A 144,179-nucleotide genomic window follows, 5' to 3' on the forward strand; every position below is an offset into this window, starting at 1 on the left:
TGTGGATATACCTTCTAGAAATTCAACCAAAAGCAAAAGGTACAGCCACAGAAATAAGGGAGCAGTTCAGAATGGACACATGAGACAAACATTATGAGAGTTTCAGGGATGTAAAAGAGCAAACCTGTGGGATGAGAGGAGAGAGGTGGGGCAGGGACAATGAACAAGCAGCCATCACAATCATTTCCTCACGGGGGGCGGGGGGAGAAAGAAAGAAAACCTTTCTTCTTACACATAAACTTACTCCCTTATTTTCTTTTATTCTTTGTTTCTGTATCTAGCTTTTAGCAGGGATGGGTGGGTTGGGAGTGCTTCTTTGGGTCTTGTCTTTTTTAAGCTAAATTTGTGCATAGACTTGCATGAGTAAACAATACTGACTTCAGATGGAAGAGCGCATCCCCACACATCTGTGGAAGTAGTAACTAACAGCGCTGTACCATTTAGGAGATTGCTCTAACACACTGTTGGATCTGTGATAACACTCATGTTGAGTAATGGCTGAACACAGTAAGAAAATATGTAGATGGCTCTAAACGTCCTTTGGCTTATAGCTTGTAATTCATAAGAGTATTTTGTTATTGGTTTTGAAGATGGAGAGATCATGTCATGAATCCCTCTGTACAACCTATGGTTTAAACAGCACCTCGTGCTGGCTCATACTTGTCGACATAGACTTTAAAATGTTGACGCCTGCTTGTTAACCAATACTAAAATAAAAGCTTAAGGAACAAATTGAGACTTTTGCTTATTATTTCAATAAAATCACAAATATCCCCACATAGTTATTGAAGGAAATTGTGGAAAATTTTACCTGTAAATATTTATCACTAAGAATCTGGAAAGGTGTGTCTAAGTGTTTTAGCTTTTGATGCTCTCAGGATGAAGTCAGGGTTGCAAAATGGATTCTTTTCCTTTACTGATTTAAAGAATTAAAAGACAGGAAGAGCAAGATCTCAGAAGCCAGCCAAATTTTATTCAAATGAAAAGTGCATAATGCGTATGCACACATGTATATATATATATATATATATATATACACAAGCACACCCAGAAAGTGCACACATGCACACATACATGTGCCATGCATGTGAACACAATCAAATGGGAAACAATAGAAAGTCCAGAAATCTGTACACATCAGATAATGATTTTGAAGTAATATACCACAAATGTACTCTGTAGAAAAAGACATTGTCTTCAGTGATGTTGGGAGAAAATGAATTAAATATTCAGAAAAATGGAAATCTTTATCGCATGTCAAATTTAAATAAAAACAGTGGGTTAAGAAGTAAAACTGTGAAGCCTCTGGACGAGCACAGAAAAGCCTCTGCCGCACTGGCTTACAATGTGCAGCTCCTATTCTAGCTTTTCCGTGGCTTTGGTGTTGCTTTACGTTTGATTTTCTTTCTTTTTTGTTCAGTCATCACCTTAAACATCACACTCCAGTTTCTTCAGCCTCTGAGTGTGGAACTGCAACAATCACACTCCAAGGAACTTGCAGAGTTTCTGTCTCGGAATAGGTCTCCATTATTGGTCCCTCTTGCTCAGGAGCATCTAGATTTTGAACTGGCTGTCCCAGCTCTCTTTCCTGTAGGTATAGAAAATCTAACCTCTACTCATGTGAGTCAATCTCATAAATTCTCACTTAGAATTGTGTGTTTTCTTGTTCCTTTCTTCTCATAAACAGCCTTGAATAATACAAATAGACAAAAAATAGGACAATATACAATACAAATATCATTCACTGACTAGGAAGAGGAGGAGAATGAAAGGAAGGAGGTAGAGGAAAAGGAGAAAATGTTTACATAAAAATCAGTGTTTGTGACTTAAATATTAACTTTCTGTTATTCTCTTCTTACAACTTTTTTTCTATCATCTTTTCTCACATTTATCAAATATCCACCTTAATAAATGGTGCATAGTTTTTCACACTCGTGTGGCTTTATGGATTGTCTTGTATTTAATTGTGTGTGTGTGTGTGTGTGTGTGTGTGTTTGTACCATATGTGTGAAGGAAAGTAGAGAGTGGAAGTGCGAAAGCTCACCCCTTAGCCCCACGAATGCTTGGGGTGTGGTTCTTATGAGATAACAAGTCATGTGTTTTCACCTCAATAAACTAGGTTGATTGTCACAACTGCACCGGATGTTGGAATCACATGTAGGTTGGAGATGCATAAGCAGGAAATATATCAGAATATATGTTTACTCCTGATTGGATGAAGGCGGGAAATACCATAGTGTTGTGGGAGTTTACTTTTATGAGCTCCTGACTGACCTATATCCAGGACCATGTCTCTGAGAATCCCGGGTATGTACATGACCAGAGTCCATTTTCCTGGCAAGAGCTAGAACTCGCTTTAATTGGATAATTGTGGAACCGGTTTTTCTCCTCGCAATTCTCAGGTTCAGCATTTGGAATTCCCTAGTGAAATCATATCGTTCATTCACATTTTGAAGCTGGCCAGGGCTCCCAGAAAGGCAATCCAGGAGGCCTTCCCCTTGGAATTCAAAGATTCAGGATTTACCGTTCAAAAAGAAAATAGCATGTTTTTCTTATTCACGGCTGCCCCCTTCTGGTAAGTCATAGAAATCGTCTAGCTTTTTCTGTGTCATTTGGTTTCTGGTTCTGTGGGATCACAACCTGGGGACCTGGGGGCGACGAGAGGCAAATATTTCTCTGTCCAAAGAAAAGTGAAACATCACGTGGCCCTTTGGTTATTTCTGGTTAACTGGGAGTCCGGCCAGGGTCACCAGTTACTTTCCTGACCTGCTTTGAGATCCTAGCAAAGCCTTGAAGACTGGGTACTGAGAATAAACTTGGAGGGGCCAGCACCTGAGTATTCACTGGCTGGGTTTCAATACCTATTCTGTACAGCACAGTTGAGGAGCCATAAGGACATTTCACAACTCTGGGGGGCAAGCAAAGGTTTTGGAGAGACCCAGCATAGGATGTCAGGTCTTCCAGGAGACAAGGAGATCTCAGAAATGTCAGTGTCTGGATTGTGTGGGAATGCTACTGAGGAAAAATGGGGGTCTCCTATTTGTTAAGAAAATTCTTTGGTCAAACTGGTGAATCTCTGAATGATTACAATTGTTGATGTCATTGTCTTGTGTTTCCTGTTGTAATTTTTGCTCTGAGCCTTGTCTTGTGTTTTATCTGTCTTCATGTGCTACCAAAGAAGGGAACGTTTTGTCTATAAGGTGTGTGTTTGTGTGTGTGTCTTTGCTTTCTGATATGCCTATAAGTTTTGTGTTGTAAACACGGGGCTGAGGAAGAAATGGGTCATGTTTGGTTGAATGAATGAATTATTTGTGTCTTTTGTTTCTGACTGGTCTCCTTTATGTATGAGCTTCCATGAATTCCATGGCTTCTTTGATGACTGAGGCTCAGAATTTAACTCTGAGCTTTCTGGTCACTAGATTTAGTTCAGTGGGGGTTCAAATGACTTTTGGATATGGATAATAGTAAAGTTGTTTTATGTAGTTCTTACTTTATTGACAATCTGTAGGTAAAGTTTTTCTGTCCTATAAACCAGCTCCCAAATAACCACACAGAGACTTATTAATTATAAATCCTGGACAAATAGCTTAGGTTTATTACTAATTAGCTCTTACAACTTAAATTAAGCCATATTCTTTATCTATGCTCTAGCACGTGGCAGTACCTTTTTTCAGCACAGCATGTTCTTCTGTATTCTCTGCATCTGGCTGGTGGCTACTTGTGACTCTACTCTTCTTCTTCCCAGTGTCCTCTCAGTCTTGATCTCCCACCTAATTTCTTCCTTACTAACTATTGGCCACTTGACTCTTTATTAAACCAATGAGAGTAATACATGTTCATGGTGTACAAAAGGATTATTCCACAGCAAATATCTGGCTCTGGAATTGGGTTATGTTTCTTCCCTTTTCAGACCAGGAGTGTTTTAAAGGTCTCTATGTCTAGGGTCAGAGGATCCACCTGATGCAGCGACAGGGAGAAGAGAGCAAAGCAGAATAACTAAAAAAGATTGTTGGTTCTATTTAATTGTCTAAGATATTTACTAAGATATAAACCTTATCTATAGAATTGTAAGTTTACTGAGAATGCTTAAATATCTTTAATATGTGTAACAAAAAAAAGTTAATTCAGTAACACAGGGGTGATAGTTTAAAAAAAAAAAGTCCATGCTTAGGTAATCTTAAAGGAACCACGTGGCGTGATGCCATTTGGGGACATAAGCTACATGTGATTTCACCACCATCTTTAGGCAGTCACATGTCTGGCAAACATCTTTGCTAGGGTTGGAGAAGATGAATGTCATGCGATTTCATCGCCATCTTGATTAAAAATGATCACATGATGTGGGTCAACCAAGGTGACAACATATTTTGGATTAGGATGGTTTTTTGTATGATAATTCCTATCTTGAAAACAAGGTTTTTGAAAGGAAGGATTTAAAAATAATGCTTGTTTAATAAGGCATCAAGCATCCATGCTTTCATATACATGAATGCACCTCATGCTGACAGTCAAACTTTATAATGTAAGAGTCACCCAAGTGGTATTGGTTTAAGATATGAAGGAATCATGGAGAGCACCTGAGACTTGGCATTGTGTGGAAAGGCTAGAATTCCTAAAGAGAACCTAGTTTCAGTGGGGACCCGAGATACATGTGCCATGTGACAGCCACCAGAAACCCCAGCCCCAATGAAAAGAAGCCATTTGGGTCCTTGAATACAGGCTGTGTATGTTATTGATGGTCGGGCCACAGAGGTGACCTGAGCCCCTGACAAAGCACAGAGGATTATGAATGAAACCCAGATATTGAACATTCTTGTTTGCACTGCTGGAGCTTGATTTTGCCTGGTGCAGATAATAGTTGTGCCCTGCATCTTCCCTCTTGAAGTAAAAAAGTGTACGTTTCTTTATTAAATTGCAGGAGCACACAGTTGAGAGATTTTAAACTTCTTTAAGAGGAAAATTTTGGAGTTTTACAACTTAATCTTTAAAAAACCAGATTTTTTTTAAAAGAAAAACTTTTAAAAAAATTTTAAATTTGTGAAGTTATGGAATTCTAAGTTTATAAAATGTTTTATGTTATAATGTTTTTATTCATATGTTATCTTAAAAGATAAACAAATAAAAGGTTGAATAATTAAGGCAACAGCTGTGAACATCAAAAATGAAACACCAGAAATTGGGATGTTCCTATCTTATCATGCAGCTTGGCATGACCTAAACAGTCTGGAAAAGAGTCCCTCATGGCCTAAAATATATTCAGGCTATTAGAGACAGCTGCTTCGGACTTCCCCGCATGTTTCTGCATAATTTCTCTTCCATATTTATAATAAACCTATTCTTTAAAGTGCCCGTGGAGCAGTGTCATTCAGTGGTTTCACTGGGTCCCCACTTATAGCTTGTTTCTTTATTTGTAAGTCAGAATTGTTGAAACCAGACAAATATGTGCACAGCCAGTCAATGCTGACTAAGGAAACAGTACAACATGCTGCAAATCGTTTCCTTATTTACCATTTACATGACAAATGCCTGGTCCCTCACAAAGATGAGCAGTACTGATGATAGTGGGCTTGGTAGTTTCAGAAATACTGTAATTAAACAAGTAAGATACAATATATATAGGGTGCGACAATAAAGTGGCTACAGGAAACTTAAAAATATGTATCAAATCCACATAATTTAATCTGGAGTGGAAACTGGTCAAAGCAACATCCCTTGCCAAATGGTATGTGATAGCCTGAACAATAGAATAAAATTAAATGTGGCCTGAGTGTATGGCTCAGTGGTAGAATGCTTGCCTACAGTGTACACGTCACTGGGTTCATTTCTCAGCTCTAACAGAATAAATACAGTTAAACAGACAAATAGGAAGAATGTTAAACTCAGACAGACAAATGTGATCAGGTTAACTTCTGTAAGGAGTAAGAAGTGAACAAAGCTTAGTGTTATTCCATTATAATAAATACAGGCTGGGAAGTAGGGGACAATGAGGTGATGCCACAAAATCAAGGGGCTGGAAAAACAGAAAGACCCTAAGCGTTAAACAGCAGGCAGCATAGTCTGATGTGAGGTTTAGAGAAGCTGTAGCGAGAGTGGCTATCACAGTCTGTCTCAGAATCATCCAGTACTGGGAGAGGATGTCACGGTATGTCTTAGCACCATCCCAGTATTGAAGGTGAACTGTCACAGTAAGTCTTAGCAACATTCCAATATTGAGGATGGATGTCATGGTATGTCTCAGAGCCATCCCAATACTGAGAGTGAATTTGGCAAACAAAATATAATTGAACAAAAAAGACTCTCCTTGAAACCCAGAACAATAAACTGGGTGCAAATATCATAAAGACAAATCAAAAGTAATCTAATTTGTAAGAGTCAAGTGAAGTTTAGAAGACTGAGGGAGAAAGGAGGGCAAAGTCATGGTGTACTTCAGTGTACCAGTTAACGAATACAAGGCGAACTTCTGAAATGTACTGAACTTTAGTAACAGGGAAGACTGAAAGCTCCTGAGAAACCCATACAGACATGTCCAATTGACAGTCATTTAATAAGGTCCAGTTTGGAAATGAGGGCATGGAGATAATAAATTGATGACATTATGAATGATGATTGAACCGATGAGTTCAATCATCGGTTGTGTGTATTAGTGAGCCTAGGCAAAACTCTGCAGAATCTCCATGCTTGAGAGAGCAGAGAAGAAAACCCACACAGGAAATGTTGCAGTGACAGACAGAAATGTGCCATAGCCAGCAGGCTAAGATTTCAAGCTGGAAGGTTGGTTAATATTAAGCAGAGCTGCTGAGAGCTCCAAAAATCTAGAGAGCCTTCACTGCACTGACCTGGAAGTCAGCTGCTGGTGGCATGATGAAAGTATTTTACTGAAACAGGTAAAGCAGAAACCAGGTTTTAAGGAAACTTGAAAGAGGAGGGAGACAGTGGAAATCACATGCCTTCCTATTTTTCAGGAAGTTTTTCTTAAAAAAGGTGGGAGAGCCTGAACAAGAACCAGAAGCCACATGGGTTACAGGAACGTTTTCTTGTAGCCCCTGTAGGTTTGGTCACAATAGAAAGGGTGTGAGAAAGGGGATAGAAGGAAAAAAAGAAGGGGTCTCCTAGGAAAAATTTAAAATGCCAAAATTCAAATTACAGACTACAAATTTGATTTAATCAGAAAAAAGAGAGACAACTTTATTCACAGTAAGCACAGGAAAAATAAGAAGCAGCCAGTTGTGCATACAAAGTGGTAAAAAGTTTCAGAAATCATCTACTGGTTGCCTTTATTCCTAAAATAAAATGAGATCTTTCACAGGATGTGAGTGGATTGGAGAAAGGTTTTCTCTAAAGTAACCACTGTCAAGAATGATGATGAGATATCGTGTCAGGGACAAGAGGTGACCACAATAATCAAATGAGACTTACTGCATGTTCACATTTAAAGACATATATTTACACGTTATTAGAATTACCATACACTAAAGAGAAAGAGATAGTAGGATATCTGTGAATTTGAGGCCAGCCTAGTCTACATGAGTTCCAGAACAGTCAAGGCTACATAGTGAGACCTTGTTTCACTTGTCTGGGGGGAAAAATACAGATCTCCATAGTAGCTGATTCTTTTCTAGTAAGAGAAATAGCTATGGTCATTCAAATGTCATCCTCTGTACATGAATCTTGACAAATCCAATAATTGTGAATGAAACACTTTTCTGAGAAAACACCCTTCTTTGTTATCAGGTCACAGGCCTTGTCTTCAACCTGGCCTGTGACTTGAAATCTGCAGAGGAAAAGCCCACACATTAGTGACTCACAAAAGGGCTGGGATCCACCCCAGATGCCCACTCTCTGCCACAGTCTGACAGTGTTTTGTGTTTTCCTTCCGCTCCAAGGTAGAGACTTCAGATATTGCAATGTTCAGACAGGAAATGAACTTTCAAATATTTGAGCCAGATGGCCTGGAGTGCTGAGCGGCACAATAGAAGTGATAAGAGAGACTCTGCCTCAACATAGGAGAAACCACTCCTAATGGTTGTCCTTTCACGTGACCACTGTGGTGTGCATGCATGCACCACACACACACACACACACACCCCAATTATAAATAAATATATATTTTGCAAATAAAAAGTAAATCAAATTATTAACCTTTTCTTCCAGACCCAAATCCCAAATCCCAAATGTCACACATTTAAAACACCTTCCTTCCTTGCTTTGAAAAAATTCCTTGATAATAATAATAATAATAATAACAACAGAAAAATAAGCCTGCTCTTTGGTATATTGTGAGCATGCTAAAGATAGAAATACCAGTTTCAGACAGGGCTGAGGGAAGGGTTAAGTGAAGAAACATCCCCCATGCCTTTGTTCCACAGTATTCAGACCAATCTTTGCTATCTTAGGTAAACAAGTGACAAGACAATTTCATGACTACAGTACATAATCTTGGCTATCAACTTGACACATCTGGTAAGAGGGAACTTCAACTGAAGAGTTTCCTCCATCAGAATGGCCCATAGACTGTTCATGGATCATTTTCTTGATAATTGATGGAGGAGAACCTAGACCACTGTAAGTGTTGTCACCCCTGGGCAGGAGGTCCTGGGGTGTATAAGAGAGGTAACTGAGTAAGCCATGGAGAGCAAGCCAGTAAGCAAATTTCCTCCAAGACCTCTGCTTTAGTTCCTTCCTTCGAACTCCTGATATGCTTGATTGAACTCCTCCTCTCTGGGCTTCTCTCAATGATGGATTTGGTCGGGAAGTGTAAATCAAATAAATCTTTTCTTCTCCAAGTTGTTGTTGGTCATAATGTTTATCACTGCAAGAGAATGCAAACTAGAATACGTTGATTATAATTTTCTATTTTTGACTTCTGTATTATTAAATTAAATGGAGGTCTAAATAGGACCATACACTATTTTAGGAGCCTCTGGTTCTCTAAGACAAATTTTATAAATCTTTATATTTTAACAGGCATCAAACTTTTCCATCCTACAATAACCTGACCATTTGAAGCTCTTGAGCGCTACCAGTTGGGTGGTCTATGGAGGTCTCACATATCCCCACAAACACCAAACACTCACAGCTGTGGGTGTAGCGGTGTGCCATCCAGCCAGGTCCATGTTTTCTGCGTGTCTGGAACATTCAATCCAATCCAAAAGTAAACTCCATCATGTATTTTACTCTGGATGAAATCCTGAGAAAAGAGACACAGAGGGAATCATCTGGATGTCAATTACGATGAGAGACACTTCTGATTTCTTATGCCCAAATCTAAAAGGATTCTGATGCTCATATTTCCAGCCAGGAAAATTGTAAGAAGTCTTGTGTATTTTTAGGAAAAGAAATCATATGTAGGGTTTTCCAGCTGTGTGACTCTCGTGTACATTCTGTTTGGTGAAATTAAGGATGTTACAGATAGCAGTCAATGAAAGGGTACAGAGGAGACCAAAGGAAGAAGAATGAGACTGCCTAAAGGTGACAGAGATTCAGTCTTTGTATCAGTGAAGAGACAGGCAAATCAAAACTTAACAACTCTTCTAACTAAAACACTACCAAGATTCTAGACATACTGCCAGGAATTGGCAATGTTTTACATTTAATTTACTTGAGTCTAACTTTTTGAGAAAGGGTCTTACTGTATAGTCTAGACTAGCCTCAAACTCACCTATCTCATTTTTTTTTTAACCTCAGTCTCCCAAATTCTGGGATTGCTGGTGAGCACTCCTACAGCTGGCTAAATTGGGAATGTTTTGATGGGTCCTTTGAACTCCTCTTTTCCTCCATGCAGGATTGCAGTATTGATAGTAAGTTATCCTAAGAAGCTGGCTGTGCCACTTTTCTATAGAGCAACATAATAAGCTCATGCCCCTGGGGAAGCTGTGTAATATTCCTGTGTCTATAGGGAACATTCTGTCTCACAAATTTTATCTTAGAGCAAATTAAGACAATAGTGTAAAATGCATTGCATAGTGCGTAACACATGATTGGTATTCAACAAATGACAGTAATTAACAGTAAAATAGTCATACTATCATAAAATGCACCCACACCTGGTCTACCGAGGACTAAGTTCCATGAGATTGACTCTTACCAATTCTGCCTTGTCCTGGATCACTAAGAGATGTGATTTATTTACTGCACAGGATATTTTACTGTCAGTCCATGACTTAAAGTTCATGTAAAATTTGTAACATTTCCCTTGTTTCTGGAACCAGTCATCAGGGCATGACTTTGCTGGAAGGAAAAAAAACAACATGAGAAGAAATAGGAATGAGAAAAAAGTTTTAAGACCAGAAACAAATGTTACATTGTTTTTAACTTTAAAAGGAAAAACCGAAGGGTCTGCAGAAATGTCTCAGTGGTAAGAGCACTTGTTGCTTTTCCAGAGAACCCCAATGCAATATCCACTACCCATGTGGCAGCTGTAACTCCAGTTCCAGGGGATCTGACGCATTTTTCTGGCCTCTGTAGACACTGTACACACATGGCACACATACAGGCATAAGATTCATACACATAAAATAATAATAAAGGGTTTTTTGGTTTGGGTTTTTTTTTAAAAATAACAACCTTGCCTCATTTTTAGTGAACAAAACTCCCTTCTTACTTTCCATTAAAGATCAGTCCTTAGAAGAGGTAAATGCTAACACATCACAGTTGTATTTATTAAATAACTACTACATATGAAGTTTTTTCCCAGATTCTGAAAGCATATGAATGTATGAAATATATTCCCTGCAAAGAAAAAAAAACTTAGACAGGTATAAAGTTATTAACTTCATATTCTTCATTGTGTAAATAAAGACAGTAAAGTTAAACTTAATAAAATAAAGAAAAACTGAAGTTTAGATAGCTGACTCGGGTCATGCAACTGGTGGGTGGAGTGAAAAATTAAAGTAACAGCAGCACATCTGAGCAGACGGCCGAAGAGATCAGCAGGACAAGGGTAAATTCTCCACAACTCATGCTGTCGGTCTTAAACCCAGGCATTCTAAAACAGTGGCCAGAGGATGAAGTTTGTCTCCTGCCACTATCAATATCTGACAAATTCACCTAAAGAAATCTTTACTTACTTTTTTAGTGTGTGTGTGTGTGTGTGTGTGTGTGTGTGTGCTTGTGTGTGTACTTGAGTGCATGCATGCTCCACAGCCCACATAAGGAGGACTCATTCTCTCTTTCACCACGTGGATCCCAGGGACAGAATTCAGGCTGTCAGGCTAGGTGACTGGTACCTTTACTGCTGAGCCATGTGACCAGCCAAGAAGAACAAATTTTAATAGTAGAGTTCATAAAAAATATTGTTAATCTCTTTACAATAGAAAATCAGTCTTTGAGGTTTTGAAACAATGATCAAAGGGTGTTAGAAGGAGACACATAGACTCCGGCTGAAAAGTGCGGTGTTGTATGATATTTTGTGTTCTGACAAATAAAGCTTGCTTGGAGTTACAGGTTGGAGCTAGCCACTAGTTAACCATGGAGGTTTGGAGGACTGTAGACAGAGAGAGAGGAAGTGATAAGGCAGGACAGAGAGAGGATCTCAGCTCTTTTGGAGGGAGGAATGGAAGAAATAGGAAGGCACTGGTGGCTTCTCCTTGGCTTCTCTGATTATTCAGGTTTTTATCTGATATCTGATTTTTTTCATGTTAGTATACAACTTTATTTAGGACATCATAGCGGGAAAGTTTCCAGCTAAATGTACAGACAAGCGAGGTCTTACTGGGTTAATGCAGAAGCCAATGAGTTACATGGGTCTTACTATGGAGGACACAGCACCAAGGTTGTGGGTCAGACCAGAACAGAGTCCTAGGCTGATGCTGCTTTTCCATAGTGGGGCATGGTTTCAATATTTGTATTGTTTTAGTAATGTCAGGGAAACAAATGAAAAACTGGAACCAGATTCTATTACATCTTGATGGATAACGTCTTGCGCACAAACACAAATCCAGGGCATTCTAGCAACACTGCCACAGGCAAAGAAAGCCTGCTTCTTCCTCACTGCTTTCTTATTTTCACTGATGCCTGAACTCCCATCTTTGAACCACGAATGACGAAAGCCTCAGATACACAATGAAAGTGTCTCAGATGTCAAGAGCTGTGGCTGAGGAGCAACAGGCATCTCTGGTTAGCTATCCAAAGAAGAGTTAGATAAACGCTTCAGTGCTGAGGAAGAAGTTATTTTCAAAATTCTCTTTCAATACATAAACTATCTTCTTAATGGACTGCAAAAACATTGCAAAATAATTTAGCCTCAGAGGCCACTAAATTTATCTCCTTGAAAAGGAAAACTTAAGTATTAAAATAAAACAATATTCAGAAATTGTATATATGTTTTAATTGAAATAATTATTTATCTTTTAATCTAAGTCACAGATATATAAAATTGTGCTTTACTTAAATTTTAGTTACTTTTATTTTCTAAGAGTGAATATTTTTAAGTGTTCACAAATATTTTTATAAACTTGATACATGAAAAAGAGGATTAACGTAAAAACAGAATGTACCAAAAAATTTGAAAGTAAACTCTACGCAAAAAACTAGCTATTGAGATCACAAAATTTTTCCTAAAGAAATGTAGAAATGTACGTGTTTTTCTTGTTTTTGTTTTTGAGACAAGATTTCCCTGGGTCCCTCAGACTGGCATAAGACATTTGGTGATCCTCCTGCCTCAGCCTCTTGAGTGCTGAAGAAATCTATAACTGTCATAAAGGGCTTTTGGAGGCCAGCAACATGCTTCAGTCGGTAAAAGTGTCTGTCACCAAGCCTTCCAATTTGAAAGAAGAAAACAAAGCAAAGCAAACAAACAACAATTCCTACAGGCTGTCTTTGAACCTTCACAAGTACATCTTCGCACGTGTATCCACACACACACACATACATGAATACACACACAAACACACACATACACACGAGGAACCGTGTGAATTCTAACAACTTTTTCTTTTGTAATTTTGTCTTTTGTCAGCTTAATTTGCTTGGATCCCAAAACAGAAGCTGAAAGGATAGAGGTAAATACTTCCCTTCTTAAAATGCAGTGAAACAAATCACTTACCTGTGGAGTTTATTTTGTTCTGTTGTTTCCCAGGAGAGCTATCCATACAGCCACAACGTCTGGTTTCATTGTTACCAAGTATCCCCTCATTATGCTTCTCACTTAAGGATATACTCAGATGACTTACTGAGAAGTAAAAGAAAGAAAAAATACAATGCTAATTATATTTCTACACATATAAGTCTGCATCCCTTTATATTATTAAAATTTCTATTGAATACACAAATTGCTTCTCAAGAAGGGATCTGATAAATAATATCTCTACCTTTTAAAAGGACATGTGAATTTAGAGATGAGGTTTCTTCCTGCCAAGACTCATATAGAGACACAAAATATTATCTAACTCAAATTAAAATAGATAAAACAAACCTTTTCCCTACCCATATTAAAGAATAAGAAAGTTAAATTCTCCTTATATTTCTTAAAATGTACTAATGTGATGGATTGGAATTGTATGTGAGCTTAAGCTAGTCATAGGATCATTACACCACTCAGTGTCTTCATGGTAAGCACTTCACAAACTCCTAGGGTTCTCTTGAGACCTAAACATATTATAAATCAGTTATTTGTTACAATTCCAGACAAGTGGTATCTGCGAATGAAAGCAATAACAAATGCAATTGTACATTCTTATTTGTGTGCTGTTGGCTTTAGCAATAGACCTTGAATTTGATTTGGACCTAACTTTTCAACTAGCTGATAAGTTTTGTTGCAAGTTTCAAAACATTCAATTTTGTAATATACTTAAAGGGTAAAGCCGACTTCCATAAAACTTAAGTTCTTTCACTAAAATCTACAACTTCATCTCCTAGAAGACTTACGGACAAGTTCACATACTTACCAATTAGTTAAAATTAAGGCAGGATAGATATAAGACATAAGAATAGGGTATCATTAGTGATCACAGTGGGATCATTTCATGTCAACAGAAGTAAAGTCATGATAAAAAAAATACATCACAGGGTAAAATGCAAAGTGATTTTATAACTTTGGAGAGAGTCAGGGAAGCACCTCAGGAAATACTCTGGTCTCCACATCTGGGTAGGTAGCTTTGAGGGCACTCACTGTGGGTGACAAGTCCTATCACGGTGGCCACCAAGAAAACCAGTGTCATGCCGGCCAGTCTCAGAGCTGTCTGATGCCATCTTGGACACTCGGGGTAATCTGTAATGATGAAATATTTTTCTATAGCATTAAAAAAATTAAATATACAAATATACTTTTAAATGTGTCCCAACAAGAGAAAATCTTGAGAGTACACACTGTCTAAAGACAGGAAAGGAACCTATAATCTGTTAAATGGTGAGGCAAGTGTGTATGGCAACTCATATCTGTAAATCCCACATCCAGGAGGTTCAGACAGGAGCATTGCCCATTGTCATGTGTTCATGGCTAGCCTAGGATAACAGAGTAAGACTGTCTCAAGCAAACAAGCAACAACAAAGAAGTCCCCACCCACGATTACCTGAGATGAATATAGACTTAATTATCTTGAAAAATTGGACTTATTGCACCTAAGAGATCAACATACTTTGTTTACCATTATTAAATAATCTTCTTGTGTTGGCAATTCCATTCTAAAATCACACATCACAAAGTAAAGTTGTTTATCTTTCGTTAGCACAATGACAGACTTATTCAGACAATATCATAAGGAAAGATTGAGTTCCAGGAAGGAACACACAATAATGCAAAAACAATTCAGTGAATGTGAAACAAAACAAAAACAATTGTCTGAGGATGTTCATGAGCAAAACTAATTTTAATCGTCTTCTCAAAACAAAATACCTTTATATTGATTCATTAAACAAAACTCAGGTGTTAATCATTATAATTGTACATTTTACTTTAGTAAATATAAGACTCCCTTAATCTTCACCTCAGGAAAAATGTAACTTATTATACTCACTCTAAGTATACTTATAAATATATTTTATGTGCCGAGAATTAGGCTGCTACACAGTTACAGGAATAGATAAGTACACACTCTAGTAGGTAGGTAAATAGATGTAAATAGACCATTACAAAGTAGTTAACAACATTCTTAAGACTAACCTAGTTTAACTTCTAATTGTTAACATTGAACGTAGAGGTAAAATTCCCCACTAACTTTCTAGACATCTAACCGGTCGTCAAGTATAAGATTCTAGATTCCTACCTTTGTATGTCCACTTGTGTTGGCAGTGATAGGGATGTTTTCTAGGATTCTTTATAGTTGGTCTTTCACCGTGCCACATCTCTCCAACTATCCTATAGATAGAATAATCCATTTTTGAAGGAAACAGAGACATCATCTAGCCAAAAATATATACCTAAAGTTGTAGCATTGAAACACAGCCTGTCACTGTAAAACCACAAAGGATATGGTCGGAGAAGTAAAGGGGAATTCATGCTTTAAACCACAAATTTTCTTTTGTCATAAATTTTAGAGTTGCAGAACATTGTTAAAAGCTCTCGTGTAGCAATATTCAGTTTTTCTATTATTATCTTATTTTCTTTCCTTGTGGAGAAAATAGAAAGGAAAGGCAGACATGCCATTTTCTGATAAATTTGACAGAATTAATGACTCAATTGGGGTAATTATCCTAATTAATCACTTGTTTGGATTTCATCTGTTCCCTGCATTTGAAGACACACAGGCACAGTGCGTTTATTCCTCGTTTCTCTTTGGGATATTCTTGGATCCTTCCTCATTTGATTACTTTTGAAAGTTTTGGAAAATTCTGATAGCGTATTTAATAGAACGTTTCCTATTTGAAATAGTCAGAATTTTTCTCACGATTGCGCTTAAATTATATAGTTTTGACTGAAGACCAAAATGGTCTATTGTCATTCTCTTCGTATCCTCTAGAGGGAGCCAATCATCAGTATAACTATAGCTATATCTATTAACTGGATAGCATTTGTCAGGTGTGTTTACCGCAAAGTTCCTCTACCTGCCCTGCTGGAGAAAATTATAAAAAGAATGTCTATAAACATTCACGTTACGGCCTTCATAAGGCTCAGCTTTTAAAATGAGAAGGGTGATTCCAGAATCATACCCTAGACTGTCTATCTTTATACAAAAGTGTTAACCATCTTTCCGAGCGGCTGTTCCTTTCTCTACTGCCAGTGTGAATGATGAGTCCCAGTACAGCATCACTGGATTCCGAGAACTTTAATGTCAGCATTCTGCTAGGCATCTGCTGACATCTCAGGGCTGGTTTTATTTACATTTCCCCACCGACAGATGATGCTGGACATGTTTGTGCGCTAATTGTCATGCTATACATATTCGGTGGATCTATTTGGACTGTAGGCTCAGATCTTACATGGGCTCTGTCTTTCCCTATTATGTAGTATTCAGAGTTCTTCGAATATCAGAGCACACATCTTCTTCTGTGTTTTGCAAATTTGTACTTCCAGTTTGCAGAATGTGTTTTCAATATCTTCAAACTGTCTTGTACAGCATCCTTTTTCTTATTCATGAAATGAACTTTAGGCATTGCATATAAAATTTTATAAATTTTCTTAACAAATCAAGTTTATATAAATCATCAATTGTATTTGCATCTGAGAGTTTTACAATTGTTTGTTTTTATATTTAGTTCTTTGTTTAAAAAATAATTTTTGTTTAAAGTGAAGAAATTTAAATGTTCTTTAAATTTTTATACATTGAGATCTAATTTTTCTAGCACTATGTATTACACAGATCTCTGTGTGTGTGTTTGTGTGTGTAGGCACAGGAGAACATGTATCATGTCCTGTTAGTTATTGAGAGGTCTTGTGTTTTACTAAAAGAAAACAAATAAACAAACAAGTGGGAAAGAATCAGTTGTATTGATGTGGCTTTATAGGTGGAAGCATATTCTGATCTCTTTATGTATCTGTTTATCCTTTTGGTTTTTGTTTTATTTTGTTACTTGAAACAAGATGTCATGTAAACCAAATTAGCTTCGAACTATGTATATAAGCAAGGTTTACTTTGAACAAGATCTGATTCTCTTGCCTATACCATTCAGTGACAGGTATGCACAATGACTCATGCATCACTTTGTTCTGTAGAGTCATGCTTATTTGAATATTCTAGATTAGGACCTCAAAATTGTTCTTTATGAATTCTCCAAACTCTTTCATTCTTCATCAAACTTGTGGAGATTATTCTAGCTATTTCTTTATATGTAAAATCATATTTTTACAGTCCAACATCAAAATGACTTGAATGGGTTTATTTGAGATTGTATACCATAGATAAAATTGAAGAAATTTGACATCTTAACAAAAGTGAATCTATCCATCCTCAAATATAGAATACTTCAGCATTTATTTAACAGTTTGATTTCTTTTAGACGTTGTAGTTATCCACATATAAATCCTATATAATCATATCTAATTTTTTTAATGTTTTGATGCTATTGTAAATTGCACTTCTAAATGTTAAATTTTAATTACTCATTGTTAATATCCAGGAAACAATTAACTTCTTAACGTTAACCTTCAACCCTGTACATTTAGAGTCCTCCCTTCTACTTTTGGGAATTTTTTATGCTGGTTTTACAGGTGATCTACCTGGACAGTCATGTCTTCTGCTACAAAAATCTACTTTCTAAATATTGATTGAGTAAAAGAATAAATAAGTTAATATTCCCTTCCTTCTGACAATCTTGCGATTAAAAGCAGAATTTTTTTGGTTCACTATTTTCTAGTCTGTATACCTTTTGCTTTGTTCTTATATGAGGCCAGGGCTTCTCTTTCTTCACAAAGAGCTGTGACTTTCAGTCTAGTGTGAAAACAGGTGGTGAGAATGGGTAGCTTTTCTTCTGATTCTAAAGGAAGATAGAGTTGCCTCTCACCTTGAAATCCAATGTTAGTTGAACGCTTCGGTACACAGATCTCCAGGAGTCCCATGTTAGCTTGTTTTACATAACAAGTTCCAGACTAGCCTGGGGTTCATAATGAGACACTGGATAAAGAAAGAAATGAAATGGTTTTGGAGGAGGGGGTGAAGGGTGGAATAACTCACTTGCGTGATATAGGGCTATACCAGCTTTTTGTCAAAGCAAAAATATTATTTCTGCTCCAGTGGAGGAAAACATACATAGATGCAAAATTGTGAACCAGAAGGAAGACCCAGTGATATACATCTCTACTCCCAGGGTGAGAGACTGGGACAAGAATATGCTTGGTTCACCAGAGTGATCTACATACTTACCTTGTCTCGAAAAAAACGAAAGAATTTTAAGTAGAAAGTGCATAGAACAATTGCTCTGTGCTCCAAATTCTAAACACATCTGACCTTGTTAGCCAAAAGCCTTGATCAGATTTTTAAACTGTTTCCTACATCAAAGAAAGGCAAAGATTGGTGGGACAACTGCAGTCAGTTCCTTGTCAATAGATCAGTGATGATGGCATTTCTTAGACACACTGTGAAGCCTGTGGTTTATCTAGACTTTTACCATCTATTTCCTGTGCCTTTATAATTTGTTTGAAATTTTGCAAAAGTTTTAATGATTCAGAGTAGCATGCACAGAAGTACACATACACACTGCCTGCTGGCTCGAGAAGCTGAACAGCAGCAGAAGAGTCACATGGAAGAGAAGTGTGGATCCAATGGGATTCTTCACCAGCATCTCCATTAGGAGAAACTACTTGTCAAGAGATTGGAGAAGATACAGAAGCAGAGAACAGCATAGAGCAACCTAGAGAATAAAAATAGCAATGAGCTTAAAGGCAGTGATAAACAACGGGTGTGTGAACGTGGTGCCTAGTGCAAGTTGTTTATACAAATGCGGTGCACATACATACAGGTCAGCAAAGTGTGTTGAACTCCCTGGAACTGGAGTTACAGATGGTCTTGAGCCCTCATGTGAGTGCTGAGAATTGAACCCCAGGTCTTCTGCAAACAAATACACACACACACACACACACACACACACACACACACAATATACACAACCTCAGCCATTTTTTCCATTCACTATTAATAATTCTGATTGACCTTAAGAAAAATAAAGATGTACTCTTGTACTCTTCTGGGAAAATCCCAATTCTAAATCAAAGCATGTATTTCTAGAAGGTTACAGAAAGGAGGCCCTTCTCAGAAAACCAAATGTGGTCTGTGAAATGGAAGATAGTATCTCTTTCTTACACGTTACATGATCTTTAGAGATAGCACTCAACCAAAGGGCTCTCCAGGGCTTGGACTATGTATCTGACCACACAGATAGACTGTGTCTTCCATTTTATTGTGTTGATGAAAATGTCACACAACGGAAAATAAGCTATGGCTTTCAAGAATAAAAAGAAAAATTCTGTCTTTTTATATACAGACTATCATAATTTCAGAGGTAAGAATCTATTAACATGACATTTTGAATTGGTGACATTGGTATGCTATAGAATGTGGCAATGCATTTTGAACCAAATTAAACACACAGAATTTTAAGGATTTCTGCCATCAATGAGATAAAGTACTATGAATCCTGCCATTTGAGTATGTGAGGAGATAATGAGATGAGCCAGATGTATCAGTATGAAACTAAAGGCAAATCTCCATGAACTAATAGCATCTAGTCACATCACATCCACAGTCAGAAGATAAAAGAGAGTAAACACAACCTACTGGGCAATACAGAATCTCAACCCAAGGGTACCACCCTCAGCGGTGGGTCTCCTTACCTCAGTTAACATAATGATGTAATCTCCATGAACAATTATAGATTCTTTTAAGTTTTTGATGAACCTAACCCTTACAGTATCTATTCCCCTGTTATTGTTATTGCATCTGGACACTAGGCTAGTGAATAGGCTTCCTTCATTCAGAAAAACTCTTCCTCCCTCAGCTTGCTGACCCATACACCAATTGTCTCCAGAAGCACTCTGATTTTGCTAAGTATCTCCTAACACAATCAAGTTTACAACCAAAATTAGGCACCCTTCAGACATATATTAGCACCAAAGTTTTAAAAAAATACCAGCAAGACATAAGAAACATAAAACACATTAGCAGAATTGAACAAAATCTTCTCAGAAACGGAGATACCCAAATGACTGGTACAGGTATAGAAAACTTGATTGTCAATATTTATGATCAAATAAAGAATGCAAAATTTAGCCCACATATAATAGCATCAAATACATACAGATCAGCAAATTTTAATACAACTGAACACTTAAATATCAGTGAGACTGTGAAGCAATAGGAACAGTGGTCTATCATGAACTTGAAACAGAAAGGGATGCACAGTTATTTGGAAAAGTAGTTTAATACTAGCTAATAAAAGTCACACCAAAACTTTCTCATTTAAAAAATTCTACTCTTGGGTCGTTTTTCTAGGAAACAAGTAAAATGCCAGAAGTTACATGCATAGAAATGTCCAGTGTACTTCATGAAAGCTCTAAGCAGACATAACAATAATTGTCATGTCCATCAAAATAAGAGGGCTACAAAGTTACTTTACAAATTCATGTTAATGGTCAACTTGACTCCCTGAGGCAAGACTGTCTCATAAGCATAATACTGTGAGAAAGAACAACCACTTCATAAACAGAAAACTGGTACAGATGATGAGTAAAGTAGATGGATACATGATAGCTAGACAATTGATAATGATTGATAGATGATAGATACATGCATACATAGATATATAGATACACAGATACATATACTTATGCATGCATACATAATGTATGCATACATACATAGAGACATAGATCTAATACGGGTAGAATAAACTCTATGGTGACTGTTTGAATGGCCCTCCATAGGCTTGTGTATTTGAATACTTGGCCTGAATTTGGTGGAACTGCTTAAGAAATATTAGGGAAGTAGCCTTGTTGGAGGAGTTGTGTCACTGAGGGCAGGCTTTGAGGTTTCAAAAGCCCATGTTGTTCCCAGTTGACATTCTCTCTCTCTCTCTCTCTCTCTCTCTCTCTCTCTCTCTCTCTCTCTTTCTCTCTCTCTCTCCCTCTTACTTGTAGATCATATATAATCTCTCAGCTACTGCCCCAGTGCCTGCATATTTACTTCCATGGCTTCCATCATAGAGATAATGGACTCACCCTCTGCAACTGTAAGCAAGCCCCCAAATAAATGTTTTCCTTTATAAGTTGCATCTCTTAAAAGAAATATAAAAGATACAATCTGCAACCATAAACCCTCAAATAAACATTTTATTCTTTAAATTTTCTTAGTCCTGGTTTCTTATAACACTAATAGAAGAGGAACTAAGACAGTTGCAATCCCTGTAACCCCAGACATAAGCACAGGGAGGCAGGAAGACGTTAAGCTTGAAGCTAGTCTATACTAATGGGAGACAGAAAAAGAAAGAGGAGGGGAGGGAGAGGAAGAAGCAGGAGGAAGAAAAGAAAAAAAGAAGAGGAGGAAGAAGAGGAGGAGCAGGGGTAGAAGAGGAAGAAGAAAAAGGTAAAAGGAAGAAAAGGAAAAGGAGGAGGAAGAAAGGAAGGAGGAGAAGGAGGAGGAGGAAGAAGAAGAGGAAGAAGAAGATGATGATTATAATGAAAACAGAAGGATGATAAGTATGGGATAGACACAGTGGGAACACAAGTCTGCAGGACTAATAATATAAAACTATTTTTAGCAACTCCAAAACCTGTCTTCCTTTTTTTAACTTATAAATGACAATCTATACAAGTGTCTTTCACTTTTAATTATATATTTTTAATGTTTATGTTACAAATAGTAGCAATAGTGGGAATGTAGATGCTGATGAAAGATGAAGATGTATCATGTGTGTCAAAAGACTAGCATTTCATAACAAATGTGGGGTAGGGATCAATTGATCTGTATATGAAAAAATAAAATACTTGAAAAAATAACTTCATCTTGTACAAGAATGTGAGCCACACTCTCAGAAATGCAGTAGTTCATAAAGCAAAAATGGAATTGATTGTTAAAAAGGGTTGTAAGTTTATGCTTAGCGCTGTGAGATTACAGATACGATAGAGGAAATAAACTCATTGATCAAAGAAAACAGTAAATTCAGCAAATTCTTAACACAAAACACCCAGGAAATCTGGGACACCATGAAAAGAACAAATCTAAGAATAATTGGGGTAGGAGAAGGAGAAGAATTATAGTTCAAAGGCCCAGAAAATATATTCAACAAAATTGTAGAAGAAAACTTTCCCAACCTAAAGAAGGATATTCCTATGAAGGTACAAGAAGCATACAGAACACCAAATAGACTGGATCAAAAAAAAAATCCCCTGGCCATATAATAATCGAAACACAAAACATACAGAATAAATAAAGAATATTAAAAGCTGCAAAGGTAAAAGGTCAAATAACATATAAAGGTAAACCTATCAGAATTACACCTGACTTCTCTATGGAAACCATGAAAGCCTGAAGGTCTTTGATAGATGTGCTGCAGAAACAAAGAGACCATGGATGCAAGCCCAGACTACTATACCCAGCCAAAATTTCATTCACCATCAATGGAGAAAACAAGATATTCCAGGATAAAAACAAATTTAAACAATACGTAGCCACAAATCCAGCCTTATAGAAAGTAATAGAAGGAAAATCACAACCCAAGGAACCCAAAAATGCCCACAATAACTCAGACATCTAACAACCCTTCACCAGCACAACTCAAAGAAGGGAAACACACAAACTCTACCACCAAAATAAATAAATAAATAAATAAAATAACTGGAGTTAACAACCACTGGTCATTAGTATCACTCAATATCAATGGACTCAGTTCACTTATAAAAAGGCACGGGTTAAGAGATTGGATGCGAAAACAGGATTCAACATTCTGCTGTTTACAAGAAACACACTTCAACCACAAAGACAGACATATACTCAGAGTAAAGAGTTGGGAAAAGGTTTTTCAATCAAATGGGCCTAAGAAAAGCAGGTGTGGCTATACTAATATCTAACAAGATTGACAACAAACTAAAATCAATCTGAAGAGATGAAGAGGGACACTTATACTCATAACAGGAACAATTCATCAGGATGAAGTCTCAATCCTAAATATCTATTCCCCTAATATAAAAACAGCCACTTGTGTAAAAGAGACATTATTAGAACTCAAGGCAGTCATCAAACCCCACACACAAATATTGGGAGACTTCAACACTCCTTGCTCACCAATGGGTAGGTCAATCAGACAGAACCTAACAGAGAAATAAGAGAACTAATGGAGGTAATGAATCAAATGGACTTAAAAGATATCTATAGAACATTCCACCTAAATAGGAAAGAATATACCTTCTCGACATCTCATGGGATCTTCTCAAAAATTGATCACATACTCGGTAACAAAGCAAACTTCCACAGATACAAAAAAAAATTAGTAACCACCTGTGTCTTATCGGATCACTGTGGAATAAAGTTAGAATTTGACAATAATTCTACCCCCAGAAATCCCACAAACTCATGGAAACTGAACAGTCAACAACTGAACCACACCTGAGTCAGGGAAGAAATAAAGAAAGATATTAAAGTTTTCCTTGAATCCAGTGAAAATAAAGACACAACATACCCAAACCTATGGGACACTATGAAAGTTGCTAAGAGGAAAGTTCATAGCTCTTAGTGCCCACACACACACACACACACCAAAAAAAAACCAGAGAAACAAACAAACAAAAAAAAATGGAGAAAGCTCACATTAGAGACTTAATAGCACAACTGAAAGCTCTGGAAAAAAAAGAAGCAGATTCACCCAGGAGGAGTAGAAGACTGGAAATAATCAAACTGAGGGCTGAAATCAGCAAAATAAAAACACAGAAAACAATACAAAGAATCAAGGAAACAAAGAGCTGGTTCTTTGAGAAAGTCAACAAGACTGACAAACTTTTATCAAAACTAATCAAAAGGTGAGAGAGAGAACATGCAAATTAACAAGATCAGAAATGAAAAGGGAGACATAACAACAGACACTGAGGAAATTAGGTCTTACTACAAAAGCTTATATGCCACAAAGTTGGAAAATGTATAAGAAATGGGCTTGTTTTTAGATAAATAGCATTTACCAAATTAAATCAAGACCAGGCGAACAATTTAAATAGACCTATAAGTCATGAGGAAATAGAAGCTGTCATAAAAAAACCTCCCAACCAAAAAAAGCCCAGGACCAGATGGTTTTAATGCAGAATTTTATCAGAACTCCCAAGAGGTGATACCTATACTTCTTAATGTGTTTCACACAATAGAAACAGAATAGTCATTGCCAAACTCTTTTTATGAAGTGACAGTCACCCTGATTTCAAAACCACACAAAGACCCAACCAAGAAAGAGAATTATAGACAGATCTTGCTCATGAACATCGATGCAAAAATTCTCAATAAAATTCTGGCAAACAGAATCCAAGAACACATAAAAAATTTATCCATTCAGACCAGGTAGGCTTCATCCCAGAGATGCAGGGCTGGTTCAACATAAGAAAATCTATCAATGTAATCCACAATACAAATAAATTGAAAGAAAAAACCATATAATCATTTCATTAGATGCTGAAAAGCATTAGACAAAATTCAACATCACTTTATGATAAAAGTCTTGGAGAGGTTAGGAATATAGGGATCATATCTAAATATAATAAAGGCAATATATAGCAAGCCAACAGCTAATATCAAAAAAATCAGTAGCCCTCCTATACACAAAGGATAGAGAAGCAGAGAGGGAAATTAGAGAAACTTCACTTTTTACAGTAGCCACAAATAGCATAAAGTATCTTGGAGTAACTCTAACCAAGTAAGTGAAAGATCTATTTGACAAGAACTTTAAGGCTTGGAAGAAGGAAATTGAAGAGGACCAGAAAAATGGAAGGATCTAACATGCTCTTTGATGGGTAGGATCAACATAGTAAAAATGGCCATTCTACCAAAGGTAATCTATAAATTCTATGCAATTCCCATCAAAATCCCAACAAAATTCTTTACAGACCTTGAGAGAACAATAATTAACTTTATATGGAAAAACAAAAACCCAGGATAGCAAAAACAATCCTATACAATAAAGGAACTTCTGGAGGCATTACCATACTAACTTCAAACTCTATTACAGAGGTACAGTAATGAAAACAGCTTGGTATTGGCATAAAAACAGAGACGTTGACCAATGGAGTCAAACTGAAGACCCGGATATTAACCTACAAACCTATGAACACCTGACTTTCGACAAAAGAGCTAAAAGTATACAATGGAAGAAAGAAAGCATCTTCAACAAATGGTTTTGGCATAACTGGATGTCAACCTGTAGAAGAATGAAAATAGATCCATATCTATTACCATGCACAAAACTCAAGTCCAAATGGATTAAAGACCTCAATATAAATCCGACCACACACTGAACCTGATATCAGAGAAAGTGGGAAGTAGTCTACAACACATGGACACAGAAGACCACTTCCTATATATAACCCCAGTAGCACAGACAATAAGGGCATGAGGTTGGAGGAAGGGGAGACGGGTAGAGGGAAGCGAGGATGAAAGGACTGGCAAGAGCTTGGGGTGTGGGAGGATGGAGACGGAAGAAGGGTCGATATAGGAGCAGGGAAGAAGATACCTACATTAAGGGATCCATTTTAGGGTTGGCAAGAAACTTGACTCTAGAGGGGATCCCAGGTGTCCACGGGGATGTCCCCAGATAGGTCCTTGGACAGCAGAGAAGAGGGTGCCCGAACTGTCCTTGCCCTGCTATCACGCTGATGATTATCTCGAATATCACCATAGAATCTTCGTCCAGCAATGGATGGAGATAGAGACAGAGACGCTCGTCAGAGCAATGGACTGAGCTCCCAAGGTCCAGTTGAAAGTCAAAAGGAGGGAGAAGACGAGCAAGGAAGTCCGGAGTGACTGAGGCAGGGTGCCTGTTCTAATGGGAGCTCACCAAATCCCGCTGGACCGGGTCTGAATGAGCATGGGACCAAACTGGACTCTGATTGTGGCTGACAATGGGGGCTGACTAAGAAGCCATTGATAAAGGCACTGGGACTTGTTTTTACAGCATGTTCTGGCTTTTTGGGACCCTAGTCTATATGGATGCACAACTCCCTAGGCCTGGATGTAGAGGGGAGGGCCTTGAACTTCTCACAGGGCAGGGTTCCCTGCCCTCTCTCAAGCAGGGAGGGAGAGGGAGAAGAGGATGTGGAGTAGCCGGAGGGGATTGGGAGGAGGGAAGGAAGTGTAAATATTTGAATGGAAAAATAAAAAAAAAAAGAGCTTCCTGTTTTCACACTGCGATGCAAACGGTGCCCATAAAAATACTACTTTGTTTTAATTCTTATAAATTTGGTAGGCTCTTTAATGGCTTCAGACACCAATATTGGAAATTTTATTAAAAACTGTTCTTTATTCTTGATAATATCTAAATGTGGTATATTCCCCTAGCAGCCATTGTAAACTTACATAATGATTTTATCTCATCATTTTGCTGGAATTAAAGCCTGAAACGCTAGAGCAATCTATCCCTTTTTCTTTTCTCCTCTCCACATATCAACTCTGAAGTAATTATCACAATGTGGCAACCTTTTCACACAAAGCTTGTTGTGGTTTCAGGATCATAGAATGTATACCCGTGAAAAATATCATATAACCAAGTACTGCATTTACATGAAATAAATTAATTGCTGATTTGTGGTTAAGATATTTTTGTCTAGGATGGTCCCCGACAATGAGCTAAATCTTATATATTCTATATATAAATTTTATATTTCATATTAAAATTTATAATAAATATAAGTAAATAAATATAAAGTATTCATAGTATATAAATATAATAAAAATATGTAGCAAATTTAAACATAAATACAAAAATAAAAACATGTAAATATAATTAAATAAATGTAAAATATATAATAAATAAATGAACATAAAGATATAATATATAATTCATGCATCACAAATCATATAATTTATAGTATAAAATATGATTACTATTTTAATTATAGTAATATCAATAGAATTATAGTTAATTATATCACATATTATATTATAATTAATATGTAATATTAATATGACCATGTGTTAATACCTATGCATTAATATGTAATCATATAAAATGTTATATATCTTATATTTACTTATGATAAATAAATCAATGCAAATATAAATAAATATAAAATACATAATATATAGATACACAATATAGTAAAATGCATAAAATAACTATAAAATATACAAATATAAGTTCAAATATAAAATAATTAAATAGATAAATAAAATGTAAGGAGAGATGTTATATTATATAAAAATTATAATATGTAATTTATATATTATATTATATCATATAATTATTAATATATAACCTAATTAACATAGACTACAATATTAATTATAATATCAATTATTCTGTTATGTTATATTTAATTAATATATGATATAAAATAAATGCTGTATATTTATATAAATTTTATATATATTAATTCATTGAAATTAAGTGTTAAATTAAATTCAGCATTTTGCATTATTACTTTTCCTGATTGATTCTTACAGAATAAAGAAGCTGGTCAATGTTTACAAAGAGTGTCAGGGAGGTAGTCAGTAAGAGACGGGTATGCTCACCTAGCTGTTAAGGCTCCATGAAAACACAAGCTTAGCCTGTCTTTTGCTTTTAGCTCACAACTGTGGAAGACACAAGTCAATCAACAAAGCAGAAAGCACAGTCAACAGCAGGTGGGAAGAATGTCACACCTTGTTTTAAAGTCCTGAAGTAGGACATTCAAGGTTTGGGTGTTTGCTTGTTTTTGAGACAGGTCTCACTGTGTAGCCCTGGCTGGCATAGAGCTCACTATGTAGAGTTAGCTGGCCTTAACTCTCAGAGATCCCCTACCTAAGACTTCTGAATGAAGGGATTAAAGGTGCATGCCACCATGTTCAGCAAGGTATTCAAGTTTTATGAAAATAAATTAAAAATTAAATGCTGATCTTTCTTTGAGCATTTAAGCAACCCAGTACAAAATCTTTCGTGTTTTAAATAAACATAAATAAGTGCATATGCATATATTTTTCTAATGTTACCAAGCTTATCAGAGAAGCAGGGGTGCAATGTTAGCAGTGTTGTCTGGAATCTAGGACTTGTGTCTTGTCTTAGTCATTCTGTTTGAATGAACTTTTCCTTCTGAAGCAGCAGTAGCTTCACCCACTTTGGCAGTGTCCTTTCAGATGGATTGATATAGGCAGCAAATGATCAAACTTAAGAAACAACTTGAGAATGATGGTTGGGTATGTTAATTAGAATTTGTATTTGAGGTAAATGGAGCAATTTCCTGAGCTGTAGGAAGTGTTAGATTTTTGGTAGGTTATTTCTTCTCTTCCTGTTCTAATTGGAGACATAACAAATATACTTCTCAGATTATGATTTATGAAAGGCACTGTATGTTTTACTAAAAATGTGTAGCCTTTTCCCTTCAGAAAGCAGAGAGCACGCAGATCCCACAGGACGAGTGAAGACCTAAAGTTTCTGTCTCCAGACTCAGTACAGTTAGGACTGGTGAGAGGGGATGCAGTGTTATCCGAGGAGCAGAGATGCCCACGGGTTTCAACCTGTGCCATCCTTAGTTATTTTGCATCGTGTTTTGGTTATTAGTAATGCTGTTGGATGGAATTGGATGAGACTTGGTTATTTCACACGAAGGAAAATAATTTGCTCAGGAAAGGGTGAGCAGCAGATAAGTTTCTTCAACTTTCTGCAGTGTTGATAATTTTGAATAGGACTCTGAGCAGTGTTAGTTTTGGCAGGTGAAGATGACCCTTGGGACTCTTTTAAGGTTCATTTTTAGTTCTATGTGTTGGGAGAGGTAGAGAGGGGGGAGAGAGGATGGGAGAAGGGGTGAGACTGAGAAAGAGAGAGAGAGAGAGAGAGAGAGAGAGAGAGAGAGAGAGAGAGAGAGAACAGGGCAGGAGACAGGAGAAGAGGGGAGAGGAGGGGAAAGGAAGAGCCTCCTGTGAATTGGGTGCACCAATGCTCAGCAGAGGGCACTGAAACCTTGGGTAACTAGGCTAACAGAAGGTTTTAAGCTGACTGAAGAGGATGCCTGGGAACAAAACTGCCCTCTAGAAGGGAAGGAAGCAAGCTCTGAGCCATCTCTCCAGCTCTTCATTCCTCTTGAAATTCTTTGCTCTGGATGAGGATAAGAAGATGAGGGGCAAAGAAGGGGAGGAGAAGAAAGAAGGAGGAAGAGAGGCTTGAAACCCCCATCTGAGTTTTAAGCTGTGTGTTGATAATTTCTACAAATGTAGTGTGTGAGAGTGGCTTTCAGGCTAGCCACTGCAAAGACTAGTAAGGCCACTCTCTTGCTCCCTGCATTGTGCATCTGATGCTCCGTTCTCAGGGTGAGTAGTCCCTCCAGTTATCAGCATATGCATGCTTGTAATTTCGCGCGCACATGTGTGTGTGTGTGTGTGTGTGTGTGTGTGTGTGTGTACATTGGTTCTGTCCTTCCACCACATGTGACCACTAGGAATCAAAGTCAGGGTATTGGGCCCTGGGAGCAGAGCCCTTTGAATCATCTTATCTACCTTCATTTCAGGAGTTTTGCTTTGATCTGTAATTGTTTATAGACCAGATAATTCTTGGAATAAGAAGCAGTTTTTCTTGTGCATCTTGCCTCCTTTCTTATATTGGCAAAATTTTTAAGCCAAAATTGAGGCAGGCGCGCTTATTTTCTTTGAAGAACATATAGGTTCATTTTCACAGATGCAATGATGTAATAGTCTTATGGATTTTCATAGCCAGCCTGTTAGGCTGGGGAAATGTGTGTTAGTGTCTGTCCTTGCCTGATTTGTTTTGTCTCCTCCATTCATTAGCTAAAAACTGTTAAAGCTCTCCACCAGTTATGTGCTTTCTACATCAAGGCAACAGCATACAAACTCTTGGTCCCTAGGTGGTCGGATGTTTGGGGGAGAGGTTAAGGAACCTTTAGGAGCTGTTACTATAGGGGACATTTCTTATTCAAATCACTGCACAGTCCATAATTGAAAGCAATCAAGGCAACAGGCACTTAAAGCAGCGGTTCATATTGCCTCCACAGAGAAGAAAAGGAGCAGTGAAGTGATGAACTCACCCTAATGAACAGCTCAGTTTCTCCACTCTCTTACAGTCCAAAATCCCCTGCCCAGAAAATGGTGTCACCTACAGTAGGAGGGGATTTTTCACCTCCCTCCCTCAGTTGTACTCACATGCTAACCTAATCTATATCATCCCCACCTCAGGAAAACCCATTTCGCAAGTGATTCTAGACTGTGGTAAACTGTCAACTGAAACCAACCACGTGTGAGCATTGCAGAGATGGGTGTAGTAACACCCGTTTGTACTTCTCTGACCCAGAATTGCTAAGAGGTCTCTCTTACTGTGCTTGATTTACGGGTTCCCAAATTTGTTTAATCAGCACTCATGGAAGTCCCTACTGCCCTTAGATGTGGGTAAGCACATGTAGTGTAGTCTGGGACTCCAGCATTGGAATTAATGGGTCATAGCAGGAGGCCTGGGCCTCATACTGTAACTGGATTCTGAGGTTCTAACAAAGAGTAATGATGGAAATATAAGGGGTATAATCAAAATGCCCACTTGGGGAACCACAGAAATTAAGGCTTCTTTTTCAAGACTGACATCAGCTTGGGTTTACATTGATGAAGAACTGGCACAGGGGCCAGAGGGCTTCCTAACCAGGTATTCCCAGTTCTACTGTGCTGTGCTTGATCACTAGCTCAGTTCTGCCTTCTCCAGGTGGGTTGAAGAAGTTCCATTGCTTGAGAGAAGCATCCAGTACTCTAATTCTGCCTCCACTTAAGTCTAAAGTCCTACTGGGACCCCAAAGATGAGCTTGGGCCAATGGGTCCCTTTGTTCCCCTTTTTGGCACATTGATTAAATTTCCTGTCTCTGACCCCTTTTGAGTGACAATGAAGCTTGGCTGCTCCCCAGAAAGGATGGAGAAAGGTTGTCAGTTCATCAATGTCATCAGTTTGGAGAGTTGTCCTTGGAAGAGTTCTGGAAACAGTCCGTTCCCAATCCTTCAAATGTACTTTGCCTGGATGCTAAACTCTAAAGAGAGGCCCTGCCTGGGTGGCTACCACATTGACTACCAAATATTTCTCTAAAGTTACAGGTCCCAAAAAATCTAGTGAGCTTTGTAACCCCCTTCTGAATCTGCAGGAGGTCTGAGTCCATTGTGAAACAACATTTCTGGCCAGAAATAAAAAAGAAGAGGTCAAATATGGCTGCTAACCTTGCTCTGCAAACCCTTCCTACCCGCTGATGCCTTCAGAGGCCCTCCATACCAAAATGTTATGTGGAAGGGAGGCCTCTCTTTTTTTCATATTGAGAAATTTGGTTTGTTTGTTTGTTTTGGTGAAGTCACTTTCTTTGTCTCAACACATTCTTTCTCTACTCAGATACCTGGTGATGGGACAAAAAAAAAGGACATCCCAGCTTAGCTCTAGGTAACTGTCAGGGCAGGTATAGAAATGAGCTGAGAAACATGTTCTTTCCCCCTTCTTCAAGTCCTCACTCACAGGCCGCACCACCAGTGGACAGACACCTGGGGGAAGGAAGGAAAATAGGGACTGTCCTGAGTGATACCACCAGTGCAAAGAGACCTGGGGGAAGGAAGGGGGACAGGGTCAGTGCTGACTCACAGGTCACACCACCATTGCCCATAGACCTGGGGGAAGGAAGGGAGTGGGATCAGTTGCACATAAAGGACTATTCAGATCCTGGAATCAGATCACTCCCCCGCCCCACACCCTGTGAAAACTAACAGAACTTTGCAACACTTCCTCCAAACACAGTTTGTTCCTTTTTCTGATAGTTTCACAGAAACTTGTGCTTTTATTGGAAAACAGAAGTGAAATACAGATGTTAATCTCTCGGTGGTTTCTCAAAATATACTGTATATACCATGTGTGCCTTTCACATTGTCATGGACTCCACACACCCACATTCACAGTTTTATCAACCCTGTCAAGCTACACCACAGATGAACACACAGAAAGTCATGGCAAAAAAAAAAAAATGGATTTGAAAAAAACACAAATTTGCCACTGGGATGAATTGGGAAAGCACTGCTCAGCCACTTTTGTAATTCTTTAAGACTGAAGAAGCTGTCGTTTTTTGTTTTTGTTCTGGGTCACCTTACTCAGCCTTAAAACAAGGGGAGGTGCTTAGTCTTGCCACAATTTGATATGTGTTTTATTGATAGCCATGGGATACCTGCCCCCTTCTGAGAAGAAACAGAGTAGTGGATTGGGGGAAGCAGAGGGGAGGGGGAGACGGAAAAGGAGAGAAAGAAGAATTTGGCTGGGATATAACATAAATCAATAAAAAGAAAAGACAGAGAGGGAGAAAGAGAGAGAATGAAGAACAAGTGAATCTGTGACTTAAGGCTTGAGGGAAAAGGCAGATGTAAGTGGTGTTTTAAAAGCATCCTTAGCACATTTGAAGCAGGAGAAATATCCTGAGTAACAAGGACAGATAGATGTAAGAACTTAGGGTTTATGCATAAAGTTTGAGAAAAAGTTAAACTCACAAATGCTGAGCCAAAAAAAAAAAAAGCACCAAGCAAAGATCTTCTTGTTAGCAGTTATTCAAACCTGTCCATAAGCGCCTACACTGCCCTGCATGCTATCCTTATCGGCCTGTGGTCAGAGCCACTTCCCTCCTGTGACTTCTGGTTCTTATCCATCAGAACCCAGTGTTTCCCCAAACAGGAGCCCCTTCCTCGTTCTAGGGAGAAATTACCTGACTGTAGCTCTCTACATAAAGTTCATGTGTGTGTGTGTGTGTGTGTGTGTGTGTGTGTGTGTGTGTGTGGACTCACTGACCTGAAAAGAATTTCAAATGGATCAAAGGAGTGAATGCCGACCAACAAACAAAGAAGTTGAGGCTTATCTTTGAGTACCTGTAACTGTGTTAAAATAATAAACTCTGCAGAAAACTAACTTCAGTGTTGTCTGCTTTTACCTTTTGTTGTTATTTTTGAGGGAATCAAATAGGTTTAAATAACTTCTGCTAAGGTTGAATATTAACTGTCTCCAAGAGACCAATGTGCTAGGCAGTCTGTGACGCTGCTGGTAAGGAAGTGGCAGAAACTTTAATATCTGGGACTTAGTAGGAGGAAGTTAAGTCCCTGGTGTCAGTGCAAAACAAGGCTCTCACCCTACAGAAAATAAGAGGTAGTTTATTGTGGAGCCATAGTGAATGACCATGGCCCAGGAACATAGATTTAGGTTACCCCAAATTTCCTCTTCCAACGTGGAAACAGTTTTTGAAGTTTTAGACTTTTACAGAACAAAAATGTCAAAAGACTCTGAGAGGAACATCAGAGAGGCAGGAAGCAGTAGTCTTCCTGCCTCAGGCCTCAGACACTATCTGATGACATTTGCTTGGGGAAGTTAGTAGGTTGTTAAGGAAATGCATACCAAAAGGGTTTTTTTAACCTATTTCTCACAGGTTGTGTTATCTCAACACAGAGATGATGCAGGAATTCAGGGCTAAATGTGTTCTGCTATAAGGTAAAGATGTGCAACATCCCAACCTCTACATGCAGCTGCTGGTATCAGCCAGTCTTTCAGTTTCTAGCTTCTTTACAGGATTTCTCGCTGACACTGGGGGTGCATTTTTGGCAGACCATGTGAGGTCTTTGGCCCTCTTCCTTTCACTTCTTGTTTTGAGGAAGATGAGTAGTTCTGATCTACCCTACAGTCTCCCATCCTGGTGTATTGCCTTAACACAGGCCCAGAAGCAATGGGGCCAACTAGCCATAGTCTGAAACCTATGCAACCTCTACCAAAATGAGCCTTTTCTCATTATAAGTTGAACACCAGAAGGTTGATACAATGTCCTTTACCAGGTAACTGCCCTGTTTCACTCTAAAGCAGAATTCTCTCCTGGTCTGCTTGTGGTTTCTTCCATAGACTTGATCTTTGCTACTCATCTTCCACCTCTTCTTTGTGCCAGAAAATTCCTCAGGTTTCTAATTCCATGGCTCTGTTAAATAGAGGAATAGTGAATTATGATAACCTTGTGTCACAGAGTCATCAAGAATAGTAGATGGATTTGCTTCTGAGGTCACTGTCAGAAACATCAGTTCTGTGTGGCTTTTCTGAGCTACAGAGTGAATTCAAGGCCTATCTGAACAACTCAGTGAGCACCCTCCTCAAAACGCCAGCTATAAAGAGGACTGGAGGTACAGCTCGGTGGTGGAGTGCTTAGCATTTATTTACACTGGTTCTAGGAACTACACCCGTATCCAGGAAAACGAAACCGATCCTTAACATGTTTTTTCATTTCATGTAATTCGATACTTGGATTCTTTTCAGCAGCCACAGCCAGGGAGTTTCCACAAGTCATTTCTCAGGCATCCATGAGGTTAGTGACATGAAAAGAAAAATCCCAAAAGTCCGAGGTGATGGATTTTCAAGCAAGACTACAGTGTTGCAGGCTATCCTGAGGAGAGAACGACAAAAGTTATTTTTGTTTAGGCACACTGTGGGAAAGGAGACAAGGCCTGGGATTCATGGAGTCCAGCTAAGGCCCTCAGGCAGGAGCAAATGGAAAATTACAAGTGCGCGTCAGTTCCTGGATTTGTTTAAGGTCTTGGCTTGGGTTTAATAAAGTTCTTTGAAAAGCCTGCAGCAGCTGCCAAGGTCAACAGGCAGGCATGTTGTTTTCTGTCACTCAGCTCACACAGGAAAGCAGAGGGGGGATGGGGAATAGAGAGCTCCATGTAAAAGCATTAAAAAAAAATCTGTGTTATTTCCTTCTTTTATTGTTTTCAAGATGATAAAGCGAAGACTATGAAAGACTATGAAAGCAAAGGTATGGAAATAAAAGCTATGCTGTGCTTCTGATGCTCTGTCCAGTGCCTAACTGTAATCTTGAAACACAATACTGTCCAGCGAAACTCCAGTGAGAGCTGTCTCACTGAAGCCTCTGCTCTCTCATCCCCTCCTTTTCTATTCAAAAAAGGGCAGGCCTCCCATGGATATTGACAAAGCATGTTATGTCAATTTAAAACTAAGTACCTTACTGTTGGAGGAAGGCCTCTTGTTGGTTCCTGTTGAACACCAATTTGTTGGAGGAAGGCCGCTTTTGGTTCCTGACTACTCAGCCCTGAAATAATCACTGTTATTCTTTTGGCCCTTTAAGGGGCAATCCGGCGACCCCTGACCTCTCCCTGCTATCTTGGATCACACATTCTTACTGCTCTCTTCTGGGGGTTGCGCGCATCTCCCCATCTCCCCCCCCCTTTTTCTCTGGCTCTCTGTCTCTTTCTCTCCCTCTCCTTTTTGCCAGGTTACCTCACCAAATAAAAAATACTTTTCATTGCACAAAAATATGTCACAGTCATTATACAATATATGTGTCTAAAACTTCTGTTTTTACAAACCCAAGGAGTTCTTGTGAATTCCAGGGAGCTGCATTGAAGGACCCACCTTCAACAGGTCAGATACATGCTCCTCAATTCCCTGGTCCTAAATTTTTTTCCTTAATTTAACTTTGTTCTTTGTTCTACCAATACCTTGAATAGGATAAGAGACAGCAGACATTTTCATGCCACAGACACCAGTCAGAGGCAGTGACCAGCTATGCCAGGATGTGGCCAGCACACAGCCTTCTCAGGTTCCCTCCCCAAAGACAATGCCCACAAATCAGCCGGAAGCAGTCTTGAGAATTTGCCGCCCCAATTTCGTCAAACTGTGGTGTCTAATCTCCTACTTTTTATTATAAAAAGGATCTTTCAGGTGTGCTGTTAAGTCACTCATATGAGAATTTTCTAATTTCTTTATTCAGGTACTTAGTGGAAGGAACTTTCCTCTTAGCAGTGATTTCATTGTGTCCCATAAATTTGGGTATGTTCTGTGTTCATTGTCATTGAATTCTAGAAAGTTAATTTCTATCCTTATTTCTTCTTTCATCCAGTGATATTACAGTAGAGAGTTACTCAGTTTCCATAAGTTTGTTGTCTCTCTGTGGTTTCTGTTGTTGAAATCCAACTTTCATCCATGTTCGTCTGATGGGATACAGGGCTTATTTCCATCTTCTTATATCTCTTGAGACTTTCCTTGTGACTGAGTATATCATCAGTTTTGGAGAGGTTCCCTGAGGTGATGAGGGGAAAAAAAGATATATTCTTTTGTGTTTTGGTGAAATGCATTTGGTAAATATTTTTTAGGTCTATTTGAGTCATAACATTCGTTAGTTCTATTATTTCTCTACTTAGTTTCTGTCTGGATGACCTGTCCATTGATGAGAGTGGAGTACTGAAGTCTCCCACCATTAATATGTGGGGCTTGACATTTGATTTAAGATTTTGTAATGTTTCTTTTGCAACTGTGGATGCCTTTGCATTTGTGGTATAGATATTCAGAATTGAGACATCATCTTGGTCAATTTTTTACTTTTGATGAACATTGTAAAAGGAGCGGCGGGCTGCTTTTCGTCCCACCGCCGGCTGCCCGGCTAGCTTTACCCGAAATAATTACACGGAAACTGTATCATTTAAACACTGCCTGGCCCATTAGTTCTAGCCTCTTCTTGGCGAACTCTCATATCTTGACTAACCCATATCTAATAATCTGTGTAGCACCACAAGGTGGTGTCTTACCGGGAAAGATTCAGCATGTCTGACCTGGCGGCTGGCTCCATGGCAGCTGCCTGATTTTGCTTCTTTCTCCCAGTGTTCTCTTCTGTCTACTACACCTATCTATGTTCTGACCTATCAGGCCAAGCAGTTTCTTTATTAATTAACTAACGAAAACAACACATAGAAAGAAGACCTTCCTACATCAAAACATGAAATGTACTCTGTCTCTTTTGATTAATTTAGGTTTGAAGTCTATTTTGTTAGATTTGTTGCTTCTTCCGTCCATTTGACTGAAAAATCTTTTTCCAACCCTTAAGTCTGAGGTAATATCAATCTTTAACACTAAAGTATTTTTCTTGGAAGTTGCAGAAAGATGGATGCTATTTTCATATCCATTCTGTTAGCTTATATCTTTTTATTGACAGACTGAGTTCATTAATATTAAGAAATATTAATAACCACTGATTGAATGATTGTTCCTGTTATTGTGGTAGTAGTGGTGATGGTGTTAGTGTGTGTCTGTTTTTCCCTTCTTTGGATTTTGTTGTTGTGATATTAACTATTGCCCTGTGTTTACATGAGTGTAAACGTCCTTGGGTTTTAGTTTTTCTTCTAGTATCTATTGTAGGGCTGGGTATGTCAACAGATATTGTTTAAATTTAAATTCATTGTCATGAAGTATCTTGTTTCCTTCATCTACGGCAAATGAAATTTTTTCTGTATATATTAGTCTGGGCTGGCATCCGTGGTTTCTTAGAGTCTACAAGATCTGTTCATGTCATTCTGGCTTTTAGAGTCTCCATTGATAAGTCAGCTGTGATCCTTATAGGTCTGCCTTTATATGCTACTTAGTCTTTTTCCTTTGAAGCCTTTAATATTATTTCTTTGTTCTGTGTATTTAGTGCTTTGATTATTATGTGACTTGGGGAATTTTTTTTCTCTGTTCCAAACTGTTGGGTGTTCTGTATGCTTTCTTATACCATTTTGGCATGTCCTTCTTTAGGTTAGGTAATTTTTTTCCCACAATATTGTTAAATATATTTTCTAGGTTTTTGAGCTGGAATTCTTCTCTTTCTATTCCTATTATTCTTAGGTTTGGTCTTCTCATGGTGTCCCAGATTTCCTGGATGTTTTGTGTTAGAAATTAGTCAGCTCTAACATTTTCTTTGACCAATAAATCTATTTCTTCTATTATAACTCAATGCCTGAAATGATCTCTTCCATCTCTTTTTTTGTTGGTGATGCTGGTGTCTGTAGCTCTTGCTCACATACACAGATTTTCCATTTCCTGAATTCCCTCAGTTTGTGTTTTTCTATCATGAATCATTTTCTTCACCTGCTTGTTTGTTTTTTCTTGGGTTTCTTGCAATTCTTTAATGTATTTGTTGATTTCCTCCAATTGTTTTGGTTGTCTTTTCCTTGAATCTTTAAGGGAATTTTATCTCCTCTTTAAGGACCTCAATCAAGCCTCATAAAGTTGGTTTTAAGATCATTTTTCTTGTGCTTTGTCTGTGTTGGAATCTTCAGGGCTTGCTGTAGTGGGAGGGCTGAGCTCTGGTGGTGACATACTGCCCTGACTGTTGTTGCTTGTTTTCTTACATTTACACTTATTCAGTTGGATTTGAAGAGATTATAGGTCTAGGTGTCAATTTATGGATTTGTCTCGCATAGAATGGTGTTTTCTTCCTTTGTTTCTGCTTTCTATCCAGTCTTCTGGATCCCATGATTAAGCAGAGGGTTGTTGAAAGCCACTTAAGACACTTTTTTGGGGGGTGACTTCTGCTGCAATTCTAGTCATAGCAAGTTCAAACATTCTAGGATAGGGATGTGACTATTAGAAATGTTAGGTAGAAGGAACAGAGATATAAACACAGAAACACAGGATAGTAACAGGAGGGCAACTCAGTGCCTCATGTATACTGAGTTCTGAGTTCTTCCATGTTTGCTTTTCCAAACACTTTTATACCCCAGCACAAAAGGGAGAAAGAAGGCAAAAGACTACTTTAACATGATAGAAGGGACAACAAGAACAGTTAGTTGTTTCAGTACTTGAGACATCGAGCCATTAATTCCGTAGAAAAGAATTTGATGTCTGGGGCAGTGAATACAAATAGACCAAGTATCCTGAAAGCAGGCACTCCCTAGGTCAAACCTCCTATTTCAAAAGAAGGAGCAGAAGTATGCTTGAATTCTAGGACCTCTAGTCAGGATGGAGTGAATCTAACTCTATGGGTCATCTTAATGTCTAAAACACCAAGTAACCACATTCTAGGTCAGTATAGCTTGTTTTGTAGCTTCACATTTTGTCAACAACTTTGAAAGAGCAAAAATCACCTCAAGCTCTCTGACCTTCAGACAGGACAGAACAGGTTCACAATTTTAGGTCTCCACAGAAAGAAGACCTCTGCCTGTGATGGGGGCTGGGCTTCTAATGTCTTGGATGGCCTCTGGTCCAGCAGGGGGAGGCTGTCCAAGTTTGGTGCTGAAGTTCTGGCTATGTATGTGCATGGTCTCTGATCTGGTCAGGATTCAGAAGTTGTTCTGGCTTCTGGTGAGATAGGAGGTTTCTGCCTGGTTTTCAAAGAGTTGACCTGGTTTTGGGGGGTGGGAGATTTCCTCCAGAGGCGTGGACTGGGATCAGATAGCAAAGAGAAAAGGGGGCAATTGTTCTGCTTGGCAGGGCACATAGGGGTTGGGTGGACTGGTGTCCCATTTGGTTTTCAGGATGCTGGTGTGAACTCTGAGGGAGTAGAAGTCTTCTGCCAGAGGTGTGAACTAGGATATAGTGATGAGCAGAAGAGGCATAGTTGGTTATGCTAAGTGAGCACATGCAGGGTAGGGTACAGTATTGCCTGGGGTTCAGGATGTTGTCCTGGTCTCTGGGGTCAGAGGAGGCTTCCACCAGAGAAATGGGTGTGTATGTGATGACAAGGAGAGGAGGTGCAGTTGAAGTTTTGTTGGGCCCTGCCAATAGATTACTAAACAGTAAGAGCCCTTCTCCACTTCTGTACAGGTGAGAGTCTCAACTGTCAACTGTAAGGGCAGCCTGGAGAGAATGGAGCTGAGGGCTTTTGTTTCTTTGTGTTTGCATTTTGCGTTCTATTCAAATACCAATAATTCATTCCAAAGCACTCTCAAAAACTGCTTCTCTGCAATGAATTTAGAACCTTAAAATAAATGAAAGACAAAGGATCAGAGTTAACGGGAGCCTTGGAAGGAAGATGAGTAAAAGCCATTTTGTATCCCAAACAGGATCCGGTGGTGGGTACTATCCGGGGGAGACAGTAAAGTGAAGGAGGCTTGACGAAAGTATGGACTCCATTACTAATGACATTATATGAGCTCATTAGTTGGACTAATATATACTGTTAGTGTGGGATGTTAATGATAGAAAAACTGGCTATGAGTATATGGAAACATGCCTTCCTCAAAAGGCATTCAAACATTGATCTAAAACAAAAGGGGAATTGTCTGTTAGAGTAGAGGGAACTACAGTCAATGCCTGTTCAAGGAGCTGAGAATTCATCTCCAGGTTCTAACATGTTTCTCTCTTTGCAGACTCAGTATCACAAGGCCATCAGACAAAGACAGCTGAGCTGTCCTCAGCTTGAAGTGTATATTCTGAAGGATGTCAGTACACACTTAAATGGTAGTGAATGAATTTTCCAGACTATGGTCTCACATGTGAATTTAACCCTGAGAAAAATCACAGCCCTTTAAGAGAATTGAAGTTTTTCAAGTCAATTACATCACTGGAATTTAAACACCATTTTGCATTTGTGATTCACAGAAATTCCATCTCTGACACACATTTGCCTTGCATGCCCTCCTTTGACATCATGGTTGATACCCTCAAGAATTCTTATTTCTGCAAAATAAGAATCACATGACTGGCCTCAAAGTCGTCCACCAGCACAAAGTGTCCTTGGACAAGCTTGAACCAGCTTCATGGACGTGGAACATAAAATTAGCTATCACAAGTCCACTTTGTCTAGTACCTTGTGACTCTTATTAAGGGGAATTTAGTCTCTAAAGTTAAAAATCAAACAACAACTGTGCTTCATCTTCACCAGAAAAGGAAGCAAAATCCTAGAGGGATGGTGACCACTCTCTTTGCATCCCATAACCTGCATACCATGACATAGGATTAATAGTATTTCACTACTAAAGTAACATCAATACATCTTATATTTCATGATAAAATAAGGAGAAAACAAAAGAAAGTTATTCACTCAATGTACTTTAGGTTTGTTCACAGACAATACTCACAATGCCATACTCACATGGTCATAGCCACCTTTTACAACTCACTTCTTTTACTGTTTAAGAATAGGGAAAGATGTTTGCATAACCTAAGCAGTCTTGTTGAGGCATGTTCCATCAGTGACCTATCATTGTATCCAGCCTCTCTTGCAGTGTGATTGAATAACTTGCCAAAACTGTGAGAAATCCCCTCCTAAGACCAAGTTCCTCCTCTGGAAGTTCCCAATGCCTCAGACTTCTGCTTCTCTATATTATGGGATTTCTAAGGAAGTTTAATTGTTTGTATATTTTGTTTCAGTGGTATGGTACCTGATGCAAAGGTCACCTGGTGTTTTTCTTCAGAAAAATCTCCTTTTCTTGTAAGGAACAAGGAACACTGAGAATAATCCAATTGAACAACAATACTAGAAAGATTCCAGTTAAAATAACTTAACTGTATCTGTCATACTCACCTACACTCTTAGATCATACTTCTTAAAATAAAGTTCCCTGCTATAAGGTCACACATGATGATGAATGGAAATCTGCACAGAGCGACACCCAGAAAATCATGTGTATGCTTCTGTGTGGGAACCAAATGGGGGGACAGCACTCAGGCACCTAGATCTATTAGGTACTATGCAAGCCAACTACAGGCAAAATCAAGCACAAGACAGAAGCAGGGGTAATACTATGCCTTCATATGGAATGTTCTGAGGTATAAAATGGTAACTTATCAACGGAATGAATGAGGGGGAGGTAAAACTCAGAATGATAAGTGTTGACTCCAAGCCAGGCCTACCCCCACCTCAGAGGCTGAACCAGGAGAATCAGTGTTCAAGGCCTGCCTAAACTACAGAGTGAGCACAAGACTAGCATGTGCAACTTAGTGAAGCCTTTCTTGAATATAAAAGGTAAAACAAAGTCTGGGAATATATGTTTCTGGAAGTATACTCATCTAGTATGTAAAAGGCCCTAGATTCAATCCATAGCACTTTAGAAAAAAAGTAAAGAGGAAGAATAAGAGAGAGAGAGAGAGAGAGACAGAGAGAGAGATAGAGAGAGAGACAGAGAGAGAGACAGAGAGAGAGAGAGAGAGACAGAGAGAGATCAGTAGGAAAGGAAATGCTGGCTCCATATCACATCAGTCTCTGAAATGGATTCTCAGAAATTACAGAAAAATTAGATCATCTTGGTTATAGTTCACATGAGATAATCTTATTGAAAATATTCTTTCACAGCTCACATGATCTATTACCCAAATTTATTCCAAAAAATTACATTGCTTAACGGAATGAAACTGATGTGTAGTCATTTATGAGCCAATCTCGCATTACAATACTACTCAAGATAAAGCCTATTGCCTCTGCTAAGCTACGAGTTATTGCTTGCTTGTGTTGGCTTTTATTTTGCAGACCTTGAAAATTAGCAGAGTGTGATTAGTAATGTTGAACACTTTCTCATATACCTGTCAGCAAATTCTATTTCTTTTGTATAAAAATCTATTCAAATCCTCTATCCACATATAAGCCAGGTTACTCATCCACACATAGAGTATTGTGATGGTTGGTGTTGGCTGTTATTAACTTGACTGAATTAAGAGTTATCTAGGACTCAAGAAACATATCTGTGTTTGTGGGAGTGTTTCAATAGCAGAATTTTTTGGCACAGTAACTGGGGCAAAGAATACGCCTTCAGTTTGCACATAATTGCATCCAGGTGACTGCATGGAAAAACAAATGCAGAAGGAATTAGCCACACCTACAAGTTTCTTCTTTATGAAGAAGTGTATCTACTGCTGCTACTGCTGCAGCTGTTGATGTTGGTCTTGATGACTGATGTGGGATTCCTCTCTGTATGCTGTAAATACCATTGGTTAATAAAGAAACTGGCTTGGGCTGATAGGGTAGAACAGAACTAGACAGAGAAAATTAAACTGGATGCTCGGAGAAAGAAGGGGTGGAGTCAGAGAGAAGCCATGTAGCCCTGCCAGAACTTTTACCCAGTAAGCCACAGTCATGTGATAATACACAAATTAATAGAAATGGGTTAAATAAATATGTAAGAGCTAGCCAATAAGAAGCTAGAGCTAATAGGTCAAGCAGTGATTTAATTAATACTGCTTCTGTGTGGTTATTTCCAGAGTCTGGGTGGCTGGAAAATTAGCAAGCAGCCTCCTTACTACAGATAATGATGATGATGAGGTAGTGGTGAAGGTGATTGTGAGCAAGATGATCTCTAGTTTTTTTCATTTGACTCTAGGTAGTTTTCCAGTCCCTTGGTGCCAATCTGAGGCTGCCAAGTTTCCTGGATTGGGCATTACCTAATTCTCTGCCTTTCCAACATGCAGCAGGCCCACTCATATTGGATTTCCCAGCTGATACTGAGTCAACCAACACAATAAATTCCTTACTGGGACTCTCTTCAAAGGGAATTCCAACTTAAGCTGAGAGTTTAAGTTAGCCATCATGATTTTCTTTATAATATATATTCTTTTGCTTTCGTTTCTCCAGAGGACTTTGCCTGATGCAAGTACCTAGTGCTATAGGCACTTTTGTTTCTCAAATAAATATATGCTCCTCTTCTGGCCTGAAGCATACAACAGAAGAAGCAGATTCATTTGACTACTGGAAATTTCTTCAACAGCTAAAATAACAAAGATGAGAAAATCAGAAACCTAGTATTAACTGAGTCTTTGCAAAACATATATAATCTACTTCGATTTAATAACTACCGCAGGAAGATGGATGAAACTAGGGCTACATTCAGAAAGATAAGTCTCAAATGTTCATCTGTAGAACCAAGAGAGAAATGAAAGACTACAAACATGAGTACAGTAAGGGGTCTATCAGAAAGCACAAGGTATTATGATGGGGAAACTCTGTTAACCAATCACAGCTAAATGGGGTGTGGCGACCTGGAACCCAGGAAGAAAAACCGAGAGATCCAAGTGCCCACCAGACCGACTGGAATTCGGACCTCCCACTCTTGTAGCATGAGTTTCCCCTTTTCAACTATTAAAATATAACTGTTATTCTTGAGCTGGTCTGGTTATTTATCGTACCGACCTAATTCGCCAACACTTGAGGTTATTTATCATACCGACCTAATTCGTCAACAGGGTTTGGTGATGGAGTATAAGGTAGGTTTATCAGATTTCAGTGGCAGCAGGAGAAATTGCTCTGCACAACCAGTTGTATCAGCCTGAGTGAACTTCAACACTGGTGAAGCTGATGATCTTGATTTCCACTGCAGACAAAACACATCAGGATGAGTCAATAACAAACAAAGTTGGAATTATTTTTTTAAAAATATGAATTGAATTTAAGCACGGGTATTGGGGTATAGTGGTGATACACTTCCTACAGCGAAGCATGACCTGACAAAAGAGGTACATCAAGTGTCTCTACAACACTTACACTATTATTCAAGAAGTTGATTTATGTATTTATATTTTAAGTGTATGCCTGTTTTGCTGCATGTATGTTTCTGCACCGTATGCATGAAGTTCTAGTGGAGGCCAAGAGAGGTCATCAGATCCTCTGAAACTGGAGTTATAGATGGTTGTGATCTGCCTTGTGGATGCTGGGAACTAAACCTAGATTTTCTGCAAGAGTAACCAGTACTCTTAACCTCTGAGCCATCTCTCTAGCTTACAAGATTTTGGAGCTTACACTGCTCAAAGGATTTAAAATTTTTGAATGGTTTTATCTCAAGAAATTTCTGTAATAAGTAGGTCATAAGGTGTTTGATTTCTGGGGTGCATTGTATCAGGTGTACACAGTGAGAAGTCACCAGGAAGTTCTCTGCCTATGTTGTAGCTATAAACATGTCTAATCTTGATTGTGGTGTTCTCAGAAACTGTTTGTGGATGAAAGAGAAGGTTAAATAACATGGTGACTTATGCTTTCTTTCTAATGTGGTTCCTACCATTCTGACACGCTTATTTGAAGCATATCTATTGGGAAAAAAGACTATTGTCTGTTTGGAGGTAGTATTCACAGCATGTTTTTGTTAGTTGTGCTGAAATTCTTGACTCTTAGACACTGGGAGATTTCAGAGTCATTTCTTTGCTGTGTCTCTTTCTGTTACCATGTCTGTCTGTCTTGACTCACAGTGGATGGGGAAGGCATAACTTCATGCAAAACTCAGTGAAACCACAGTGAAACACATTATCTTGCAATATGCTAATAAAAAATAGATACACCCAGTGTCCTGATTTTTAAAAAAAGAGAGCAAAGTTGGACATCTTTCAGATTCTTACATGCAAAATTAACTCAAAATATAGCACATACATGTAGGATTTAAAATATTACTACTTTTAGAAGGAAGCAATATTAGATAGAAACTAAAGGAAATACTAGACACTATCAGCATTATGCACTACGGTATCTGAAAAGATGTTGTCGAAAAAGGGCAAAGCTAAGCCACCAAGTGTAAGAAACTATTTGAAAATCATGTATCTGGTAAGAAATTTATGTGTAAGATATATAAATGTCCTATACAATTGAAAATTTAAAAGATAACCCATGTTTTAAATGTATTTACAGGTGCGTGTACAAAGGTCAGAAGATGATAATGGGCCCCTGTAAGTGGAGTTACAGGGAGATGTAAGGCATACCATATAGGTGCTAGGAACTCATCTCAGGTTGTCTGCAGGGAAAAGTGCTCTTAACCACTAAGCCACTTTAGCCAATGATGCTTCACTATTTAAACAGAGAAAGAGACAACCATAAAGTCATATACCTGTGAATCCAGCATTCAAGTTCAGAGGCAGAAGGACTCATACAATTTTGAAGTATAGTGAGTTCCAGGCCAGCCCTTGACCACTGTTCACACACTTGCTTTTTCTCTAGAGCTGCAGAATAGTTTCCTTCCTTAAACAGCTGGCCTCCACAGCCTTTCATAAAGTCTTTGTAAATTCCATAGTTTGTTGGACACTGAAATCCCAAATACTGTTCAGCCATCTTCACATGGCCTGACACACACTGGGGTCAGCACTTAGGCTATAAATATCTCTTTCAATTCAGTGAATTTGTTGTGGGTTAGTAAGATGTGTTCATTGCTGAAGCTTACATGATTTTGATGATATCTCTATGTAACAAATGGTTTCGACAACTAGCAGTTGCTACATGTGATTCTTTTTTTTTTTTTTTTTAGTAAATTTTATTAAATTATAAAAGTTTCCATTTCCACCCCCCCTCCCAACACCCTCCCACTCCCCCTACTCCCCCTCCTCCTCCCTCTTCGTCCCACAGGGCAGTCAGGGTTTCCTGCCCTGTGGGAAGTTCCAGTTCCTTCCCCCTCCCTCCAGGTCCAGGAAGGTGAGTGTCCAAACAGACTGGATCCCCAAAATCCATTATATGTAGAGGAAACAGGTCCCAGTGTCATAGTCAATGGCTTTTCAGAAAGACTTCGGGTCAGCCACAGTCAGAGAATCCGGCCAAATTCGGAGAGTCTGGTTAGATCACGTCCTCTTTCAGTCCCAGTCCAACTGGCCTTGGTAAACTCTCATCAGATCCGTTCCCTTGTATCAGTGGGTGATAGCATCCCTCGCAGTACTGATTTCGTTTTTCATGTTCTTCCTCCTTCTGCTTCTCATTTGGACCTCGGGGGGCTCAGTCCGGTGCTGCAATATGGGTCACCGACTGTATCGCCGTCCTTCGTCAGATGCAGGATCCCTCGGAAGGCCCTCTGGATCTGCTACATGTGATTCTTAAAATAAGATGTAGACAGCATCTTATTTTGGCTTCACTAACTCTGTTTAGTAAAGGAAGACATAAAATACAGCTCTAAATATTTATGAGCACCCACTTTGTGCTAAGACCCATTAAGACAGCAGTGTGTAAAAGTTATCCCCCGCTAAAGGTCCAACACTAGTGTTTTCTAAGAGATGTCCAGCCAGTTCCCTTCTCAACTGCATACAGCCCTATTTCCAGTACTGAAGGATTTATCATCATAAAGCAATCATTTCAAGTCTTCTCACCTCTCCAGACAAACAAATTCCTGGTAGACATAATGTCAATGTTACTCTTCCAGCAATACCAAAAATCTATTTAGCAATGTAAAGATTGTATAAATACAAATTGAGATTAAATTCTGTAGGGCCCAAATTTACTCTTCCTAAATATGTTAGGACTATGATCTTTTTATGAATAATAGGTATTGGTGTCACTTGTAAGTTGTATGGGATTGACCTACAATTGAGCCGGTGGAGGTTTTATATAGTGGTTTAGTTGCTCTAAGAAGTACTTTAAAGATTAAGAGTTAATTATGAATATTAAGGCTTCTAATTTTCACAGTCGGGTTATGAGGTACAGGTGCACTCATCCAAGTGGATATGTGCATTTTGATTTTGTTGCTGAGGTAAGAAGCAGATAAAGAAGCTCAGGTTGCTCAAAGTAAATTCCAAATTCCTGTTAATGGTGACACAGATATGGATGGAATTGAGTCATGTTACCTCAGAACAGTAAGTTTTCCATTCCAGGAACAACTTGCAGTTTGCCTTATTTTCCTTTATGCTTAATCTTAAACATTTTGAAGCGAATACTGAGGTAATACTTGAAATTTCAGACAAAGTAGATTCATATATAAATATTTCTACTGGGTCTTCAGAATTTATCATCTTGTCTATCCAGTACGATTCATCCATTCTCAGAGTTTACCTTGCCCCATTCTGCCTAATCCACTGGTTAGAGGGGCCTATGGGTCTCAAAAGGAAATCATTCAAGATCACGATTGACACCCTAGATGTATAATCCATGTTTAGTAATACCATCATGGCTGCAATAACCGTGCTGACACTTAATTTAATGTTAGACCTTTGTCTTGCCCTTTATTTTCTGACACAGATTACGTTATAAATATTGAATGTTTCTTTTTAATTTTCCAAGTTAATCTTTAAGCTAGTAAGTATTATGGCATGCTATGACACTGTTCTACATTTTTCTCATACGGTTTTGATGTTGAAATTGTTCTTGCGCACTTCTCTCTCCTATTGCCTCTACATGTCATCTTCCCAATTCAAACATTAGTTTCCCTTTTTTCTTCCCTGAGAAAAATCACTTCTGCTTTCTTGTCATATGCATTCAATGGTGCTTCTGTTAAACCTGAGACTCTCAAAGAGAAAAAAACAAATCCAATTGTCAAATTAAAGCAAACTATATTTTGGGGTGCACCTGGGAATGGACAGTCAACTGTCTCATTGTAAGTCAGGATTTGAGAGAACAATCAACTTGACTTCTTTAGGTACTATTATAGATGACATAAGGTGTTCACACAGGCAAGAGAGTAGATTGTTGTACATTGTTAGAAAAGCACAATGAATAGGAAGGAACAAGGGTAAAGATATACATCACATTAATGGGGTCACATGTTTAGTGTAGACTGAAAAAGATGCTTTGCAGTTTATACCAGATCTAAGAAACAGGAACTTATTCTTAGTTACAAATAGAAACTTTAGCCTTTAAGGACTAAACAACACAGGACAAACGGGAATGTATTCTCTAAATTTAAACAGAAGCCTTAATCTGCATAGGATAAACAGGAACTTAGTCTTAACTGTAAGCAGAACCCTTAACCTGCAATGGATATTGTTCTTGTTGGTCTCAAACTCCCACTTCCTCACCTCTTAAGTTTGCTTTCTCATCGTTTATGATTTGTTGTTTATGATCTGTTCTTTCCCTCCTCACCATTTGTTTTGTTTGTTAGGCAAAGTATCTGTTGAAAGAGGCTGCTTGTTGGTCCCCGAAGCCCAGCTAGCTTAGACCCAAAATAATCACACAGACACTGCATTAATTAAATCACTGCTTGGTCCATTAGCTCTAGCTTCTTATTGGGTAATTTTTACATATTAATTTAACCCATTTCTATTAATCTGTGAATCACCACGTGACAGTGGCTTACCGGCAAAATTTCAGGATGTCTGACTCTGTCGGTGGCTCCATGGCATTTTTCTGACTCTCCCTTCTTTCTCCCAGCATTCACCTTAGCTTTCCCTGCCTACCTGATTTCTGCCTTGTTATAGGTCCAAAGCAGTTTCTTTACTCATTAATGGTAATCACAGCACACAGAGGGGACTCCCTCATCAAGTCTCCTCATGTAATCCCTGCTGTCCAGGAGATGACTGTGTAGATCAAGATGACCCCAAACTCACAAAGATCTCCAGTCTTGGCCTCCTGAGAGCACTAGAATTAAGGGGTGTGTACACCCCATGCCTATAGCCATTTCTTTCTTATGTTCTTTCTAGATTTTCATGGTCATTAGCATGTATCTCCAATTGTTAATTTATATATTTCAGTAAAACAAATATACATACATGTATATATGTATATGTATTTATATATATGCATATGTGTTTTTATACATATGTATTTGAGTTTTAGAGAGAAGATTTCTCTGTGAAACAGTCTTAGCTGGCTTGGACAGAGATCTGTCTCCCTCTACCTCTGAAGTGCTGGGATTAAAGGCATGCACCACCACCACCTGGAAAGTAGATTACATATTTAAAAGAGAGAGGCTGCAAATGATGTCAAAATTCTTTCTCACCTGCATATATTGCTAAGATTATGATCATTTTGTGCTACAAGTCCACATTATGACTTATGTCCTGTCCATTGCTGGGAAAATTTCCATTAGCATTTCTCCGAGAGCAGTTCTACTGGCAGTGTCTTCCTATGTCGATTATCTGCAAATTATTTCATTATCTTCATTTTTTTAAAGGCTCTTTGGCCAAGTATAGCATTCTTAATTGACATGGTTTAAAAAAACTGCAGTTTTGAAGGATCCTGGAAGGTCTATGTGCTAAAGCATTTTTGTCAGCCTGTGCCTCTTTTGGGAGTAGTGGAACCTTTACAAAATGAGTTCATGCAGAGAGGAGGTGGTACTTTCAGAGGATGCCCTTGAAGAGACTACGAAAACCTTGAAACAGGAACCACCACAACCATGCTCTGGGTTTGGGCTGCCATGAAGTGAACAGGAGCTTTCCGCCATGCACTTCTGATATGAAGCACCTGCCCCAAAGCAACAGGACTTCTGATGGCCCCTTAGAAATCGTCGGGAAAAGAAAATTTTCCCCATAAGTTGTTTCTTTCAGGCATTTTGTCCCAGCAATGCCAAGTTACATCTCAAACATGGCAGCACATAAATGCAGCCCCAGTAACAGGGAGGCTGTGGTGGGAGCAATGCTATAAATCTGATAGAGTAGGCTACAGTTTGAAACCTTGTCTCAAACACTCAGAAATAGTTGGTCCTCCTCCTCCTCCAAATAGGCCCTCCCACTGTCTCCACAGTATCTGCAGTTTCTCTTGAGAAATCAGATATTTTTAATCCAGGGATCAAATTAGCTCAGTCCTATCCTTCTCTGGTCTGAGTTTCTCTTTGGTTCCTTTTCCTTTCCCTAACTCTTTAATGACATTCTTATTTGGTTCATACATGCTTTTTCCCAGCCCCTTCCACTCTTGTCTATTTGTCTTTAATGCATTCTAAATATTTAAGATGGCTAATTCAGTATCCTTAAGTAATAATTCTAGTATCTAAATTTCATGTGGGGGGGTTATTTCCAAAAACTATCTTGTTTTACAAAAGAGCCTTTCTTTGTGCATTTTCAGTGTTTTGTTTAGGACCAGATGTTATGAGTTTTATATTAGGGTTGCTCTGATACTTTTGCTCTCCTGGGACTGTGATAGATTTTGCTTTTGAAGGGGTGTGACTATCTTTAACAATCCAAACTATTTTTGTAGAGTACGTTTCTGCTTTTACATCGCCATTAAAATTTCTTGTTTGTTGTGTCTGCAGTTAACCAACTCTCTGACAAAGACTTCATGGAATGCTTCCCCTCCAGAGTGGAGAGGGGAAAGAAAACCAATGTAATTCCTTTTAAGATCCTAATCCATTTCAGTCTATTCTGTGTCTGACCTGAGAAAGCAAATGCTTCAGAAATCAGATACTTGGTTCCGATATTCGAATAAACAGGTCTCCGTTGCTTACCAGATTTCAGCAGCTACACCAGAAACACAGCCAACCCAGCTCATAGCATGATGAGTTGTTGGAGAATAAACTTAAATGTGGCCAAAATTTATCAAAGTCTCTTCATCAAAGTATTTGTTTGGTGACATAAGCATTCAGTTAAGAGTTAAGACACAAATTAGACTCAAGAGGTCCAAAACACAGGAGATCTTCAGCTCAGGATGACTTAACTTATGACTTTGGACTTTATGGTAGAACAAAATAAATGGGTTTTGATAGAAACTACATTTTGAATGCTGAATCTTTACATTGGTGGGCTAGTTGGTGCTACACGAACTTTCTCATGGCACTAGGCATTGCAGTCACACCCCCTTATCAGGCACACGGTCAGCAACTGACCCTCCACTGTATACTGCATGACTAAGACAGGACGCTCAGCGTGTAGGGTCCGCATCTCAATCCAATCATCAGATAATGAGCACTGGACTTACGTCAAGCAAATTATGAGACATGAATTGTTGTTACACCGAGAGACAGATTCCTGAAGTTTCCAACTTCAGCATCACTCCTGCTTGTCTTAGCTTGAAATGTTCCTGGCTTCATACACAATGCGAGTATGTTCTTCAGTACTCCTAAATATTAAATGTTTTCCATAAGGAGAATGGTGAAAACCCCTGCAGACACATTGTACCAAAAGGCAAAACTTCAATCTAAAGTGAACCATCTGTGTAGTCTAAACTCAGGAATAAGTTAATAATGTTGTAAATGCTGGGCCTGCATTTAATCTGCTTCATCTGCTCAACATTAGTGCTTGGCAGCAGTATACACAGTAGGGTAGCAGCTGCTGATCACATGTCTGGCTCAGAGCTGTGTCTCATTACTACAGACCTTCATCATAAGATATCCTAACCCATATCGCCAGCCTAGCAGATCTAACTTCTGCTTTTAAATCCTGCTTTCTTGGATTTTAGCTGTGTTACATTTCCTTAAACATCAGACACAAGGAAACAGCAATTGAGGCATAGTTCTCAAATGTCCTTGATGGTAAATTAAGCAAGACACATGCCATAACGCCCTCTGAGAGAAATGCTTTGCTGTGTATGGGAAGTCCCACAAGTATAGAATCTGTTGTACTTGGGGCTTTCATCTATTAAGAGTTAATTAGCTGCCCTATAGTTTAAAGGTGGTAATATTCTATTAGCCAGGTCTTTCTGACCTATCCTTTTATAACCAAGCAAAAAGGTCTGTTAAATAGAATCCAGAATGAGAAAAGTCTCTCCAGAGAGTTGTTCCTTAGCTCCTAGGAGATGACCGTTGAGGTTCAATGACCAATCACCATCTCCTGTCAACTCATCTATCCTATGACAAATTGGACATTAACTCACAGCATCATTACTAAGGATCACCACCACTGCCCTTGGATTTAGCATCTATGAGATGGAAAACAGTGCCAGACTATAGCTAATAACTGTGATAACTTGAATATCAAAGTATGCAGCATTAAGAAAATATTCAAAGGCCCTGAATTCAAGACACATTATGACTATCACAGGAGAACGTGTCGTCTCTGTCATTCAAGCACTGTCCTATTTTCCATAAGAATGGCAATGGCAGGTTTTCTGCAGCTTCCACTTGCTTTATATTTTCTTCTCTAATCTTGTCTTTCAGTTTGTGGATGTCTTCAGTTAACTGTGATTTCTTGGAGCTACCAGATATCAGATCTTGCTATTTGATCTGTTAGACTGTGTCTTTTAATTGATTGTTTAAATCCATTTGCATTCTGGGTTACAATGCCTTTGCTGTTCCTAGTTCTCATTGGGTTACTTATTGGAAATTCCTTTCTTCCTTATCTGGATGTGATACATGATTGCTGGTTTATTGCTTTGGTTCATTTCTTACCAGTTCTCCTTTATTCATATGTTGCTTTCATGGGTTGTCTTTTTTTCCTGTGCTCTTCCTTCTTGTTCTTCCTTCCTTCTTGCTCTTCATTCTTGCTGAATAGAGTATTCCTTTAAGAATTTTCTGTGGTACTGACTTCACTATCATAGAAAAAATTAACTTGTGTTTTGCCTTGAAGTACTTTTATTTCTCTATCTATTTTGATAATTTTTTTAAGTATATCCACCTTGACCAGCAGTAATTAGTTTTCGGAGCTTTGAAACATATCATCTGTGCTTCCCTAGCTTTTGTGATTGCTGACAACAACTCTAATGTACTTCCTGTATTTCTGCCTTTGTATGTTAGTTGGTGTTCCCCCTTATATCTTTTAACATTGCTCTTTTGAATGTATTTTTGAGATCTTAACTATGATATGTTATGGAGAAGTTTCTTTGGTATTGTCTTTTGGTGTTCTTAATATTATCATGTTTTGATGTTTCTTTCTCTATGTTTAGGAAATTATTATTGAATAGCTTGTATAAGTCATTTGGCTTCATCTTTTATTTTTCTATCCCATGGAATCTTACGTTTGGTCTTTAAGAAGATACCAGATTTCATGGACATTAAAGTTAAGATCTATAACTTTTTTATATATCAGTTTGTTTTCGATCATTTGAAATGGCAGTCGTTAAGTTCTTGACCAATGCTTCTTCCTGGTGAAGCATACCTCTCGTGGTTTCTTCACCCTGTTTACCAGAAGACTTCCCACTTCGTTACACTGTGGGGGATGTTGAGGTTGGCTTATCACACTTCTATTCTCTGCCCTTGAGCTATGCACCCCACCCCCACCCATCACCCACATCCTCCCCACAATTTTATTCTATGGGTTCACTGGCTCCCTGCAATGCTGGTGGGAGGATGATGTGCTGACTTTAGGTCCCTTTAATCTCTCTTTGAATGTGCTAAGCAGCTTTCCTTTGCTGAATTCTGGTAGTAGAGACTAGATCCTGCCCCACTCTGCTCTTCACTTCTTGTCAAATTCTTTGGCCCTGAAGGTAACAGAGGAGGATGATTGTGGTGAAAGACTCCCGCCCTACGTTCTCCATTCAGTAGGTAACTGCTCCCATCGGTGTACCAGGTGTGGTCCGCATCTGGGAGGGGCTGATCAGTCAAGTCCGTCCGGGTTCCGTGCATTTCTGCGAGGATCTGAAGGCAGTCATGCTGGTCTGGTCCTTCCGGTGCGGGTAGCAAGGTCGCTGGATTAAGGGCGACTACAGGTCCGAACTGGATTCGGTCCGTATCCAACAGCAAGGATTGGTAGTGGGTCATGCGGGCGTTGGAGAGCCACCGGTCAGGGGGCTGCCTAATCAAGGCCTCGATGGCATGGGGTGCCAGAATGATCAGGGACTGTCCCAGAGTCAGTTTGCCAGCGTCCTTAATAAGGACGGCAATGGCTGCCACCATCCGTAGGCAAGGGGGCCAGCCTGAGGCCACTGGGTCTAGTTTCTTTGATAAGTATGCGACAGGGCGTTTCCATGGTCCAAGTCTTTGGGTCAAAACCCCCTTGGCATATCCTTGATTTTCATCAACAAACAGTTCGAATGGCTTAGTGATGTTCGGCAAACTCAGTGCCGGGGAGGAGAGGAGGGCCCGTTTGATGTTCTCGAAAGCCCTTTGTTGTTTATCTGTCCATTCAAATGGGACCCCCTGCTTGGTGAGGGGATAGAGGGGAGCTGCCATTTCAGCGAAGCCTGGTATCCATAAGCGGCAGAACCCAGCTGTCCCCAGGAATTCCCTCAACTGGCGAGGGTTTCGGGGTACAGGTATGCGGGATACAGTCGCTTTGCGTGCGGCTGTGAACCAACGCTGTCCCTTTTCTAACTTATATCCCAGATAAGTCACCTCAGTCTGGCATATCTGGGCCTTTTTGGCGGATGCCCGATAGCCCAGCCGTCCCAGGGTCTGCAATAGGGCCCCCGTACCTTGTCGGCAGTCATGTTCTGTGGGGGCTGCCAGCAAAGGATCATCCACATACTGGAGCAGAATCAATGACGGGTGTTGAACTCTGAAGTCTGCAAGGTCTCGGTGTAAGGCCTCATCAAATAGGGTGGGGCTATTCTTATAGCCCTGTGGGAGCCGGGTCCACGTCAGCTGGCCTGAAATCCCCAATTCGGGGTCTCTCCATTCGAAAGCGAAAAGGGGTTGACTTTTGGGGCTTAATCTGAGGCAGAAGAAGGCATCCTTCAAGTCTAGCACCGTATACCAGGTGTGCGAAGGAGGCAGGGTGCTTAGTAAATTATATGGATTGGGGACGGTCGGGTGTATGTCTTCAACTCTCTTATTTACTTCCCTGAGGTCCTGTACCGGCCTGTAATCCTTCGTCCCTGGTTTCTTTACTGGGAGGAGGGGGGTATTCCAAGGTGACCGGCAGGGAGTCAGGATGCCTTCTTCTAATAGCCTCTTGATATGAGGTCTTATCCCCTGGTAGGCCTCATTTGACATGGGGTATTGCTTAACTGAGATCGGGGTGGCTGAGGCCTTTAGGGCTACAATCAACGGGGGCTGCTGTAGCGCTAGCCCCATACCTCCCGTCTCAGCCCATGCCTGTGGGTACTCTGTAAGCCATATGTCCAAGTCCCTGGCCCCTTGTACCTTGGGGTCCTGTTCATATAGCCGGTATTCGTCCTCCAATTGTAAAGTCAAGACCTGGAGGGGGTCCCCGTTTGGGCCCGACACTCGAACTCCTGCCCCCTCAAAATGAATTTGGGCTTTCAGTTTGGTGAGTAAGTCTCACCCCAGTAATGGATAGGGGCAGTCTGGAACGTGTAGGAAAGAATGAGTTACTTTACCAGTTGCTAATTGCACCTTCTGTTCGGTGGTCCAGCGATATTGTCTTCCGCCAGTGGCTCCTTGTACCCAAGCGGTCCGTTCACTGAGCGGTCCAGGTGACCGGGTAAGAACCGAATGCTGAGCTCCAGTATCTACTAGGAAAGTAACCGGCTGCCCCCCGACATCGAGTGTTAACCTGGGCTCAGGGGGGGGGCTCCTGGCCCTGACCTCCCTAATCTTCATCTAGGGCCAGGAGTGAGGCTCGTGGTTTGGGGCCTCTGGGTTTACGAGTTTTTTTAGGGCAGTCTTTCGCCCAGTGTCCTCTTTCCTTGCAGTAGGCGCATTGGTCGCGTTCCACGCGAGGGCCTCTCCGCTCTCCCATCCTATCTCCCTGTCGACTTTCCTGGCTCTGAACTGCGGCGGCCAAGAGACGGCTCAATTCCCTATTCCTTTTTCTATCTCTAGCCTCCTCTTTTTCCTCTGCTTCCCTTCTCAATCTATCTTCCCTTTCTTCTTTCTCTCTACGGATACGGTCCTCTCTCTCTTCTTGAGTCTCCCTTTTGTTGAAGATTTTCTCTGCCTCCTTAAGTAGATCCTGTAACGTATACCCCTGCAAATTCTCCAGCCTCTGTAACTTGTTCCTGATGTCAGGTGCTGACTGACAGATAAAAGACATCGACAAGCCGTTAGCCTGTCCTGGGTCCTCGGGATCATAAGGCGTATACATACGATATGCTTCCTTAAGCCTTTCTAAAAAGGCTGCTGGAGACTCATCTGCCCCTTGAATCGTTTGCTTTACCTGTGCCAAATTTGTGGGGTGACGACCAGCCCCTCGGAGACCCACGATAAGCAACTGGCGATAAAGGCGTAGGTGTGCCCTACCTGCGATCATAGTAAAATCCCAGTCAGGTCTAGTGAGGGGGAAGGCAGTATCAATCTCGTTGGGCAATTGGGTTGGCCTCCCATCTTCTCCGGGAACCTGCTTTCGTGCTTCTACGAAGACCCTTTGTTTTTCCTCAGAAGTGAGGAGGGTCTGTAGTAACTGTTGACAATCGTCCCAGGTTGGTTGGTGTGTAAGCAAAATAGACTCTATTAAGCTAGTTAATGCCACAGGATCCTTGGAGAAGGGAGGATTGTGTTGTTTCCAGTTGTATAGATCAGAGGCGGAAAAGGGCCAGTATTGAAACTGGCCGTTATTTCCCTGTCGCAGGGGAAATGCTTGAGAGGTGGAGTCCGGGGGAGACGGTTCACGCTTTCCCCGGAGCCTGCTCGCGACAGGGGAGGCAATAGGTGGGGAGCTCCATGACGAGGGCGAGGGGGTCGCAGGATCTGCTTCATTACTTCCGGGTTCCTGCTGGGGGTTGTAGGGGGGAGGATCTTCAGATAGGAGGTCGACGAAAGGGGAATTTGGGTCAGGGGGGAGGACAGATGGCTGCTTATGGGTCTCCTTCGGTCCCCCATGTAGTTTGGGGGTCTCCTCCTTCATCAGTGCAGGATAAAGGGAGGAGACCGTAGGGGCGGGGGTCTTTGATAGGGAAGGCGGAGGCAGAGAAGACGGAGGCGAAGGCGGAGAAGGGGCCGAAGGAGTGAGACCTAGGGAGGGTTGGGATTTCCCTGGAAAAACAAAGGGAGCCACCCAGGGGGGTGGGTCGTTAGTCAAACTCTCCCAAGTAACGATGTAAGCGACTTGGTCAGGGTGCCCATGGGGCCCTTTATTGAAGACTCGTTCCTTGACCTGCAAAATAACATTCTTGTTAAAAGTGCCGTCCCGCGGCCAGCCCACATTGAATGTGGGCCATTCCGAGGAACAGAAGCTCTGCCATTTTTTCTTCTTGACTTCTAGCGTTTGACTGCTCGCTCGTTTAGAGACATCTGACCAGTGATCTAGAGTCAGGCTTAAAGGGGTGGTTAGAGACTGCCCCATGCTGGTGTTCCAATAACAAACAGGTAAACTTCAAAACAGATCGACAATCAGACACGCTGCGCAGACGGAGATTACAGAGGGGCTCCCGGGCACCCCACCTCCCAGACGAACCCCGTACTCTCAGACAGAGTCCGATTCTGGTCGTGGGTTCAAACAGACGAGCTCCGTACCCTCGGACAAAAGTCCGATTCTGGTCGTGGGCTCAAACAGACGAGCTCGGAAAAAAAATCGAGCTCTCAAACCTCCCTTGGGACGTTTCCCGAGGTGCGGGGGGGGAAAGTTCCCAGGCCCGTCAGCCCCTCTCCAAGGCCCGCTACAGACCGACCCAGCTGTGCCAACCCAGCTGTGTCGAACAGATTCAGATGCGCAGCGCAACAATCAGACACGAAAGACTTAAGACAGGACAAATGCAGGACATAGAACATAGAACATAGAATTCTGACCAGCTTACCTCACCTCTCGGCAGTGATTCGGTGGTCTCTGGGATAGGGGCCTCGATTTCCCGGCCAATGCACCAAAATGAAAGACTCCCGCTGGGCGTCTTCCCTCGGGAGAGGCCCCGAGCCCCAAAGATCAGTCGAAAACACGCGGCCGGATGCAAGCAGCAAGAGGTTTATTGGGAATACATGGGTACCCGGGCGACCAAGTCTCTTCAGAGGACTTGCGCGCCGCAGGTTGGGGGTGAGGGGTTTTTGTAGGAGAGCAAAAAGCGAGGTTTACAGAAGCGAGATGCAGGGTGGTAAATTTTTAACCTAGATAACAATGAGGGGAATACTCCCTGCCTCCCCCTCTCCTGGCTGGTGACCAGATGTCTGATTTGCACAGCCCCTGATTTGTGACGAGCCCCGCTTTCTACGTGACTCAGGCCTCGCAATCTCCTCTTTCTTTGTTCCTATGACCTATCCATAAATCTCACGTCTCGCAGCCAGATAAGGCTGTCTTTGCTCAGCATTTCAGAGGCACTGGATTCCGGAGATTCTTTTAATGGAGCTTGTTATCTACTCCGCATTCCGGAGGCTCTGAACTCCGGGGGTCCTTAATTAAGTTTGCTATCTGAAAACCTCTGCAGAACGGCATAACTGTGGTTAAGGCGAGTTGGGGTCCTTCAGTGGGACATTGGATTTCAGATTTTCATAACCATCATCTCGAACTTGTTCAAAGTCTTCTGGGGATCACGTTCTCCTTCTCTGCCTGGGATCAGCCTCACACTTCAGTTTCTGGTAGTGAGAACTGCTTCTCTGGTTGTGTGTATACTGGGTGCTTTCAGGTCACTTCCTTCATCTGGTTCCTTGAGACTGGGATTAGAGTCAACCCACCTGAGGAGCCAAGCAGAAATAACAAGTTCCGCCTAGACTCCTAGTCATCTCTTCCTTGTTCCTTCTTCCTTATTATGAGGGAAAGGTGGGGCAGTGTTTGCAAGGTGGGACCAAGTTCTGGGTGCTTCCTAAGTGAAGGGTCCTGGGTGGTTGAACACCATTTTGTTTATTTGTTTGTTTGATAGCTGTCACTTCTTTTCTTCCTCCCACCCAAAGTTCTTCCTTTATATCTTCCCTTTTCTAACTTTTTTTTTTTTAATTTTTGCCTTCTCCTTCATTGGTACACTCTGAGGCAGTCTCTAGCCTATGATCTTTGAATGAAACCCTCCCTAATTATATATAGTTCAAAGTGGCAGGAAATGATAAGTCTAAGGGGAATAAGAAAAGGATTTTCACAAAAAGATGAATTATCTAGGTACGGAGCATCACAAGTGTTGCTGAATTTAGCTTGTCACAGGTATTAGAAGGCTCAATTTAATATCCCTTCTGAATGCACAGAGGTTTTGGTGGCCTCCTTTGCTTCATGTCAGATGTACAACATAATATATCTTCAACCATGAAGAGCTCCTTTGTCTCTTCTAGAGCATGCTCAACAAGAAAGATTTTATCCCCGGGGATAGCTAGCTCTATTTGATAAAATAAGTAAATAAATAAATAATAATAAAAAAGACTGGAACATGCTGGAAGAGCTAGAAGATGATGAAGCATTAGTACCAGCAAGTTATCAGAATAACCCCCCTAGAAGATTTAAGGATTTATTCGGTGTCTTCATGCATGCTTAATAAGGAAGTAATATAAAATTTATGCCCATAGCCAGAGGGAAGCCAGATGGGCATTAGCCAACTGTAAACAGTCTTTCTTTCAAATTTATATTTGACTTGCAAAGTTCAAATGCAATGAAGAGTATCCATCCTATTTTTGTTTAATGATCATTCTGAGTAAATGTTTAATCTGAATAATGTTTAACTCAGTGTTCTTGATAGGATTTCCCCTTAACCTCACCTTTTCCTGTAATCTAAGACAATGGCGGGGATGCTGCCAACGTCAATAAGGAAAGCAACAGCAAAAAAATTTTTTAAGTCTTCTTCTTTCAATGGGAAATATGTAGATACGTTACATATTCATAATGAGTTAATCCAAGCAGTGTGTTGATACAGTATATATATAAAATTATTTTATTCATTCCCTTTGTGCTGCAGCTAAGCATATGTTTTTGTATCTTATATATTAGTAGCCCTTCACATCCCAGAATACTACAAATTAGACCTTTTCTGACTGAAGATCCTGCTTTCTTTGTGCTTTGTTTTTGGTGGTAATGAGGATTGATCTATTTATGTATGCTAGAAAGGTACTCTAGCCCTGAGCTATATCACTAATCTGGGGCAGGGAAAGGTTCTTCCAGAAGTTCACAATGAACATTAATGTTTTAGGAAATATTAATATTTTTAACAATATGCTTCTTATATTTTGTCAAGAGAATATTTTGACCTGTCCTACAAATAATATCCACTCTATACTTAATGTACAGTTTAATCATTGTGGCAACCCTGAGAACTGTACTGCAATTTCATTTCTTGATATTATAAAGCAGTTCAAATAAAAAGCCAGGACTCAGACCCAAACAATCTATCCTCAAACAATCTATCTGTGCACCCGAATTCAGTGCCAGCTATGTGATGAGCTGTGAGAATGTTAACAAAGTAAGATCAAGTATTTATTTAATATGAAAATTATGAGAAATTCCATAGATATATCAGACTTGGGCATAGCTAGTGTCTTAGTGTTCTATTGCTGTGAAGAGATACCATGACTGCAGCAATTCTTATAAAGAAAAACATTCAGTTAGGGTGGCTTATAGTTTCAGAGGTTTAGTCCATTTTCATCATGGCAAGGAGAGAGAGAGCGCGCGCCCTTGGACTCCTGAAACTGCAAAGCTACCCCCTGTGATGTACCTTCTATCAGAAAAACACAAAACTACAGCTTACTGCTACCCACTGTGCTACAGATGTAAAATCACAGATTTCAGTATATGTTGTAATTCAGCTACTAAGGTTAAGAGCAATAGTTTCACATTCCTAATGAGCTCTTGTGAAGAGGTTATTATGTCTAAATTCACTGTAAGTTAAAAAGGTCATAGATAAATGATCTGCTGGAAACTTCTGTAAAAAATAAGACAGAGGAAGAAAAGTAAAGGTCAGAAATGAATTTTTATGACTCTCAATGGTTATGCAAATGTAAAATAACTCAGTTTCTATATATCTCATACAATGAAACTTGTCTATACATGAGTCTTGGGATTAGAAAGAAATGAAAAATAGTTTAGCATACATTTGTCTCTAGACTCTGTTATCTGCCAGTCTGCATTCCAGGTGCGAACACAGTTTGTAAGGATCTATGCTTGGAACTGAAAAGAATACCTGTGTTTGATTTGTCTTGAGAACTTAGAAAAGGTAATAATTTGCACTGTGAATGCTAGTATAAGAAATTGAGGGGACTGGAGAGATAGCTCAGAGGTTAAGAGGACTGACTGTTCTTCCAGAGGTCCTGAGTTCAATTCCCAGCAAACACATTGTGACTTGCAACCATCCATAAAGAGTTCTGGTGCCTTCTTCTGGCATCCAGCACACATGCATGCAAGACGATATACAAAATAAATAAATAGATTTTTTTTTTTAAAAAAAAAAGAAAGTTCAGAGGCAAGAACTCAGGCAGGAAATGCTTGCACTCTTTTCAGCGGAAACATGTGTAGGAGTCATAACATTGTACAGGAATCCAAAACCATCCAAGATACTATGACTGGTGGTCAGAATGTCCACGGGGAGGTGCAGTGTGAAAGAAAACAGCTGCATTGATGGCAATGTCACTTAGGGGATTTGTTTCTCCCTCCAAACATTTAAAATAAAGGGTCTATTTAGAAGACAGAAATTATTTTTACCATGTTTATTATTTTATTTTTTAATTAATTTACTTATTTATTAAAAATTTTCACCTCCTCCCCGCCTCCCTTTTCCCTCCCCCTCCTCACCTCCCTCTCCCTCTCTAGCCCTAAAAGCAGTCAGGGTTCCACGCCCCGTGGGAAGTTCAAGGTCCTCCCCACTCCATCCAGGTCTATAAAGGTGAGCATGTAAACAAACCAGGCTCCCACAAAGTCAGTCCATGCAGTAGAATCAAAACCCAGTGCCTTGGCTTCTTAGAAGACAGAAATTAATACCTAACTGAATACAAAAGTAAAATGTCCTTTGAGCTAGTCATTACTATACCACAGAAGAATCTTCAGTGATTAATATCGAAGACCTGTTATGAGAACTTGATTCTTTGCACTAGTTGAGCATATAAAGGTTAAAAAACATCATGAAAATTTCTTACCCCAGTTTTTCTGTGCCCCACTGCACTTAGACCCTCTGCCTGTAATAATAAGATGGGTGGTAGAGATAATAATACTCAGGACCCCATTGTTCTAGTTAGTGTCTATGTTGCTATGACAAAACACTGATCAAAAGCAATGTGAGAAGAAAAGGGATGATTAGTTTATACTTTCTCATCACATCACATTCCATCACTGAGCAAAACTAGGGAAGGAACCTGGATACAGAAACTGTTGCAGACCTGCAGAGGCACACTGCTCACTGTCCTGCCCCTCTTGGTTGGCTCAGCTTGCTTACTTATACAACCCACTGATAGGAATAAGGCCAAGCACTAAGAACATAAAGAAGGAAAAGGTGGCATGACCTCCCTTCTATACAGAGCTTCAATTCTGACAATGCCGATGGTCAGTTCCTAAGGTGACAATCCTCACCTCACTTGAGCTAAGACAGGGCAACTTCTGATACCTAATTCAAATATCAACACTGAATTGCTCAAAGACTGAACCCTAAGTGCCCTGCAGCTGCCCTACCACCTGGCAAATTGAAATATATTAACGGAAGTTTCAAACACCTGCTCAACAAGATTAGAGGCAAGATTTCCTTATCAGTAAACAGTACTCTCCACCTGACTGTGCCTGCGTAGGTCCCTTACAAATGGGCAAGCATGAATAACCAAAGTACCAACTCTCCATGAAAAATTAGTATTTCCAGAGTAATGTCCTCTAGGAAAAGCAACTCAGGTGATGTACAAGACAATGATCTCAAAATAGCAATACTGAAAATAACCAAAAAACTCTAAGAGGATATATGCAAATGCCAGAAAAAACACCACAAAACATGGTTGAATGAACTTACAAAAAGCCAAAAAATGAAAATAGAACTTAATACATAGAACCTCTGAAGAAAAGTTAAAATGAAATTATGTTTAAAACAAAAAATTCAAAATTTAAACAAAAAAAAAAATCAAAAAACAATATCACCAATAGATTGGATCATGTGGAAGAGAAAATGTCAGGTCCTGAAGGCAAGGTAGAAGAGTCAGATCATTTAGTGAAAGAAAATATCTAATTCAAATAATCCTAAAAGCCGAAACAAGTAGGAACTCGGACATAAGACAAAGACCAAACATAAAAACTAGGTACAGAAGGAGAGGCACAGGTCAAAGGTACAAAAGAGTTTTGCAACAAAACCACAGGGGAAAAAAAACTTTCTTAGCCTGAAGTAAGAGGTGCCTATGAAGTTCTGACAGAAATATAAAACACCAAGCAGATACGACTAGAAAAAAAAACTGAGCTCTGCTATAAAATAACCCATTTGCAAATTATAAATATGTTTTATTACCATTGTTTAATAAAGAAGATACTTTGGTCTGTAGAAAGGCAGGATAGTGATAGGCTGGACATCCAAGCAGAGATACAGGGAGAAGAAGGGCAGAGTCAGGGGCGGATGCCAGCAAGCTACTGGAGCAACAAGATGTACTAGACAGCAGGTAATGCCTGAAAGTCATGTGACAAAATATAAATTAATAGAAATGGGTTAATTTAAGTTGTAAGAGCTAGTTAGTAATATACCTAAGCAACACACCCATTCATAATTAATATTGAGCCCTTGAGTGGTTATTTTAAAAGCAACTGCAGGACCAGGCAGAACAGAAAAGCCTCCATTTATACCTTTCATCACATCAAAACATTAAATGCTCAGAACAACAACAACAGCAGCAGCAACAAAATGATATTAAAAACAACCAGAAAAACCACGTCATATTCAAAGGTAGGCTCATCATAATAACAACAGAATTTTAAGGTGACTATAAAAAACAGAAAAGTCTAGACTAGTACTCATAACCTAAAGAACCAAAGCAAGTCTCAGCAAATATAGGAAAATTGAAATTACATTTTGCATTGAATCTGACAACTATGTAATAAAATTACACATCAACAAAAAAACATGAATTCATGGAATCTAAACAACATACTACTGAATCAAATTCATGGAAAAAAATCAAGAATGAAAATTAAGCATTTAAGAATTCCCAGAATTGAATAAAATGAAAAAAACATAAGGTAATTTTAAGAATAAAACTTAACTCACTATATGCCTATACATAAAAAAAATTGAGGAATCTCAAATTAATAATTTATTGATTCATCTGAAGGTTTTAGAAAAACATTTATAAATGTAATTAACTTAAAAGATAGAAACCATATAATCATCTCATTAAATGCAAAAATGACCTCAAACAAAATCCAAAGTTTTTTCATAATAAAGGTCCTGGAGACACTATGGGTGCAGGAAAAATATCTCAGCATAATAAAGGTAATGAATAGAAAGTCCTCAACCAACATTTTCTTAAATGAAGAAAAGCTCAAAAACATTTTCATCAAAGTCAGGAACAAGACATGAACGTCCACTCTCTTCATACATATTCCACAGTACTTGAAATCTTAGCTAGAGCAATAAGACAACTGAAGGAGATACAAATGGGAAAGGAAGTAGTAAAAGTACCATTATCTGCAGATGATAGGATATATCATCAGATATATATCTGAAGATGATATACTGTGCAAAAAAGGCTAAAATATTTCACCAGAAATTTTCTAGATTTGATCACTATATTTAGCTTAAATCAATACATTGATACAAAACTATCATGCAAAAATTGGTAGCCTTTTTATATACAAATAAAAAACAAACTTAAAGAATTATGAAGAAAATATCTTTCATAACAGCCTCAAAATAAAATATTTCTGAATAAATATAATCAAGAAAGGAAGACATGTAAGTGAAAACATTAAGATTAGAAGAATCTGGGCTACGGTGGTGCAAACATTTAATCCCAGCACTTGGGAGGCAGAGGCAGGCAGATCTCTGTGAGTTCGAAGCCAACCTGGTCTACAAAAACTAGTTCCAGCACAGTCTCCAAAGCTACAAAGAAATTCTATCTTAAAAAAAAATAGAAGAAAGAAATTGAAGATACAAGATTGGAAAACCTCTCTTGCTTGTACTTTGGTGGAATTAACATTGTGAAAATGATATTCTACTAAAAACAATCCACAGATTCAATACAATCCCCACCAATTTTCCACTATGATTCTTCATAAAAATTGGAAAAATAATATTAAATTTCATATGTAAATTCAAAATATCCAGGATAACCCAAAAATCGTAAACAACAAAAATTTGCTAGAGATTTTTACCGTCTCAGATCTCATTATGTTACCAAGTTGTAGTAACAAAAACAGCATAAACAGCATGCTACTAGCATAAAACCAAACCCATTGATCGATAGAATAGGATAGCAGCTGCAATAAACCCACACTTCTACAGTCATTTGATTTTGAAAATAAGGCTAGCAATATACATTGGAGAAAATATAGTATCTTCAACAAATGTTGCTAGTCAGACTGGATAATTGCATGTAGAAGAATGAAACTTGATTCTCTCTCACCCTACACAAAACTCGAAATGGATCAAGGACCTCAGCATAAGATCTGATACTCTGAAGCTGATGGGAAAAAATGGTGGGTGACACATGTGCATTCTTTGACACAATAGTGACTTTCTGAGTAGGATAACAATAGTGCAGGCATTAATATCAATAATTAGTGAATGTTACTGAAAAGGTTTTGCACAACAAAGGATACTATTGCTCAGGAAGGGAGACAAGCTACAGAATGAAAAAAAAATATCTTTAGTGACTGTATATTTGACAGTGGTTTACTATCTAGATTACAAGAATTCAAAAAATTAAACATCAGAGAACAAACAACTTTTATCTAGGTACTTTAAAGATAAAATACAAATAACTGAGTCACATTTCTAAAAAATATTCAACATATTTAGTAATCAGGGAAATGCAAATTAAAACTACTTTGAAATTTCATCTCATCCTAGTCAAAATGGCTAAGGTCAAAAGACAATAAATGACACTGATGGTGAACTGAAATCTGGTGTAATTACAAAGATAATCCACATGGAGTTCTTCGATAAGCTAAAAATAGATCTACTACATGGTCCAACTCTGCCACTCTTGGACATTCACCCAAAGGACTGTTGATAGTGTGTCTATTGCTGCAACAAAACACGATGACAAAAAGCAAGTTGGGGAGAAAAGGATTTATTTGACTTATACTTCCACATTATTGTCCTTCATTGAAGAAAGTCAAGATAGGAACTGAAACAGCGAATGATCCTGAAGGCAGGAACTGATCCAAAGGCATAGAGGGATGCTTCTTACTGAATTGATCCCCCTGGATTGCTTAGACTGCTTTTTTATAGAACCCAGGGCTACCAGTCCAGGGAATGACACTACCCATCATTGTCTGTCCTCTCCTCCATTGATCACTAATTGAGAAAATGCCTTACAGCTGATTCTAGGGAAGAATTTCCTCAACTGAGGCTCCTTCCTCTTTGGTGACTCTAGCATGTGTTAAGTTGACACAAAAGAACAGCCAGAGCAGACTCCGTATCCTACCCTAGACATACCTGCTCATCCATGATCATTGCTGCTTTATTTAGACTAGCCAAGAAATGGAAAGTGCCTGGATGGTTACCATTTGATGACTGGATATTGAAAACATCATACATTTACACAACAGGATATTATTCTGCTCTTAAGAAAAGTGAAATTATGAAATTTTCATGTAACTGGATGGAACTAGAAATAACCATTCTGAGTTGGTAACCCAGACCCAGAAAGACAAAAGTCACATATTGTTTCTCATTTTTAAATGTTAGATTCTGGCACTCAGATATTTGTGTTTTTGCTTTCAATGCTCACAGAAGTCAGAACATTTCCAAGAGGCCTTGGAAAGAAGCTTTCAAAGATCGGGAGGCAGAACACAGTGATAGAAAAGGTTAAAATGGAACGATGGAACAAGGATTAAATTGTGTTGTTGCAGCAAAGATCAGGGTGAAATATGGAATATGTGAAGAAACAATATTAAAGACCCTTTGAAAAGATGATATGGAATCCCACTACCTCAAAGCATATATGGCTATCCTTCTGTATGTATGCATACATGTATGTATGTAATTATAAATGTTTATATGTGCTATATATTTTTGAAATATTTTTAAATTTATACATATACATATACATGATGAAATTATCCTAAAAATAGGAAACAATACCTCTACTAGACACCACAGACTAAAAATAAAAAGTACATTTCCAGGAATGGTACTTCTTCTGAGTTGTTGGACAGTGAAGTCCTATACACTCCCAAACATTGCAGGCTATTGCCATTGTTCACGATTTTCTTCTAGAGTTTTAAGTAAAACCATTCTGCCAAAGACAGTACATATTTGAATCATAGAACATGGAGAAATCAAGCTGGTGTTAACCCAGAAGCTTCATCCTACTAGATAGTGTTCATAGTTCCGGAAAGGGCTATCCATGCTATCAGACAAGAAAAACAATCATCAATCAAAGTCAGCTTTGAATCATGCAAGCTACAGTAGTGACCCTGGCAAGGTTGTACAATAGTGTCACAAACATTAGAGAAGTCACTAACCATTTAATGATTGGATTTAAGTCAAGAAGACAAGAAGAAGCCCAAAGCTGGCATTATTATTGGGCCAAGAACCTGACTAAACAGATCAGTGCATCACTCAAACCTTATTTGAGAAGCTTCTATTTGCAGTAGATGGTGATTAACACAAAGGCCCACAAACTGGGTAAGATGTAGAAATAAGAGACTGTAGAATGCTCAGGTCTAAAGGGAACATATACACTATATGAAAACTCCCAGTGCTCTGGGATCATTGCAGTAATGAGGATGTAAAGAGTCTAAGATTCCAGCACGGAAATTGGAAATGAAATCCCACTTCTAACCATGGAGAATTGGCCATAGTTAGATACCTGGTGGAAGAGATATTTTGTTCTAAGACTGTCATTCTTGGAGAGTCAGATGTGTTCTAGAGGAATACCATATATATGGGTATATTTGGGAAGCAAAAAAAAAATGTTCTTGATGGGTTTTGTTTGTTTGTTTTAAAGACACAAAGTTGAGTGGGTAAGGATGGATCTTGGGATCAGGAAAAATGTTAATAAGATAAAATACACTGAATAAAATTCTAAAAGAATAAAAACTTAAGAAAAAATTTGAGGGATTTAATCTAGGAGAAGGTGTAAATCCCAAATTACTTGGTTATTTCCTATGTGTGTGAACCATTTGCTTTTATAGCCATGATCTACTTTTTCTTTATTTGTTGTGTGAAACATTGTTTCTCCCTGAACCAGACTCATGACCAACAAGCCCTAAAGATCCTTCTGTCTCTGTCCGCTGTAGACTTGAAATAACATGAGAAGAGCCATGCTTGGTTTTTTATGTGGGCAATGGGAATTTAGATTTAGGTCCTTGTATTTGTACAACAGAACTCTTACTACTGACACGTCTCTCAATCCCATAAAAACCTAAACCAAGTATGGTGGCACACTCCTTTAAACCAAGCATTTAGGAAGCAGAGGCAGGGGGATGTCTGAGTTTAAAGCCAGCCTGTTCTACATAGTGAGACTTTGTCTCAAAAAAGAAAAAGAAGAAAGAAAAAGATTAATTTCCTATAAAAGGAAGGTTGTCTCCCACACACCAGTTCCTGAGCAAATACTCAGAGGCTTAATGTTAATATCACTGTTTGGTCAATGGATGAAGCATTTTAATGACTAGTTCTTACAACTTAAAGTAATCCATTTTTAATCTGTATATTGCCATGTGGCTGTGGCTTACCAGTAATGTACTGATGATATTTTATTTTTTAGGTGGCTATATGGAATCTCACTTGGACTCTGCTTTCTTTCTCTCCATATCTCTGTTAGGATTTCCCACCTAGTCATATTCTGCCCTGTCATAGGCCAAAACAGCTTTATTCATCAACCAATAAAAGTAACACTTACTCGCAGCGTGCAGAAGGAAATCCCACATCAATTTCCTACATGCTGTTTAAATGACTAATTTAACTAGTGATAAATCCCTGTCTCTATAAAAATAACTGGTTTGATCAACTCACTGGCAGCTTGTGGGGGGATTCCTTAGAAAGGTCAATGCTCTCGAAAATTTATGATTTCTTTTCAGAATTATTTCCACAACACAATGGTAGAAAACTTACCCTGTGTTTACTATAAGTCAGATGGATACACTGACATTTCCCAGGATCATCTCATCTGAATCTGAGGAGTTGGTATGAGTAGATCTATTTTTCATGTCTACTATGAACAAGATTATTGGTCAGATAAGGTCATAAACCAATCCAGTTTCTTTTGTGGATAAAGTTCACATAGTTTAATGATATAAAATGAACTTTTGTAGAAATATAGCTTTCTTTGTCAGGAACTTAGTTGAAAATAACCAGTCTCATAGCCATAATAGAAAGAACATGGTTCATTCCATGGGTCTGCTCTGAAGGCTCCTGTATTGGACACATTGACTGCTATTCCCTGAGGATGTTTTCTACCTTCCTTTTAGGATGTAGGAAGTAAAACATAGTGCAAGAAAAAAATTATTGGGGCTAAATGAAGTAAGTGTGTGTGTGTGTGTGTGTGTGTGTGTGTGTGTGTGTGTGTATGTGTGTATAGGGGAAGGAGCTGAGAAAGTCATTCTCCAGAATAAAATATACTTTCATTCATCTAATAAAGAATAAAATATAGCTGTAAAATAAGCACAATATGTTACTCAAAAGTGACTTGCACTTTTTTGTATTTAAATTTATTTTTAATGTAATTTTCCCTCCTTTCCTCCTCCCATTTCCACCCTACCCCCCTTCACCCCTATTCCTGCTCTTGTTCTGTTCAGAAAGAAACAGGTACAAAACATGGCATTCATAGTTTACAAAAACTTAACTTCTGCAAAACTTGGCATGACAAGAAGTGTCAATAGAAGGAACATCGAGGAAGGAGAGAAGGCAGGAGAGATAGTTCAGCAGTTAAGAGTACTTGTTGTTCTTTTTTGAAAAGAAAAAGGAGGAGAGGAGGGGATGAAGAGGCCAAAAGATGCTTTGCAACCTGGTATTTCGTCCTTTTTGGGACTCGTCAGTACAGTGTAGCTGCTCTATAAAGATTTTAAATACCCTGATTTTAGGGCCCAATAGTAAATACACTACTGAGAGATTACGTCTTGAATACCTGAGGAGTGTAACTTCCTTTTGATGTGAAATAAATCCAAGCAAATCAATAAAGAAAATGGCATTTGTTTTAAAGACGTACTTAGAGTAGAATTATTAGAAACAAAAACATGGAAAACTAAAAGAGAAGAAAAATTTGACAATGTCCCTAATGTTTTAAGTTTGAAAGTATGAAGTAAATCTTAGTGTTAAATACTTTTTAAATTCTTCTGTATGTTGGAACGACTTTTGAAAAGAATGTGCAAATGTCTGGCCCAAATTACAAGGTGGTGTAAATGGATTCTCATCTTCCCGATTATTAGTATTCCCATACTTTCAAACTCCATGTGTGAATCTGTGACCCTCCTGTTTCAACCCTTAAGTACCTGGAGTTACAGGTGTAAATATAGGTCTCAATCAAAATACCCGTTCTGCTTACTTAGTAACTGGATTGTAGTTGGGAGTCATGTTTTTAATAACACCAGACCTTCACTTTTCATTTCTTCTTTTTCTCCCCCAAGAGCAATTGCAATAAATTTAAAAGGAGGACTATCTGAACGAAAATTTCATTTCATTAAGGTAGGGTTCACTAACATTAATTGTAATGTTGGTTTAAGGAATGAGTGCCAACAAGTATTTCAATCTAATCTATGTTTTTCTAAACTTCTGGTTGTACAGTTCTCCAGTATGTTTCTCATTCGGATGGAAAGAATATTCTCAATTCTTTTTTTTCAGATGGACATGCTTGTCTATGTTTATGTGAAGATTTAAACCTTGGCTGAATATTTGATCCTGTAGGAAACATACTACCTCTTACCAAATACTTGCTGTCCCAGGAGTGCTCTAGGACCTATTATCATCAGAGAGGCTGCATGATGCCTGGATGCTCATGTGACCCAGTTGGCAATCAATTCTTTTCTATAACAATGTTGGCAAACAGGGGATAGAGCAGCAACTGTAGATATTAGGTTGCAAAGCATCTCTTGACAAAGACTAGAAAGAGTCAAAAGGAATTTGGCATTGCAGGATATAACTGTGGGGCTTGCTACAGATCCATCTCCTGTCTGCATAGATCCTGGCACTGCTGATCCCGTTGTTGTTCAGGTAGGCATAGTCTTCCACTCCTCGAACAGGAACCCTGAAAATAAACCAAAAACAGTAAATCTGCGGAGCCCAGAGCTTCATTCCCTCCTCAGTGTAATCTTGCCTGTCTCTAGTGCTTATTTGTAATATGATCAAAGGCAGAGTCAAAGAGAATCATCTGCACTAGCTTTGTACCTACTGTCTTTTTTATTCTCAGGATTTGATTTGAACACAGCACCTTTGACCTTCATCCAAGTTGAACCAAACCTTCAATTTGTGTACAAAGAATTTAACTAGTGTTTGCTACCCAGTTCAAATGAACTACAGTCATAGGTGGCCTCTCTGAGGATGATTTTCAATTCTGTTTTAAAGCATTTCACATATGGGAAAAACCATTTCTTAGTAAATTTCTGAGTGGATTTTAATTTAACAATGGAAAAGACTGGGTCTATAATGGTTCCATTCAAAGCATCTATGCTCACATTCAAGATTTGTCTTGGGTGCTCTCTAGTTAGATTTTAGAGGAGGTTATCAAGGATGTGAAACCTCTGCTTCTGTGAACAGGTGCAGCCAGACACATGATGGACTGTCAGGTCTTGGGTTTGCCCTTCTGCAGTGGTTTTCAGAAGTCTCAGGGCTCTCATTGCCCATCTAATGTTATTTCTGCATTCCACTCAGGACATTTATCAACAACAAAGAAATTTAAATTAGTGATGGAGAAGACAATAGTTACCTTAAATCCCATCATCATGATAAGGATCTTATGGAAAATCACAGTAAGCAAACGTTTTGAAAATGATGGCCAATATACCTCCAAGGCAGTACAGCTGACTTCACACAACACAGACATTCCTCTCTAATAGACACAACCCACACACTTTATAACAAATGATTACAGAAGGAAAATGTTTTGAAAACATACGAGCTGTTATACTCAGTGTTGTCCATCCACCTCCAAGTGTGCTTTGGTGACTCTCTGTGCAGGCCGATCCAGTAGTCAAAGGTCCCTTTGTATCTCCTCAGGAAATTCTGTCATAAAATATGGAAAGCGAATATATGTGTTTCCCTGTTTCAGATGACACTTGAGAGTCCCCAATCCACAGCTTTCTCTTTAGATAACAGGAGAGTATAAGTGAGGGACACAGCCTTTGGAGCCATAATAGCCCTCAGTTCTTCGTGGATCAAGTTGACAGTCACAATTCTTAAGTACCTCATTTAAATTAAAGTACTCAGTGTAACGACATATTCTTCATGACTGAGTGAATTCCTGGTTAAGCCTGACCTTGCAGTTATTAACAGTTGTCACCTTCAGGATGCCACATTTGCTGGCTTGGAGAGAAATCCTCATCACCAGCAGGTATCTCAGTAAAGTGGCATCCGACCTTCCAGGTTGACTATGAGCACTACATGAGAAAATGTTTCATGAATGTCTGAGGACTCCAATCAGGAATATTATCTTCAGTAAATGGCACACAATCATCTGTTCTCCATGTCTCCATCTGCAAGGGGTGATCCTTTCTCATGCTTCATCTTTAACCAGTCTATCTCAAGGCAATACATATTCAATAGAACAAACAAATCAATTCTGATCCTTTCTTACCAGTTCCTCCATGTTGTCAAATTTAGCTAGCTGGGCCTTTAATTTCAAACAGAAGTTCCAACTGAATGTCCAGTTGCTTGTGTCTTCAGAAAAATAAAAACATTTACTCCCAAATCCAATCCAGTTTCTTGGGCAAACAGCATATGTATTTTTGATTGAGACCTGTTCTGGCTTTTTTACTAAAATTTAGACAATAAAATGAGTTATAGCAAGAATTGGCATACACTACTGAGCTCAGATGTGAGGTGTGATTTTGACTATAGTTTTCCTAACTGATCTTTAGGGGTCTTCTCCTTAAGATGATGGTCCTTTAGCTAAAGGAATCCCAGCTTGGGCCTGTACCCCAATCTCTATCAGGTGCTCACTGACAATAGGGGCCCAGGAAGTGAGTTCCTATAATATCACCACTTTTTGTGCTTTATGATTGTTCACTACAATTGGACTGCTAGAGCAACAAGCACCCTGTATGGACACCTACTTTGACAGTCAGCCTGATAACTTAGATAACAATGAGGACTATTGGGAAGGCAGTATATACAGTGTGGGCCTGTTACACTAAGGGATTGCTCAGATGTTGGATTACATGCTGGCTCGTTAGAGGTCACTGTCTGTCATAGGCTAGCAGCTTTCTCTCTAAGCTTGACAATAAGGAACTTCCTCCTTCCCCACAAAGCTTCCTGCTCTCTGTCTAGCCTCATCTGGAGGATGTCCCTGGGCCTGGAGGACTGACATTATCTGAAAGCTGTCTCTGAACCAGGTACCTGTTTTAATACCAGATGCTTGATTCATCCTTAGCTTGCCCTTGATGCAGAGCCCTGCTAAAAAGACTCATGCTAGAAAGTCTATTCTAAAGGACCCTACTGCCACAAACCAAGTCTTGTGACAGGACCACACTACAATTTGTCTCCAGGCTCCTTAATCCTATATATAATCCTTAATCCTTATACTTTGAAATAAAGTTGAGATGATCTACTTAAGTCTGTCTCCCAGAGGGAGGCCTCTCTTCATCTGTGCTCATGGGCTGTTTAGAAAACTTTCTGTCAACCCTTCTTTATTTTTCCCCTTTCAACTTGGTGGCCAACCAGCCAAGAGAGAAAGAGTACCACCCGCCATATGGCAACAGTACAAGTCTTTTATTACACTATTCTGGACAGTGTAGTTCTAAAATTCTATAAATTGATTACTTCAAAAACCTTTCATTGAATACTTTCAAAATATAGTTGAACATGGTAACTAACACCATGGGTATTAGGGGAAGGTGCTGTATCATCCTGTACATCGTTCCTTTCTCTGTCCTCACAGTTCCTTGAGTTTCCTTCTTTGGGTATTGCTCCCCCCACTTTTTTTTTTATTTTGAATAGTTTACCATGGTAGACATATGTCTCCTGCATCTGTCGAGAGGTTGCTAAATGCCATTCTCACAGGGATGCTGACCTGGCCTCCTGCATACACCACAGCCTGTGCTTATCATTCATTGAACATTTCTGCTGGATCCTAAGTTCCCAGAGAACAGGAATTTCCAGTGTGTTTTCTCTCCTGCCCTTCACACATTGCCTGGCTCACAGTGCTCAGTAAGTGTGGAATTGAACAGAATGCTGCAGGATCTGGAGAATGGGTCACTCACCTGACAAGGACAAAGCAACAGAAAGTGCAATCACAGCTCCAGTGAGGACGATGATCACTGCATAGCAGCAGTAAAGCCTAGCAGGAGACACGGGGGAGACGATTTTGAGACATTTTCCTTGGAGCTTTTTATCTGAAAAATATAAGAATATCAATCTCAAGAATCTTTCAGGGAAAAAGCTGTATTTACTCAGAATCATTAGTAGATTTTGCTTGTGCTCCTCCTCTGCAAACACCCTTCACAGAAAGTCCTGGTCTGGAAAAGATGTCTATGACTCACGAAGAAGAAGAAGAAAGGGAAGCAGAAGTGTTGCCATGTAGTCTTCCAGTTATTGAACTAAGAGCCAATAAATGGATTAGAAACAGAAAGAGTGGAGATCAGGATGAAAAAAAAAATAACAACAACAAAAAACCACCTATGGAGTTAGTTTCTTAAGAATAGACTGGTTAGGACTGAGGGAAACACTGTGGGGGTTGGAGGTGGCAGGAATCAGCAAGAGGCTGGAGATATAGATAACTGAGAAATTAGAAACAGTTGTTGCCCTTATAGAGGATCCAAGTTTGGCTCCCACCTTCCACATGGGACAGCTCATGACTGTCTGTATAACTCCCCCTCCAGTCAATGAGACTGATATGCTGGTACACTTCTGCAGTTCTAGTGCTAGTGATGCAGAAGTTGGAGAGCCATGGGTACGAGACCAGCCTTGGCTACAAAGGAGGTGTAAGGCCAACCTGGATCAGTTTCAAAAACCTAGTAAGTAAATAAATTAGTAAACACATACATAATTGTAACAGAGCACATTAGAACCTAGTGTGTAAATAAATTAGTAAACACACTTAAATATAATAGAACACATTGACATAATTAATGGGTGAAATATGGGAACATTTTAAGAAGTTTTCAAAATTGTGTGAAAGAAATTAATATTAGCACAAAATAAGAAAAGCTCTCAGCAGGTTAGTAATTGAAGGAATTTTTTCCAACACATTTATGGATATAGGACATTTCAAAGAAATAAGCAAGGTCTGTCATTTTTACTATCTTTAGTTTTTACTTTATGCATATGATTTATTTGCCTGTACATATGTCTGTGTTGCAGAATATTTGTACACTGTGAAGATGTCTCTCTGCCAAGGCCCTTCCTGATGGGTTTAATAAAGAGCTGAAAGGTCAATAACTATATAGGCAAGATAAGTGGGATTTCCTTGGAGAGAAAGGAAGAGGAGGAAAAATCGAGATGCCAATGAGTCACCGAAAGTGTTGAACATACGGAATGAAAGCAAGGTAAAAAAAAAGCTACAATGCAAAACAAAGGTTAATAGAAAAGGGTAAATTTAAGCTTTAAGATCAAGTTCAAAACAAGCCTAAACTAAGGCCAAACTTTCATAATTAATAAGAAGTTTCTATGTCATTATTTGGGAGGTGGAGGGACAAAGAAAGACTCATTTTATGTCTGTGCATGATGTGCCTGCCTGATCCAAAAAGAACCCGGAAAAGGGTACTGAATTCCTTGGAAATGGAGTTATGAATAGTTGTGTTGGCCATGAAAGTACAAGAGACTACATCTGGGTTCTCTGCAAAAGAAGTCAGTGCCTTTACCATGTGTAACCATCCAGCACATGATAACCTTCAAATTGTATGAAAATATAAAAGAATTCGTCTAGCTGAGCAACTTAGAAAAATAAAGAGGTGAAATTTGCAGAAATGACATCACCTAATCATAGAGGGGCAGAAACAAAGATTTAAGTATGTTTTGTCTTCTGCCTACCCTCTGAGGCAATCTGTATCCACATACTAAAACTCACTTCTCCCACCTTCTATAAAATGCTACCCAAGTATGAAGCCTAGGACTATAAAATTGTCTGAGGAAAGAAGTGAAAAAAATCCTCTGTGACCTAGTGGTGAATGAAAGTGTCTCAGATATAATACCAAAATCCTAATTCATATTATTGAAAATGGAACACTTGAATTTTGGCCTAATTTTAAAAATCCCTCTTTTCTGAGTTTTTCAAAGGGAATTCAAAAAACAATATTTGTAGGACATAGATCAAAAAGGAGTTGTGAGAACTTATTGGTTTAAGAGAGAAAGAGAGAGAGAATAAAAATGGACCAAATACTTGAATACTGGCCAACAAAGATCATGTATTAAATGATCATGTTCAGCATGATCAGGTTTGAGAAAAGACAACTAGAAACAGATCATCAGTTTATATAAATAAGAATACACTTACTATATGCCATGGCTCTGCTATCCACATATTCCCCCAAGAGAAATAAAAACCTATATTTACACTAAAAAATAAAATCTACATATAAATATTGACAGTAACTCTGGAGAATCTTAGAAAAAAAATATAAAATACTTTTAAAAAACTACATCTGGAATCAAGCCAAATATTCTCTAGCTTTGACAATGTAAATCAATATTACTGAGCACTGTGGATGGGACATTCTAAAAGAAAACATGGACCATATGTTTGTGCCTGACCATTTCTTAACACTGTGTGCACGTGTTCCTCAGGCCTAGATCCTCCACAGCTCTAGAGTAGTGAGCTACAAGCATGTTGTCCTGCAGTCAATCTTAAGAATCTGATAACAAAGCTGTATGGGGTTTATTTATTTATTTAGGTCTCTCCAAACATCACTAAATTGTTTCTGCTTTAGCTAATCTAATCTACCAGTGTTCCTGTTGGCTTTTCTTAACCTTCTGCAAAATAAAAGATAGTGTGTTTCGAGCTGCTTTCAAAGTTCTAAATTCAGAACTGTTTGTGTATCAGTAGTGCTTGGAACATAACTCTGAGGTCAACTGTTTATACTTGACACACAAGTAACACATGTGGATGACTACCAGTCTGTAGGATCCATGGGAACAGCAAATGTCTGGAAAAACAAATATCAGGAAGGAGTGTCTGGGAAGAATCTGCAATGTGCCTCAGAGGAATTTGAGTGGAGTTATAAATCTATATTTTGCTGTGATGGAGACGCGAGCATATGTCAGACATGAGAATACATCTCCAAGTCTTAAGAGACCTGATGCTTAAACTAACAAGAAAGACAATGCTTAGGATTATAGGATTGTAAACATTATATACTGTCCTTTGGATTTTGACTACATACAAAACTTTCAACATTCATATTTTGTTGTTCATATTAGATAAAAATTCTGTCTATGTGTTGCTTTAATTGGTTAATGAATAAACCTGTTTCGACTAGAGGCTTTACAGACTAGAACTAGGAGGGAAAATTAAACTGAGTGCTGGGAGAAAGAAGATGGAGTCACAAGACTCATGTAGACACCTGTTGCAGGAGACAGATGGAACAGAATCTTGCTAGTAAACCACAGCCATGTGACGATATACAGATTAATAGAAATGGGTCAATTTAAGATGTAAGAGCTAGCCAATAAGAAACTAGAGTTAGTAGCGCAAGCAGTAATTTAAATAATAAAGTTTCTGCATGATTATTTCAAAGTCTGGACAGTCAGGAAATAAACAAGCAGCCTCTACCAACAAAAAATGTCTTTAGAAACTCAATTATCATGATTTCTATTTATTTTCTTTCTACTAAGGTGATATTCAAAGTGTCCTTTAATCTCTCCCAATAAAGACCCATTTGTTTCACTGGTCTTCTGAATGTCAGTTCATCTGTAAGTCATTCCTCATCTTTTCTTCTCTTCTCTTATATTTTTTAACATTTGAAAACAAAGCATTTATTATTGGGAATTACAAGTCTATACAAAAATAAAGAAAAATATGTTAAATTCTCATGTACTCACAACCTAGCTCCAATACTGGTCTGCATGTGAGAAGTCAATTTTCATCAGTTTTCTATTCCTCTTGTCACCCCATCCCCAAAATTACCTCTTTAAAAAATATCAGTTTTCTAAACACCTGCAAACTTGAAATGTCTACTCTTACCTATGATTGTTGAGTTTAGAATTGTACTTAAAATCTCTCCCAAATTCTGAATTAATAGTCCATATTCCTAGCCATTCCATCTAACTGTCAAGCAGTGTTATGCCCTCCTTGCCTGATTAATTTTATTCAGCATGTCACTCAGGTCTGTGAATGCTGTCACAAAAGATACCATCTCATCTTCTCTTTTGTATATGTCACAATTTTCCCCATCTATTCACTGATAGATGAAGGTGGGTTCCATGGGCTGGTTATTGTGAGCAATGTCACAATACATGCTCAGATATAAATATCTCTTACCGGGCTTTGGAATGTAAAGAGGAAAGAGGCAATATTTGCTATAAAGATGCATTAACTGTGGTATCAAAGGCACAGTAGGATAGAGTTCACAATAATGTACAGTGTTCCTGAAAATAGCTGAGGGAGTTTCTAATGTAGTCACCTCAATGAAACAATAAAAGTGTGTGGTAAGTGTAAAATGTCAATAAAAAAAGGGAGGACAGAGAAGAACAAAAAACCAAACTGGAATGTTTGGTATTGTGTTAAAGAACAATACCAGATATGTCTTCTAGAAGAGACTGCAAGCATGTAATCACCCAGGTTCCAGTAGCATTTCATACCAGACATTTCATATACATTATCAACAGCAAGATTTACTGACAGTCGTTCATATTTACAGTTGAATAAAATCTAATACTGTCTGTTTCATCTTGGTCCATAAATGGTGTAACTTTTTCCTTTCACTGGGTTCAAACAGGAGTTCACACCAGATATTCCATATATGATATCAACAGCAAGATTTACTGGTCATCCTCTGCATTTACAATGGTATAAAATAATACCACCTGTTTTATTTTGATACATAAATGGCAATTTTTTTGTCCACTTTTCTCATACTGTATATACATGCATCTCCTTCTGAAACCTAACGCCTTCCATAGCACAGTTGTAGTATAACTTTTGTGTCTTATTAGAAAACAATATTAGAAATGATCTCTCAAAAAACAAAGAAATGAAACCTTGATGATCTGGTTTTTAGTTTATTTATTAAACAGTGCCAGGAATCATTAATCCCAGCACTCAGGAGGCAGAAACAGGTAGTCAGATACCTGCATTTAAGACCAGCCTGGTCTATAAGAGTGAGTTCCAGTACAGCCAGGGCTACACAGGGAAATGTTAGAAATATTTCTTAGATGAGCCTCTCCACAGAAGCAAATAAGTCCAGTCAGACCAAATCAGACCAAATTAAAAAATGCCCATGTTTAATGCAATGCTCCCAAGTGGCACCAAGAAAGCATGGCAAGGGGAGAGAAAGAAGTGGAGACCACATGTACAGTCTCTAGGGGGCAGTTTAAGTAGCCTGTGGGCGTGGTCTTGACCTTCCCTGGGGAGGGGTTACCATTTGGCAGGCCTTCTTGACACGCCCTGGGGAGGGGTAATTCTTGGCGGGCTTTCTCAGAGGTGGAGTTTGGACTAAGGCAACTCTCAGGGGATGGAGCTTGAAATGGAGTTTCTGCCCAGTATTTCAAAGATGGGTGCCAGGTGCTAGGATGAGGCTCCTGATTATAATTTTCCAGACTCTTTGTATAAAGGGGTGTTAGGGAGCTAGGAAGCTTTTGACCAAACAGGAAACCCTGTCTTGAAGAACAAAACAAAACACAACAAAACAAAAAGCCTGCTTCACTCACAGAACCAGCTATGGTTTCAAATGAGAGGCAAGAGAAAAGTTACAAGTTGCTGAATGTCTCCAGTTACACAACATTCACCCTTTGGACAGAAGCTCCACATTCGTAGCAGGTGTGTTCCTATTGGGTAAGTATTTGTTTTCAAAAGTCAACCCTGCTGGGGCAAAGGGAACAGGAGTTATCAGTCAGTTGGAATAAAGTATGAGAGTGTCTCAGAGAATTAGTTAATCAGCAGCAGACAGAAGCATCAGCAGCAGCAACAGCAACAACAACAACATAATAATAATATTGCTAATAATAATTTTTCAGTTAGGAGAATACTTGACTTAAGTGATAAGTGTTAATATTTTGTCATTAATTTTATATTTTGATAAATATCAGTCTTGTTTTGCCAAAATCCAGTTCTTTTCCTAAATGAAAAAAATTAAGGTGAAGGAACAGGGAAAAAGGAAAAAGGAAAATAAAAGAGTGAAATATAATGAAGCATAAACATTTTCAAAATGCAAGAAACACAAATTCACTTTCTTTCTGAAGACTAAAGTAGAAAACCCTTTATATTCCCTAGTATAATTTACTAGGAGCTCAAAATGCAGAAGATTTGGTTCTGGGTGGGGTCAGCCTGGACCCCAGACCTCCAGACTCCTTCTTACATCCTCTTCCATCACAATGAATCTACAAAGCAAAAGTCCCAGTTTTACAGGCACCTCCTGTCACTGCACACTGCAAAGCTGTTGTTTGAATTTTTCTTTGCTGTGAGACTTGTAGAGCAACCATGTTCCACAGGGACTTGGTGTGATTCACCAGAGTGTAATTTACCCATGCCTGGCAAAAGAGTGGAATAGCAATCTAAGAAGAAAGAACAACAACAACAACAAAAAAAGAAAGAAAAGAAAAAAGGAAGAAAGAAAAGAGAAAAAAGTCTTCACTAAGGCTTTTGTATAGCAATTCACTATTCATTTCTCTTGCATGAGAACTATTTAAGTGTTAAATATTATATGCTCCAATACAATAACTAACGTTAAAACCTCTTAGATAACTAAACTCCTGTCTGCATTCTCTGGTTCTGCAGAAACCCACTGTGACAGGCTCACAGTCCTGAGGTTTAGCTTCTATTCCCTCTGCTTCTATTCCCGTCCCTGACAAGCAGCTCTCTGCTCTTGTAGTTCCATTCAAACATGCATTAAATACATACCGATCTCGCCTTCCTGCAGTTTGTCTGTGGTACTGAACATGTCCAGAAAAGCCTCTGCAGGCTCTGCAGCACTCATCTCAGAGCTGACAAGCTGAGTTTCAGCTACAACAAGAAACTGAAAACGTTGAGAGGGAAGAAATGCCGTTTATGCTTGGGGCGGTTCCACTAGGTCTGCTTTTCGTCAGCACACTTCAAGCTCCCACACAAAGGGCGTTGATCCTCTGGAGTGGTGAGATCCATTATGCTACAACTCTGAAGATGGAAGAAATCACTTAAAAATCAGGCACCAGAGCCAGGTCAGAGGATTCTGTGTGCTAAAAAGATCCAGAGACTGAATGTCTGGGAGACAGAATCAGAATGGAAAGAGCTGGAGACACACTGTCCACAGGCAGTGAGCACATTTCTCTCCTCTCCGGCAATAAGAGATCCTTTGTTCTGGAGCCAATTATGAGTCATTCATTCTGTCTCCTACAACAGGTTTCAATATGGAAATGTTTGGTTAGTGGAGTGGGAACAGAAAGACATATCCCACTGCCACCTTCACCAGTCCAAGAAATGCCTTTAGATCAGTGGTTCTCAACTTTCTTAATACTATCTCCCATTAAGACAGCTCATCATACTGCAGTGACACCCAATGATAAATTTATTTCATTACTACTGTGGTATTGCTGTTGCTCTGAATCAGACTGTAAATATTGCTATGCAGGATATCTGATATGTGACCCCTGTGATATGGATGTTCAATCCCCTCCTGCCAAAGAAGTCACAGCCCACAGGTTGAGAATCATTTCTCTAGATTTTCAGGGACTTTTGACTCAGGCCAAACAAAGATTCATAGCTTTGATGCCAAGAAGGATTTTGGGGACAGACAGAGTTTTCAGAAACTCTGTTTATGAAACAGAGTTGGAGCTTTTCTAAAATTATTTGTGTTGGTTTAATTATATGTGTGTGGGTGTGCCTTTCTGTGGGTCTGTTTCTGTGAATACAGGTGCCTGCAGACGTCAGAAGCACATGTCAGATTGTTACAGAGCTGGAATCACAGGCTTGAAAAGTTTGGATTTACATTAGATCTTACTACGAAAGTTTATATGCCACAAAGTTGGAAAATGTACAAGAAATGGATTGGTTTTTAGATAAATACCATTTACCAAAGTTAAATCAAGACCAGGTGAACAATCTAAATAGACCTGTTAGTCGCGAAGAATTAGGAGCGGTTATCAAAAACCTCCCGACCAAAAAAAGCCCAGGGCCAGATGGTTTCAATGCAGAATTCTACCAGAACTTCCAAGAAGAGCTGATACCTATACTCCTTAAGGTATTTCACAATATAGAAACACAAGAGTCATTGCCAAACTCTTTTTATGAAGCTACAGCTACCCTGATACCAAAACCACATAAAGACACAACCAAGAAAGAGAATTACAGGCCGATATCACTCATGAACATGGACGCAAAAATTCTCAACAAAATCCTGGCAAACCGATTCCAAGAACACATTAGAAAAATTATCCATTATGATGAAGTAGGCTTCATTCCAGAGATGCAGGGCTGGTTCAACATATGCAAATCCATCAATGTAATCCATCATATAAATAAACTGAAAGAAAAAAACCATATGATCATCTCATTAGATGCTGAAAAAGCATTTGACAAAATCCAACATCCCTTTATGATAAAGGTGTTGGAGAGATTGGGGATACAAGGATCATACCTAAATATAATAAAAGCTATTTACAGCAAGCCGACAGCTAACATCAAACTGAACGGAGAGAAACTCAAAGCCATTCCATTGAAATCAGGAACAAGACAAGGCTGTCCACTCTCCCCATACCTCTTCAATATAGTGCTTGAAGTTCTAGCAATAGCAATACGACAACATAAGGGGATCAAGGGGATTCGAATTGGAAAGGAAGAAGTTAAACTCTTGTTATTTGCAGACGATATGATAGTATACATGAGGGACCACAAAAACTCTACCAAAGAACTCCTACAGCTGATAAACACCTTTAGTAATGTGGCAGGATACAAAATCAACTCCAAAAAATCAGTTGCCCTCCTATACACAAAGGATAAAGAAGCAGGGAGGGAAATCAGAGAAACTTCACCTTTCACGATAGCCACAAATAGCATAAAATATCTTGGGATAACTCGGACCAAGGAAGTGAAAGACCTATTTGACAAGAACTTTAAGTCTTTGAAGAAAGAAATTGAGGAGGATACCAGAAAATGGAAAGATCTCCCTTGCTCTTCGATTGGGAGGATCAACATAATAAAAATGGCACTTCTACCAAGAGCAATCTATAGATTCAATGCAATCCCCATCAAAATCCCATCAAACTTCTTCACAGACCTTGAGAGAATAATAATTAATTTTATATGGAAAAATAAAAAACCCAGGATAGCCAAAACAATCTTATATAATAAAGGAACTTCTGGAGGTATAACCATCCCTGACTTCAAACTCTATTACACAGCTACAGTATTGAAAACAGCTTGGTACTGGCATAAGAACAGAGAAGTTGACCTATGGAATCGAATAGAAGACCCAGATATTAACCCACAAACCTATGAACACTTGATTTTCGACAAAGGGGCTAAAGGTATGCAATGGAAGAAGGAAAGCATCTTTAACAAATGGTGCTGGCATAACTGGATGTCAACCTGTAGAAGAATGAAAGTAGATCCTTATCTATCACCATGCACAAAAATCAAGTCCAAATGGATTAAAGACCTCAACATTAATCTGACCACTTTGAACCAGATAGAAGAGAAAGTGGGAAGTAGTCTACAAGACATAGGCACAGGAGACCACTTCCTAGGTAGAACCCCACTAGCACAGACAATAAGAAAATCAATGAATAAATGGGACCTCCTGAAACTGAGAAGCTTCTGTAAAGCAAAGGACACTGTCAGTAAGACAAAAAGGCTACCTTCTGACTGGGAGAAGATCTTCACCAACCCCTCATCAGATAAAGGCCTGATCTCCAAAATGTACAAAGAACTCAAGAAACTAGACAATAAAACTCTAATTAACCGAATTAAAAAAAATAGGGTGCTGATCTGAACAGAGAATTCTCAATAGAAGAACTTTGAATGGCCAAAAGACACTTAAAGTCATATTCAACATCCTTAGCAATCAGGGAAATGCAAATCAAAACAACTATGAGATACCATTTTACACCGGTCAGATTAGCTAAAGTCACAAACACCAATGATAGCCTATGCTGGAGAGGATGTGGAGAGAGGGGAACTCTCATCCATTGTTGTTGGAAATGCAAACTTGTGCAGCCACTGTGGAAATCAGTGTGGCGGTTTCTCAGGAAACTGGGAGTCAACCTCCCTCAAGACTCAGCAATTCCACTCTTGGGAACATACCCAAGTGATGCCCTATCATACCAGAAAAGCATTTGTTCAACTATGTTCATAGCTGCACTATTTGTAATAGCCAGAACCTGGAAACAACCTAGGTGCCCCTCAATAGAAGAATGGTTAAAGAAGGTATGGAACATATATACATTAGAGTTTTACTCAGCGGTAAAAAACAATGACATCTTGAATTTTGCATGCAAATGGATGGACATAGAAAACGCTTTACTGAGTGAGGTAAGCCAGACCCAAAAAGAGGAATATGGTATGTATTCACTCATAAGTGGATTCTGGCCATAATTAAAGGTCTTTGAGCCTATTATTCGAAATCCTAGAGAAGCTAAATAAGAAGGTGAACCTGAAGAAAATCATGTAGTTATCCTCCTGGAGATTGGAAATAGACAAGAGTCCCAGGTAACCTTGGGTGCATGGGGGTGGGGTGGGAGGGTTGTTGGAAGGGGAGAGGGTTAGAGAGAAGGGAGTAGGGGAGGAATGGGGAAAGCTCGGGGGACTGGGATGGGGGGAGGGAGGAAGGATGGATATGGGATCAGGGAAGAATATATCTCAACTAAGGGAGTCATTTTAGGGTTTACAAGAGACTTGATTATAAATGGGATCCCAGGTCCATGGAGAGATCCCCAGTTTGTTCTCTGGACAGAGGAGAGGGTGCCTGAACCGGCCTTGGCCTATAACCATACTGATGAATATTTCACTTATCACCATAGAACATTCATCTGGCGATGGATGGAGATAGAGACAGAGACCCACAGTGGAACACTGGACTTAACTCCCTAGGTCCAAACGAGAAGCAGAAGGAAAGAGAATGTGAGCAAAGAAGGCAAGACCAGAGGGAACCTTCATCCAACGACGGATGGCGATACAGATGGAGACCCACATTGGAGCACCGGACTGAGCCCCCCAAGGTCCAAATGAGGAGCAGAAGGAGGAAGAACATGAAAAAGGAAATCAGGACCGCGAGGCGTGCGTTCACCCACTGATACAAGGGGACTGATCTAATGAGAGTTCACCAAGGCCAGTTGGACTGGGACTGAAAGAGCATGTGATCCAACCAGATTCTCTGAATGTGGCTGGCCCGGAGTCTTTCTGAAAAGCCATTGACAATGACACTGGGACTTGTTTCCTCTGCATATACTGGATTTTTGGGATCCAGTCTGTTTGGATACTCACCTTCCTGGACCTGGAGGGAGTGGGGAGGGACTTGAACTTCCCACAGGGCAGGAAGCCCTGACTGCTCTTAGGGATGGAGAGAGAGGAGGAGGGGAAGTGGGGGGAGTAGGAGGGTGTTGGGAGTAGGGGCGGAAATGGAAACTTTTATAATTTAATAAACTTTGAAAAAACCAAAAAACAGAAAAGTTTGGATTTAGAATGCAGGTATTCCAGAAACATAGCAAAGAAATATCGTCATCAAAAAAAAAATCAAAAACCAAAGAACAAATTTGCAGTGTTTTCATCATTTAGAAACAAATGCCAAGGAAAATTGTAAACATCTCAGAATATTTTTCAAAAACTAGAATAAAATATTTGGGTGATGGGTACAGTAGCATATGGCTCTGACCCCAGAACTGGGGAGGCTGTGACAGGTGAATCTCTATGAGTCCTAGGCTAGCCTGGTCTACAGAGGGAGCTTCAGGCCAGCCAAGGCTAAGTTAAAAAATACTCCAAACTTAGAGGTTGGAGAGATGACTCAATGCTTAACAGCACTGGTTGCTCTTAGAGAGGACACAAGTTCAATTCCTAGCACCCAGCTCACAATTCTTTTTAACTCCAGTTCCAGGGGATCTGACACCTTCACACCAATGCACATAAAATAAATCAGTTAAAATAAATGTTTTAAAAAGTACTACAAATTTAATATATTAATTATATAAAATATACCAATAACGTGTAATCAATATAGTAATATAACATTATATATAAACATATTATTTATACTATAAAAATATGAGTTAATAGATATGTAGTCAGAGAGGCTTTGAATTCAGGTATTTGGGGCACTCTACTGTCAATGTAGTTGGAGATGAGTGTCACTCAGATTTTCTTATGTCCAGTTATGCTGCAGGATATTTGTTTATAGTACATGAAAATATGTCTATGTTTTGCCTCACCTGCCTAAGACACCTGATTGATTTAATAGAAATCTGAATGGCCAAAGGCTAGGCAGGATAAGATAGGCACGGTTTCTGGGGAGAGAGAGGAACTCTGGGAATAAGAAAGGAGGAGATACCAGTGAGACACAGAGGGAGTTGGACATACAGAATGGATAAGAGGTAAAAAGCCACATTGCAGAATGAAGACTAATAGAAATGGGATAAGTTATAAGAGCTAGTTGGGAACAAGCCTACGCTAAATGCTAAGCTCTCATAATTAATAATGTCTCCGTGTCATTATCGGGAGATAGCAGTTCCTCAGAAAAAGTCTGACAGGAAAGTCTTGTTACTCAAGTAATTATTTCCTCAGTCATCAGCATAAGTTTGAGGTACAAAACAAGAACATAAGAGTATATCTCCTGAGGTTTTATAGCATAGGAGGTAGCTAAATGTAACCCAACACCAATTTTTTTTCTGTCTAAGCTGAAGGCAATCTTTCATTAGTGTCTATCTTAGACACTAATGATTTCACCTGGTTTTGGACCTCATTGATTTCTCCTCATCCTCTTGACCTAAAGCAAAACCTGGCAGCTTAAAACAAAGTCATGGAAGGCTTTTATTCTAGCTAGTAGCACACCCTGCCTTCTATAAACACACAAAAAAACTTAAAATCCTGATCCCCTTCCCTGTCATGCTCTGTATAGCCTCTTCTGCTTCTCTTCCTTCTCTCTCCCCTTCCTTTCTCTCTCAATTCTGTTTCTCCATCTCCCTCTCTATGTCTCTTTCTGTTTCTCTCCCTTTCTCCCTTCCCCTTCCACTCTCATCCCTGTGCCTTCAGCTCCCTCTCTCTTTCAATCTCTAGATCATAAAATCCTGCTGGAACAGGACAAGAGTTCTTGGCAGCCATGGTGGCACCATCTGAAGACTGACTAATTTACTGATTAACTTTGTGCTTCATTTCTCTTCAGAGCTCTGACTTGAAGTGAAATTGTAAGAGACCTTACTAAGCCCCAAGGACTTTCAACCCTCCCCTAGCTAGAGGCCTCTTCCTCTAACCCCATGATTCTGAGCCAGAGATAATAGATCATAAGTGTAGCCTGACCCAATGATAAGGACAGTGAAGCCTGGCACAGAAATGAGGACAGAGTGAAATCTAGCCTAATGATAAAGACCTACAGTTCTCTTCTTAGCCTAGGCCTGAAGCAGTTCTTGGAGTTGGGGAGCCCAAGAGAGGCATAGGCAGAGCCAGACTCCTGGTCTGGGTTGGGGAGACATAGTACTGGAAGCTCAGGGTCAGTTAGGCAGTGAGGTTACAGTGTGTAACAAAGTAAGGGTGAACACAAGTGTGTGTCTGTGATTCCAGACCCACAGAAGGCACACGGCCAAGAGCAGACTGACTCAGGGTCATAACAGAGTCAGTATTTATTCCTACTATCAGTATGTGTGCTTCTCACCTTCTCACTGGAGGAAAGCACTTAGGGAAAGCACGAAGGACAGCAAATGCAAAAAGTCCCTGTACTTTCTACCCAATTTTCCTGTGATGCTGGAAGTACTTTTGAAGTCTACTCTCCTGCCCCAACGCCCAAAAGAAGGAAGACAGAGAGCTTTGTGTGACATTGAAATTGCTGGAATTATAGGTCTCCAGGTAGGTCAGAGATTGTATTTTTGATCAGGAGTTTTCCTTAAAGGGCCTTTACTATCACTGTAATGATTTTAGAAGTAACAGCAATTTGTCTGCACTGACTCTCAGGAGCTGTAGGAAAGCAGTGATGGAAAAACCCAACTTTCTTCCTTAAAAAATGTATTTTACTGAATAATAAATAATTATATCCCCTAGCCATATTCACCCATTGGAAACATGGAAGAGTTACCTATCAGCCAGTAAAATCTAGTTTACTTACAACTGAAGGGGGGGCACATCCATGCCACAGCATATGTGAGAGGTTGTGTGGTCACAGGAGCCAGTTCTCTCTGCTTCCTGGGTTATACTTTCTGTCTTGCTTACAGATTTGGAAGAAATCTGCCTACTCTTTATTTAATATATAAAAATAGAGTAGTGAGCATGTGATGATTTCAGCCACAATAAGACTGACACTTCTGGGTTCTTGGGCCATGCATGTGCCGACAAGCCATAAGGAAGAACTGCCTATTGTTCACGGAGATGTTAAAGTATTCACTTGACCCACACACATGCCTGCTTGCATCATCCACTTATGACTCTGCTAAGCCCTTTTGCGTATGTGGGAGAAGAAAACCATTTTTAAAATTTATCACCAATCACTCTGCTTTTAACAGAAGAGGTCCTAAAATAACAAAACCAACAACAACAAACCCTAAGAACCCAATATAAGAGTCAATTTATTACAGCCCAACTCACCAGGGGATAGGAAATACATTCTCTATTCAGCTCAACTTTCTTCACAGAGAAGGAAAAATCAACTTTAGTTTACTCCAGCCTTCTGTGTTGAAGGGAAATGCCCAACTGCAGCTGCTCTAGGTAGCTGCTCCCTCTGCATGGAAGGAAAGAACTAAAAATACAATGGGGAATTTAAGGTCAGAGCACAAGGACACCAACAGCCTGAGAGACATTATCACACTTCTCTGACCCTGCACCTAACCAGCAAAATAAAGATCTAACTCTGCACTTTTTTTTACCTGGAGCATTGTGTCTGGTTGTCTAGAAAAATCATAGGCACTGTACAATTCAAAACGTGACTGGAGGATCAAGAACAATTTTTAGAAGAAGACATGTGAGGGGTTGGGGAATTACAACCAATGCGATGTCACCTCCTACCCACAGGGTGAACACACTAAGAAAGCTGTTTCTCCAGTAAAAATTAAATGTTAAGTGTGGAAATTGATGCCATTATTCACTGTGTTGAGGAAATGTAAAGTAGTGTCACCACTGTGGAACACTGGTAAGCACTCAAAAGATAGACAGAGAAGGAAAAAAATAGTTTAAAAACATGCAGCTGGGCAATAGTAATTCACTCATTTAACTCTATTTAAGTCAGGGATACACAGAGAGAAACATATCTCAAAAAACAAAACAAAACAAAACAAAAAACCCAAAACCAGCCAAACAAACAAACGAAAACAGTACCTACAATCTGATTTCTGGATATATGGTTGAAAATATTGAAAGTGGGGTATGTATTATGTCCGCACCTAATTAGTCTTGAAATTGGATCCTATCAAGAAGTAACAAGGTGAGAAATGCTCCATGAAGGAATCCACTACAGATGCTTTGCCAAATGTACATATAGATACAATTGTGTCAAAATATTTAATTTTATCTCTGTAGAAGAACCAACTCCAAGCCATGGTCAGACAAGTCTTTTTCATAAATAAATGGTAGAGAGAAAAAGGGACTCATAGAGAGTCAAATACTGAGAAAAAGTAACTGCTCAGCCTCAAAAAAGACATCTATGTCACCTCCTTCAAGACCCAGAGAATAGTGTGAAATGGGGTAGAGTGACTGACTGTAGGGAGCTGAAGATGAGGAGGAGTGAGGTGAGATGCTGTTTTCTGGACATGGCAGGGGCACTGTGAACACAGAAGCTTGCAAGGGAACCAGAGAGCAGGGGAGAAGAAAGGAAGCATGGAAAAGAAGGAATGAAGGGGAGAGGAAATAAGGAAGAAGAGAAGGATGGAAGGAAATGCACATAGATAGAGGACAGGCTGAGAAGATCAAGGGGTCAGAGGAAATAGAATGGTATGAGAAAGGGGAGTAGATATGAACGTGACCATGGTACCTTTTATGCAAGCACACAGATATTTGAGTTGACTAGTTTTATGTAGATCTGAAACAGGCTAAATTCATCTCAGAGGATGGAAACTCAATTAGCAAAATTCATCTATCAGATTAACTGTAGGCTAGCCTGTAGGGTATTTTCTTAATCAGTAATTGATGGTGGTTCCATTCCTGGACTTGGTCCTGGGTTCTACAAGAGAGCAGGGCAAGCAAACCATGAGGAACAAGTAAATAACCAGCACTCCTCCATGGCTTCTGCAATTGCTCTGCCTCCAGGTTCCTGCCTTGTTTCAATTCCTGTCCTGACTCTTTTTGATGATGAATAGTGATGTGGAAGTGTAAGCCAAATAAACCCTTTCCTCCCCATGCTGTTTTGGTCATGGTGTTACATCACAGCAACAGTAACCCTAAAAAAGACACTATTATGAAATATGAAAAGTTAATATAACATGTTAAAAAGAAGTGAGGCTTTTGTGGAAGTGATTAAATCATGACTCACAAATGGATTAGTACTTTATATAAAACTAAGCCAACTTCAGAGTCTCTTTGTTATTTTACTGAGTCCTCCTGTGTAGGGACAGGGCATTCATCACTCTGCCTTTTCATCCCCTTCCACTATGTAAAGTAGCAGCAAGAAAATCCTCATTAGACACCAAAGACCATGAAGGTAACATCTGTGCTTTTACACTGTACTTCCACACCACTGTCCAAGGTAGTACTGCTTTCAAAAGCCAAAATGAAGATGGATCCCAAGTGTTCAACAGCATATGGTTGGATAAATTTCTTATACAGCAATGAAATAGATGGCTTAGACCACAAACAACTCTACCCGGGGACCTGAGTTTGATTCCCAACATACTTATGACCAACTGTAACTTCAGTTCCAGGGGTCTCACACCATCTTCTGGCCTCCCTGGGTACCAGACACACAAGTGATGCATACATGTTCATCAAATACTTTTTCTTTTTTTGGTTTTGGGGGCAGGATTTGTCTGTAGTTTTGGAGTCGGTCCTGGAACTAGCTCTTGGAGACCTGGCTGACCTTGAACTAGTGGAGATTCTCCTGCCTCTGCGTCCTTAGTGCTGAGATTAAGCTACATTATTGAGAACCATCTATAGCCCTAGCAGAAACCCTACAGTCTCTCAATGCACAGAATGTCATGCATTTTTCTGAGATAGTTTTAACTGTCATTTGTCATTATAAGCATAGGTCTCCCCTAAAAGGGGTGAGAGACAGTTTATTCCAGAGCCCAACATGAATGTCCATGACCCTGTAAAACATATAAAACTTTCCAAAAAACTCCATGATCCCAAGTTTATACTAATAGAACACAGAATGACATGAATCAATCCACTTTTCAAATACATTAATGGAAACTTTAGATGGGCAGGTTATAGCAACCTGGCGAAAACTCTGCTATAGGTCTCATAGGCTACCTGGTAGCATTCTTCACATTTTGGTTGGTTGAAGGTAGGAGTCTGTGAACACTTTCCAAACATATCAGCTACAAATATGAAAGCCAGTCACATGTGCATGCAGGGAGTGGATATCATTTTAAAAATAAATAGTAACTGGGCTCTGGACCTGCAATATCCCTGACACTCCACAATCAGTGAAGTTCTACTCAGGCAATCAGGTTTTGTAGAAAGTTCAAAGTGGGGTGCAATTTTTATTGCATAGTATTTAGTAAGCTCTTTACAGGAAGTGGTGATCACTAATATATGTGTCTGAGGCCTGCACAGGCATGAGAATATGGCTGGCTCACTGCCTCCTTAGAAAGGACACACACTAGACTTTTATTTCCAGCCACTGAGGTCACTGGGACAGAGTCTGACTCATGTCTGATATTTCCACTGGTTTCAACTCACTCATTCCATATATACAAAATAAGAATCTTCATCAAATTTCCATGGGATTCCATGGATGGCTCAGACATATTTGTCATTTCCTGAATGTTTTCTGTATTAAATTTCAGCTTCTTTTCTGGTTGCCAATTTTTCAGGAATATCACCTTTATGCTCTTAATTCTTTCAACAATTACCCTTTTTATTGCTTTAAGTTGGCTGACAAGAACTTCATATTCACCATTTCAAAAGAAGTCCTTTTTTTTTAGTCTTTATTGTTTTTCACTTCTCTGCTGACCACTGATGCTCATTTATTTTCTCCACTATTGTGATTATTATCTGAAATTAAGCTTCTATATGAGTTCTTTTCTTGAAGTTGTCTCTAAGTTATTAGAGAATGAAGAGCTTTTTATATGAGTATATTTTATTTATCCTAAAATGTTTATTTTAATTCAAATTCCTCATCAACTTTCAGATTTGTTTTTCCCAGACTCTGATGTGGTCTGTGATAAAGGAATGTCAGAACCGTGTCTACATAAAGTTCCCAAGCAAGTTATTCTTGTAATTACATGCTGTCACATCCTGTGTAGAAATGTCAGAGACCAGGTGTGTGTAGGTTCTTTACTCCACTTTGATGGCAAGCACTTTCTTCCATTTCTGTTTGTAGAAGTGTGGCACAGCAGTTGTCTGTGAATCAGCAACTACTGGCGCCCTCAAGTGTTCAGTGTTTGTGATTGCTTCAATGATCTTTGGCCTCAGTCCTCAAGTGTTCAGACCCAAAGACTCTGTACTCCTAGTGCTTAGCAGAAGCCTGTGTTGCAGCTCTCACCAGGTTTGAGACCCTTGTCTGTAAAGACTTGGTAGCTCTCTGAAACTTCTTTGGCAATAAGGACCTGCTGTTTCACTTCACTTGCCCTCACAGCCTTTACCCTTCTTCAGACTCAGTTCTGTCTACTTTGTCCTCTTTCTACTTCTCTTCTCCCTCCTGGCCTGGATGCTCACAAATTGATCACCTGCTTCTTCTTCAGCTGTCAATCACCAGCTGCCTTGCTGTGTTCACTGCATGAGCTGACCACACACAGCTGTCCATGCCTTTGCCATTCTGCCTCTGACATTCTCTGGCCTGTGCTGTCAGTGCTGCTCTCAGATGTCCCTGCTGCTGCTTCCCAGGTATTTCCAGCTCAGCCTGACTGCTTAGAGCAGGCAAGAACAGGCTACTTCAGGGAAGTCTTTTTTAATACTGATGTTGAAACACCCTGGGAGGCAGCACAGGAGGGTATAGAACTGACCTGGTGAGGCAGAGCAACATTCCTGAGTAACTTGAGAAAAGTCACAGTCATTGCCATCAGTTTCTCACTAGCCCCAGCACTTTGTGTCGGTCAGTCACAGACTTAACTTTTGTACCAGTCGCAGCCTTTGAGGCTTATTTTTGGACCACTCACAGGCTAGACTCTTAGCCTCTGTCGTAAAAGTGTGCTTAGTAGACCACCAGAGGAGGTGTTTCCCCTCTGCCCTAGGTTGAAATCATTGCAGCATCATGTGGAGCTCAGTGGACTTTCTGATTGCAAACAGTCTGGTTTAAACTGTTTCCAAAAGATAAAGCAAACATGATTTAATAGAACAAATGCAGTGTGTGTTTGTGTGTGTGTGTGTGTGTGTGTGTGTTTGTGTGTGTGTGTGTGTGAGAGAGAGAGAGAGAGAGAGAGAGAGAGAGAGAGAGAGAGAGAGAGAGAAAGAGGGAGGAGCAGGGGAAATGTGAATGTGTGTGTGTGTTTCTTCTTGAGTGTAGGCACACATGTGGTAGAGTACACATGTGGAGGTCAGAGAACAACTGTGAGCATGACTGTCAACTTCTTGTCATCCAGGTGGAGGTAAGAATCCTCAGGCAGCTGTACTCTGACATTTTCAAACATGATCACAACGTGTGATTACAAGAATAACTTGCTTGGGGAGTTTGCACAGTCATGGCTCTGACACTCCTTTATGACAAACCACATCAGAATCTGGGGAAAACAAATCTCAAAGTTGATGAGGAATTTACATTAGAATAAACATTTTAGAGTAAATAAAATATCAACATATGCAAAGCTCGTCATAGAGCTCTCACCCTTCTATCTTCTTTTAAGGTATCTTTTTGATTCTCCATTAGTCAGACTAACTGGCCTAAGACCTTCTGAGGATGGTCCTACCTCTGACTCCCATCTTCCCATGGGACCACACTAGGGATTACACATGTTGTCTTACTATCATTATCCAAGTATCTGCCCCTCCACAGGAAAAAAAAATTCCAGAGGTTCAGTACAGAGCCCAGAGCTGAACCCCTCTGGAGACAGTTTTACGGAACAGCCTCTGCTTTGTTGTAGCTGAACAACTACTTATAGAATGGAAGCCTATGGACTGTGATTGGTTAAAACATTACTTTGGATTGCACAGTGAGTGATCATCCCACTAAGGTGTTTATGTGGGAGAAACACATAAAGAAGACTTGAGAGTGCAGACTCTTGAGCAAGCCAGTTACAGGCTACTAGTGTTCCGACTTCTGGCAATACCCAGGAGCATGGTGTGCCATGGTTCTTATTTAGATGGGCAATGTTCCAGGCAGGCCAACTCCTAAGTCATGACTGTATTTCTCCTACATTTCCCCACCCCCGCCAATAAGATTTTGCCTTCCTGAAAACAGTGCTTCCAGAACAAAGAGATGAATATGTCAACCAATACATTACATGAAAAAAAGATAATAACTTAGGTAAATAGGTTAGAAGGGATATGAAATTTAAAGAGGGTGTCTGGGAATGGGAATTTGTCATCTCAAATTTTAGAATCTTCTCTTATAGGACTTATGGTAGGAAATAGATTGGAAACCTTAGCAAACAGCTTAGTACAAGGTCCTCTGACCTACACTTGACAAGGGAGGGTTAGCTACCTATGCCCAATAAATTCCAGCATTGGCATTTTCTGAACTTCATGCAGGAAGCAAACACATGAGCAGGACAGGTGCTTGCTGCCTTTTCTTGAGGCTGCTCAGTTTCATCTGCGTTGTTGCCCAAATCAGCTGTCCAGGGTCTGGTGAGTCGGGAAGGGATCCAGATGTGCTGCAGTCTATTTTCTGCAAAGACACAGCGAAACCTCTCGCAATGTTAATCAATGGGGTTATGATTATCATTTCATCTGTTATTAATAAGTACATCTTTCCCAGTCACCAAATATAACCTGATTAGGCCTGGGCAAAGTCCAACTAACACATCCTGTAAATAAGGAAAGAAATGAGGGAACTGTGGGTTTCTATGATTCTTCTTCATTCCCTATTCCTGAAGCGTTCCCTTTAATCTTTGATTCTATCTCTTTAATAAATAGATTTAATAAATATTCTTTGAAACTTTTAGGATTAAAATTATTGTTTACCAGAACAGATCTGAAAATATGTGCAATTAAACTTCATGACCTTCTCTAGCTCATTCAGGCCTGCAGTATGGCTAGTATAGAGTAAGCAGGGAGACCCATATCACATAATCTCAGGGCCATTCCCAGGATCATGCAGCAAACTGTCCACAGGTCTTTGCCATGTGGGTCAGGGTATCCAGCGTCTCACCATAAGAGTTCTTTGTGCTATTCGTAGACTTTGTCCCATAAAGAAGTTGCACAGCTACTGTCATTAGTAGTGCAGAATTTTTTCTTAGAGTTCCTGTCCAAGAAAAAGGAGAATGTGCCTACCAGTGTTGCCCAGTGATCAGTAGTAGCAGAAATCGTGTAAACAAGGAGTAGATTTGTAGCAAGTTCAATAGTCATACTTTATAGTATTCAGTGTCCAAGAGTCTTTAAGGTAAGAAAAGTGTCAAAGGACTTGTCAGAATCCTGTCCTTGTTACCTATGGCTGATGCCCCATTCTTGATCTGCTAATTCAATTATATGAAATCAATTCATAACGTGTGATGGCATCAAGGGTGAAAACTGTTTTAGAGGACTATACTTACAGGTGCTTGAGAGACCACACATGATTTTACATTAAATATGTACTTGGGTATGTATTACATTCTTATCTTAAACCTCAAGTACATTCACATCAGCATCAGTGAACTCTAGTTTTATGACCACATATGAACTTTTTAAAAATTAATTCCCTCTTTGAATGACAGGTGACCTAAAAAACAGTGGATGAATGAAACCATAAAATAATTCAATAATCACAAGTAAAATCATAATTTGTTTGTTGCCTCCAATATTTTTAGAAACAGTCAACATTCTATTACAAAATTCAGTGACCTACATGAAGGAAGTTACAGAGAGGGTTATATACCGTATACTCTGCAATTTAATTCTTTGGGATCTTTGTTAAAATTCTATTGTTGTTTATTTCTCAGTTTATATTTTTTAATTTTAGTGAACTAAAAACTTTTTCAAGCAATGCCATTTTACTTTATTAATTTCTTTTTTGATAATTTTATATATCAGGATGTCATTTTAGTTTTACTCTTTATTTGATTCATTTAAGATCAGGAAACAGTTTATTAGTGAGACTTCTTAAGCATTTGATGATATTCTTGTAACAGTTTACATATTCTTGAGTTGTAAGACCAATATATTTTAGTTTTTATTTGATAATTCATGGCACTGTGCTGACAAGTCCCGAAAAAGGTAAAATTACTGGTTACAAACCTCTCCTTAGGTAATTCTGTCTTCTTACAGCATTGACATATAAAGTAATTCACAAGTGCCTGCAAAACATCCAGTATTAATCTCTGCCACCATTCACTTCTATAAACTTATTTTCTAACAAGGTCTCTATGTAATTCCTAGATGACCAGAATTATGGGTACATATCATCGAATAGGCTTTATCATTAATATTCACTTTTCAATAATTCTTTTGTCCTATCAGTGTTTTTGTTTGTTTTAAGATTTATTTATTCATGTGTTTGAGTGGTCTGTCTGCATGCATGCCTGCAAGCCAGAAAAGGGCATTGTGTTACATCTCTGAGGAGAAAGGCCTCACCAATGGAAGCCTTACAGCCCTGAGGAGGAAGGTTCCCACAATGAAAGTGGTACAGCTCTGGAAGGAAAGGTATCATGGCAGTGGGGACCAAAGAATCCACAAAGTCATACTGCACAACAAACATCACACAAGAGATTTATTGGGAGGGAAAAACCCAGGAGGGTGGCAAGAAGCAGCAAAGAATTTGGCAGAAGACAGGGATTTATACAGAGTTTCTTGAGGAGGGGATAGTGGAGTTTTCCAGGGTAGCAATTTTTGGAATTTGAAGTCCTGAGCTTTAAGTCTGTAAGGGAGACATTGGCTGCCTGCACCTGGAGGGGTTGAGGTTAGCTTTATCAACTTTAGAGAATATTGTTGACAGAGTCCGGGAGTTGGAGGTCTTTGAGGGTGGGACCTTGTCATTTGCTCATACCTTGAGGTGCTTACAGTCATTAGATTCCATATAGATAGTTATTAGCCACCAAATGGGATGGCTTGGATTTTTGGGGGGATGGTGGAAATTAAAATGTTTTATTTGACTTATACTTTCATATCACTGTTCATAAATGAAGGAAGTCAGGATAGGAAATCTACTAGGGCAGGAACCTGAAGACAAAAGCTGATGCATAGGTCATACAGGGGTGGTGCTTACTGGCTTGCTCTTCAAAATTTGCTCAGACTACCTTCTCAGAAAATCCAGGACCACCAGTTTAGGGTAGGCCCCATATACAGTGGCCTGGACCCTTCCCATCCATTATTAATTAAGAAAATGTCTTACCAGCTTGTCCATGGACTGATCCTGTGCAGATATTTTCTTAATCAAGATTCCCATCTCTCAAATGATGTTTGCTTGTGTCGTGTTGCCCCCAAACTATCAAACTAATATTTCTATGACGAATTTCAATTTATAAATTAGGTACAGTAAGAAATTAATACTAATAAATAACAAAATATAATGGTAACTATGGTGGTTTGAAAGAAAATGGCCACCAATTGGAGTGGTAGTATTAGGAGGTGTGGCTTTGTTGCAGTAGGTGTGGCCTTCTAAGTGGAAGTCATCACTGTGGGAGTGGGCTTGAGATACCCTTTTTTCAAGCTACATTCAGTGCCATAGACAATTCATTTCCTCTTGCCTGTGGATCAAGATATAGAACTCTCAGCTCCTCATTCAGTACCATTTCTGCCAGCATAGCACCATGACCTGCCATGACATAATCAACTAAGTCTTTGAAACTGTAAATTACCCCAATTAAATGTTTGACTTTATAAGAGTTGCTGTTGTCATGGTGTGTCTTCACAGCAATAGAAACCCTAAGACAGAACTTGGTACCAGGGACTGGGGTATTGTTGGGATAGGCCTGACAATGTTTTTCTTACTTTAAAAAACAATTTTTTCATTTATTTTACATACTGACTACAGTTTTCCTTGCCTACACTTCTTCTATTCCTTCACTTCACCTCCCCATCCATCCCTCCTCCATCTACTCTCAGAAATGGACAGGCCTCTAATGGGCTTGAACAAAGCAAGACCAATTTTCCCCTGCATCAAGATTGAGCAAGGCAATCCAGATGGGGAACAGGTTACCAAAAGTCAACTAAGCACCAGGGACAACTCCTGATCTCACTGTCATTAGCCTTAAACAGAGACCAAGCTACACTATTGACACAGACACGGAGATGGCCTATGTGGGTCCCATAGGAGCACTGGAATTGTTGACCTAGATAGTATGACTCTCATGAGCTCAGGTTAACTGCTTCTGTGGGTTTCCTCATCATGACACCCCTTGCTCATACAATCCTTTTGTCCCCTTTCCAACAAGACTCCCAATTGTAATCAGATTGGTGACTACCCTAATTGTTATCAGAGATACTCTATCCAGTGACTGATGAAAGCAGATGCAGAGATCCACAGACAAGTACTGATCTGAGCTTCGTACAAGTTTTAAAACAAAAACACACACAAACCCAGACATAAACAAGTATACTTTGGCCACATTATTTACACACATATTTTAATAAACATACAAAGAAAACTTTTTGAAGGAAACTTGTACAATTTTTAATTCCAAATTACAACAGCTCTAGAAGCATCTCATGGTCTGCCAATGCCAACATGGGCAGGTATCATTTTGGCTAAGGTCAGAATCAGATGTCATACAATTCCTGTTCTGTCCTAAAAATGAATTTTATAATAAGGCTGATTTACTGAGATATTAAAATTGCTCTTCAGACTGAAACCACATTTCTTAGGAAAGAGGTTGGGAATCTGATGAAGCATACAACCAATTTAAGTAACAAAACTTGGTCAATGGAGATCCTTTTGGAAATGGTACAGACTGATAGTAATTTATTTAAAGGAAGATTTAGTACTCTGGAGAAGGAGATAGCTGATTTGGAATATAAAACCCAATCAATGATAGTGGGTACTGAAACATTATTTGAGATTATTCTCACTATTTAATGTATTAATTGGACACTGTCAAAAATTTATGACAGACTGGTTGATAGAATGTCTCTCCAGGAAGGTAATATGCATGTTATAGAGATTATGTCCAAGGATGAGACAGTATCTCTATTGGACAGAATTAATACCTTGGAATCTTCAATAAGGACAATAGAGCAGAACACTGGACAGGAGATGCAGACATTACAAAAGACAGTGGTAAGCAGATTTGAAAAAATTGAAGAAATAGAATTTGATGACCAGAAACAAAAGATACAAAGGCAAAATTTAACCTTGTCAATATGTAAAATTCTCTCGGATAGCTACCCCAGACTTCTTCCTGCCTTTAGAGTAATAACAACAGGAAAAGTATCTAGCCCCAATTACCCTAATGTAGTCAAATAATATACATGGGAGCCCATGCATAAAACTGATCTAAGAGAAATTAAACAAGCAATTTGTAGTTTATGGATTATATCCGTTCTTTGTTAAAGAAATGGTCAAAACCTGGGCTTCCAGTAGCAAAGTGACACCTCCAAATTGGGCTCAGTTAATCTCGGTAGTCCTAGAAAGTGGACAGAAATTACTTTGAAGGAGCCTTTTTAAAAAGATGAGAATTTTAGAGAAAAAAGAAAAAGAAAATGGATTTGAGATTTCCCTAGATCTAATTCTAGGTGAAGGACTTTACTCTGGTCCTCAGGATCAAACTCTTTATGATGACCACAGCTTGTCCCTATGTATCACTGAGTCTTCAAAGGCTAGGGAAGGGTTCAGGAACTAGGAAACAGAGTTGAATCATATCTTAGGTTTAAACAGGGTCAAAGAGAATCTTTTAGTGACTTTTTTGCAAAGACTAACTAGGGCTATACAAATAGAGCTTACTGAACAAACAGCTATATATTTGAATCTTTGGCTTATGAGAAAGCCAACATTGAGTGCAAACAGATCCCTGGGCCTTTAAAGATAAGATCAGCACCCATGGAAGAATGGGTTTTACATACAATGATTGTCTAGACACTTGACTATGGTACTGAATCATGGGTAGAAGAAGCAATTTCCAATGGTAAGAGAAGACATCAAAATACCAAATGTTTTAATTCTGGTATAATGGGATGTCTGAGAAGGGATAGTAGATAATGAATTCTTAAGAAAAATGCCTCCTTTGGGAATGGCAGAAATAGGAGGACTCGGCCTTCAGATTTATATAGAAGCTATGGCAAAGGTTGACATTTGACAAAAAATATAGGTCAACTAATGATAGACAAGGCAACCCGATACCATCGGGAATTGCTTTGAGGGGCCTCTTACAGGTCCCCATGACAAATGTGGTTCAGTCATTCCTAGTTACTGTGGAGAACATGTCTTGCCAGGAAAATTAAAATATTTAGTGTCTGCTCTAAAAAGCGATACTGGTCTGAATGATGGGTTAAATGTGGCGAATGAGTCAAAAACTCCTGTAAGACAGAGGAAACACATATTTTGGAAGACTTCTATGAATGATAAAAGACTAAAACTAAAAGTTTGTATAAATGGCATTTTTATTGAAGGCTTATTAGACACGTGTGTGGATGTAAGTATCATTACTCTAAATCTTGGCATCTGAATTGGCCTCTTCAAGAGGTAAATGTTCAATTCCTGAGAATTGGAACCCTATCTGGGGTAAAACAAAGCACAAGATGGGTTGAATACATAGGACCAGAAGGACAAATGGGAAGACTAAGACCATATATAGTCGATATTGCAGTGAATTTGTGGGGCTGTGATCTATTGCAGCAATGGAATATCCAGATTAATATTCCTGCAGCCACAAAAATTTATGTTTCTGAGGAAAATACTAGAAGATATTACAAACAATGGGTACCAGCCATTCAGGCTGTGCAAGAACACAAAGCAATTGATAAACATTCAGAGGTACCAACAGCCTTACCTTTAAAATTGTTAACTGAGAAATCAGTATGGGTTTAGCAGTGGCCTCAAGCTGAGGAAAAGTTGCAACCTTTAGAACAGCTGATACAAGAGCAACTAGATGCTCAACATATAGAAGAATCTACCAGTCCTTGGAATTCTCCTGTTTTTGTTGTTAAAAAGAAATCTAAGAAATGAGAATGGTGACAGATCTAAGGGTTATCAACAAGGTCATTCAACCTATGGGCCCGCTACAATCTATATTCCTCTGCCTTCCCTGTTACCAAAGGAATGGCCTTTCATAGTAATTGATTTAAATGATTGTTTACAAGAAAAGGATAAAGAAAAGTTTGCCTTCACAATGCCTACTTATAATAATTTCCAGACTACTAGGGGATGTCAATGGACTATCCTCCCATCAAGAATGCTCAATAGCCCCACCCTGTGCCAATACTTTCTTAGCCAGCCATTGGAAATAATATGTAAGCAATTTCCTAAGTCTATAATCTACCATTACATGAATGACATTTTGTTATCTGATTTAAATACATATACTTTAGAAACGATGCTTGAAAAAGTAATGAGAATCTTGCCTAAATGGGGATTACAAATTGCTCCTGAAAAGATTCAAAGAGGATATTCTGTTAATTACCTAGTTTATAGACTAGGCTTACAGAAAATTAGAACACAAAAAGTACAAATTAGGAGTGACTGGTCGTGGATTCTTAGTGACTTTCAAAGATTATTGGGAGACATTTCCAGTCTATGACTGGCAGTTGGGATAATACTTCATCTAATAATTCATTTAAACAAGATAAAGACTTGAATGGTCCTAGAGAATTAACAGCTGAAGCATAAAAGGAACTGATAATTGTTGAGGAGAAATTACAGGAGGCACATGAGGATAGGGCGAATCCAAATCTTAGTTGTACTCTAGTCATATTTGGTGTAGGAGAGTCTTCTAAGTGTTGCTTTCATTGGTTGAATAAAGAAAACTGCCTTAGCCTTTTGATAGGGCAGCCCTTAGGTGGGTGGAGTAGACAGAACAGAAGTCTGGGAAGAAGAAGGCAGGCAGAGAGTCACCTGCCATGAAGCTGCCAGTTCAGACATGCTGAATCTTTCCTGGTAAGTCATGGTCATGGTGACATACAGATTATTAGAAATGGGTTAAATCAAGATGGGAGAGTTAGCCAATAAGAGGCTAGAGCTAATGGGCCAGGCAGTGTCTAATTAATACAGTTTCCATGTGGTTATTTTGGATATAAGCTAGCTGGGCAGTGGGACCCAGCCCACTCCTCATTACTGCACATATTGCCTTCCAGAATCTCTCCTACATGAATTTTAAAGCAGAGGGACAATGTTATCTTAGAATTGATTTTTATACCACATAAGGCAAGTATAAAATTAAAACCTTATATGGAAAAAGTCTCTGAATAATTATAAAAGGTAAATTGAGATTTTGTTAATTAGCAGATGTAGACCTAGCACAGATTATAGTGCCTTTTACTGCTGATGAAATAAAAAGTTATGGGAAGACAATGAACCATTAGCAATTAGCTTGTGCTAATTTTTTAGAGAAATTAATAGCAATTATCCCAAAAGTGATAGACTTAATCTTATAAAGAGAACTTCTTGGATTCTTCCCCAAATTGTACATGATACACCAATAACTGGAACCCGTGCATTTTACACTGATCTAGAAAAATCAGGGAAGGAAGGTTTTACATCAGAAGAATTGAGTAAGGTATCTAAGAAAATGAAGCAGCTTTTGCTTATTATAATATAAAGCACATTATAGTTATACCAAATAATCCTACAGGTCAAGCAGTAATTGAAAGGTCAAATCATATTATAAAGGATATGCTGAACAAACAGAGGGATGGAAAATACCCCAGAAATAGATTGTGTAATGCTTTATTAACCTTGAATTTTCTTAATGCTAAGAAGAAAGGAACAATAGCAGCAGAGAGGCATTGGATAATGGGAAAAACTTCTGAATTGAATCAACCAGTAAATTTCAAGGATATGTTGACCTCACAATGGAAAACAGGAGATGTGCTATGATGGGGAAAGGGTTTCACTCTTGTTTCCACAGGAGAAGAGAAATTATGGATACTAGCAAACTATTAAAGATTGTCTTTGAATAAAAGAAACCTCTTGAAACAGAGAAATGACAGCTCATCCACAATGGTGACAGCCATATAGGTGGTAAGGAAAGCCATATAGGGTTGGGGCAAGGTTATGCTCTTCTCTTTGCAGGAAAATACACATCATCAAAATTCAGGAAACCCTGGATGTTTTAATCCTGACAGAAGGAAAAAGTAACTATGCACTAAAGAACATCTAGAAAACAGAATATGGTTTATGAATCTAGTAATCTTTGAAGTTTCCAGGAAGAAGATGAGGCCCCAAGCAAGAACTCCACCTAGTTGAGATAACATCATGATGCAGGCAGTGCTAGTATAAGATCATTTTTTGGGATACCAGCTGATGAAGTGGTGCACTTTCTCAAATTCTGGCCAGAACTCCAAATGAGAACATTGAAAAACAAAACAAAGCAAAAAAACCAAACAAACAAACAAAAAAACAAAAACAAAAAAACAAAAAAAAAAAACAAAGAGAAATAAAAAACCTATTGACTTCTCAGAAATTGTTTGTGACTATATTAAACAGTAATTTTGGAACTTAACCACCACCTATTTTTTGCAGGATCCCATTACAACAATATTGCCCCCATGATAGCTGGAAACAATTCTAGAAGACAATGTCCCCTGTACCAAAAATGTTTGGCCATAGGACTGGGAACACTGTTTTGGGGGTTGCTGATTATTACTTGTACTAGATAGAGGGTTGGGGTGAAAACCATGTTTGTTAAAAAAGGGGGGGTGGTAGTAATAGTGGGTAATAGAGTTTATACTTGTGAGCTATTATTTAAGGATAATTTACATTGGTATAGTTTTGTATATTGATACAAGTTCAAATTATATTTTTTACTTTTGTTTTCATTATTTGTGTACCTATAGAAAGTTATTTTGTCAGATTGTATATATGCATATTTCTATCTCTTTTAGGACATTTTGTATATTGATACAACTTTTAGGATATGCTTTCATATTGCACTTTGATCAAAATACTTATGGATTGTTTACATTTTGAGGTAACTGTCCTCTTTTGTTGCACATTTATTTCCATATTATTTAATATTCTTACATGAAGTTTTACTCTTTAAGTTATAAAGGTGTTAATCATTATAGGTCAATAGTTTTTCTTGTTTCTTCTACATACAGTCAGATCAATTAGGTTCTTTAGATACAGAGAGATTGTATTCTGTCTAGATAGGTAATCTTCAACCACATCAAGGATCTGTAAAACATGACATTTAAATAACTTAGGGTTCTGTTGACATGAGACATGATTGGTTCTGACAGCACCAATCTATTCCTGAGAGAATGTTGAGCACTGAAGACACTCCATTTGGAGTTTTTCTTCTTGACAAATCTGGCCTTTGGGCAAGGAACTGAGAAAGCCTCCACCACTGACAAGTTACATGATATCCGGAAATGGATAAGCAGGACTTCCAAATCTTGCCAAAACAGGGTAAGATAGTTTTGAAAAATTTCCTGCCTCTGAAAATGGTCTGTCAGCTTTTCTAGGCCTTAGCCAAAGTTGGTTGCTTCAACATTGCAAATGAGACTTTAGGTGATTGTTCAGACAGCCATTTGTCTCTGTCATCTACTGCACATTTCTGAAGCTGCTTAATTGCACGTCCTGCTTACTCAAGTAATATTGTCTTCCTTCTCAGGCATTCAATAGGGTTGAAGATTAGATAGTCATAATTTCTCTCCTTTTATGATGTGATCAAGCCATTTCCAATTCAAGACTTAGACATCTTAGGATAGAATGTTTATTAAAACATGTAGCATATGTTCTCCGCTTAATATTGTTTATGATGGTTGTAATTCTAATCTTATACTTGATTTCTGTTCCTGTGTATATTGTTTTGTATCAGGTTTGAAATTGTCTTATTTAAACAAAAGGGGAGGTACTGTGGGAGCTCCTGCTCCCTCAGCCAATAGCCTTTAAGATACCAGTACACTTGGGCATAGTCTCTTTTGCTTTAAAAATAGCAGTAACCATGCATTTGCTCTCTTGCTTCCAGCTCCCGCTTCCAACTGCTAAACTCTGTTCTTGGTGCAGAGAGGGCTGTTGTCTAGGACAGTGATCTGTTGATTTGCCCCTTAAATAACTCTTTTATTCATCATAATTTAAAATAGTATGTGATTATTTTGTGACTTATGCCTTCAGCTTTATGCTCTAGTGTTGGAGGAAGAGCTGCTTGGTTGTTCCTAGATGCTTAGCCCTGAAATAATTACACAGAAACTATTTTATTTAAAATACTGCTTGGATCATTAGCTCTAGATTCTTATTGGCTAACTCTTCCATCTTAATTTAACCCATCTCCATTATTCTGTGCATTACCTTGGTGTTGTGGCCTGCCAGCAACATTTCAGCACATCTATCTTTAGTGGTGTCTCCATGACTTCTTGACTCTGCCATTATTCCTCCCAGCATTCAGCCTAGCTTTCCCTGCCTACCTAAGGTCTGCCATTCTATAGGTTCAAAGAATTTTCTTCATTCATTAATGATAATCACAGCACACAGAGGGGACTCACACATTACCTCCCCTTTTCTGTTTAAATAAAAAGAATGTTTTAATTGTAACATAATAAAAATACATATAACAAAACAAGTATCAAGCAAGAATTACAGTTACAATATTTATATTTCCTTTATCTTTAATTATAACTAAAGAAAACTATAACTATCACTATAAATTTTTGAACTCCATCAAAGACTCAGAAGGATATATTACTTAAGTAAACAATAAGTTCATTGTAAGCAACTTTCAAAACTCTTGAATTGTTGAAGACATCTCACTATTTGGACCATCACCCAAAGTTCTTTTGTACCAATGGGGCATCTATCTTCAGCCCAAAGGCCGATAGTATCCAGGAGACTTTTCCATAAAGCAGGAAATTTCATAGACAGTTTCACCTATACTGGCAGCTTGTCTCTCAGATTTGTCTGAATGTCTAGCAGACTCTTTCATGAATCAGGAACCCTGAAGTATCGCCTCACCTTTAGTCAAGTTTAGCACTCATTTCTCTGTGTGTCCTGCATGTCCAATTTATGAAGCAGTCCAGGAAAGAACAGTTTCTTACCCAAATGTCTAACCAACACCATAATAAGCCTCTTTGATGCCCATCTTCCTCTTGAAGTAATTTGTGCTGCCAGGAGCAGCTGTGCCTCACAGTCATGAAAAGTCTTAAGTTTTAAAATATTTTAAATGCCAAATTTTGAAAGATTTAAAGAATACCGAAATAAAATGTCTCTCTATATATCTAAAACACCTAACTAATATGAATGCAAGCTTGACGATTAAAGGTGACTATCTACTAACCTATATATCTTAATTATATATTGTATTTTTAAGTGAACCAGAAAATTACAATATCTTAATCAAGAGCAGAAATATACATATAACAAAATTGACCATAAATTTGTATCAATAAACTAAGATCCATACCAATGCAAATCTGTATGGCATAGCCTGTTTTAAATGTAAACAAACATTTATAGATATTTGGGAATATGGTTGTAGTTCTGTCTATACTGTTTCCTGCTGTTTGGGGTCACTATTTGCTACGGACCGGCTCAGGGGAGCCACTCAGACCGTGAGGGAATCAGGGCGAAGGATGGGAGATTTCAGGATACGGCGGAGGAAACTGACAGACAGTCACTCTCAATGTATTTTGAAAATGCTGCTGTGTTTTTCTTATTCAGTATGAGGTTTTTATATTATTACAAACAAAGAACTTGGCAAAGGCATACATCATCAGATCATTAAAAAAAGCATAGAACAGTTTACAAAAAGAATCTTTGAAAATGCTTTGACTTGGGCACAAGGACTTTCGCCCAGTCTGTACCAGGCGGCTGGCAGGGCTAAGTGACCTTGTGCTCAGAATATCTTGGGGTGTGAGAGGAGAAGGCCACTATCTTCCTGGGAAAACTTTCTGCTAGGAAATTTTAGACATGATCTCAAACTTGTCTAAATCTGGTTTCATACCATAAATCTCAACTTTCTTCCCTCCCCGACTCTCAGGGTCAGATGTTGTAATTAGCCTAGGTTTATTCTGGCCATAATGAAGGCTGCATAGGCCTCCTGCAAATTCTCAGGCAAACATCTAGTGTTGCTGCAGCTGTTTTCCTACAGAAGGCTTCTAAGGTTTCTCCTGATAGAGCAACTCCTTTTGCTCCACATCATTAAGGAATTATTTTAATGTTGACTTCCCTATTTCCAGAACTGGCTATTTCTTTAAAGGCTTTAATGAATATGGGCACAAAACTCAAAAATGTCCTCAGCAGTCTTCTTTGTATACGCAGCAGCCTGGAATAGTCTGATCTGTTAGCAATATGCAAGGATCACAAAGAACACACAGACAAGGGAAAAGACAGACATATAGCACCAAGTACAGTCAGGTCGAGTCAGTACAAATGGCAACTCAGGTAGCATTACACCACAACTGATTGCCAAGGGACAGCCTGGAACTCAGCTCCGTGAAGCGCAGATCCCAATCCTCGGCAACACTTGCCTGCACAGTCAGCACTTCTGCTACACTGGCGAGACAACCGTGGATGTAGCAACTATTAATCAGGTTTTTCATGGTGGATCCTATGTTTCAGATTCATCTCAGTCAGCAGTTAGGCTAAGAAGTTTTTTTGAGCGTGTTCATGGTGACCTTTCAGGGGGTTGTGCTCTATCAAACCATACCAGTCTTGAAGCAATCCACAGGTTCTCATCTTCTGTGGAAACAAGAGAAGAATCTCTTTTCCAAAGCACCAAATCCTTTGTCCCAAATATAGAAATCATGATACTTTTATAATATACATGCTGGTTTAGCTTAGCAGTCCCCACAATGAAGTGTCTCTCTGCACTTAGCTCTTTCACAGTCAAAAAATTTAAAGAAAACACAATAATATACATAATCCAGACTCTCTGTGAATTTTACATTTTTTTCCTGGTTTAATTTTCTTTACCCCTTTTATTCTCTGACTATCTGTACTCTGTCTCTTTAAAGACATTAGCCTTTTATTCAAAAAAGCATTAACTTTATTTTATGACTCTCTATACTCTTTTTCTTCTTTCTCCCATGATTATGTACATTTATCCAACACTATGACTCATCTGGATTTGTCTTTCTTGCATATCTGTAATACTGTACTGTCCAGGAGGATTTTTAAAAGTGCTAAGCACTTCTTAAAACTGAAGCTGCACCATTACTATGGTATATATGGTACTTTCTGCTTGCGTGCCCAATCTATAATTTAAGCTGTGGTATTAATATGATATATACAGTACTTCCTGCTTTCCCATCCAGTCCAGCATGGTGGAGTCACTCATAACTCTGAGAGTTGTACACACAGCCTCGTTCTCAGGCATACAGGCAGTCCATGTCACCATTAAGCAAGCTTCAGCAGCCTGCTCACAAATCCCATTCAAATGCTCTGTAGCTGAACCTCTTACCTGAAAGCGTGAGTTTGCACTGTCAAGATAGCCATGAAATCTGGCATTTCAAAAAAAAATTTCCTGCTAGGCTGAACCAGATAAACCTCTCTTAAAGGAGCTGCTGTAAGCTGCCAGTGAGTAAAGCCCATTTGGTCACAAAAAGTGTCTAAACTTTGTTTTTGATGCCTAGAATTCCTTTCCAAGCCTTCTCAAGTTTTAAGTGGACTTTAGCTGGCCACGTGGGCACCAATTTGTTGGAGGCAGGGCTGCTTGGTAGTTCCCACCTGCTTATCCCTGAAATAATAACACAGAAACTATATTATGCAAAATACTGATTGGCCCATTAGCTCTAGATTCTTATTGGCTAACTCTTACTTCTTAATTTAAGCCATCTGTATTAGTCTGAGCATCACCATGAGGTTGTGGCCTGCCAGCAAAGTTTTAACACATCTGTCTCTGGTGGTATCTCCATGACATCTCCATGACTTCTCCCTGACTCTGTCCTTATTCCTCCCAGCATTCAGCCTAGCTTTCCCTGCCTACCTGAGGTCTGCCTTGCTGTAGGTCCAAAGCAGTTTCTTTATTCATTAATGGTAATTACAACACACAGAGAGGATTCCCACATCACTCTATGTCTCAGGACCACAAAACAGAGGAAAGGAAGAAAGAAAGAGAGAGAGAAAGAGAGAGAGAGAGAGAGAGAAAGAAAAAAACCTAGACACTTAAATAATCTTTCTAATCTCCAGACCTATGCTAATGTTGGTAAGCTGTAACTAATCAGTTAAACTATGTGTTCAAATTTAAATTATATTTCTAATTTAGATATACCTGACATGTAATGGTACCCTGATTCTCAAGTGCCTTTACAGATCTGACATTATAGCATTTAACAAAAGATGATCTTATGATAGAGAGACATGCCAGCTCTTGCAGTATTCTGTAGTTCCTCCAAGAAGATACATGACCTCAGAAAAGTTTCCTCCTGAAGGCTTGCTTTGGATGTGGCAAAAATTAGCTACACAGCAAAAATTTGCCTTTCACTTCATTAGCTCCCTAGACTCTGTCTAGTCTGGACCACACTGGTAGATTGATCATCTGATCCTGCCAAGAAAGGTAAGGCAATCTTCCCAAATATATGATCTTCAAAAACCTTCATCTAAAGGCAAATACTCTTCTAAAAAAAATGTGTCTGCCAAAAAACACAGAGAGACTTGGTATTGCCTAGGTGACTGGAAAAGCTGTCTTGCTTCTGCTCATTTATTTAACCCTGTCAGATCTGTCTGAAGGTATTTGATAATTATGGCACTCGTAGCTCATTAGTTTATTAGTTAAGATTTTGTCTAAAAGTACAGATTGATGTGCCTCTTTCACAGGCTTCATGGTACAGGAAAAACAGGTTTCACGTATACAGAAGTTCAGAGTTTTAAATTTCCTCTTGTCTTCTAAAATGTTCATGTTTTTAAACCTAAAATCATAGCATTTTTCTATGACCAAGATATAAATTTGTCCCAATTATTTTATAGATACCTATAGGTTCCTGCACAGGCCTACCCCTTCTGCTAGACTCATGCCAAGCCAACCTGCAGAGGGCTCTCCAGATAATGCCAGCACCTTCAACAGCTCCTGGAACTTCAATCTTGGTACCACCTCTCTAGGCTCAAACAAGCATCTATTCAGAATATGTCTGTCCAGCAGCTGGGACACTCCTCCCTCTGGTTTTCCATAATGTCCCAATGAAAGGCCTGTCAGCTTTTCTTCCTGGTACAATCATCTTTGTCAGCACAACTAGGACAGGTATTAATAATCTATTTTATTTCATACCAGCTTGCCTTTTCTGCTTCCTCACAAAACAAACACTTGAGATCTCCAGGATGACGGTTAACTGGATATTCATCCACTCACACCTCCTGTTGAGTGTAATCCCACCATCTCCCCCTCCTGTGATCATCCCATGCCCACATGAAGCAGCAGACACAAACTTGTATCCATATATTAAAAAAGTGTGGGATATTCTTGTGGATGGTCCACCGGAGTTCCCGGTATTCATATACCCAAAGAGTCTGGAATGTTCTGCTGGAAGCTTGATCCCAAGCCCCCTCACCCAACTCTCTCCAAGACCTGCTGCATCTCAGAAATTCTGCGAAATAATGACCTCTCCTCAACAGATGCTCAAGACCACTCCCACCAAGTACTTAAACTGTCCCCCAGAAGACAAATGCATGATTTTCCATTATTTCTTTCCTATCTCTTTTCTGCAAGGCTGGAAAATTGCCCTGGAGCATTGTATCCATTAAACTGAACTTTTCTAATTCACTTTCATTTGGTCTGATTTAGATTGCTGCATTGGTGCAGAAGATGATCTTGGTGCAGAAACTTTTCATGCCTCTCTTTTCCCAGTTACAATTGTCCCCCTTTTCTCCTAAATAAAGAGGCCCCTTTGGGGTTATCCTTAATTCTTGTGGTGATTTGAAGGAAAATGGCCTCCAAAAGGAGCAGCACTATTAGAAAGCATGTGATCTTGCTAGCAGAATTGTGTTACTGTGGAGGTGGGTTTTGAGATAGAATATATGCTCAAGCCATGTCCAGTGTCTCATTCACCTTCTGTTGCCAATAGAACAAGATGCAGGAGTCACAGCTCCACCACCATGTCTGCCCGTATACCTGCTTGTCCCACCATCATGATAATGGGCTAAACATCTGAAACTGTACACCACCACCTCAATTAAATGTTTCCTTCATAAGAGTTCTCATGATCATGGTGTATTTTCATAGCAATAGCAACCCTAGTTATGACAATAAATATCAAGGCAGTTTCCAAGATCAATACAGTTGTAGTTGCCAGGATACAGTGAAGTTTTCAAATTATACAGGATACTCAAGATTAATGTCTAATACCAATTGTCCTGTCAAGCTTCCATGCTCCCTTGACTACTAAGAAAACATACAGAGGATTACAAACTTGCCTGAATACTTCACAGCATGAGGGAGTGCATTGATCTCTTAGGAACTAGAAGGTGCATTGTGCTCCAGGAGTCATGGACTCCAACCTGAAAAACCTATGACACCTTGAAGGGAAACACACCAGATGAAGAAGAACGCAAATCAAATAATCCCACACTAGCTCCAAATACAGCAAAATAATAGGGTTCTTTATTTAAGTGGTCACAGATCACAATGGGGGAACAGTAACGGAATCCAGCATCCAGGTGTTAGAGTGTAGAAGAAGAGAAAGTGGGCAGCTCTGAGCCTTTTTGGTACACGACTATCTAATCTTTAACCCCATCGAAGACCTAAGAAGAGAGATAATATTAGGTGAGTAGGCAGGAAGTACAATCAAGCAGCATACAAAATACTCAGTAGATGACAGAGAGAACTGGCTACCTGGGCAAATATCAAAGTCTCATTTGCAACATTGGAGAAACCAACTTTGGCTAAGGCCTACAGTAACTGACAGACCATTTTCAGAGGCAGAAAAAATTTCAAAACCATCTTACTCTGTCTTGGCAAGGTTTGGCAGTCTTTTTTTTCTGTATCCTGCTTTTCCAGTCCAGACACTGTACAGTTTGTCAGTGGTTGAGACATGGGCAGTACCTTGACCAAAGGTCAGTTTTGCCGAGAAAAAAATAAGCTCCAAGTAGAGTGTCTTCCTTCAATGCTCAACATTTTCTTGGGAATAGATTGGTGCTGCCAGAAGCAATTGTGTCTCATGTCAACAGAATCCTAAGTTATTTAAATGTCATGTTGTATAGTTCTTTGAAGTAGTTGAAGATAACCCATCTATGTAGAATACAATATTTTTGTATCTAAAGAACCTGATTAATCAAACTTTGAGTGTGACAAGCATGGACTACTATTGACCTACAATTTTTAATACCTACACAGCTCAAAGACTAAGCCTTCATATAAGAATATTAAACAATCTTTAAACAGCTGAGAAACAAATGAGGGCAATGACTTCAAAAAGTAAACAATGTATAAGTATCTTGATCAGAGGTAGAAACGTATGATACAATATGATAAATATATCCTAAAAATGTGTCAATATATAAAATGTCTTAAAGAGAGGTAGAAGCATGCATGTATACAATATAACAAAATGACTTTACATAGGTGTACAAATATTGTAAACAGAAATAGGAGTATTTTCAATATAATTTTATCAATATGCAAGAATCTATACCAATGTAAAAGGTCTATAAATAATAGATCACAAATATGCACTCTATTAGTCATTATTATTATTAGTGTAAGTTCACACTAATCTACCTGTTATCCTATCCAATTTTCTTTTTTATTTTAGTAAGAATTTTGAGCCTTAAATTTGTACCACAAGCCCCAACCCTATACCTGTTATAATCAGCCCCTAATTGATGTCCCTAACCCTGAGGACAAACTTTTAAAATTACTTTTAGCTGTCATGGAGACAATGTTCTTTCTATGGAATCCTGTAAAACTAAAATGATGGCTAAGTTTTAAGATTACTGTCTTGTAAAATTGTAAATAGTCTCAGACTAGTCTTAAAGTTCTTTTAAAGTTCTTATTTGGAGTTTTGGCCAGAACATTGTAAGATGGTGTGCCATTTCAGTTAACCAAGTTGGTACCACCATGAGCATCTGGTTCCCAAAACCAGTCTTAAAGTACTGCTAACAGCAGCATGAGCTCATATCAACTCAGTGGGGTCATTGTGGGGCCCCATCTTTTTTCTGGAAACTTCAAAGATTACTGCAGGAAAATCTACTGTTCATTGTGGAAAACTTAAACATTATTCATATAGACATATGTTTAATGAAATGTATGCTAGAGACAAACATAGATATGGAGAAAAGTAAATTTTTCCTAAGATCTTTCTTCTTTCTCTCCCATACCAGTAGCTCATGACATGAGACAGAAGTCTCTGTGTATCTAACTAACCTGATTAATTTACCTATAAGTGTGACAAACATGGACTACTATTGACCTACAATTTTTAATACCTACACAGCTCAAAGACTAAGCCTTCATATTGACTATTGACCTAAAACTTTTAATACCTATATAGCTCAAAGACTAAAAAAATTCATATTAGAATATTAAATAATATTTAAACAACATGCTTGAATTTAGAGAAGACCATTGGCTGAAGGAGGTTTCGCATTAACACATGACTCTCAAGACATCTAGGCCAAGCTAACTCCATAGTTCCCTATACATCTCCCCCTCCTTTGGTTTACTATTGATAAACCATCAAGTGTCAGGAAAGGGGAAAAATTATTATCAGAATATTTCCTGCTGTTTGGAGCATCAAAGTTCTTGGAGCAACCTTGACCTCAACTATCTGGGAATAGTTGGGATTCACAAGCTTCTGGTTCTACAGCCAGGGGCTTATAATCCTGTAATAGCAGCTGATTAAAATCTGGTTAAAAATCTCTTGAATCTGCCATTGAAGAATCTCAACAAGAAGTTTGTAAAATAGGGTGCAATTAGGATTAGGAAAAAGAAGATATGGGAGGGTAAGATAGGTAGTATCCAATTCCACATTGGACTACCAACCATCCATCTACCAGAGGCATCAGAGCTGTTCTTTACATTTTTGGAGATCAGTCAGGAGTTGTTGGATCTTATCTTATGGGATCCACAAGGTTATACACTATGGTGCTTGAACATAGGGATTCGAAAGGAATTTCCAAAACTATCCAAGAAGAGAGATAGCTCTTGGTTGAGGTGTCCCCTGAAGAGAAACCCCCTGAGAGATGCTTGAGAGAGACATTTCTCTAATCTGGCAGCTAAAGACAAATGCTCACATGTTGGATTCTGCAGATTTCGGGTCTTGAACACCCTAGAATGATAACAAGAGATATTCCTCTAGCACCTTGGAAGGCAACCACAGGAGGTCCTTTCTGGAAGAGACAGTTTCTCAGAGAGTCTTCAATTTTGCCTCTTAAAGAAAGTTCTTATCAGGTTTCAAGAGATCAACTTTTTGGAGGTCCAAAAATGTGAGCCTATTTCCATATTGTCTGAAGGCCAAAGAGTTAAAGGATGCTAAATATTGCTAACCTCAATCAGAGATATACATCTTGACTCAGGATGTGGTTTCTTGGTTCTATTGACTTTAAGATAGCACATATGAGTAGATCCATTCCATAATAACAGATGATCAGGATATGCACACATATATTTGTTTCTTCTATTGTCATAGATGGTTACTCTGGGAGTGACTGCCTTCAGGATACTTGGTCTAGGGTGGCTTCACTGCCTAAACAACAGAATGCTAATGACTTGATGTCTCAAAGTGTTTAAGCAATTAACTGTTGTTTTTTGTATCATGTTAAAGAAGTTTTTCTTTAGTTACTTTTTCCCTCTTTTGTATTGGGTTATGAAAATGTAAAAATTAAATGATGCAATTTTCAGTATACACTGGAATTCATTCCCAGTACTATTCTATGGTTTCTTTTTTATTATTTTTAAATGTGTCTTCATAATCTATACTAATATTTCTGATCCCTACAACCTTACCCTGGCAAGTGATATTTTTGTCAAGGCTGGTCCCAGGCAAGCTTGGATTAACAAACATCATCATAGGTCAAAATGAACTCAGATAAGTATTACCTATAAACAGCTTATTTTCCAACCTGCCTATTTATTTTTTGGGGGAAAAAGGGGTTCTTGTCTTTTCTCCCTGTCCTGGAATACTTTTCTCTCATCTGCTAAAATCGTACACTTAAAATTCCAAATGGGCACTTAAGAGAAAAAGTTTCCTCTTTAAAATTGGTTAACTTCATGTTCTGCCATTAACATATATTTACTCCACTAGATTCATAATCATTGAAAGGGTTGCTCTGTCATCCCCTTGGGCAGCAGCCTCCTCTCTCTGCAGTCCTGTTCCCAGCCTTCCAGTTCACACTCCAGGGGATTCTGCTGTGCTCTCCTGACTTTCTCTCAGTCAAGGGTTCTGTAGCTTGTTTGTTTCTTCTAAAGACACAAAACTGGGTGGGTAAGGATGGGTCAGGTGATTCTTGGGAGAGTATAAATAGGATCAAAACACATTGAGCAAAATTCTCAAAGAATAAAAAGCATTAAGAATAAGTTTGAGACATTTGAATTAGGAGAAAGGGTAAATACCAAATTACATGGATATTTCCTATAAAGTATGTGAACCATTTGTTTTTATAGTCATAATTTATTTTCTCTTTATTTGTTGTGTGAAACATTGCCTCTCTCTGAACTAGATTGGTGACCAAGAAGTTCTGGGATCCTCCTGTTTCTGTCCCCTGTAGACCTCAAATAACAGAAATGTGAGAAGAGTCCTGCTTGGCCTTTTATGTGAATGATGGGAACTTGAATTCAGTTCCTTGTGTTTCTACAACAAAACTCTTTCACACTGACCCATTTCCTCAGTCCATATAAATATAAGCCAGGCATGGTGACACACTCCTTCAAACCAAGCACTCAGGAGGACAAGGCAGAGAGATCTCTGAGTTCAGGGCCAGCCTGTGCTACATAGTGAGACTCTGTCTCACAAAATAAAAAGAAGAAAGAAAAAGATTGGTTTCCTATATGCTCTTAAAATGGTTCATTTAACTAGTGATACATTTCTATCTGTGTAAGAAACTGGTTTGAACAGTTCACTGGCAGCTTGTGGGGGGATTCCTTAGAAGGGCAAATGCTCATGAAAACTTACTGTTCCTTTCAGAATTATTTCCACAGAGCAATGGAAGAAAACTTGCCCTGTGTTTACTATAAAACAGATGGAGACACAGACAGGTCATTTTCCTGAGTTATCTCATCGGAATCTGAGGAGTTTGTTTGAGTAGACCTATTTTTTCCAAGTTTATTGTGAACAAGATTATTGAATCAGATAAGGTCATAAACCTATCAAGTTTCTTTTGTAGATAAAATTCACACAGTTTAATGATATAAAATGGAGTTTTGTAGAAAAAAAAATCTTTTTTTGTCAGGAACTTAGTTGAAACAAACCAGTCTCACAGTCATAATGATGACAACAAGATTCATTCCAAGAGCCTACTTTAAAGACACCACTGCCTGGTGCTTTTCATCTTGAAAGTTCAAGGACAACTGCATATTGGAGAACTCAGTTTGATAGTCTAATAACGTCATAAGGAAGACTGCACAAAAACTCCATATCATAAAATGGGGTTCACTAACTTTAAAAGTAGTTGAGGCTTAGGGCATGAGAAACAACACTCATTTTACACATACAAATGTTCTTCTAAGCCCGTGTATGTGCCGTTCTCCAAGATGATTTTCAGTTGTGTAACAGCGAATCAATCCCACACCAGTTATGTTTTAAGGGGTTTTTTATTTTGGGGGGTAAAACTTACATACACCATAAACCGTCAGGAAGGGAGCCTAGTCGCTGGAGCAGGAGTCGGGAGTAGGAGCCAGCACCAAGCGCTGGAACCAAGAGGGCCAAGCCAAGATCTGTGGCTCTTTTTAAAAGAGAAATATACCATGCCCCAGTGGGCTGGTATTTCAGCGGCTATTGGCTGACGGAGCGGAAGGCCCTCCCACAGCACCGTGGGCTCGTGCTTCAGTGACTATTGGCTGAAGCGGCAGAAGATACTCCCGCAGCACCTCCCCCTTTTGTTTAAGTAAGAGAGCTCTAAGCCTACTATGAAATTATATACAGTAAGTACAAACCTACACAATTATATACAATAAGTACAAATATCCTATTCTAACTAGCTAAAGTCTTGTAAAATAAATAACTTGGCCAAGTCATGAGAGGAAAGTAGCTACATTTATCTAGTCTTCAACCCCATAGAAGATCTGAGAAGGGAAATAATGTTACCTGAGTAATTAGGAAGTGCAATCAAAGAACTTCCAAAACATGCAACAAATCACAGAGACAATGTGGCTACCTGGGCAATCACCAAAGACCTGTTTGCAGTGTTGAAGCAACCAACTTTGACTAAGGCCTAGAATAACTGACAGGTTATTTTTAACAGGCAAGAGATTTTTCAAAACCATCTTACCCTGTATCCATTTCCAGATTTTATCCATTTCCGGATTTTAACAGGCAAGAGATTTTTCAAAACCGTCTTACCCTGTCTTGGCAAGATTTGACAGTTCTGTTTGTCCATTTCCAGATACCGTGTATTTGTCAGTAGTTGAGGTATGGGCAGTTCCTTACCCAGAGGCCAGTTTTGTCAAGAAGACAAGCTCCAAGTGGAGTGTCTTTGGTGCTCAACAATCTCTCGGGAATAGGTTGGTGTTGCCAGGAGTGATTGTGTCTCACTACACAGAACTCTAAGATTAAATTAAATGCCATTTTCTACAGCTCTTCGAAGAGGTTGAAGACTATTTATATATAATCTCTATGTATCTAAAGAACCTGATTAGTCTAACCATAAATATGACAGACATAGAAGACTATTGATCTACAATTCTTAACATGTATCTAACTTAAAGACTAAGAGAATAAACAACTGTGCAATAAATGAGGACAATGACCTCCAAATGTAAACAATAAATATCAATACATAAACAATATATGAGTATCTTAATCATAGGTAGAAATGTACAGTGCAATATGGTATACATATATCAATACAATATATATCAATACATAAAAAATGTTTTAAACAGGTAGAAGCAGGCATACATACAATATTCAATATATGCTGATGTAATTATCTATAAACAATAACTCACAAATACCATTATTATCTATCCAATTATCCCCCCCCTTTTTTTTTCAAAAGATCCCTGAGCTTATAAAATTCCTTTCCCAACTCTCAACCGTATACTAATTATAATCAATTGTAGAGAGGGGCTGTGGGCAGGCCTGCTTTTCGCCTCACCCAGCTCCCACATGGCTAGCTTAGTCCCAGAAATAACAACACACAAATTGTATTTATTTAAGCACTGCCTGGCCCATTATCTCTAGAGAGTTAGTTACTGGCCAACTCTCACATGTTGATTAACCCATTTCTAATAATCTGTGTAGCACCACAAGGTGGTGGCTTACCAGAAAAGATTCAGCATGTCTGACCTGGTAACTGGCTCCATGGCTTCTACCTCACTTCCCTTCTTCCCAGCATTGTGTTCTGTTTACTCCGCCTACCTTATTTTCTGTCCTATCAAAGGGCCAAGGCAGTCTCTTTATTAACCAATGAGAATAACACATAAAAGGCCAAACTACATCAATCAATCCCTAAATATTGTTCCTAAACCTGAGGACAAACTTTGCTGAGAGAGGGGACATCGTCCTTTAGAAATACTTCCAGCTGTCATGGGGGTGAGGTTCTTTCTGGAGGATCCTGTGAAAGTAAAATGTTGGTTAAATTTCAAGGTCAATGTCTTTTAAAATTGCAAACAGTCTCTGAGTATTTTGTGGAGGTCTGGCCAGAATGTTGTTCAAGATGTGCACCATTTCAGCTAACCAAGTTGGAATCATCTGTGCAGCTGATACCCGAAACAGGACTTGGAGTAGCACTATCAGTATCATGATGTCATATCAACCAAGTGGAGTTGTTGTTATGGGGGTCCCATCTTCTTCCTGAAAACTTCAAATGTCAGTGCAGAAAGAACTCGTTGTTCATTATGGGAAATTTCAACATTAATTATATAGACATATACAAGCATATATTCAATGAAAGGTATGATAGACATATTCAATGAAAAGTATGATAGATACGAAGAAAATCAAAGATGTTTTCTAAACTCATATTTCTTTCTGTCCCATATCATGGCTCTCGACATAAGACAGAAACTCCAGAAACTCTGGATTTTTCTCCTAACATCAGGCTTGGAATTAGAGAGGGACTGAGCCAAGAGTCCAACTCCAAAACCAGCTCTATAAATTCAGAAATATGATTTAGTATATTCCAGAGCTTCATACTCACAGAACCTATTCAGTTTTCTTGATAATTCATATTGGGTAGTTATTTTTCCATCTGTCAGTATTCAAACATCCAGGGTCCTTTGAATTTTTCAAAGACGAGTGCTTTCCTGTGGAGACAAGAGCAGAACCCTGCCCCCATTTTATGTTTTTCTTACCACCTGTATGGTCATCATCATTGTAGATGCAGTCATTTCTCCGTTCCAAGAGGATTCTTCTCTTCAGATCTAACCTTTATTAATTTTGATGGTATCCACAATTTTTCTTCTCCTGTGGAAACAAGAGCAAAACCCATTTCCCAATGCAGCACATCTCCGGGCTTCCACTGTGAGGTCAGCACATCCTTGAAATAAGTTGGTTGATTTAATTCAGCAGACTTTTCTAATATCCAATGTCTTTCTGCAGCCATTGTCCCCTTCTCATTAGCATTGAGAAAATTCAAGGTTAATAAAGCATTTTGTAACCTATTCCTGGGGGTATTTTCCACCCCTTTCTGTTTGTTCAACATATCTTTTATAGTTCGATTTGATCTTTCTATAACTGCTTGACCTGTAGGATTGTATGGTATACCTGTAACATGCTTAATATTATAATAAGCAAAAAATCGTTTCATTTTCCTAGAAACATAAGCTGGACCATTATCTGTCTTTATCTGTATAGGTATACCCATGATGGCCATAACTTCTAATAAATGAGTGATTACTGAATCAACTTTTTCTGAGCTTAAAGCAGTTGCCCATTGGAAACCTAAGTACATGTCAATGGTGTGATGTACATATTTTAATTTGCCAAATTCTGAAAAATGAAACACATCCATCTGCCAAATTTCATTCCTTTTAATAACCTTTGGATTAGTCCCTGCAGGCAATGGTGTTTGGTTATAAAAAGCACAAGTAGGGCATTTCTTTAGAATCTCCTTAGCTTGTTGCCATGTAATAGAAAACTCTTTTTTCAAACCTTTGCTATTGACATGATGTTTTTTATGAAATTCAGATGCCTGCAGCACACTACCAATCAATAATTGATCAATATCTGCATTACCTTGTGCTAGAGGACCTGGCAGACCCGTTTGGGATCGGATATGCATTATATACATAGGGCAGAGCCTGTTTCTGATCATGTCTTGTACCTGGATAAACAATGAGGTCAGTTCTGTATCATCAGGTAAAAATTCAGCAGTTTCAATATGCAAAATAACTCTTTCTGCATATTGTGAGTCAGTAATTATATTAAGAGGCTCTTTAAAATCCCTAAGCACCATAAGGATGGCATATAATTCTGCCTTCTGGACAGAATCATAAGGACTTTGTTCCACTTTACTCAATTCTTCTGATTTGTAACCTGCTTTCCCTGATTTATTAGCATCGGTATAAAATGTACGGACTCCGGTTATTGGAGCATCACGGACAATTCGAGAGAGGATTCAAGAAGTTCTCTTTATAAAGTTAAGTCTCTTGCTTTTTGGGTAATTGTTATTGATTTCTCCCAAAAAAATAGCACAAGATCTTTGCCATGGTTTATTGTCTTCCCACAACTTTTTTTTATCTCATTAGCAGTGAAAGGCACTATAATTTCTGCTGGGTCTATACCTGCTAATTGACAAAGTCTCAATTTTCCTTTTATAATCAATTCAGAGACTTTTCCACATAAGTTTTTAATTTTTTACTTGGTTTGTGTGATAAAAAGATCCACTCTAAAATAGTATCTTCCCTCTGCATTAAAATTCCCGTAGGAGAAATTCTGGAAGGCAATATGACTAGAATGCAACTAAGATTTGGATCCACCCTATCTACATGTGCCTCCTGTAATTTTTCCTCAACCATCATCAGTTTCTTTTCTGCTTCAGCTGTTAACTCTCTGGGACTATTCAAATCTTTTTCACCATCTAAGGTTTTGTTTAAATGAATTATTACATCAGGTGTTATTCCAACAGCTGGTCGTAGACTGGAAATGTCTCCTAATAATCTCTGAAAGTCATGAAGAGTTTGTAACCGGTCTCTCCTGATTTGTGCCTTTTGAATCTTAATTCTTTGTAAGCCTATTTTATAACCTAAATAATTAACAGAATCTCCTCTCTGAATTTTTTCAGGAGCAATTTGCAATCCCCATTTAGGTAATACTATTTTTACTTCTTCAAACAGCCTTTCTAAGGTGTCTTTGTTTTGATCAGATATCAGGATATCATCCATATAGTGGTATATTATGGACTTAGGAAATTGTTTGCGTATAATTTTCAATGGTTGGCTTACAAAATATTGGCACAGGGTGGGAGAGTTTAACATTCCCTGTGGGAGGACGGTCCACTGGTACCTCCTTGCAGGATGAGAATTATTATAGGTAGGCACTGTGAAGGCAAACTTTTTTCTATCTTTTTCTTGTAATGGTATAGTGAAGAAACAATCTTTCAGATCAATAACTATAAGAGGCCATCACTTTGGTAATAGGGAGGGCAGAGGAATTCCAGATTGCAGAGGGCCCATAGGTTGAATAACCTTGTTGATAGCTCTAAGATCTGTCACCATTCTCCATTTACCAGATTTTTTCTTAACAACAAATACAGGAGAGTTCCAAGGGCTGGTAGATTCTTCTATATGTCCAGCATCTAATTGCTCTAATACCAGCTGTTCTAAAGCCTGTAACTTTCCCTCAGCTAAAGGCCACTGTTTAGTCCATATTGGTTTCTCAGTCAACCATTGTAGAGGCATGGCTGCTGGTACCTCTGAAGGGCCATCAATTGTGTTGTGTTCTTGTATAGCTCTAATGGCTGGTTTCTGCCATCTGTAATATCTTGTAATATTGTCCTTAGAAATATAGGCTCTGGAAGCAGCAGGAATGTTAATTTGGGTATTCCATTGCTACAATAGGTCACGGCCCCATAAATTTACTGCAATATTTGCTACATATGGCCTTAGTTTTCCTATTTGTCCATCTGGACCTATACAATTGACCCATCTCGTGCTTTGTCTTACTCAAGATAGGGTTCCAATTCCTAAGAACTGAATATCTACCTCCTGAAGAGGCCAATGCAGATGCCAAGATTCTGGAGTAATGATACTTACATCCGCACCTGTGTCCAGTAAGCCAGTAATAAATTTGCCATTTACACACACTCTTAGCTGTGGTCTTTGTTCATTTATAGAAGTCTGCCAGAATATTCGTTTACTTTGTCCTCTTAGATTTCTTGATTCATTCACCACATTTAACTCATCCTTCAGGCTGTTATTGTTTTTAACAACAGGCATGGGGAATTCTAATTTCCCTGAGGAGGCATGTTCTCTGCAGTGATTGGAAATGACTGGACTACATTTGCCATGGGGGCCTTCGAGAGGCCCCCTATTGAGTTTCCCGATGGCAACGGGTTGCCCTGTTTATCTCTTGTTGACCTACACTCATTCGTCCAATGTCTGCCCTTTCCACATCTCCTACATAAACCTAAAGGCTGAGTCCTCCTATTCTTGTTATTCCTAGAAGAGGCCTTATTCCTGGAATTCCATTGTCTGCAGTCCCTTTTCATGTGTCCCATTTTGCCACAATGAAAGCATTTTGTAATCTGATGTCTCCTTTTACCGTTGGAAATTGCTTCTTGCACCCATGTTTCATTGCCATAATCAAATGTATCAACATTCATTGTATGTAAAACCCATTCATCCAAAGGCACTGATCTGAGCTTTAAAGGTCCCAGGATCCTTTTGCATTCTATATTGGCATTCTCATAGGCCAAAGACTCAATTACTATATTTCTTGCTTCTGGATCAGGTATCCCTATTTGTACAGCCTTAGTTAGTTGTTGGAAAAAGTCACTAAAGGGTTCTCTTTGACCCTGTTTGACTCTGACATACGATTCTACTCTCTGACCTGAGTCTTGAACCCAGTCCCAGGCCCTTAGAGCTGCTGTAGCACATATGGATAAAATGTTTTCATCGTAAAGAGCTTGTTCCTGAGGATGAGAGTAAAGTCCTTCCCCTAGAATTTAATCTAGAGAAGCCTCAATTCCTTTCGCCGATTCTTGATGTAAAAGTCTGGCCTCTTGTTTGAATAAGCATTTGAAATGCCATAAAGGTTCATTCTCTAGGACAGCTGACATGCGCTGGTTCCAATCTTGAGAGGTGGCCCTGCTGCTCAGAGCCCAGGATTTTAACATCTTCCTAACAAAGGATGAATGTAGTCCATAATTCACAATTGCTTGTTTAAATTCTTTCGGATCATTCATACGTATAGGCTCCCATGTATGTTCTTTAATGACCTTAGGGTTTTTGGAGCCGGTTATCTTTTCTGATGTTATTACTGGAAAGACAGGTATAACTCTATGTAGACTGAGTTTTTTGAGGTGAATGTTGCCTTTCTACCTTTTGCTCCTGTTTATCAGAGTCTGTGATTTCCTCAATCTTAGTAAATCTGCTCACCATTGCCTTCTGTAAGTCCTGAATCTCCTGTCCAGTATTATGCTCCAAAGCCTTCATTAATGATTCTAAGGCATGGAGCTTGTCCATCAGAGACACCATTTCCTCCTTGGACACAATCCTCATGGCATGTACTGTGCCTTCTTGTATGGAAATCCTGTCAATTAATCTATCATACCCTTTTGATAAAGTCCGATTTTCACATTCAATGGTTATAATCCTCTCAGCTAATGTTTCAGCACTTACAGTCATGGACTGGAGGTTACCAGTCATTTTGGTTGTCTCCTCCTCCAGAGCAGTGAAGCTCCCTTCTAAAGAAGCAATATCAGACTGTACCTTCTTGATATTTTGGTCAGTCGACCGAGTCATATCAGACAAAGATCTAGTTTCCTCCTTGAGAACTCCAAACTCTTTTTTGAGGAGGTTGGTATCAGTCTGAATTGTTCTTAAGGTTTTAATCTCTGCCCTCAGCATTGTAGATTCAGTCTGTAAGGACTGTATCTTTTTTATAAAATAGCCAAACACCAGAAAAGCGACAGATTCCAGGATTAACAAAGTAAGAGGAATATCAGACATCCTTCAGAATATCCTCCATAGCGCAATTAAAAAAAACATTGACCTTTTGGATAGTAATATTTTCTGACATTTTCAATCAAAAGAAATTGTACTTGTATGTATGTATGTATTTATTTTCAACCGAAAAGAAAAAATCTTACCTGCAATGACCGTTGCCTGCCAGTAGGAGGTGGGGTGCACCTGAATCCACGTGGCAATGGTGTCGATTCAGGAAGTAAACTCTAGAATATATACACTCAAATCCAGAGGTTAAATTCACAGATCACAAAAGGTCAGAGAGCTTCTAGTGGCCAATAAACAAGGCAGCCTGGCCTATCCCAGCTGGGCTCTCTTGCCCTGCCGTTCTGTTCAACTCGATGCAGAGGGTCGTGACACAGCCACTGCACTGTTGCTAAAGAGGCCTAGTGCTTTGGGCCAGATGTCCCTGTGCTGGGATTAAGGGTCAAGCTGCTTGCAGCACTCCCAATCAGTTATGGCGGATGGCAGGGATTTCAAACAGCTTGCTGGAACTTCAAAGGGAGCTTGCACTGTGAGCTCTTTGATTCACATTGCAAGGAAAAATTTAAAAATCCACGCAGAACAGGGCAAAGTAGGCCGGTAGAGACTGTCCGGACCTGTGTATCCTGGGAGGCGTGGAGGTTATGGCTGAGGGAGGGCTCGTGCCAAGCCCAGCTGGCCAAGCCGAGCTGGCGGCAGGTAGCCAAGCCAGAGGCCAAGCTGGGGGTGGAGGGGTGGGGTGGTTCTTAAACCAAATGCTGGGCGCCAAATAACAGTGAATCAATCCCACACCAGTTATGTTTTAAGGGTTTATTTATTTTGGGGGGGTAAAACTTACATACACCATAAACCGTCAGGAAGGGAGCCTAGTCGCTCTAGCAGGAGCCGGGAGCAGGAGCCGGCACCAAGCGCTGGAACCAAGAGGGCCGAGCCAAGATCTGTGGCTCTTTTTAAAAGAGAAATATACCATGCCCCAGTGGGCTGGTATTTCAGCGGCTATTGGCTGATGGAGCGGAAGGCCCTCCCACAGCACCGTGGGCTCGTGCTTCAGGGACTATTGGCTGAAGGGGCAGAAGATACTCCCGTAGCAGTTGTGATGTTAACAGATATTCAGTTACTTTTGATAACAGTGTTGGAAGATGGAACTAGAGCAGCAACTGTAGATATTAGGTTAAAAAACTTCTCTTGACAAAGACTAGGAAGAAGCAGAAGGAATTTGGCATTGGAGGATATAGCTGTGGGGCTTGCTACAGATCCATCTCTTCTCTGCATAGATTCTGGCACTACTGATCTTGTTGTTGTTCAAGTAGGCATAGTCTTCCTCTCCTCGAATGGGAACCCTGAAATAAACCAAAAACAGTAAATCTGCAGAGCCCATAACTGCATTTGCTCCTCAGTGAAATCTTACGTGTCTCCACTGCTTATTTTCAATACAAATAAACAAAAAAGGCAGAGTCCATGAGGAATCATCTGCACTGGTTTTGTACCTACTGCCTTTACATTCTCAGTGTTTGACTTGAACACAGAACCTTTGATATCCATTCATGTTAAACCAAGCCTTCAATGTGTATCCAGAGCATTTGACTTTTTCTTGCTGCCCAGTAATAATGAACTACAGAACTGACCTCATTGAGGGTGATTTTCAATTCTATTTTGAAGCATTTCACATATGGGGAAACTCACTTCTTGGTAAATGGCTCCCCATTCCAGTATAATGGGGCTCCATCAAAACAACAATGCTCACATTCAAGAACTGTCTTAGGTACACTCGGTTTGCAAGACTTTAGAGGAAGTTTCCAGTGTCCTTGAAGCTTCTGCTTCTGTAAGTGGGGATAGCAATGTACACAGTGGCTTGCCCTTCTGAAGTGGCTTCCTGAAGTTTTAGATCCCTCATTGCACTTCTGAGGTTCTGTCTACATTCCACACAGGATATTTATCAACAACAAAATAATTTAATTTGGTGAAGGAGAAGACAATAGCTACCCCAGGTGTCATCACCTTGCTAAGGATTTCGAGAAAAATCACACTAAGTAAAGGTTTTGGAAATGATGATAATATACCACCAAGGCAGTGCAGCTGGCTTCACATGACACAGACACTCCTCTCTAACAGATACAACTCACACACTTCATAACAAATGATCAAAGTAGAATGAAAATGGTTTGAAAACATACGAGCTGTTAAACTCAGTGTTATCCATCCACCTCCAAGTGTGCTTTGGTGACTCTCTGTGCAGGCCGATCCAGTAGTCAAAGGTCCCTTTGTATCTCCTCAGGAAATTCTGTCATAAAACATGTAAAGCGAATATATGTGTTTCCCTGTTTCAGATGACCCTTGAGTATCCCCAATCCACAGCTTTCTCTTTAGATAACAGGAGAGTATAAGTGAGGGACACAGCCTTTGGAGCCATAATAGCCCTCAGTTCTCAGTGGATCAAGTTGACAGTCACAATTCTTAAGTACCTCATTTAAATTAAAGTACCGAGTGTAACGACATATTCTTCATGGCTGGGTGAGTTCCTGGTTAAGCCTGACCTTGCAGTTATTAACAGTTGTCACCTTCAGGATGCCACATTTGCTGGCTTGGAGAGAAATCCTCATCACCAGCAGGTATCTCAGTAAAGTGGCATCCGACCTTCCAGGTTGACTATGAGCACTACATGAGAAAATGTTTCATGAATGTCTGAGGACTCCAATCAGGAATATTATCTTCAGTAAATGGCACACAATCATCTGTTCTCCATGTCTCCATCTGCAAGGGGTGATCCTTCCTCATGCTTCATCTTTAACCAGTCTATCTCAAGGCAATACATATTCAATAGAACAAACAAATCAATTCTGATCCTTTCTTACCAGTTCCTCCATGTTGTCAAAATTAGCTAGCTGGGCCTTTAATTTCAAACAGAAGTTCCAACTGAATGTCCAGTTGCTTGTGTCTTCAGAAAAATAAAAACATTTACTCCCAAATCCAATCCAGTTTCTTGGGCAAACAGCATAGGTAATTTTGATTGAGACCTGTTCTGGCTGTTTTACTAAAATTTAGACAATGAAATGAGTTATAACAAGAATTGGCATAGACATACCTACTGAGCTCAGATGTGAGGTGTGATTTTGACTATAGTTTTTGTAACTGATCTTTAGGGGTCTTCTCCTTAAGATGATGGTCCTTTAGCTAAAGGCATCCCAACTCGGGCCTGTACCCCAATCTCTATCAGGTGCTCACTGACAATAGGGGCCCAGGAAGTGAGTTCCTATAATATCACCACTTTTTGTGCTTTATAATTGTTCACTACAATTGGGCTGCTAGAGCAACAAGCACCCTGTATGGACACCTACTTTGACAGTCAGTCTGATAACTTAGATAACAATGAGGACTATTGGGAAGGCAGTATATACAGTGTGGGCCTGTTACACTAAGGGATTGCTCATATGTTGGAATACATGCTGACTCATTAGAGGTCACTGTCTGTCGTAGGCTAGCAGCTTTCTCTCTAAGCTTGACAATAAGGAACTTCCTCCTTCCCCACAAAGCTTCCTGCTCTCTGTCTAGCTTCATCTGGAGGATGTCCCTGGGCCTGGAGGACTGACATTATCTGAAAGCTGTCTCTGAACCAGGTACCTGTTTTAATACCAGATGCTTGATTCATCCTTAGCTTGCCCTTGATACAGAGCCCTGCTGAGAAGACTTATGCTAGAAAGTCTATTCTAAAGGACCCTACTGCCACAAACCAAGTCTTGTGATAGGATCAAACTATAATTTGCCGCAGGCTCCTTAATCCTATATATAATCCTTAATCCTTATACTTTGAAATAAAGTTGAGATGATCCACTTAAGTCTGTCTCCCAGAGGCCTCTCTTCATCTGTGCTTATGGGCTGTTTAGAAAACTTTTGTCAACCCTTCTTTATTTTTCTCCTTTCAACTTGGTGGCCAACCAGTCAAGAGAGAAAGAGTACCACCCGTCATATGGCAACAGTACAAGTCTTTTATTACACTATTCTGGACAGTGTAGTTCTAAAATTCTATAAATTGATTACTTCAAAAACCTTTCATTGAATACTTTCAAAATATAGTTGAACATGGTAACTAACACCATGGGTACTAGGGGAAGGTGCTGTATCATCTCCTGGGCATTGTTCCTTTCTCTGTCCTCACAGTTCCTTGAGTTTCCTTCTTTGGGTATTGCTCTCCCCCCCTCATTTTTTTATTTTGAATAGTTCACCATGGTAGACATATGTCTCCTGCATCTGTCGAGAGGTTGTTTAATGCCATTCTCACAGGGATGCTGACCTGGCCTCCAGTGCTGATCATTCATTGCACATTTCTGCTAGATCCTAAGTTCCCAGAGAACAGGAATTTTCAGTGTGTTTTCTGTCCTGCCCTTCACACATTGCCTGGCTCACAGTGCTCAGTAAGTGTGGATGTGGACAGAATGCTGCAGGATCTGGAGGATGGGTCACTCACCTGACAATGACAAAGCAACAGAAAGTGCAATCACAGCTCCAGTGAGGACGATGATCACTGCATAGCAGCAGTAAAGCCTAGCAGGAGACACGGGGGAGACGATTTTGAGACATTTTCCTTGGAGCTTTTTACCTGAAAAATATAAGAATATCAATCTCAAGAATCTTTCAGGGAAAAAGCTGTATTTACTCAGAATCATTAGTAGATTTTGCTTGTGCTCCTCCTCTGCAAACACCCTTCACAGAAAGTCCTGGTCTGGAAAAGATGTCTATGACTCACGAAGAAGAAGAAGAAAGGGAAGCAGAAGTGTTGCCATGTAGTCTTCCAGTTATTGAACTAAGAGCCAATAAATGGATTAGAAACAGAAAGAGTGGAGATCAGGATGAAAAAAAATAACAACAACAAAAAACCACCTATGGAGTTAGTTTCTTAAGAATAGACTGGTTAGGACTGAGGGAAACACTGTGAGGGTTGGAGGTGGCAGGGATCAGCAAGAGGCTGGAGATATAGATAACTGAGAAATTAGAAACAGTTGTTGCCCTTATAGAGGATCCAAGTTTGGCTCCCACCTTCCACATGGGACAGCTCAGGACTGTCTGTATAACTCCCCCTCCAGTCAATGAGACTGATATGTTGGTACACTTCTGCAATTCTAGTGCTAGAGGGGCAGAAGTTGGAGAGCGATGGGTACGAGACCAGCCTTGGCTACAAAGGAGGTGTAAGGCCAACCTGGATCAGTTTCCAAAACCTAGTGAGTAAATAAATTAGTAAACACATACATAAATATAATAGAGCACATTAGAACCTAGTGAGTAAATAAATTAATAAACACACTTAAATGTAATAGAACACAATGTCATAAATAATGGGTGAAATATGGGAACATTTTAAGAAGTTTTCAATATTGAGTGAAATAAATTAATATTAGCATAAAATAACAAAAGCTCTCAAGAGGTTAGTAGTTGAAGGAATTCTTTCCAACACATTTATGGATATAGGACATTTCAAAGAAATAAGCAAGGTCTGTCATTCTTATTAACTTTAGTTTTTTTATGCATATGGTTGATTTGCCTGCATATATATGTCTGTGTTGCAGAATATTTGTACACCGTGAAGATGTATCTCTGCCAAGGCCCTTTCTGATGGGTTTAATAAAGAGCTGAAAGGTCAATAACTATATAGGCAAGATAAGTGGGATTTCCTTGGAGAGAAAGGAAGAGGAGGAAAAATCGAGATGCCAATGAGTCACCGAAAGTGTTGAACATATGGAATGAAAGCAAGGTAAAAAAAAAAAAAAAAAGCTACAATACAAAACATAGGTTAATAGAAAAGGGTAAATTTAAGCTCTAAGATCAAGTTCAAAACAAGCCTAAACTAAGGCCAAACTTTCATAATTAATAAGAAGTTTCTATGTCATCATTTGGGAGGTGGAAGGACAAAGAAAGACTCACTGCCTGTCTGTGCATGATGTGCATACCTGATCCAAAAGGAAACCAGAAAAGGGTATTGAATTCCTTGGAAATGGAGTTATGAATAGTTGTGTTGGCCATGAAAGTACAAGAGACTACATCTGGGTTCTCTGCAAAAGAAGCCAGTGCTTTTACCATGTTTAACCATCCAGCACAAGATAACCTTCAAATTGTATGAAAATACAAAAGAATTAGTCTAGATGACCAGCGTAGAAAAATAAAGAGGTCAAATTTTCAGAAATGACACCACCTAATCATAGAGGGGCAGAAACAAAGATTTAAGTATGTTTTGTCTTCTGCCTACCCTCTGAGGCAATCTGTATCCACATACTAAAACTCACTTCTCCTACCTTCTATAAAATGCTACCCAAGCATGAAGCCTAGGACTATAAAACTGTCTGAGGAAAAGAGTGAAAAAAAATCCTCTGTGCCCTTGTGGTGAATAAAAGTGTCTCAGGTGTAATATCAAAATCCCAATCCATATTATAGAAAATGGAGCACTTGAATTTTGGTTTAATTTTAAAAATGGCTGAGGGAGTTTCTAATATAGTCACCTCAATGAAACAATAAAAGTGTGTGGTAAGTGTAAAATGTCAATAAAAAAGGGAGGACAGAAAAGAACAAAAAAACAAACTGGAATGTTTGGGATTGTGTTAAAGAACAATACCAGATATGTCTTCTAAAAGAGACTGCAAGCATGTAATCACCCAGATTCCAGTGGGATTTCATACCAGACATATCATATACATTATCAACAGCAAGATTTACTGATAGTCGTTCATATTTACAGTTGAATAAAATCTAATACTGTCTACTTCATCGTGGTCCATAAATGGTGTAACTTTTTCCTTTCATTTGGTTCAAATAGGATTTCTCACCAGACATTTCATATATGGTATCAACAGCAAGATTTACTGGTCATCTTCTGTATTTACAGTGGTATAAAATGATAACACCTGTTTCATTCTGATACATAAATGGCATTTTTTTGTCCACCGTTCTCATACTGTATATACATGCATCTCCTTCTAAAACCTAACGCCTTCCATAACACAGTAGTAGCACAAGTTACAAGTTTTGTTTCTTTTAGTAAACAATATTAGAAATGATCTCTCAAAGAACAAAGAAATGAAACCTTGCTGATCTGGTTTTTAGTTTATTTTTTTAAAAAGTGCCAGGAATCATTAATCCCAGCACTCAGGAGGCAGAAACAGGTAGTCAGATACCTGCATTTGAGACCAGCCTGGTCTAAAAGGGGACTGATCTAATGAGAGTTCACCAAGGCCAGCTGGACTGGGACTGAACGAGCACGTGGTCCAACCAGATTCTCTGAATGTGGCCGGATTCTCTGAATGTGGCTGGCCCGGAGTCTTTCTGAAAAGCCATTGACAATGACACTGGGACTTGTTTCCTCTGTATATACTGGATTTTTGGGATCCAGTCTGTTTGGATGCTCACCTTCCTGGACCTGGAGGGAGGGGGGAGGAACTTGAACTTCCCACAGGGCTGAAAGCCCTGACTGCTCTTAGGACTGGAGAGGGAGGAGGAGAAGGAGTGGGGGGAGTGGGAGGGTGTTGGGAGTAGGGGCGGGAATGGAAACTTTTATAATTTAATAAACTTTGAAAAAAAAGAAAAAAAAAAAGAGTGAGTTCTGGTACAGCCAGGGATACACAGGGAAATGTTAGAAATATTTCTTAGATGAGCCTCTCCACGGAAGCAAATAAGTCCAATCAGACCAAATCAGACCAAATAAAAAATGCCCATGTTTAATGCAATGCTCCCAAGTGGCACCAAGAAAGCATGGCAAGGGGAGAGAGAGAAACAGTCTCTAGGGGGCAGTTTAAGTAGGCTGTGGGAGTGGTCTTGACCTTCCTTGGGGAGGGGTTACCATTTGGCAGGCCTTCTTGACAGGCCTTGGGAAGGGGTAATTCTTGGCGGGCTTTCTCCGAGGTGGAGTTTGGACTAAGGCAACTCTCAGGGGATGGAGCTTGAAATGGAGTTTCTGCCCAGTATTTCAAAGATGGGTGCCAGGTGCTAGGATGAGGCTCCTGATTATAATTTTCCAGACTCTTTGTATAAAGGGGTGTTAGGGAGCTAGGAAGCTTTTGACCAAACAGGAAACCCTGTCTTGAAGAACAAAACAAAACACAACAAAACAAAAAGCCTGCTTCACTCACAGAACCAGCTATGGTTTCAAATGAGAGACAAGAGACAAGTTACAAGTAGCGGAATGTCTCCAGTTACACAACATTCACCCTTTGGACAGAAGCTCCACATTTGTAGCAGGTGTGTTCCCATTGGGAGAGTATTTGTTTTCAAAAGTCAACCCTGCTGGGGCTAAGGGAACAGGAGTTATCAGTCAGTTGGAATAAAGTATGAGAGTGTCTCAGAGAATTAGTCGATCAGCAGCAGACAGAAGCAACAGCAACAGCAACAGCAACATCATCATCATCATAATAATAATAGTGCTAATAATAATGTTTCAGTTAGGAGAATACTAGGCTTAAATGATAAGTGTTAATATTTTGTCATTAATTTTATATTTTGATAAATATCAGTCTTGTTTTGCCAAAATCAAGTATCTCTTCATAAATGAAAAAAAAATTAAGGAGAAGTGACAGGGATGAAGAAAAAAAGAAGATAAAAGAGTGAAATATAATGAAGCATAGACATTTTCGAAACACAAGAAACACAAATTCGCTTTTTTTTCTGAAGACTAAATAGATAATCCAATATATTCCCTAGTATAATTTACTAGAAGCTCAAAATGCAGAATTTTTTGTCCTAGGTGGGGTCAGCCTGGACCCCAGGCCTCCAGCCTCCTCCTTACATCCTTTTCCATCACAATGAATCTGCAAAGCAAAAGCCCCAGCTTTGCAGGCAGCTCCTGTCACTGCACACTGCAAAGCTGTTGTTTGAATTTTCCTTTGCTGTTGGACTTGTAGAGCAACCATGTTCCACAGGGACTTGGTGTGATTCACCAGAGTGTAATTTACCCATCCCTGGCAAAAGAGTGGACTAGCAATCTAAGAACAAAGAACAAAAAAAAAAAAAAAAGGAAAAAAAGAAAAAAAAAGAATGAAAAGAGAAAAAAGTCTTCACTAAGGCTTTTGTATAGCAATTCACTATTCATTTCTCTTGCGTGAGAACTATTTAAGTGTTAAATATCATATGCTCCAATACAATAACTAATGTTAAAACCTCTTAGCTAACTAAACTCCTGTCTGTATTTTCTGGTTCTGCAGAAACCCGCTGTGACAGGCTCACAGTCCTGAGGTTCAGCTTCTGTTCCCTCTGCTTCTATTCCTGTCCCTGACAAGCGGCTCTCTGCTCTTGTAGTTCCTTTCAAACATGCATTAAATACATACCGATCTCGCCTTCCTGCAGTTTGTCTGTGGTACTGAACTTGCCCAGAAAAGCCTCTGCAGGCTCTGCAGCACTCATCTCAGAGACGACATGCTGAGTTTCAGCTACACCAAGAAACTGAAAACGTTAACAGGGAAAAAAAATGCCTTTTATGCGTCGGGGCGGTTCCACTCGGTCTGCTTATCATCAGCACACTTCAAGCTCCCACACAAAGGGCGTTGATCCTCTGGAGTGGTGAGCCCCATTATGCTACAACTCTGAAGATGGAAGAAATCACTTAAAAATCAGGCACCAGAGCCAGGTCAGAGGATTCTGTGTGCTAAAAAGATCCAGAGACCGAATGTCTGGGAGACAGAATCAGAATGGAGAGAGCTGGAGACACACTGTCCACAGGCAGTGAGCACATTTCTCTCCTCTCCGGCAATAAGAGATCCTTTGTTCTGGAGCCATTATGAGTCATTCAGTCTGTCTCCTACAACAGGTTTCAATATGGAAATGTTTGGTTAGTGGAGTTGGTGCGGGAGAATTGTCTGTATTCTGTCAATCATATTTTAATAAAACGCTGATTGGCCAGGCAGGCAGTATAGGCGGGAAAGCCAGACAGGAAGTAGGAGTGGAGTAAAGAGACTGGGAGTATTCTAGGACACAGGAAGCCCTCAGCCACTCCTACGCAGATCACTGAAGAGGCAGCATGTAACTGGCCCAGCTGAGAAAGGTACGGAGCCATGTGCTAAAGTAGATAAGGATAATGGGGTAACATAAGTTATAAGAGTTAACAAGAAGCCTGACCTAATGAGCCAATCAGTTTATAATCTTATGGAGTCCTGTGTGTAATTTCTCTTTGGGATTTGCCGGCTGTTGGGGTACCGGACGGGACGGAAACCCCAACAAGCCAGCCCTCATGTTACAGATGGCGCCAACGTGGATAACTGAATCCACAGAAAGCTTGAGAAAGTTTGGGAAAGAATAGAGTGAAGCATGTTTTCTTGGTGGCAGCAATTTCTCAGGTCTGCTCTGCTTGCTAGAGGCAAGCAATGCTCTCATTTAGAGAGGCTTCCTGACTCAGCTTTAGCTGCAAAACTTTGTAGCTCATTAAGAGGTCCTGCCGCCAAACACTTAAATGGTATTGATGTAAAGCTGAACGCATGCTTTTTGGTTTTCAGCCGTAGCAGGAGAAAAGCTGCGCCGTTTTAAAATGTCGGCTATCTGGGCTGTCCTGCCAGAGCAAACTCTGACTCTTTCAGGCAGGCAGTCCGACTGAGTGTGGTCTGTGAGCAGAATGCTGCAGCTTGCTTGCTGGCAAGGACCTTGAAACGCCATAGAGTTGTGGCAGTGAACACAGCTCTGGCTGGTACCTCAGCCTTGAGGCTAAAAAGCTAAGGAATGAGCTGGATCTAGCCGTCAAAGCCACAGCTCTCCATATTGCTTAGTAAATTAAAGACTCATATGGTCAGAAAAAGAAAAATATACAGTAAAGAGAGATTCAAAGAGGAAGAAAACCTCTAAATGGTTTACAGTGAGTATATGCAGGCTAAAAGTTAAAGTTCTTAAAGTTAAAAGGAAAGAAAGAGTAGTTGGGTGTGGTGGTACACACCTTTAATCCCAATGCCTGGGAGGCAGAGGCATATTGACCTCTGTGACTTCAAGGTGTGGTAGCACACGCCTTTAATCCCAATGCCTGGGAGACAGAGACAGACAGATCTCTGTGACTTCAAGGTGTGGTAGCATACACCTTAACCCAGCACTGGGGAGGCAGAGACAGAGGAATCTCTGTGAGTTCAAGGACAGCCTGGTCTACAGAGTTATTCCAGGACAAAGATATATACAGAGAACCTGTCTCAAAAAGCCAAAAGTTAAAAATAAAAATAAAAGAAATAGAGGTTGAAATAAAGCTGCATAAAGATGGAAAATGCACAGAGAATCTTCATACTGTATGCTATTATGCTCTCTTTAAATTGTTTGATTGCTGAGGAAGGAGCAACAACTGCTAAAAGACTTTTGTTTATAAATGATACTAAACTAACCCAAGATAGGTATTTTGAAAATACCTTGGCTTCAAAACTGAAGTCAAAAGGTATGCTACTTTGGAGAAGAGATTTTGCTTTTGTTTCCACAGAAAACGAGAGGCTCTGGATTTATTCAGAGTTAAGAAAAATCACCTTTGACCAAGGGAGGCCACCTGAAAAATCTCCGACAGGAATAGATGGCCCAGATGTCTGAGTTCTTCATCCAGAACAGGTTCACGACTGCTGCCTGAGATGATCAAGACTCACAGGATACTTCAGTCAGGACTTGATGATAACTCTAAGTTTTCTTTAGGTCCCCATAAGATCATCAGCACCCCCAACCAGCAGGAAGTAGCCTGAAATACTACGCCCACATTCCCAACAAATGGACTATGGGTATTTTCCTTTGTTTAAAAAAAAAAAAAAGAGGGAAATGGTGCGGGAGAATTGTCTGTATTCTGTCAATCATATTTTAATAAAACGCTGATTGGCCAGGCAGGCAGTATAGGCGGGAAAGCCAGACAGGAAGTAGGAGTGGAGTAAAGAGACTGGGAGTATTCTAGGACACAGGAAGCCCTCAGCCACTCCTACGCAGATCACTGAAGAGGCAGCATGTAACTGGCCCAGCTGAGAAAGGTACGGAGCCATGTGCTAAAGTAGATAAGGATAATGGGGTAACATAAGTTATAAGAGTTAACAAGAAGCCTGACCTAATGAGCCAATCAGTTTATAATCTTATGGAGTCCTGTGTGTAATTTCTCTTTGGGATTTGCCGGCTGTTGGGGTACCGGACGGGACGGAAACCCCAACAAGCCAGCCCTCATGTTACATGGAGTGGAGACAGAAAGACATATCCCACTGCCACCTTCACCAGTCCAAGAAATGCCTTTAGATCAGGCATTTAGATAAAGCTGGTTCTCAGCTTTCTTAATGCTATCTCCCATTAAGACAGCTCATCATACTGCGGGGACACCCAATGATAAATTTATTTCATTACTACTGTGGTGTTGCTGTTGCTCTCAATCAGAATGCAAATATTGCTATGCAGGATATCTGATATGTGGCCCCTGTGATATGGATGTTCAATCTTCTCCTGCCAAAGAAGTCACAGCCCACAGGTTGAGAATCGTTTCTCTAGATTTTCAGGGACCTTTGACTCAGACCAAACAAAGATTCATAGCTTTGATGCCAAAAAGAATTTTGGGGATAGACAGTTTATGAAACGGAGTTGGAGTTTTTCTAAAATTATTTGTGTTGGTTTAATTATACGTGTGTGGGTGTGCCTTTCTGTGGGTCTGTGTCTGTGAATAAAGGTGCCTGTAGAGGTCAGAAGCGCATGTCAGATTGTTCCAGAGCTGGAATCACAGGCTTGAAAAGTTTGGATTTAGAATGCAGGTGCTCCAGAAACATAGCAAAGGAATATCACCTTTCAAAAAAAAAAAATCAAAAACCAAAGAACAAATTTGCACTGTTTTCATCATTTAGAAACATACGCCAAGGAAAATTATAAAAATCTCAGAAAATTTTTAAAATAATAGAATATAATATTTGGGTGATGGGTACAGTAGCATATGACTCTGACCCCAGAACTGGGGAGGCTGTGACAGGTGAATCTGTATGAGTTCTAGGCTAGCCTGGTCTACAGAGAGAGCTTCAGGCCAGCCAAGGCTAAGTTCAAAAATACTCCAAACTTAGGGGCTGGAGAGATGACTCAATGCTTAATAGCACTGACTGCTCTTAGAGAGGACCCAAGTTCAGTTCCTAGCACCCAGCTCATAGTTCTTTTTAACTCCAGTTCTAGGGGATCTGACACCTTCACACCAATGCACATAAAATAAATCAGTTAAAATAAATGTTTTGAAAAGTACTACAAATTTAATATATAAAATATACCAATAACATGTAATCAATATAGTAATATAACATTATATATAAACATATTATTTATACTATAAAATATGAGTTAATAGATATGTAGTCAGAGGGTCTTTGAATTCAGGTATTTGGGCACTCAACTGTCAATGTAGTTGGAGATGAGTGTCGCCCAGATTTTCTTATGTCCAGGTATGCTGCAGGATATTCGTTTATACTACATGAAAATATGTCTATATTTTGCCTCACCTGCCTAAGACACCTTATTGATTTAATAGTAATCTGAATGGCCAATAGCTAGACAGGAGAGGATAGGCAGGGTTTCTGGGAGAGAGAGGAACTCTGGGAGTAAGAAAGGAGGAGATGCCAGTGAGACACAGAGGGAGTTGGACATACAGAATGGATAAGAGGTAAAAAGCCACATTGCAGAATGAAGACTAATAGAAATGGGATAAGTTATAAGAGCTAGTTGGGAACAAGCCTATGCTAAATGCTAAAGCTCATAATTAATAATGTCTTCGTGTCATTATTGGGAGATGGCAGTCCCTCAGAAAAAGTCTGACAGGAAAGTCTTGTTACTCAAGTAATTATTTCCTCAGACACCAGCACAAGTTTGAGGTACAAAAGAAGAATGTAAGAGCACATCTCCTGAGGTTTTATAGCATAGGAGGTAGCTAAATGTAACCCAACACCAATTATTTTGTCTGTCTAAGCTGTAGGCAATCTTTCATTAGTGTCTATCTTAGACACTAATGATTTCACCTGGTTTTGGACCTCATTGATTTCTCCTCATCCTCTTGACCTAATGCAAAGCCGGGCAGCTTAAAACAAAGTCATGGAAGGCTTTTAATCTAGCTAGTAGCACACCCTGTCTTCCATAAACACACACAAAAACTTCAAATCCTGATCCCTTTCCCTGTCATGCTCTGTTTAGCCTCTTCTACTTGTCTTCTTTCTCTCTCCCCTTCCTTTCTCTCTCAATTCTGTTTCTCCATCTCCCTCTCTATCTCTCTTTCTGTTTCTTCCCCTTTCTCCCTTCTCCTTCCACTCTCATCCCTGTGCCCTCAGCGCCCTTTGTCTTTCAATCTCTAGATCATAGAATCCTGCTGGAACATGACAAGAGTTCTTGGCAGCCATGGTGGCACCATCTGAAGACTGACTAATTTACTGATTAACTTTGTGCTTCATTTCTCTTCAGAGCTCTGACTTGAAGTGAAACTGTTAACACAAGAGACCTTACTAAGTCCCAAGGACTTTCAACCCTCCCCTAGCTGGAGGCTTCTTTCTCTAACCTATGATTCTGAGCCAGAGATAATAGATCATAAGTGTAGCCAGACCGAGTGATACAGTGAAGCCTGGCACAGGAATGAGGACAGAGTGAAATCTAGCCCAATGATAAGGACCTACAGTCCTCTTCTTATCCCAGGATTGCAGCATTTCTTGGAGTTGAGGAGCCCACGAGAGGCATAGGAAGAGCCAGACTCCTGGTCTGGGTTGGGGAGACATAGTACTGGAAGCCCAGGGTCGGTTAGACAGTAAGGTCACAGTGTGTAGCAAAGTAAGGGTGAACACAAGTGAGTGTCCATGATTCCAGACCCACAGAAGGCACACTGCCAAGAGCAGAGTGGCTCAAGTTCATAACAGAGTCAATATTTATTTCTACACTGGGCATGTGTGCTTCTCACCTTCTCACTGTAGGGTGTTGACCTTAGGGAAATGGATCCAGGAAAGAACAGCAAATGCAAAAATCTCCGTACTTTCCACTCACTTTTCCTGTGATGCTGGAAGTACTTTTGAATTCTACTCCCCTGCCCCACCCCACCCCCCAAAAAGAAGGATGACAGAGGGCTTTGAGTGACATTGTAATTCCTGGAATTGTAGGTCTCCAGGTTGGTCAGAGATCATATTCTTGACCATGAGTTTTCCTTTTAGGGCTTTACTATCACTGTAATGATTTTAGAAGTAACAGCAGTTTGGTTGCCCTGACTCTCAGGAGCTATATGAAAGCAGTGATAGAAAAACCCAACTTTCTTCCTTGAAAAAATGTATTTTACTGAATAATAAATAATTATATCCCCTAGCCATATTCACCTATTGGAAACATGGAAGAGTTACCTATCAGTTTACTTGCAACTGAAGGGGGGGACACATCCATGCCACAGCATATGTGAGAGGTCGTGTGGTCACAGGAGCCAGTTCTCTCTACTTCCTTGGGTTATACTTTCTGTCTTGTTTACAGATTTGAAAGAATTCTGCCTACTCTTTATTTAATATATAAAAATATAGTAGTGAGCATGTTATGATTTCTGCCACAATAAGGCTGACACTTCCGGGTCCTAGGGCCAGGCATGTGCCGATAAGCCATCAGGAAGAACTGCCTATTGGTCCTGGAGATGTTAAAGGACCCACTTGACCCACACACATGCCTGGTTGCATCATCCACTTATGACTCTGCTAAGCCCTTGTGCATACGCGGGAGAAGAAAACCATTTTTAAAATGTATCGCTAATCACTCTGCTTTTAACAGAAGAGGTCCTAAAATTACAATAAGAACAACAACAAACCCTAAGAACTCAATATAAGAGTAAATTTACTACGGCCCAACTCACCAGGGGATAGGAAATTCATTTCTATTCAGCTCAACTTTCCTCACAGAGAAAGAAAAACCAACTTTAGTTTACTCTAGCCGTCTGTGTTGAAGGGAAATGCCCAACTGGAGTTGCTCTAGGTAGCCTCTCCCTCTGCATGGAAGGAAAGAACTAAAAATGCAATAAGAAATTTAAGGTCAGAGCTCAAGGACACCAACAGCCTGAGAGACATTATCACACTTCTCTGACCCTGCACCTAACCAGCAAAATAAAGATCTAACTCTGCATTTCTTTTACCTGGAGCATTGTGTCTGGTTGTCTAGAAAAATTATAAGGCACTGTGCAATTCAAAACGTGACTGGAAGATCAAGAACAATCTTTAGAAGAAGACATGTGAGGGGTTGGGGAATTACAACCAATGCAACATCACCTCCTACTCACAGGGTGAACATACTAAGAAAGCAGTTTCTCCAGTAAGAATTAAATGTTAAGTGTGGAAATTGATGCCATTATTCACTGTGGTGAGGAAATGTAAAGTAGTGTCCCCACTGTGGAACACTGTGGTAAGCACTCAAAAGAGAGACAGAGAAAGAAAGAAAATAGTTTAAAAACATGCAGCTGGGCAATAGTAATTCACTCATTTAACTCTATATAAGTCAGGGATACACACAGAGAAAAACATATCTCAAAAAACAAAACAAAATCAGTCAAACAAACGAATGAAAACAGTACCTACAATCTGATTTCTCGATATATGACTGTAAATATTGAAAGTGGGGTATGTATTATGTCCCCACCATAATTAGTCTTGAAATTGGATCCTATCAAGAAGTAATAAGGTGAGAAATCCTCCATGAAGGAACCCACAACAGATGCATTGCCAAATGTATATATAGATACAACTGTGTCAAAATATTTAATTTTGACTTCGTAGAAGAGCCAACTCCCAGCCATAGTCAGACAAGACTTTATCAGAAAGTTGGTGAGAAAAGAGGGGACTCATAGAGAGTCAAATAATAAGAAAAGGTAACTGCTTAACCTCAAAAAAGACATCTATGTCACCTCCTTCAAGACCCAGAGAATAGTGTGATATAGGGATAGAGTGGCTGACTGTAGGAGCTGAAGATGCGGAGGAGTGAGGTGGGATGCTGTTTTCTGAACATGGCAGGGCCACTGTGAACACACAAGCTTGCAAGGGAACCAGAGGGCAGGGGAGAAGAAAGGAAACATGGAAAAGAAGGAATGAAGGGGAGAGGAAATAAGGAAGAAGAGAAGGATGGAAGGAACTGCAGGTAGATAGAGGACAGGCTGAGAAGAGCAAGGGGTCAGAGGAAATAGAATGGTATGAGAAAGGGGAGTAGATGTGAACGTGACCATGGTACCTTTTATGCAAGCACACAGATATTTGGGTTGACTAGTTTTGTGTAGACCTGACACAAACTAAATTCATTTAAGAGGACGAAAACTCAATTAGCAAAATGCATCTATAAGATTAACTGTAGGCTAGCCTGTAGGGTATTTTCTTAATCAGTAGTTGATGGAGGAGGTTCCAGATCATTGTAGGGGGTTCCATGCCTGGACTTTGTCCTGGGTTCTACAAGAGAGCTGGGCAAGCAAACCATGAGGAACAAGTAAATAACCAGCACTGCTCCATGGCTTCTGCAATTTTTCTCTCTTTAGGTTCCTTCCCTGTTTCAGTTTCTGTCCTGACTCTTTTTGATCATAAACAGTGATGTTGAAGTGTAAGCCAAATAGACCCTTTCCTCCCCAAGCTGCTTCAGCCATGGCGTTACATCACAGTAACAGCAGCCCTAAATAAGACACTATTATCAAATATAAAAAGTTAATATAACATGTTAAAAAGAAGTGAGGCTGTTGTGGAGGTGATTAAGTCATGACTCACAATGGATTAGTACTTTTTATAGGGTTAAGCCAACTTCAGAGTATGTTTGTTATTTTACTGAGTCATGTTGTGTAGGGACAGGGCATGCATCACTCTGACTTTTTATCCCTTTCCACTATGTAAAGTGGCAGCAGGAAAATCCTCATTAGACACCGGAGACCATAAAGGTAGCATCCGTGCTTTTACACTGTACTTCCATACCACGGACCAGGGTAGTACTGCTTTCAAAAGTCAAAATGAAGATGGATATCAAGTGTTCAACAGCATATGGTGGATAAATTTCTTATACAGCAATGAAAGAGATGGCTTAGAAAATCAGACCACAAACAACTCTACCAGAGGACTTGGGTTTGATTCCCAGCATACTCATGACCAACTGTAATTTCAGTTCCAGGGGTCTCACACCATCTTCTGGCCTCCCTGGGCACCAGACATACAAGTGATGCATACTTGTTGATTAAATTCTTTTTCCTTTTTTGGTTTTTGAGGCAGGGTTTGTCTGTAGTTTTAGAACCTGTCCTGGAACTAGTTCTTGTAGAACAGGCTGACCTTGAACTCCTGGAGATCCTCCTGCCTCTGCCTCCTGAGTGCTAAGATTAAAGGCATGTGCCACCACTGCCCGGCGCCAAATTCCTATTATAAAAAAGTATTTAATTTAAATTTCAGGGTGTCTTTTCATCCCCATTCTACCTACATGTCCCTCCCTTCCAGTCTCTCTCTCCCTGATAACCTCTCTCTTTTCTTCCCATCCTTCCTTCCTTCCTTCCTTCTTCCCTTCTTTCCCTCCCTCTCTCCTTCCTTCCTTGTTCCTGTCACATGAACACTCTGATCACTTTTATGTTTTCCTATCTTTATAGCCTTTTGTTAATATAATGATAATTGCAGTTGTGTTTTGTCTTTCCTGATCGTGATAACTACATTATCAAGAACCATCTGTAGTCCTAGAGGAAACCCTACAGTCTGTCATTGCACAGAATGTCATGCACTTTCCTGAGATAGGTTTAACTGTCATTTGTCATTATAAGCATAGGTCTCCACTAAAAGGGGTGAGAGACAGTTAATTCTAGAGCCCAACATGAATGTCCATGACCCAGTAACACAGATAAAACTTTCCATCAAACTCCATGATCCCAAGTTTATACTAATAGAACATACAATGACATGAATCAAGCCACTTTTCAAATATATTAATAAAAACTTCAGATGGGCAGGTTATAGCATCCTGGGGAAATCTCTGTTATAGGTCTCATAGTCTACCTGGTGGCATTCTTCGCATTTTTGGTTGGTTAAAGTTAGGAGTCTGTTAACACTTTTCAAACATGTCAGCTACAAATATGGAAGCTAGTTAAATGCACCGGCAGTGAGTGGATATCATTTAAAGATAAATAGTAACTGGGCTCTGGACCTGCATTATCCCTGACTCTCCACAATCAGTGAAGTTCTAC

At 39.3% G+C, this 144,179-nt stretch overlaps 5 protein-coding genes and 3 long non-coding RNA genes across 18 annotated transcripts in view; 4 read left to right on the forward strand and 4 right to left on the reverse strand.

Annotated features, from left to right (window-relative positions):
* LOC125399400 (C-type lectin domain family 2 member A-like) overlaps positions 1–197 on the forward strand; it is a 14,239-nt gene extending 14,042 nt beyond the window's left edge. For both annotated transcript variants that reach the window (XM_048432839.3, XM_085685928.2), the window contains exon 6: positions 1–197. This exon is cut by the window's left edge and continues 2,072 nt beyond it. The gene's annotated coding sequence lies outside the window, so the exon portion shown is untranslated.
* Positions 198–7,416: 7,219 nt separating this feature from the next.
* On the reverse strand, positions 7,417–30,199 carry LOC125399081 (killer cell lectin-like receptor subfamily F member 1). 4 transcript variants are annotated; one of them, XM_085687218.2, is made up of 8 exons: positions 30,065–30,199; positions 17,875–17,984; positions 15,201–15,292; positions 14,108–14,206; positions 13,043–13,168; positions 10,085–10,227; positions 9,075–9,187; positions 7,637–8,809 (listed from the first exon to the last, which is right to left on the reverse strand). In XM_085687218.2, the coding sequence occupies exons 3-8, from the start codon at positions 15,277–15,279 to the stop codon at positions 8,422–8,424; spliced, it is 948 nt and encodes a 315-aa protein (XP_085543344.1). In that variant the 5' UTR covers positions 15,280–15,292; positions 17,875–17,984; positions 30,065–30,199; the 3' UTR covers positions 7,637–8,421. The 4 variants fall into 4 exon arrangements, with proteins under 4 accessions (XP_048288268.3, XP_085543344.1, XP_048288267.1 ...); XM_048432310.3 differs by lacking the exon at positions 30,065–30,199 and adding an exon at positions 27,564–28,896; XM_048432311.3 differs by lacking the exons at positions 17,875–17,984; positions 30,065–30,199 and having other exon boundaries at positions 7,417–7,771; positions 15,201–15,389.
* On the forward strand, positions 28,893–43,867 carry LOC125399079 (uncharacterized). Its single transcript, XR_015001032.2, has 2 exons — positions 28,893–29,333; positions 40,143–43,867. It is a non-coding gene; the product is annotated as an uncharacterized LOC125399079 (long non-coding RNA).
* Positions 43,868–55,718: 11,851 nt separating this feature from the next.
* On the reverse strand, positions 55,719–69,645 carry LOC146895305 (uncharacterized). Of its 4 annotated transcripts, XM_087904101.1 has the most exons (3): positions 69,212–69,645; positions 68,833–68,947; positions 55,719–58,739 (listed from the first exon to the last, which is right to left on the reverse strand). In XM_087904101.1, exon 3 carries the CDS (start codon positions 57,421–57,423, stop codon positions 55,732–55,734), a length of 1,692 nt encoding a protein of 563 aa, XP_087760227.1. In that variant the 5' UTR covers positions 57,424–58,739; positions 68,833–68,947; positions 69,212–69,645; the 3' UTR covers positions 55,719–55,731. The 4 variants fall into 4 exon arrangements, with proteins under 4 accessions (XP_087760227.1, XP_087760228.1, XP_087760226.1 ...); XM_087904102.1 differs by lacking the exon at positions 68,833–68,947; XM_087904100.1 differs by having other exon boundaries at positions 55,719–68,947.
* A 136-nt stretch (positions 69,646–69,781) lies between these two features.
* LOC148122569 (C-type lectin domain family 2 member D11-like) lies at positions 69,782–81,471 on the reverse strand. Of its 2 annotated transcripts, none has more exons than XM_087904108.1 (5): positions 81,300–81,471; positions 74,509–74,640; positions 72,885–73,051; positions 72,207–72,313; positions 69,782–71,339 (listed from the first exon to the last, which is right to left on the reverse strand). In XM_087904108.1, exons 1-5 carry the CDS (start codon positions 81,373–81,375, stop codon positions 71,195–71,197), a joined length of 627 nt encoding a protein of 208 aa, XP_087760234.1. In that variant the 5' UTR covers positions 81,376–81,471; the 3' UTR covers positions 69,782–71,194. The 2 variants fall into 2 exon arrangements, with proteins under 2 accessions (XP_087760234.1, XP_087760233.1); XM_087904107.1 differs by having other exon boundaries at positions 72,885–73,063; positions 81,300–81,459.
* Positions 79,672–111,708, forward strand: LOC148122570 (uncharacterized). The gene is made up of 2 exons (XR_015737435.1): positions 79,672–80,234; positions 110,779–111,708. It is a non-coding gene; the product is annotated as an uncharacterized LOC148122570 (long non-coding RNA).
* A 14,155-nt stretch (positions 111,709–125,863) lies between these two features.
* On the reverse strand, positions 125,864–134,679 carry LOC146895303 (C-type lectin domain family 2 member D11-like). Of its 3 annotated transcripts, none has more exons than XM_087904106.1 (5): positions 134,368–134,679; positions 129,531–129,662; positions 127,921–128,003; positions 127,243–127,349; positions 125,864–126,408 (listed from the first exon to the last, which is right to left on the reverse strand). In XM_087904106.1, exons 1-5 carry the CDS (start codon positions 134,441–134,443, stop codon positions 126,264–126,266), a joined length of 543 nt encoding a protein of 180 aa, XP_087760232.1. In that variant the 5' UTR covers positions 134,444–134,679; the 3' UTR covers positions 125,864–126,263. The 3 variants fall into 3 exon arrangements, with proteins under 3 accessions (XP_087760232.1, XP_087760231.1, XP_087760229.1); XM_087904105.1 differs by having other exon boundaries at positions 127,921–128,087; positions 134,368–134,678; XM_087904103.1 differs by having other exon boundaries at positions 127,921–128,099; positions 134,368–134,671.
* A 202-nt stretch (positions 134,680–134,881) lies between these two features.
* LOC148122571 (uncharacterized) lies at positions 134,882–137,109 on the forward strand. The gene is made up of 2 exons (XR_015737433.1): positions 134,882–135,080; positions 136,482–137,109. It is a non-coding gene; the product is annotated as an uncharacterized LOC148122571 (long non-coding RNA).
* Positions 137,110–144,179: the final 7,070 nt, after the last annotated feature.

This window comes from Myodes glareolus, chromosome 3 (genome assembly GCF_982192425.1).
Source record: "Myodes glareolus chromosome 3, mMyoGla1.1, whole genome shotgun sequence".
Classification (NCBI taxonomy): domain Eukaryota; kingdom Metazoa; phylum Chordata; class Mammalia; order Rodentia; family Cricetidae; genus Myodes; species Myodes glareolus.

Coding starts and splice junctions, on each gene's coding strand:
- LOC125399081 (XM_085687216.2), bottom strand. CDS start 15,336: ATGATGTCTCTGTTTCCTTCAAAAATGGATTATTCTATCTATAGGATA. Junction 13,169..14,107: donor GATAGGACTTGTCACCCACA/GTGAGTGCCCTC, acceptor TTTACTTCTCAG/TAAGTCATCTGAGTATATCC. Junction 9,188..10,084: donor TCCAGGACAAGGCAGAATTG/GTAAGAGTCAAT, acceptor CTCTTTTCTCAG/GATTTCATCCAGAGTAAAAT.
- LOC146895305 (XM_087904102.1), bottom strand. CDS start 57,423: ATGGGGCAGTCTCTAACCACCCCTTTAAGCCTGACTCTAGATCACTGG.
- LOC148122569 (XM_087904107.1), bottom strand. CDS start 81,375: ATGAGTGCTGCAGAGCCTGCAGAGGCTTTTCTGGACATGTTCAGTACC. Junction 73,064..74,508: donor TGTTGCTTTGTCCTTGTCAG/GTGAGTGACCCA, acceptor TCTAAATTTTAG/TAAAAAAGCCAGAACAGGTC. Junction 71,340..72,206: donor AACACTGAGTATAACAGCTC/GTATGTTTTCAA, acceptor GTTTATTTTCAG/GGTTCCTGTTCGAGGAGTGG.
- LOC146895303 (XM_087904103.1), bottom strand. CDS start 134,443: ATGAGTGCTGCAGAGCCTGCAGAGGCTTTTCTGGGCAAGTTCAGTACC. Junction 128,100..129,530: donor TGTTGCTTTGTCATTGTCAG/GTGAGTGACCCA, acceptor TCTAAATTTTAG/TAAAACAGCCAGAACAGGTC. Junction 127,350..127,920: donor TTGACAACATGGAGGAACTG/GTAAGAAAGGAT, acceptor GTTTTATGACAG/AATTTCCTGAGGAGATACAA.